Source organism: Protopterus annectens, chromosome 13.part0 (genome assembly GCF_019279795.1).
Source record: "Protopterus annectens isolate FY-2018-M chromosome 13.part0, PAN1.0, whole genome shotgun sequence".
In the NCBI taxonomy this organism is placed as follows: Eukaryota; Metazoa; Chordata; order Ceratodontiformes; family Protopteridae; genus Protopterus; species Protopterus annectens.
Window position 1 is genome coordinate 825,003,521 of NC_056747.1, and position 144,179 is coordinate 825,147,699.

Sequence of the window (144,179 nt, forward strand, 5' to 3'; positions counted from 1 at the left end):
TTTGCTTTCCTGGCAGGAATTGAGCTTGTAGATGTATTTCATAAGCCAAGGCCGTGTTCCACAATGCCATGGCTAGTCTGCAAAGGGGGTAGGATTGGGTCCCCCCTGCTTGTTTATGTACCACATGACTGTGGTGTTGTCTGTCTTTATCAGTAGTTGTCCTGGATGAAGATAGTCCTTGAAGGCTGTCAGAGCATTCTGTACAGCTAGCTTCTTTTTCTGATTGATATGTAGGTGCATTTGATTTGGGCTCCATTGGCCCTGAATGCATATCCCTGCCACATGTGCCCCCCCAAGCATAATCTGATGCGTCTGTAGTCAGGGTTTTGATGGCAGGGAGTGGAATGAATGTTGTCTGTCTTTATCAGTAGTTGTCCTGGATGAAGATAGTCCTTGAAGGCTGTCAGAGCATTCTGTACAGCTAGCATCTTTTTCTGATTGATATGTAGGTGCATTTGATTTGGGCTCCATTGGCCCTGAATGCATATCCCTGCCAGATGCACCCCCCAAGCATAATCTGATGTGTCTGTAGTCAGGATTTGGGTGGCAGGGAGTGGAATGAATGACAGTCCTTTGTTTTGGTGGCAGGCCTCTGCCCACCATAGGAACTTCAGTTGCAGGCAAGGAATGATAGGAATCATTGTTTCCAGGCTGTGACAATGCTGACTCCATAAGCTTTTTAGGTACCATTGAAGTTTCCTCATATGCAGTCTTGCATATAGAATTAGAAGAATGCAGGAGGCCATGAACCCCAAGGCCTGCAGAATTTGTCTTGCAGATAGCTGGGTTTTTGTGGACATCTGTTTGAAGTAAGTCATCAATTGAAGTTGTTTTTCTGGTGTAAGGTAAGTCATCTGGGTAGCTGTATTCAAGCTTGCACCCGGGAATGTAATTATTTGAGAGGCTACCAGTTGTGATTTTGTTTCGTTTATGGTATACCCTAGACAAGTTAGAAGCCTTTTTACAAATGCCAGATGTTTCAGAACAATGTCCTTGTTTTCTGCCTGAATTAGACAATCTGTTCTGTTCTGTTCCTGTTCTGAGGAAGCTTGTTTTATTCAAGTGAAAGCACGTAACCATTCTTTGTTTGTTGGCATTACAATAAACTTTTATATACTTCTACTTGGTTTCATTGAAGGTGTTGTGGACTGGTATGAGCGTTGAATAGGGGCGAATTCCCAAGACACAGAGACGGAATTTTGCACATAGTGCATTTGCTGCTTTTTCTTTCCTAGTTGAACTTTTATGGTTGCTGCACTGTTTGCTTTAGTCAAGTTCTGACTGGGATAGGCAAGTAAGCCTCTTTTAAGTCTAGAGTTACCAACCAGGCATCCTTGCCTAGCATAGGTAGTAACTGTTGGAGAGTCAGCATCTTGAATTTTGGAATGTCCAGAAATGTATTTAGAATGGATAAGTCCAGAACTGGACACCATGATTTGTCTTTTCTGGGTACCAGGAAAAGTCTTGAATAAAAACCTTGTCCCTTTTCCTTTTCTGGTACTGGTTGAATTGCCCCCATATTCATGAGGGACATAACTTGTTTCTGGGCCTCTGTCCACTGATTTGGAGGCAGATCTGGCCATCCGTTTGGGATTGGCAACATGTGGAAATGAAATCTGTATCCCTGGGATACTACATTTAAAACCCATTTGTCCTGGGTAATCAGTTGCCAGTTTCGTGCATGAAGTGCCAGTTTTCCCCCCAAAGGGGCGGCCAAAAGATAAGTGCTTGGTGATTGCAGTCGAAAGTCATTGACACTGTTTACCATAGGAAGGTGCCTTGTTACTTCCAGATTTGGAGGCACCCCATTGCTTTGTTCTATAAGTTCCTTGCGACTGAAACCTGGAGCCTTTGGAATATCTGGGTTTAACCTAAGCGGCTCTAGTGGGTACTGAAAAGGACCAGTTCTTAGTAGGCCAGTGCCTACTGAACCTGGATGGCTGCACTTGTACGGAATCTTCCACAGTTTGCATAGATTTAGCTTTATCCTCCATCATTTTCAAAACTTCTTCAGCCTTATTACCAAACAGACTCTCCTGTTGCAAAGGAGCATCCAACAATTTTGCTTTAACATGGTCAGGCAGATTTTGCTCATTGAGCCAAGCATGTCTTCTTATCACAGATCCAGTTACAGCAGCCCTGCAAGAGGCCTCCAAGGAATCAAAATCACATTGCAAAGAAAGTTTTTCAACTTGTTCAGTTGAATGCAATAAATCCTGCAACTCTCTATTTTCCACACAGTCAGAAATCAACATCATTTTCTGTTTAAGTAAACTCATGACATGCTGTTGATATTAAAGCATATGAAATTGACAGTTTAAAGCCCTGATTGCCAAGGTTGCAGACATGTAAACCTTCTTACCCCATCTATCCAGCGCCCTGGAATCTCTATCAGAAGGGGTAGGATTCTTAGCAGTAGAAGACTTTATGCCCTTAGGACCCTGAGAAATGGTTTCAGGGTCAGCAGTAGGGTTTTTAAAAAGGAATTTGTGGGAGTCAGGAACCCTGTAGTATCTGTCTGGCATACTAGGAGCCGGGGGCAGGGAATCAGGAGCCATACTGGACTCTGAGAAAACATCATCAACAATGTCTAGAACAGGAGGTATAGCCAAAGGCCTATGCTGAGGAAGAAGAAGAAAATCCCCAAGTCTCTTTTTAGATTCTGAGAAATCCAGACTCTCCCAGTGAAAGTGTTCCCTTAGGGTATGCAAAGTTTTTCCAAAAGAAAAATCCTCAGGAGGAGAAGCAGAAGGGATGGAATCTTCTGCATCAGAGTCCTCATAAGTGGGAATAGATAATTCCTGATCAGAAGAGGAATCAGAAGAAATAGAAACCTGATCTGAAGATTCATAGTCAGTGCCTTGCCTGGGCCTCTTAGCCGGAGGGGGATAGATACCCCTGATCAAGGTAATTAAATCCTCAGCCATTTTGATCATTTGTTTTTTAGGCATTGAGGCCTGTACATGTGGCCCAAGCATCATTTTTTTAGACACAGAAGTAGTTTTTGGCCTAAGTTTTGAAGATGGCGTTGGTTTAATATACAAATCTTTAGGCCTGAAAACACCCTCAGAAGCCGGTGCCTGCTCAGCGGCTCTGGACCCATCCAAGGTAGAGACATCCGCGGGTTCAATACCTAAAGTATCTGACTCCGAATGGGTCTCAGTAGAGGCCTGCGAATCAAAAGTAACGAGTATCAAGGGCTGCAAAAGCGCCTCACTGAGTACCGGCGAACCGGCGACTGGCTTAGGAGAAGCTTCGCCATCGGTTTTGGACCTCGACGGTCTGTCTCTTTCTTTTTCTTTGCATTTTTTATGGATTCCGGTAGTCAAATTGCTAACCGACGTCATTTCTGGATAGTTAAATCCTGAGCCAAAATACTTAGAAGAAAAAATATACCAACGTTTAATAGTGCGTTGATTAAATTTAGCACAAAACCGACAGCAAGGCACGTTGTGGTCAGGGCCTAGGCAAGGAATACAGTACAAATGAAAATCCTTATGAGGTATTTGCTTCCCACAAGTAATACAATTATTAACTTTTACTGACATCGGTAAGGAGCAAGAAAAAGTTTCCCCAACGGGGTACTTAGCTTTTAGTTGAAGACTTCGGTTCTGAAACTCGAAAACGAAAATTTCAGGAGTCCACCGACTGGCACTTGCGAACTGCTTCTGCTTCGGGCACTGCGCGGCAAGGAAGACTGATGTAATGGTGTCGGCTGCATGTTTTATACCCCTGGCAACCTGACGTCATGGAAGAAGGGACAGCAACCGACGCAGGACCCAAGACTTTGTTAATCAGGCCGACTAAGGGCAACCTACCAGCAGATTACCCAAATGTAATGACTGCAACAGTGAAACACGAAGAACATCATGTCTAAATGGTACCTCAATAAATTAAATATTACTTATTTTGCAAATATAAATATATGTATGCTGAACATAGTGCATGCAGTATCTACTACACTTTCATTTTAAAGTTAATACTGTTATTAACTACAGAAGTGTTTTTTTTTGGGGGTGTGTGCGTGTGCTGAATTAAAAAAGGAAGCAAGAAAATATAACTTAGCATATATTTTGTGCTGAACATTTTTTCTATTTTAAGCAGTATGAATCTGAATATAACTGATACTGCAAATTAAAGTGGGATCTTTTAAACAGGCTTTAACAACCATGACACTTAACACTGCATGCAAGCATAATGTAATCTCTCTCACTCAAAAATGGCAGCCATTTCCTAGAAATACCCCACAGACAGCCACCTCTATCCTTGTAATTTAAAAAAGCAAGGGGGAAACAAAAGTAGGTTGCCAGGTCTTTCTTCCATATCATACATGCACACATCCCCACCTATGGACAATTTAGCATCCCCAGTCCGCCTTAAGCCTATGTCTCTGGAGTGAGGGAGAAAACTCACAATAATGCAGGGAGGACATGCTGACTCTAAACAGAAGGCACTCCAGGTGAGAAATGAACAAGGGAACATCTTGATGCGAGGTAAAAATTACATTCGTTACATCACTGTGGTAATAAAATTACTTGTGACCTAGGAAAAAGTGAGACACATTTTACATGCACGACAGCTGGAAATAAATATATTTATGGTGTAGCACTTAGCCACTTTCTTCAGCACTAAATATATGATCCACACAAGTTGACTGGGTAACTACTTGCTTGCATGCTATTTTTGCTTGTGATAGCAGGTATTACAAGCTGTCATAAACAAGTGCATAAAAGGAACGATTAAAAAAAAAAAATTATTTATGTGAAAACTGGGAAAAAATATTTAAAAGTACTGCATTCAACAAATGGGACAATTCATAAACAAAGCAGAGCTGGTTAACATTAGCGCTTGCTGAGTTAACCTCCTTCTTAATAAAAATTTATTAAGAAAAAAATGGGTTCGGACTGGAGTTCTCACACATATCAAGATCTCACCATTTTAGTTTCATGGTGAGTTTTCTTTTTATCTGATGTGTTTGCAAGTCTGTGCTATATTGCTTGGTAGATTAGCACAACCTTAATCCTCTAGAATGCTACTGTCACTTTCAACCACCCAATGTGGCAGAGCAAAAGATGAGATCAGCCATGTATCCAGTGAGATAAGAAAGGATAATTTTAAATAAATTAAATACCAAATAGGAGTATATCATGTAAACTGCAAATGCAAAGGGGATAGAGCAATCATGTAGTGCTATCTCTGCATTTAATTCACAAAACAAAAGGGCTTGACAAATCCTGGCATGCTATGCTGAGCTACTTACAACTGTCCAGCTTTTTGCAGAATGTCCAGATTTTTGCCTCAAATTTTGAGATGATTTCTCATAACATTTGTGTTTTTTCTGGCAAATCTTTGAGAACTGAAGCCACTAAATAATGTTATACATTTGAGTCTCAGACTTCACACCCTTCATGTAATGCCTGCTACCACAAATTATATTATTCTAGCAAATATGTAAGTTTATAAGAGCAATATATAAAATATTTCCCTATTTTGGGGTCTTTATCCCCTTATTACTTTAGGTTTTGTCCAGATTTATTGTCCAAGTGGTTGAGAAGTACACTGAGCTACATAAAGCCAACTTCTGATTTATCACTGTCAACTTTTTTATTGCATAATGTGCCCCTAGTTGAGAGAACAGATGCTAAGTACAAGCTTGCACTGAGTTGTCTTGCACCCATATTTTATTTTATTCTATTAATTAATTTATTTATTTATTTTGTGGAGGATCACTATGGGTAATTCCTGGTTGCATTTAGCCAAAACAAATCCAAAAGAACCTTTAGCAGCCAAGTGCCACTTTTCTGACTCCCATGCTAGACTGTTTTTAATTTATTTGTACAACATTAAGTAGTATACGCAATATGTATGTATCTAAGCATTCATTATTCATTTTCTAGGCATTTTTGTGCTTGGGGTTGATCAGGGTAACAGTTCCTTGTGTGCAGGATGTTGGAATGCAGGCCTCTTCTGACAGTAGAGCCCCTAATTTAGGAAAAACACCCTAACAGTGGAACACTGAATCAGCATTGTCCTTTTACTGATACTAGAAAGGTAATGGGAGTTGTTCAGCACCATGTGTATTTTATCTACCTGAAGAAATGATCCAGTCGAGTACCCCAAAATATATTGTAGGAGGTCCTACAACAGCACAAGGTCCCCAGGATGCAGCTTCATGTTGTTATAGTCCCAGAATTTGAGAAGGGAAACTATGTATTCATTGTAAGCTCTGTCAATACATTCAAGGAGAGCAAAGAACCCACTAATGTTATTTCATGCCCTCCTTCTTTTCATGATTTTCACTGACAGAATGCAAAGGCACAGCTAACGTCTGAAGAATACCCAGTCTGGACAAGATGATGGTTTCATATTTGCAACATCTACTTGATGAAAGAAAGAGACAATGGCACTGTCTATTCTGCCCTTTAAGTCCATTCAACATTCTATGCTGCCTCCCTTCCCATCTTCCCCATTATTTCTCGACTTGTCACCAGGCCCTCCTGGTTTCCTTATTTAATTCCCTCTCCTCCACCCATTCTGATTGTAGTACATTCACATATGGAAGGAGAATATGACACTTCAATATGCTGCCTGTGGCCCACACATTCCACCTCTACCTTCCTGTTCAGGACAACACCTTCACATCTGTCTGGCATGGCTGTGTGCATCCATATCAAGTCCCCCCCAATCGCTTCTGGTCTCAAATGAAAAGAGCTTTAGTTGTTTTCATTTCTGGTCATATCCTTTCCCTCCACCTCATGCATCCTTCTGATAACTGAAACCTCAGCCTGTTCCTTGCATGTCATCCAACATTCCACATGGTGCTCAACGTGTGGCCAAATTAAGGGCCTCTGCAGTAGAAGCCTTCTCTCGTATGCTTCTGGAGTTTAACTCCACTGAGAATACTCCACAACATTTTGCTGGCTGATGTTACTACCCTCTTATTCTTCTCCTTGCAGTGCAGTCCAGGTGACAGCAACAGTCTCAAATCGTTTTTTTTTTTTGCTCAGTTGTCATCAGTTCCATTCCCTCAGAAGATATTTTGAACCAGAGATGCGATGGCCCAGTTCAACGTTTTGCATTTGCCTTTAGTGAATCTTAACTACAACTACCCAACTTGGAGAGAATTTTCATATCCTTGCCATCATCCACTGCTGTCTCACAAGATGTGCCATTAGTGAAGTTGCTAATCCTGTTTTATATGCTCTCAGATATGGCCTAAACAGATACAATGAACAGTAAGAGGCCCAGAACTGACCTCTCACCACAACTCTCTATGTCTTATCATTTCGTGATACAGTAATCTAATTCCTTACTCATGATTCAATTCACAAATCCTAAGAGTTTTCCTAACAGCTTCTTGTGTGGTAACTAATCAAAAGCCTGTATGAATTCCGTTCAAGCCACTACTCTCACCACAAGTTCTCCTGTAATTCAGTTATAAAAGGGGATCGTATTTGTCTGAAAGTTTTTTCCAGCCTTGAAACCATGTTGGTTGATGTCTTGGAAAATGCCATCCTCTCAGGAAGTAAGATTTGTTTCTTTCATGCTTCTCTCCATGACTTTAAAATTGAGAAAACCAATCAAGATGACAAAAAATGAATAAAACTTTGACAGAATAGCATAAAACAATAAAGTAGAAGTTTTTGTGTGCACTGCATTCATCGTCAGATATTTCAATACTCAGTGGATTTCACCTGCCACTGCTGTAAGGCCGAAAGGCGTATAGTTTCCCTGGATTTTTCCTACTCCTCCATCCTTGTAGTAGAATACCATAGCTGCTGACATCCACTACTCATACACTTCCACAATGGCCAGTGATCTGTTAACACACTGACCAGATTCCTGAGGAACCTAGTAAGCAGCTTAACTTATCTCGTTGCATTACTGTTCTCTTATGGAAGTCAGTTTCCAATCAAACTTCTTCCACTCTATAGTACTGTCTTCTGCTCTTCCCACGCTGCCCAATCTTCACCCATCATGGTAAGCCCCCCTGCCCCACTTGCTTTCCTCAGTCTGCTGTGATCTCCTTCCTATCCTTGCTCATCCTGGCAATGGGAATCCTTCTCTTTCTTCTTTCTCATATGTATCTAAGAAAAATGTTCTCTACCTTGGCCCTTCAACCAACTTCCCCTCAGATTGTACATTTGCTGCCCTCAAATCCTGTTTCCCTTCTCTTTGCCTTCTTTTACTGCACAGTGTCCACCTCAGCAACCCTCCCTTCTATTTTGTATGTCCTCTTTTGCACTACCTGCTAGCCTCATTTTCCTGATTGTCATTTTGGCCATGTTCTCTTCTCTCTCTCATCACAGTTCTCAGCATAGCATCCTACACCCTTTTTACTCCCTCTATTTGTCTCTCACATCTACAAAATCATCTTTGGCCCTCTCCCCCAGTCCATCATAATGCACTCTCCTAAAGATCTATAACATCACCTTTGTCTTTAAGTTCTGTTACATCTACTAAATCACAGAGTAGCATGACTGCTGCTTGATAATAGTGCCTTCGCCTCAACATCCCAGACACCTCCACCTTGATTAGGACCTCATCCAGAATTCTGCCTACAGGTCTATGCCACTTGGTGAAACCCCTCATGATCCATAACTGGAATCTATAATTCTTCTGTTCTAGACTGGGCCTTCATATCTGAAAAAGCGTCTCCTCTGGTACCCTTCTAAACTCTATAGTTATTACCTCCCACTATTTCTTAAACAATTGCCCATTTACCCTCAACACAGTCTTGCAACTTAGCTCAATTTAACAAAGATACATTCACAGAAACACTGAAAGTATGCGACTGTCATGTACTAAAATGTCTCTTTGTATGAAACAGTTGCATACTGTAATGGCACATTTCTCACTATATTAAATCAACCAGACATAAGAGAGTCAAATTTAACCCCAACCCTTGGCTCATAAAAATACTAACTTTATGACAGCCAGATCTTCTTCTTCTTCTTTTGGCTTTAAAACCTAGAAATCCTGGCTTAATAAGAATACAGAGACCAATACCCAAAACTACAGAGAACGCTCTGACCATATCAACAATTCAATCAAAAATGATTAAAAAAAATCCCTGTACATCAATCTAGGAAACCCACACTAAGAACCCCAAACAATTCATCTCTGTTAACAATTCATTAAATCCAGGCTTCCAAGCTCAATGAACATACACTACCAACAACCATACCAAACATATTTCTAGCCATTTCAACTCACACTTCATATATTCAGTCGCTCCCTTATAAACAACTATATAAATAGAAACTGTGCAGTTTGACAACAAACTATATGTGTGTGAAATAAGTCACTTCTTACAGTTTCAGTTAACTTACAATTAACTCAGCAATTGCATACTGTGGATCATGGGAGGAATATAAGTTACAGACTATCAATGAAGGAGTTCACTGCATAATGGATTTAGCAAAGGTATCGTCTATGTACTAATATACTGGCTCAAAGGCCAGGCATGTCAAAGTAATGGAAAAGGGTAAATTCAAATTAAACTCTTTTTCCTTCTCAAAGGTTGAACTACCTTAGAGTTAGCATACTGACAGACTGGAGCTATGGGGCAAAACCCCCATGTTAGGGACTGCAGGAAGGTATAACTCCCTTGCAATAACCTCTGGTCTGTTTATTTAATGTTTCAGCCTGTTTATCTACAGGATTTGGGTCAACCTCGACCCAGCAAAATTACGTTTCAGTGAAATGTAATTAGATGACCCATATTTCCCAAAACTGCATTTTTTCGAAAATGTAGTTTTGCAAAAATTCAACTTAGCGAACAGCAACGGAGTTTGTTGCTTGGATCGTGGCACAGCAGGGATAAGGGAAGATTCCCTTTTCCCCACTGTAGTGCGATCTCGGAGTGAAAATATATATAAGTAGTGGGGTGTGGGGGCTGCAGGGGGGCTACCCCTCTGCATACATGTTGCTAGTGTTGTTGTTTTTTTTTTGTTTTCGTTTAGTTGAATTTTCGCAAAACTGCATTTTCAAAAAATGCAATTTTGGGAAATAGGGGTCACCTTATTACATTTCTGAGAAACGTAATTTTGTTGGGTCAAGGTAGACCCTAAGTTTTTTTGATGACTGACAGTCTACTCTCGATTCATCCAATCTGACCAAAATGGGGTATAATGAATCACTAAAAAGACCTGGTAGGTGAAGTTAAGTATAGCCAAGTATGCAAGTACATGACCTTTTTTGAGAACAGTCTCTCTCTGAGGGTTTTTATAATGGCATTTTGTCAGAAACTCTTTGCATGGAGACTGGAAGAATGCTCTGGACTTCAGGCACAAAACCTGAGAATTCTTATTCTCCAAACTGACCATGTTCCAAGTATATAGAAGACTGTCTGATGAAAATAATGGGTGGAAGTGGTAAGATGATCCAGTATTATGTAAGCTGTTATTCCTAGTGTCATATCTAACAAATCAGATATACTGGAATGTTCTAACGCAAATGCAATGGTGCTTCCTTGTACAGCTGTCAGATGCAAATGTTGCTGTTTTACTGCATATACTAACTCTAGTTTTGCAGACTATGAGACTAAACATATGTCAGAATATCTTAAGTATATAAGAGATTAAGCAATAATAGGTGTGTGTGTGTGTGTGTGTGTGTGTGTGTGGCGGGGATCAACCAGTATAGTATTGCAGAGAATTCCAGGTTTTTGGTTTGTTTTACTCATGAATGTTGTGATGCAATAGCCAGATTTTAGTTCATAATCAGTTTGGAAGTCTACTAAACCAACTGCAAATATAACAGCAACAGGAATATCATCATCAGAGTGAAGCTGGAAGTTTTATGACTGCTAAGGCTGTTTCTAACAAGCACTTCAAAGTTCAAATAGGTGTCACCAAATTCTCTTCTGCTCCACTAAACAAGTGTCCCCTCTCTCAAGGTTCCATATTATCCCCAGTCTGTTTTCCTTATTCATAAGCAAACTGCCTGCTGACTTCCCCCACCTTCCTTTTATTCTTTTTATGCAGACGACATGGTAATTTATATCTGACACCTCACACATTCATAAAAACTAAATTAGAACAAAATTTCACCCTACTAACTGGCTTTATCATCGTAACCTCATACTCAACATGAAAAAATAATGCTCTTAAGGACCTCTTTAAACTTGACAAAGCCACATTTAACTGGATAACTATCCACAACAACAATGAGCCCATAGAACCAGGCCTGCAATACTGATATCCATGGAGACTTGTGAAATGACAAATAATCAGAAAAAGGCTGAAGTAAGATATAATCAGGTCTGACAGCAGATTAAGATAAATTAGTGCTACAGAGGTGGATCAGGTAACCTAGCATTTTGCAGATGATGAAAATATGGGATCACAACAGCTCAATATTGAAATGTTGGCACTCATAACACCAAAAAAAAAATGCAGAAGAACGAATATCAAACTTATCGCTCATCTCTGTCAAACATGTTTTTTGGCAGGGGACAAGCCCCCCCCCCCCCACACCCCAATCCACAAACCTGTACATAACAGCTACGAAACTGCTACACCTTGGAGGAAAGGGAATAGTCCAAGAAATGGTCAAGTCTGTTTTTTCAGCCTTTCATTCTTCGTATTTCAGGACTCACTGAAGAGGATCCCAATATTTCAAATTGTTACATCACAACACTACAAGACACTATACAACTGAGAGAATCTTTTGCACTTATTTAAATAAGACTTTCTAAATTCCCTCAATGCATGAATAGTATGAAATGTTTATCTCATGAGGCTTGAGAAAGGGCATATTCTAACCACAGTGCACATACAATGAAAACAGAATACATGCATGAAGGGTGAAGAAAGACTAAAAATACTATGGTTAGCAGAGCAGCACCAAGGCAAAGTGAAAGACTGTCCCAGTGGTGAAGTAGGTTCAGATGCAAGCCCAAATTGCTGGAGGACCATCCAAGGATGAATGCTTTGAGCTAGTGACTGCCTACTCTCTGTTATATACACAAAAGCAGCACGTTTGTTAACTATCTGGTTCCAACTTTGCGAGAAAAAAGGGGCATGGTGGTTAATTAGCATTAGGCTTCAGCAGCTATGAATGAGCAGAACAGATGTGTGAGAACAAACACATTCCTATATCAAGCCACATTACCTGTTAGTGTGGGAAATGGAAAAGTAAGAAAAAGACTGGCTAAATACTAGCTCTCATGAGGTGTATACGTTCACAAGAATTACCATTTTTGCATACCCAAAAACATTTCTGTAAAGCTTCAGAGGGTCAGACTCTGGTTTTGTAATGCACAACTCCAACCCAGTACTCCAGAAATGCTGTAATTGGCATGGCACAGTTGTTGCCCAAAAGAAAATGACTGACTGGCTCAGACTGCTGTGTTTTACTTTGCAAAGAAGAAAAGGTGGCCCACTCTAAAGGAAAAAAAAATGTTCCTTAGTCCTTGAAATGCCATATAAGAAATGCACCCCTTATATATCAGGTGGGATTTGGAAAAAGTTTGAGTCAAGCAGACAATATTGACGTCTGAGTAAAGAAGGTAACACTGACAGCACACATTTGATTTTCCAGTAAACATGAACATTTTGGACATGATGAAAAAGTGAGTTTAACATCCCATGCAAATGCAGATGCCTTAACAAGGAAAAGTTTGGTCAGACTAAGTAACCGCTACCCCTAACAGTTCAGATGCAGTCTCATTGGTATAGCAAAGTATCCTTATAAATAACAGAAGAGTCAGCCACACATTCTCCACATCTCTACTTTTCCACTCTAAAGACACAATGCAGACACCAAACATTCATTCTTTCTCTTTATAGGCTAGTAATTCTTAAAAATATATACATATGCATTGGCACGGCAGTGATAACACATTCCTCGCTGATGCATCGCAAGTAGTCAGCACTACCAGTTTTCCCCAGTATGTGTGGGCATGACATACTCTGACGTACAACATCTCTCTGTTCTTACAAGCTTTCCTAAACTGACATGTGGGTAAGCTGTACCCTTTGCTGGGGATTTCCTACAAGGTGGATAAACCCTAACCTTTCCCAAAAGGAGACACCTGATGCTTTGTGATTACTTAAGTTTTCTCACTGGTCAGTAACATGATAAACCGAGTCCATCTTTAAGTTTTTTGTTGGCATCACTAATCCAAGTCCAACTACTGGGTCTGACCTTCCGTTTGTCATTTTCTGAATCAAAACTGAAAGATTCTTCCACTATAGTTAAAGCACAAGAAAACAAAGTATTGGCTGTGCAACAAATATCAGGTAGGTCTGCCTCTTTTACTAGTTAACATGAGGAGCAAGTTTTTTATATGAATATGACAAAGAAATAGAAAAACCTGGCAGACAGGAAAGAGATCCAGGTAAACTAGGAATAATCAGAAATACTGAATCACTATTTAAAATTAAAACTAAGGAAGGATGGATTCCATACAGGAAGGGAAGTAAGGCAGATTGGGCAGAGAGAGGACACCAGAACAGAGAGGGAATAGGTCACCTTAAGGAAGATGACTTTCTTCCAGGGTCCTCAAGAATTTAGCCAGTGTGTTGGCAAATCACCTTGTGAAGGTTTTCAATATATCACTGCCAATGTAGAATTACCGGACGACTGCAAGACAGCAAGTGTCATACCCCTTTTTCATATGGCGGGACAGGGAATTCCAGGGAACTACAGGTCTATTAGCCTAACATTTCAGAAACAATCAACTTTAAGCTCATGGCAAAAAGATGATGTCACTCAAAGCTGACCCATTTTATGACTGGGTTCCAGAAGATCTTAAAGGGGAGTTCCATTAGACATAGGCTACCTGGACTTTTCCAAGGCTTTTGACTCCATCCAATAGAAGCAGCTGGCATAAAAATTGGAAAGGTTGGGGACAGGACCAGGAAAGAAAAAAATGGATGACTACATGGCTGAATGGAAGGGTACATAGAGCAGGGACAATGTCAGGAATAAAGAAAGTGATTGGGAGAGTACAGAAGTGTCAGTTCTTAGTTCAGTAGCCTTCAATGTACTCATTTCAGAAATACATGGGAGAAAAAAGATGAGGGTCAGCTTTTCACTAATGACTCAAATGTAGAACTGGCACTGGAGAATGGCTGGGGAGAGTCTAAGCAAAGATCTAACAGAGATGATCAGTTAGGCTGTATGGTGGGAGATGAGGTTCAGTGCAGACAAACACAAAAGTACTGCACTTGGACCACAGCATCTATGGTATGAACTATTAGCTGGGGGGCTGAAAATGTGGGCAAAAAGAGAAGGGGGAGTTGATCACACATGAAATAAGTGAAAGGGCAGTAGCAGCATCCTCAGGTGAACAGATTCCATATGCAGAGGTCTACTGGGCCTTGGTCAGGCTGCAACCTGAAGATATACAATGACAGGGGCACTGGGGTGCTGCAAGGAGTCCAGAGGAAAGACACAATCCAAAGAACCTAGGAGCCCGAGCTCTTCTCATTAATGACCAGGCAAAAGAGGGGCATGATGTGATTGCACATGATCATGCCAAGTAGGTATGGAGCAGTTGCCCCAACAGAAAGCACAGAGAGTAGCAGAGTGAGCACAAACAGCAAATTCTTGGGGGCAACATACTCACTTGGCATATTTAATCACTGAGAGGGTTGTGGACCCATAAAATTGGCTACCAGAATGGCTGGAAGAGAGGAAATCCATGGAAATGCTCAAAATGGCAGAAGACAGAGTTGGGTATTGGCATAATGGTTAAAGGGTTTACCTCACAGACTCCAGGTAAAAGGTTTGATTGAAGAGATCGAGAAGGTATAAGGGGTGCATACCTCTCAACTGTTTAGATTTTTGCAGAATGTCCAGATTTTTGCCTCATATTTTTGGTCTGTGGTTTTCTGGCAAATTGTTGAAGACTGAAGTCACTAAATATTGACATACATTTCAGACTTAAGACTTAATATCCTTCAGAAAATGCATACAAACACAAATCCTGTTATTCAAGCAGCTAAGTTCATAACAGCATATTTAAAACTTGTCCCTATTTTGGGGCCTCCCCCCACTTATTTTAGTGCTTGTCCAGATTTCTTGTGTTAAGAGGTATGAAGGGGAATAATACAGGGATACAGTGACGGTAGAATGTTTAGTGTACTCGAAAGACAAATTATACAGGCTTACTGTATCTTTCTGTCACCAAGCATATATAATGTAACAAATTCATTCAGTCTGCAATAAAAAGCTATTTCAAAGTATGCATTAGTGCTCCAATAAAACAAATATAAGAATAACAATGTCTAAACACAACATTATTACACCTTAGAAATAAACAAAGAAAAGGATAGGAACTGGATTAATGATTCTAGCAGGGAATCTGTATTAATATATTCAGTGGACCAGCACTCTTTTGTCTGCTATAACCACGAAGTGTATACAGTTCTTTAAAAAAATCAGCTATGTTAAACATTCAACAAAACCATCACTGTATAAAAACAGATAATCATATTAGTTCACATTTTTTTTTTTATTTTTGCAATTGTGTTCCTAGTTTATTAGCAACATCAATTCTAGCAAAAAAAAAAAGAACAAAAAAAAAAAAAAAACATAGTAAAAGTACTCCTTATTTGACAGAACATGTGACTGTCATCAGTAGTCACACTTGCTGCATTCTCACAGAAAAATAAAGCTAGGAATCCAAGAGAAAACTCAGAGCGGAAAAAAAAAAACATGTAAATAGTTTTGACTGCTTCCAAGCTGTTTTATGGTGAGTAAGTACAAGCAGTACGGATCCCATAACTGGTATTTAATCACAATATGCACACAAATATGAAATGCAGCACTTAAAAGCAAACTATTTTTATTTACAGTATTTACTGTATTTATTTATACTTTGTTGACTGAGTTAGTCCCACTAGGTCAATGGCCTCTTTTCATAGGAGACCTGAGGTGGTATTCATAACAACTAGGGAAAATTTGGCCAGGGCACCAGGGAACTTCCCATACTCCTTTTAATAAGCACTGTGGGATCATCTACATCCACATGAGCTACCACCAATTCAGGCAGATGGGGCCACTGTATAATGTTTCAACTGAAGGACATAAGGTCTGTTCAAAGCAAGCTCTGATAATTACACATGACAAGACTTGGAATATTTCATAGTACAGATCCTCAAGGTATGACAACATTCTAATACTCCCCACCCACAAATCCAAAGCTGCCTTATACAAGCTAAAAAAATATTCAAAATAAATGGAAAGGTGTCATATCTATCATTCTATCATCATGAGATGGCAGCATCCATCTCTTGTGTATAATCATGGATCTCGTCTTCCATTTTCTCAGCAAATGAGTTCATTTTAGAACACGAAGAAGTATGGAATGACCCTCTCACAAGCTGTCACTGTTACTTAAACTACGATTTTTTAATGTAATTAAAAAGATTTACCATGTTATCTTTGTCTCTACAGTACATACCCATTTTCTAGAATTTGTAGATGCAGTTATGTTATGAATGAAAAAAAAATCAGTAAGGGAATTTCCGCCAATTCTAGTCAGTAAGAAATACCACCTTGGGCATTCCCTGTAAATAGACTACAGGCTTACAGGGATAAACCCTATTAACAAAAAAAAAAAAAAAACAAAATAATGAAATTTAACCAGTAACCGGCCCTCCTAATAGTTGAGAAAAATGATCCTCATAAAAGTCTTCTCTGCTTCTACTCAGGTAGGTCCCTCATTGTTCTTGTAGATGTCAGACTTTCAGAACTCTAGCTGGAGCTTCACAAGTTAGGTGGTACAGAGACAAGTTTCCTCTGCTGCATGATTTTCACTTGAGGCTAAAGCTATGCCTGGTTTTCACTGTATCTGATAAGCATTGGTTAGAATGGCTGCTCCTGTTCGTAAGGATTTCTACTTTTCTAATCACTAACCCTGCAAGTTTGATCACTAAAATGGGTGGATCCTATGAGATTTCTATCTCCCAGTAGCAGAATGATGTCAAAACTGTATTTTCCACTAGATGGATAACCAGCACTTTTGAAGCAACTGTTGAAAAAAAGAAATACATGGACCTTCTTGATGATGCAGTATAGCAGGATGGCTTAATTAATAATCCCAGGAGACAGAAATCCCAACAGTCAACATTGTGTCCAGTCGTTTTGCACAGTGAAATTTGCTACAGTTTAGGAGAATCTAAAAGAACTGCTCTTATAAGTTGTAAAATGCTCATTATCCAAAAACTGTTACAATATGATGTATCATGAAGTGACTTGTATATGCAAAACATGCTGCAACATCCCATCCAACCTTACAGTCCTATACCATCCTGCCCAATGGCATACTAGTACCATAAACCCTACTTGTGATTTTTAATGACTAAGGTTGGACTGACAGGAAGGGCAGATGGCATCACTTACTAAGATTGTTGTTACTGGTAAATATGAATGACAAAGTACCAAGGCATCTTAAAAATTGTTCAAGGGATGGTTTCCTTCATCATCTGCCTACTACAAATTCTTCCTTATAACTGTGCTACTACTACTAGACAGAATGTAACGAAAGCCTAATAAACTCTCCCAAATGACACTCCCTCTTTCTCCATGACATCTCAGTAACCTATGCTGAAATCGTAAAGGATCTCATGTACTATGTTGCTTATTTTTGTTTACAACTCTGCTGTGTGTGTGTTGAAGGTAGACATGACCTTGTCAGTAACTCAGAAGTTAGCATGCTCACTTTCGATGCCAGGAAGATCAGACATCTGTTCTATCACCATATCAGGTGACTAAAATTGCAGCATAAGGATGGTGGTGCATTTCACAGATGATATACTTTAGGTGGGACATTAAACTGAGGTCCAATTTCCACAGTTGGTGGTAGCTCAGTTAAATGTAAAGGAACCAATGAATGAAAAAAATCAGTAAGGGAATTTCCGCCAATTCTAGTCCGTAAGAAATACCACCTTGGACATTCCCTGTAAATAGACTACAGGCTTACAGGGATAAACCCTATTAACAAAAAAAAAAAAAATAATGAAATTTAACCAGTAACCAGCCCTCCTAATAGTTTAGAAAACAATTCATGTTCTATAATGTACTAAACCACTCAGTTGGAATCCTACTGTTATATGTTAATCTCAGTCTCAGGAAACAAGCTAGCTTTTCTTTAATGTATTTATTTATTTCCTGATAAGTGTTATCTTCAGGCTCCCAGGCAGCTAGCTAGCTTTTCTGTTTTTGCTCAATTTATTTATTTAGTTATGTATCGTTATGCTTGCCTGCTTACATTTATTAACAGTGAAATTCCAAAAGAGATCACCAGTTTTCAACAGAACCCCAAGGGGAACAGCTCTACAATATTAACATTAATAACAATGTTTAACTCAACATTACATTGTTGTGCACAGAGAACAATATATTTCAGCAAGCATTAGCATAACACTACATGAAAATGCAAAAGCAGCAAAATACTTTTTTGTAGCTATGAAGATGCTAAAGTTGGAGTGAGTAAAACATTAACTGCCTAAGCCACCTTTATGAAAAATAAAATACAGTCTTGTAAGGTGCAGTTACCCATAACAGCAGATCACATCCTCACTGCTGCAATAGCATTTAGGCTATTATGGTTGCGTCTTGTACCCAAGACACAGTTACTGGCCAGCTTTCAAAAGCTCCCCACGTCCATACACAGACACAGACACGCACACACAACACACACACTTTTACTGTGATTGCTGATTGGTCAGCCTTGTGGATGGAAAATCAGTTAATTGTCAGAGTGGAATATCTTCAAGAATTTCTTGTCCAAACGTTAAGTAGTAGCTTAAACATCCTGAACTATAGAAACAAGAATACCCACCAAATTATTTCCTTAACAATAACTATATACAATAATTGGGGGATGGAGGGTGGGCACAGCAAGTAGCAGTGAGGACTGTGAGCTATTGTTGTAGCCAAGTGTAACTTACACAACTGTACTACGTTCACAATTCCCACTGCTGCATTAGCCCTTAGGCTATATGGGTTGAATATCAAAGGCTATCTAACCTGGAAGGAAGGAAGGATAAAAATCCAGGAATTTGCAAGTGAATGCCCAAGATGCAACCTCACAAATATTTTGGGAAGATAAGTTTTAGAAAATGGCTAAAGAGGTAGCTGCTGACCTGGTGCTTTCAATGAAAAAATGCAATTAATAAGCAGACACTTGAAAAGAGTCTACCTGGTGGCCAGATTGCTTGATTTTCATTTCATAAAAGAACAAAAAACAGCCAAATAGATTAAAGTGGCTTGGTTCTCTCAGAAAAGTAATAAGAATTGTTTCCGCACAAGTACATCATGCTGAATCATTCACAGTTATTCTAATTTTTACGAAAGAAAACAGAAACACAGACTTATTCAAAGAAACTTTAGAGATCACTACAGACATAAAAGATATATTTATTTTCAAAGACACCATGTCCTGGAAAACTGTACAAAGCTATCTCTGCATTACAATCTGCAGTTTAGAACTCCCTCTGGCTAAAGTAGATGTTACTAAGAAATATTTTGCAAGCAAGGTGTTTCAGGTTTCCTGAAGTAAGAAGCCTGAAAAACAGTCATGTCAGCTTTTCAATTAGAAAATCTAAGGAGATACAGGTATCTTAGAGATTTTAAATGAAGAACTATTTTACATCAAGATGACAAGCCAAAGGTGGCTATACAGAGATATTTGGGCAAAAAAAATACACAATTGAATTTTAGTGGAATAACAAGCCTAAGAAGCATTATAACAGATAAGATCCTGCAAGATCTGAAGGACTCCATTGTGACAAAGGGTATTACGGCCAGCACAGCTATCTGGAATTTTTAAATAATTAAATATGATTTGTGAGTATCAACGTGATTTATATAAGTTGCTTGTGTTACAACTGTATTAGAACTGTATGTCATGTGTATATCAAACTGGTATGTGTGTTAAAAAGAATATTTTATAAAGTGCTCGAGCTTACGATGTAACCACAGTGTTCCCTACTGGAAAAAGAACAGAAATGTACATGCAGTACTGAACTGTTTAAATGTATATAATTTAACAGTGGAAACTGGAACATAGGAGGTTAACCTCAGTCTAGTAAATTTCAGAAAAATAGCTGAAATTAAATTACTTCATGGCAGCAAGGACACACAATGTCTAAAACTAGGGAACTTTCCGTTTTGTCTTGGAAGTGTTTTATTGTTTTAAGACTTCCAGCATCTATCGAAGATCTGAGGAAAAGCCCTTGTCTATGTATTTTCACAGGTAGATGCTGAATGCTACCAGCTGCCATCAATGATTGTTTTTGGGCCTGGGGACTAGAACTTGGATGACAAGAAATGATGTAATTCTACAAGCTAGTCCAGCAGTAGTATTTGAGGTATTAATTTAAGAAGTCTCTAAGAGTGAGACACAGCATTCTGTATTCTGTCTTGGACCTGACAACATCAAGATCCACTCACCACACCTGCCGTGCTCTGATGAAGTAAGTTACCAGGGAATAGTAATTTTCTTAGATATAGTCAGGAACATAGCAAAGCTTAGCTTAGATATTTTTCTTTCTTTATTTGAGAATGTCCTGCAATGCTGTTTTAAATAATTCCAGTGGTTTTGAACTCTGATGTCACTGTAAATCTATATTTAGTATTGTGTTGGTCTTTTATTATTTATTATTAAATATATATAAACTTTCATTGTGGCTGACCTGTGTAGAGATATTTAAGTTCTGAGAGTACTTGCATATTTATTTGGTGACACTGTGGGCCACCCCTAATAGCCTTGCTCTTGGTCAAACTACTATTTGTATTAATAGTAATACTACACAGTAAGATTGGACACATTCTGTTAAGGCCTTAAAGTAAATGACAAGGGGTTCTGGTGGCAATAACTACCTTATAGTCTGGGCAGAAGGGGGCATAGCTAGTAAACCTGTGCCAGCCTTTCCCAGGTGTGTGTGTGTGTGTGTGTTAGTTACTTGAGTAAGGGACACGAAGCACTGGTTGGACAGAGAGAGCATGGGAGGACATGGTTTGGAACCCTGGCTAAGGACTTAACTCTATAGTTGTACCAGTGGAGAGTCTTTTTGGGGATCTGGAGAAAGACGAAGAAACAAGCCCTGGCCTGACTGTAGTCTCTGTGTGCTCTTGAGGGAAATTTTACATGATGCAGACAGCTGCATCTGGAAATACTGTGTGTGTACCTGTCATCCTCCCACTGCACATCCCCCAATGTTGCCAGTGGTAAGGACTGATGTTCCTTGATTACTGGTCTAGTGGTGGGGCGTCACATACATTTTATTCTGGATCAACATTTTTGTGCTAAAAGGAAAATCTCTTTTATTTAGAAAGGTATGATATTCTAATGGCAAGCCTGTTAGTTTTTAAGATATGTACTACTTCAAGGAATAAGATGTTATTTGATATCAAACTAAGATCATCTACATAGTCTGAATGAAAGACTTAAAAGTCTGAATGCAAAACTCTGACTAGGTTAACGGGTTAAAAGGAAAGATCACTGGTTGAGCATCTAAGATATATTAGTAGGGTAAATAATGGCTCTCCTAACTAGCATGAAGCAATGAAGATTAAGCTTTTCCCTTTACTGACCACTTGAGAATCAGAAGAGTTGAAGGAAATAAAAGAAAGGGCCCTGACTCCAAATGATGAAACAGGCATTTCTTACCCTTGTTTGGTTGTGAGGAAACTGGTGAATAAACAGAGGAATCAGCTCATTCAGTGGTGGAGAATAAAGATCCACTTTTGGAGTACCCTTTTTTTTCCTTGCATGAGAAATATCTGGTTGATCACTTCCGACTAGTGTGAACTTGATTGAGTGTGTTTTACTGTGAATGGCTGTAGGTGTTTTTTTTTTCTGAGATCAAATACAAATGATTTAGATTGATAAACTCATCTAAAATGCTTAGGTGCAGATTACCATGGCTCTTCTGCAAAGTACCTTCATGTTGTTGATGTACCTCATGAGCATATTGTTCTACCTGTGATAATTAGTGCGGCCTCTAATTTTAGGAGGGCAGATAGAAAGGCCAAGAGTTATTTGACTTTTATGTGTTGCTCCTTCTGGCAAGGTGACTGCATTTAGGCCCTGGAAATAGTTCTCAAGCATGAACTGATGAGGAGAAAGGACATGTTACCAATATCAATGACAGCAATTAGGGGTACAGAAAATAGGCAACAGGGGATTGGAATTTACTGGAGAAAATTAGCAAAGAAACCAAGGTATTTGTAACAATTAACTAGAAAGGGGAAAGGAAACAAAGTTTGATGAGGCTAAGCAGAAGCTTAGACTGCAGGTTAATGACTACCGCCCTACAAGAGACTGATAACAGAGTAAAGGCAAAGATAAAAAATAATAGGGGAATCCTAAGGGAAAGGCCAGCTCTGGTAGAGCTTTTGGTTGAGTCTAGAACAAAAGTTGCTGTTAAAAACAGAAAATAAGTATAATGTATAAAATACTGGATGATAACTCTAAGAATCAATTAGAGGTGGGGAGTAAAGATTGGAAAGAGAGAACGGGAAGGCAATTTAAAAATGAACAATGGAAAACTATCGGTAAGGCTTGCAAGTATGTAACAAAGTCCAAAACTTTAGGATTTGTGCATGGAAGTATTTGCACAGGTATTTTTATATCCCAAGTAGATTTCATAGGAATTCTTCCTTGAGTAAACAGCAAATGCTGGAGATGTGATGGAGAATAGATAAATGGGAACATGTTTTTTGGGAATGAAATGAGTTGGTGGATTTTAAAACATACCTACACAGTACTTAGTCAGATATTTTTTTTGGAAAAAATGATTGGAACTAAGGAAAGTATGTTTTTTTTTCACCCAGACATAGTCAGGCCTTAATAAATGTAATGTAATTGGCCGCCAAAAAAAGCAAATATTTAAAAATAGAAATCAAAATCTAAACCAAATGCAAATGAAGTACTACATATTGTGAAGGAGATAAATGAATTGTAGGTGGGCTCTTTGGAAAATGAAAGGAGCAAATTTTGCAGAAATAAATGGAATTTTTTTAGAACGATTCGTGTACAATAATGCTCAGGAGGAAAATTAAGATTTAAGGGGAAGGAAGGAATTCAGTAATATATGTAACGGAGTGGATGAAAATTGCTACAAAGAAAATACATATGCATATAACAATAACAACAACAATGGAAGATGACACTACATTTTTGTATATATATAGGTTCACAGGTGTGTACTAGGCTAATGGCCCTGGAGCTTTTACAAGCCTAGCCCACAGGATTACCCTGGCATCGTGCCACCCAACCTTACTTCCCAGTGCCTCTGTCAAGTAGAGCCACTGGTGTGATCCTCGGGGTGAAATTTCTATTTCCCATCCACTCATCAAGATTTCTTTTGAAGAGTGCAAGTGAAGCACTCCGCTTGACATGTATGGGAAGTCTATTTATATATATATATAGCATGGGCAGTCTCTGGGTTATGAACCTGTCCCTCCAGCTTGTTCTGTTGATTGTGTTAATGAGGCTGAGATCTCTGGAGCATGTAGCGTGGAGGGATTGGGATTTTTTTAGATGTAGCATTTCTAACAGAGCTGGGTCAGACATGGCTTTGTAAGTCAAGCAGAGATAGCTTCCAAGTAGGCGATATGAGACCGAGAATAGTTGGAGTTTTTACAGTCTGTCCATATAGGACAAGTGTTTAAGGCCTAAATTCCTCTTTGTGAGGTATTTTTGCAGTCTCTCCAGTTGTTGTAGGTGTCTAGTGAGGTACATGCCAAATGGGCCATTGTACTCGATGATTGGCCTAATGAGGGAAAGTAGAGGGAGACAATGACATCTTTCTTCCTGGATGCAAAACCCTTAGTAATGAGATGTGCCACACAGAAGGACTTTCTGACCACAGTGGCAATGTGGTGGTCAAAAGAGAGGTTGCTGTCAACCTGTGTTCCCAGATCTCTTATGACGCCTTCTGTATTCAGTGGACTACCATCAATGTGGTAGTTCATGGGAACTGGGGTTTTCCCAAAGGGGATGATGACACATTTTTTGGCATTCAGCTTAAGGCCATGGTTCTGACACCAGTCATTGGTCTCAGTGAGCCCTTTCTGTAGGATGTCAATATCACTTGGGAAGTTAATTATGGCTCCCAACTTGCAATTGTCTGCGAACTTTGTCAGCCAAAGTCCCTCCGTGTTGGCCTGGACTTCAGAGAAGTAGATACCAAACAGGATATTTATTTGTGTGCGTGTGTATATATAGAACGAGTGTGTGTGTGTGTGTGGTGTGTGTATGTATGTGTATATATATATATATATATATATATATATAAAAGTGTGTATGTGTGTGTGTGCGTATATATATATATATATATATATATATATATATATTATACACAGACCGAAAAACATCAGAAGAGAATTAATTATTAATAAAAATAACTTCTGCTACTAAAAAAATAATTAAAAAAAATAATAAAAATAAAACGAAATCCAAATTGTAGCTTGCTATAGATCTCCCGCCATGCCCCAAGAGTCTCACTACACCTTTCTAAACATACTGGAAAATATTAAGATGCAACCAGACACCCTAATACTGGGTGATTTCAACTACCCTGCCATTAACTGAGAAAACTACTCGGGTACCAACTCCTTTTCCCAACGGTTCTTGGAATTCATAAATTCCAACGGCCTGGATCAACTAATCCATAGTCCCACTAGGGGCTCCAATATCCTAGACCTCGTCATTACCAACATGGGAGATAGATGCTCCACAGCAGTGGTCACCCCCTCATTGGTCATGTATGACCATAAGCAAATCACCCTTGACATCCACATCCCACCCCCATCCCCCAATAAGAAAACCTCCTTAAAAAACTTCTCCAAAGCCAACTTCATGCTACTGAAGTCAGAAGTGACAAACCTCATGACACCCATGCAGACGGGATCTGAAAATTCGACTGCAGAATCCTACACCAAGGCACTGTACGAGCACATCCATTCGTGCATGAATCGTGCCATCCCAAATAGAACCAAGATGCTCTCCTCCAAAAAAAGGAAGCCACTCTGGTGGTCCCCTGCTATAACCAAACTATACAAGAGAAGGAAGAAACTGTTGCAGAAAAGAGGAAAATCCCAGGATGCAAAAAACTCCCTCACCAGCCTCAGTAAGAAGATGAGATCCCTCATAAAATCCTCAAAAGCTAGTTACGAAAATAAAATTGCCAAAGATTCCAAAGACAACCAAAAGGCATTCTACAGTTTTGTCAAGACTCTAAATGGCAATGCTCAGATCTGCTCTGAGCTTCAACAGAATGGCATTAAAGGACCACTACGGGCAAATGATGAAGAAAAAGTACAGTTTTGTACCTACCATAAATGTAGATGTTCGAGGATTCCATTGCTGCAGTCCTGACTATTGGGTATAGTCCGCGTCCCAGTCGGCCCGAATACCAGAGTATAAGGCTGACGTCGGTCATGGCGCCTTAGACTGACGTCAGTACGTCAGGGTACTAATGCGCATGACCGACGTCATTTCCTCAGTCTTTTCTTGCCCCAGATGTCAGAAGACCCAAAAAGACAAGTCCCAAAAAACCTGCACCAAAAAACATGTACAATATATACAACAATATATACAAAAATATAAGCATGTAAACTCACCTACACAACCACCCCTAAACACAGAGGGAAGGAGGGAGGGTAAATTGGACTGCAGCAATGGAATCCTCGAACATCTACATTTATGGTAGGTACAAAACTGTACTATGTTCTTCGCCTTCCATTGCTGCAGTCCTGACTATTGGGTAGAATCCCAAAGCAGAGGAAAGGAGGCTGGCAAATTATAAGGAAGTAGGAGCTGATAACATGCCTTGCAAAACAGCAGTGGCAAAACCAGCCCTAGACTTAGAGTAGATAGGAAGATGATAATGCTTAGAGAAAGTATGCACTGAACTCCAAGTAGCTGCTTCCAAAATATCCTTAGTTGCCACCCCTTAGAAATGCTGTAGAAGTGGCAGTAGCCCTAGTGGAATGAGGCCTAATCCCAGCTGGAATCTCCTTGCCATGATGGGAATAACAAAATGCAATGCAAAAGCCAATCCACCGGAAATAGTTTGTTTTGACACAGGCTTGCCCTGTGAACTCAAACAAAAGAAACAAACAACTGCTGAGACTGCCTAAAATCCTTAGTCCTGCTTAAATAATATCTCAATTGCCTGTGTACATCTAAAGTGTGCAAAATCTTTTCCCCTTTATTTTGGGGATCTGCATAAAAGTAGGCAAATGAATAGTTTGGTTTAAAGCCACACTAGAAACCACCTTAGGCATAAAGGAAGGATTAGTACGTAATGATACCCTATCCTTATGGAAAATCAAAAAGGCTCTACTGCCATAAGGGCCTGCAACTCAGACACCCTTCTTGCAGAAGTAATGGCCAACAGAAAAGCAGTCTTCCATGACAAGTATTTCAACTCAGCAGTAGCCGCAGGCTCAAAAGGTTGTAGAGTAAGTTTTTCCAACACAAAATTGAGATCCCAAGCAGGAGTAGGAGCTCATGGGGGTCTTATATTCTTTGCCCCTCTAAGAAACTGCTTGAACAAAGGATGCGAAAACAAAGGTGGGTCACAATCATAATGAGCTGAAATTGCTGCAGCATGAATCTTAATGGAAGAGAAGGACAAACCTTTGTCCAATAACTCAGTAAGATATTGAAGAGCCACACTCAAATTAGGCTCAGAAATCTCCAAATTCTTTGCTGTACTCCAAAATAAAAATCTCTTCCATTTGTCTGCGTACACCTTCCTTGTACTAGGTCTTCTAGCTTCCATAATCACATTTAAAACTTGCTGAGGAAGTTGAGACCTGCTGTGCTTCAAGAGAGAATATGCCAGGCTGTTAGATGAAGAGAGTGAAGCTTGACATTGAGCAGATGACCATCCTTCTGAGATAACAGATGAGGAATCAGAGGTAAAGGCCATGGAGGCTTCCTTACCAGACTCCGTAGTAGTGGATACCAGTGTTGCGAGGCCAATCTGGAGCTATCAAAATCATCCTTGGCCTGTCTTGTCTGACCTTTAATAATACCTTTGGAAGAAGAGGCAGAGGTGGAAAGGCATAGACATGAAGGTTTTTCCAACTGAAAGACAGAGCATCCACTTTCCAAGCTGTGTGATGAAACCCCTTTGTGCAATACTTTGGCAGCTGGTGGTTTAGTGGAGAAGCGAACAGATCTATGTCTGGAGTTCCCCATGACACTGTCAATTTCTGAAATACATGAAGATCCAGTTTCCACTCGTGGGGATCCATGATTTGTCTGCTTAACACATCTGCTAGGGAGTTCTGTGCTCCTGGCAGAAACCTTGCCTGAAGAGTTAGTTGCAGGCTTAACGCAGTCTCCCATAAAATCATTGCTTGCCTGCATAGAGGATAAGAATGTGTTCCCCCTTGCTTGTTGATGTACCACATGACAGTTGTGTTGTCTGTTAGAATCAACACCTGCCCTGGAAGAAGTAACTCCTTGAAAGCCATCAATGCAAACTGGACTGCTAACATCTCCTTCATGTTGATATGTAGATGCTGTAGTCTGGCAGGCCACTTGTCTTGTATCCACTTTCCATTCAGATGAGCTCCCCAAGCAGTGTCCGAGGCATCTGTCGTTAAAATCTGACTCGCCTCTGGCCGGGTCACAGAGAGTCCCTTGTTTAGGTGACATTCCTGAGCCCACCACAAGAATTCCTTTTGAAGGCAAGGTATTATTTGAATGACAGTGTCCAAATCCTGGCAGTGCTGTGTCCATACATTTTGAGATACCATTGCAGCTTCCTCATATGCAGTTTGGCATTGGGAAGCACCAGAATACAAGATGCCATGAACCCTAATGCTTGAAGGACTGTCCTTGCAGTCAGCACGGACTGATGAGATAGTTGATGGAAGTAAAGTGACAGACTCTTTTGTTTGTCCGGGGTTAAAAGGCCATCTGGGCTGCTGTATTCAGTCTCACACCCAGAAAGCACATGTCTTGAGAGGGTACTAGACTGGACTTTATTTCGTTCACAGAATACCCCAGGCATCTTAGCACTGCTATGACATATTCCAGATGCTGTAGAAGGTCTTCCTTTTCTTGAGCCAGAATCAGGCAGTCGTCCAAGTAAGGATAGATTTGAATGCCTTGAAGCCTGAAGTAAGCTATCACTGGAGCCAGAACCTTTGTGAATACTCTGGGCGCAGTAGATAAGCCAAAGGGCAATGCAGAGAACTGATAATGAAAATCTCCAGTTCGAAACCGCAGATACTTTCTGCAACCTAGCCTTATAGGCACATGAAGGTAAGCTTCCTTGAGATCTAAAGTTACCATCCAGTGATCTTTGCCCAGCAGAGGTAACAGTTGTTGTAACGTCAACATCTTGAACTTGGGAATGTCCAGATAAGTGTTGAGGATAGATAAATCCAAAATTGGTCTCCACGTGTTCCCCTTCTTTGGTACTAGGAACAGGCGAGAATAAAATCCGAAGCCCCTTTCTGATACAGGGACTGGCTGAATAGCCCCTATCTGGAGTAACTGAGAAACTTGCTTGTGAGCCTCTTTTCTTTGTGGAGGAGGAACATCTGGCATGCCTTTGAAAGGGGCATTGTGTGGAAATAAAATCTGTAACCGTGATGAATGATATCCAGCACCCATCTGTCTTGAGTGATTAAATCCCAATTTTCTTTGTAAAGAGACAGTCTTCCTCCCAAAGGAGCTGCCAGACGAGAATCCACTGGCAGCTGAAAAGGCAGGTCATTGGGTCTGCTTACGAAAGGACTGACCCCTGCCCTCACCAGAAGTCTGAGCAGGTGAACTCTCTGATCTAGGCCTAAAGAACCTTGAGCCCTGCCCCTACCACGTCTAGACCTACCCCTAGACTGGGAACCATAAGCAGGATATGTCCACCCCTTAGCAGGCCAATTTCTACTAAACTCGGAGGCTGCACCTGCAAAAATCTTTAACAGTCTGCATAGACTTAGCTTTGTCCTCCATTTTCTTTAAAACTGCTTCCACAGGCGGTCCAAACAACACATCAGACTGTAAAGGAGCATCCAAAATCCTGGTCTTAACATGCTCAGCTAAATTCTGATCCTTCAACCAGGCATGTCTGCGAAGAACAGAACTAGTAGCAGCCACCCTCGAGGAGGCCTGAACAGCATCAAAACCACACTGCAAAGAATGCTTACCCACTTGTTCAGACACATGAACCAAATCCAGCAATTCTTTACACTCAATACCTTCCGCCAAAGCATCCACCTTAGATTTCAATTGTGAAAGGAGATAAATCTGATATTTTAGCATATGAAACTGACAATTCAACGCCCTCATGGCTAGAGTGGAAGAAGTATATACTTTCTTACCCCACCTATCCAAAGCCCTAGCCTCTTTATCAGAGGGTACAGGATTTTTAACCACAGAAGCTTTAACACCTTTAGGCCCCTGAGAAACAGTTTCTGGGTCCGCCCTAGGACTCTTAAACAAATACTTATGAGCTTCGGGCACCCTATAATACCTATCAGGCTTAACAGGAGCAGGAGGCAAGGAGTCAGGGTTCAGGAAGCCTCTGCAAAACATCCTCCACCACATTCAACACAGGAGGAATAGCTAAGGGCCTATGCTGGGGTAAAACAAGAATTCCCTAAGCCTTTTCCTGGAATCAGAGTAATCCTGGCCTTCCCATTTAAAGTGCTCCCTCATGGAGTGAAGAGTCTCTGAAAATGAAAAATCCTCAGGAGGAGAAGCTGTAGGAGTGGAATCATCCACATCAGAATCAGAATAAGTAGGAAACTCTTGTAAGTCTTCCACAGAAGACTCTGAAGCCTGTGAACACTGTTCAAAACTATCAAACTCCTGTTCCACCCTAGGCCTCTTATCAGGCGGGGCATAGAACCTCTAATCAGAGTAATCAAATCTTCTGCCATTTTAAGCATATGTTTCTTAGGCACAGAGCCCGAAATGCTAGGAGAAGCCCCCACAGAAGCTGAACTTGGCCTACCTCTAAAAGAAGCTTTGGCAACAGAAGGAGAGGCCCTAACTACCTTGGGAAGAGAGGGAAGAACAGTTACCTGAGAAGCCCCCTCAGCCTGGCCTACCTCCTGAGAGGGCACATCCTGTAACAGTAAAGTATCTGCCTGAGACTCCATAGAGACTCCTGGCAAAACCTCTGGCTCCCCTGAGCCTTCTAAAGAACCGACGTCCTTGCGCTTCTTGGATGAAGCGGGCGTCGGAGCATCCGACGGCATATTATAATTGCAACGCTTCCCAAACACTAACCTAGCACAATCTAGCCTCCTCTTAATAGTGCGCTTGTTAAATCTAGCACAAGAGCGGCAACCAACAACGTCGTGCTCAGGCCCTAAACAAGGTATACACAATGTATGATAATCCCTATGCGGTATCTGCTTCCCACAAGAAATACAGTTATTCACTTTTTCTGACATCCGGTTAAATACTGAGGCAAGAAAAAACCAAAATGTTCTAGCGGGTTACTTAGCCAACTCTGTTTCGGTCTGAAACTCCGGTTTCGGAAAATCTCAGAACGCCAACCTGCACTCGCAAAATTGCTTCTGCATCGGACCATGCGGCAAAAAAGACTGAGGAAATGACGTCGGTCATGCGCATTAGTACCCTGACGTACTGACGTCAGTCTAAGGCGCCATGACCGACGTCAGCCTTATACTCTGGTATTCGGGCCGACTGGGACGCGGACTATACCCAATAGTCAGGACTGCAGCAATGGAAGACGAAGAACATCATATATTTTTTATCTTGCCATGATTTACTACACCTCCCAAAGCTGCCTTCAGCCAAATAAGTACTCATTCCTAATTTTATTTTGTTTTTACTCTTGTCTGCCCTCATGGGGGCATACATGGTAATTCCTTTGGAAAGCTAAATCTGTCCTATAATGCAGACTGTGAGGACAAATAGCCCTACCATTTGTTGTCAGACTAGACTTCCATTCACTTACAATGGAACTCCTGAAAAAAACTGCCAAGTTTGAGAGTCTGCAGCTCATGTGTCATTGACTGGTATGCGCTGAGTTTTACAAATGTTGTTCCTACTGATGTACTACACATTCACTGAAAGAAACTTGCAAAAGTATCAACAAATTACTGATAAAAAAGACTTTTCACAAGGAGCAGTTTTGCAAGTTTCAGTTCCTGGCCAGGTTACTCCTCCCATCAGACCTCCCAACCATCCTGAATTGCTCGGTATTTACCGAGTTTTGGGGTCCAAATGAAGGGGTGCCACGATTCCCGAGTGGCACCCCTTCATTTCCGATTTCTTTGCTTTTGTTTTTTTATTTTTTAAATTTTCGCGCTGTCGGAGCTGACATCATCACGTGCGTGATGACGTCAGCACTACCAGCCAGTCGGAATTGAGCTCAAGAAGCTCATGTCATAATTTCCGGCTGGCTGCGAGCAGGCGGGAAGTGCTTAGTTTGAACTGTTGCTGCCAGCAATGCTAGTTTTGAACTGTTGCTGCCGGGGATGCTGGCTTTGCTGCTTTGGACAGAAACTGCTGACTTTGGTGCTGCCTGTCATTTCGGACAGAGAATGCTGCTGAGGGGGACTTTGTCTTTGCTTCTGCTGTATTGTTGCTGCCAAGCCGAGAGAATAGGGACTTAATCTGCTGCCATTTCAATTCGTATACTGACTAGATAAGGAACTGTGTGTGTGGTGTTGTGTGTTTGAAGTATAGTTCTATTAAGCTGAATGGCAATTACTTCTGGTATTTGTGCTTAAGTGTAGTTCTTCTGAAAGCATTTTGTACCTAGTACTCGGCACTGTCTGCAGTCTGATACGCCAAAGTATGTTAAGAACTAAGAAGCTGTACTTGCACCCTTTGCTTTTCTTGGCGGATTTATTAATGTCGGCTGTGTGTGTGTGCAGATTTGGTTTTATTAACCTTAGCTCGGCAGTCTGCATTTAAGTGTACACTGTTTTCACGTAGCCTTGTGTTGCTGTAAACAGTATTGCTGTTAGCAAAGTGATAATGACAGAATCACTGTCTCGAATATGCAGGACCTCTTCCGACGCCTTAACTGTCTGGAGTAAGCTGCCCATATAACCCTGTTATCGACAGTAGCTGTGTAGCAAAAAAAATGTCAGTTTCCATTTCAGCTGCTAAGAGCAGTCTGTGGGTGGGGGTGGGATTGGAATGGTCAGACTATACCACGCCATGTATTTCTTCACTACTTGGATGGGTATGTGGTGTTTAATGTTATGCAAGTTTGTCAGTAGTTCCCAGTCTCTCTCAATATTCCCGACAGAAGGAATTTAAGGGTGCTTGACTACTAGCAAGCCTGTGAAATATCTGCGTGTCATTTTACATAGTAGATCAAATCTGAGTTTTCTTTAACTTGTCTTCTGATTTTGCTTTGGGATTTTGCTGTCTTTAGTAAAAATTGTGCTTGTACGACAGAATTTGGAGGGTTGCAGTTACTAAATAATGTCTGTTAAACAGATTCTTCCTTATAACTATGAGTGACTGATGACACATTTGTTTATGATATCCCTAGCATCTGTGAATAATCAACTGTCTCTGCTTGTTAGGTCTGTTCTAAACTTTTCCTCTTAAGTTGATGCAAACCATTTTTAAACCTTTCTATGTGACAGATCATGTAAAATAGTATGACACCTTCTGGCTTCACCTACTAATATAGTATTTTTTTTTTTGTTCTCATGATATGCACTGTAAAATCAGTTTACATAAAATGTTAATGACTATAAATTTAAAATGCGCTCTAACTTAAGTCTAACAAGTGTGCTGTATTGTACAAGGAATATAATTTAATAAAGTCAGGAAGGTGTATCAAAGAATGCATGTATGTTTCTTGTTTTGTGTACAAGGGGCCTATGATTTGAAAACAGCCCAAAGGTAATCTTTATCCAACACTGGCCAGATGCATTTTCTTTGGATGTGGTGTGGGTTTCAATGCTGTTTCAATGAATGTGAGTTTCAAGGGCAGAGTCTATTTTCATTGTGAGACAGTATTGCTTTGTTTAGCAGATACTTATTCCTGTTTGTGCATTGTGCTATAAAATGTAAAAATAAAATCCAAATAGTCATTGTAGAAGTAAAGCAATATGCACACAAGTGTTTATGGTAAATTGGGTGAAATAGTCAGGTAACTGGCCATTGGAATGACTGCAGGGGGACTCTGGTGCCATATTTTGGTTGTCTGTTCTTTAGTTTGCATTTGAAAGTTATTATCCCACAATTCCATTGGAGTGGGAGGGGTTATGTAATTATGTATGCAAATTTTACGTTAATCAGTGTACAGATTTGTACCTATTTTTCATGGGCCTTGTCCAGATTTTTGATGATTCCGGGTTGAGAGGTATGCCTCCCATCTCCCCCCCTTCAGTGGGCTACAGTCTCACATTTCCAGCTTTGCTAGATTCAACTATTTAGTCAGTTTTGCATGACAACAGAAATAAAAAAATAGCCTGGTGTGCCACTAAAACTGTTCCCTTGTATGTCTCTTCACTTCTGAATAGCAATTCCCAAGAATAAAAAAAAAAAAAAGCAAACTCATTAGTCCAGAGTTTAGGCTAGTCTATCCATTTTTAAAAAAAATATTCAACATGTAATGCATTTTGGCTGCTGACATGGTTATCTTTACATAGTTATTCTCTTATAGTATAACCTGAACTTATGGTATTTAATGATAAATTTTACAACAATTCTCAGTTTCTCAACAATGACCTCCCAGGCCTCCGATGTGACCTAGTACTTTCTTACTATTGCTTTATGTAGTTTGTCTTAGTTGTATATTTGTAGTGTGCTTCTCATCCTCTCAGCAACAGACTCCTGGAGAAGCATATACTTGTATAGAAAGAGTACCAGCAGCTGTAGCAGTGATACCACACTCCAAACAAATGCACTCAAACATAGTACTGACAAACACAATTGAATGTACATGTCTGAATCAAGCAGTGATGAAATTGCTAGGGACTTCACTGAGCAAAATTTTACTCTTAATTTCTCCATTTCATAATGCATAACATTCGCACCACACTTACAAAGGCACATCTCCACCTTCCACAAACATAGCAACCCACACCCACCCAACTGCTACGGTTTCTCCCTTCAGTTATTGCAAGCCAAGAACAACACTATTTAATAAGTATACATACCAGACAAGTCTGAATAGCGCACTTGGTCTACCTGCATCATTGCAGCTTAGGCCCCCCTCCCCAGCAACTGCAACATTGCCAGATAAAACCACTGCTATGGTCCGTTTTCTCCCTACCGTTATTGCAAGCCAAGAATAACACTTTTTAATAAGGATACCTACCAGACAAGTCTGCATAGCACACTTGGTCTACCTGCATCATCGCAGCCCCCCCCCCCCCCCCAGCAACTGCAACATTGCCAGATAAAACCACTGCTATGGACCGGTTTCTCCCTACCATTATTGCAAGCCAAGAATAACACTTTTTAATAAGGATACCTACCAGACAAGTCTGCATAGCACACTTTGTCTACTTGCATCATCGCAGCTGCCCCCCCCCCCCCGCAACTGCAACATTGCCAGATAAAACCACTGCTATGGTCTGGTTTCTCCCTACAGTTATTGCAAGCCAAGAATAACACTTTTTAATAAAGATACCTACCAGACAAGTTTGCATAGTGCATCATCACAGCTTGGGCCCCCCCCCCCCCCCCAGCAACTGCAACATTGCCAGATAAAACCACTGCTACCGTCTGGTTTCTCCCTACAGTTATTGCAAGCCAAGAATAACACTTTTTAATAAAGATACCTAGCAGACAAGTTTGCATAGTGCATCATCACAGCTTGGGTCCCCCCCCAGCAACTGCAACATTGCCAGATAAAACCACTGCTATGGTCTGGTTTCTCCCTACAGTTATTGCAAGCCAAGAATAACACTTTTTAATAAGGATACCTACCAGACAAGTCTGCATAGGTGGCTGGATATTTACAGTTCTTGTTATTAGCAGATGCGGTCCTTAACAGTTATGTTTTAAACATTGTGACTGGCTATTTACATTTCCTTTTACAGCACATTTGTTACTTTTACTAATTATTTTTTAAACATTGTTTTGGCCGGCATGCACACCTGCAAGGCCCCCCCAGGCAACTATAGCTTTGTCTATTGCCACTGGGTGTCATAACTTAACAATATACCTGCTGTATCTTGTCCGAAATAGATCTGCCTCCACACTGAATACTTGTAAAGTAAGGCAAGTACCATTTACTTGGTGTATTTTGTCCCCCAGATAGATTTCCCTTCCTTTGTATTACTTGCACACCAAGGCCTTAAAGTAGTGTTTCTGCAACTAACTGCTTACACTCCTAATTTCCTGCTTCGACCTCTTCCTTGCTTACACTTACATTACAGCTCTAAGGCTTCCACTTCTTATGCTGATTACTTTCCTTTGCAGTCTTCTGTGAGGGGGTGGGACAGATCTCTACCGGCTTTTTCTGGTTATACCTTCCCCCATTTTGTATCTCCCTCCTCTAACTGCCTCCTACCCCATGCACATTAACTAGTTTATATTAGTGGGTCTCCTTGAGCGGCGCCCTTTTGAAAGTTATCTTTTGGCCTGCTTGTGGTGAGGAAGCTTCCCCAGACCTTTTTCAGTGTGACTGCATCAGTATAAGTAAATTAAACTAGTACAATACAGCCAAACAGACACATTTGGTGTAAACAGAAACAAGTTGAATGATACATTTGGTGTACAAAGAAAAGAAACAAGTACGCCCATTGATATAATTGGAGTTAGTGTTAGCCCCGCTGCGCTCGGGCTCACTCCGCTCCCCTCCCTACTTCCTATTCCCACCCGCCCCCACTAGTGATACATTTCAACTGAACTTAGCCACGCCCATCATGCTAAGCACCAATCACTGAATCTGCCCCACCCCTGCACCCATTTCCTTCTCTTCCACTTTTCCATATCCTGTAAAGCACAGTCTTCTATCTAACTACCTTACAATCACAAACAACACCTCTCCTCATCCACCACACCCACCCCATCCCAAGCAGATCTCTCACTCATGACCAAACCATGCCCAAACTACCCAAACCCACACACATACACCTCTTACTATTGCTCCTAGGTGTACCCACACTCCCACTGCTAACTTCTATCACCAACCACCAAAAACAACTTAATTTTATCCATATACCAAGAAAAACTACTTCCACTGACATTATTACAACATACCCTTTTACTCAACTAGTCCCACATCACTACCAAATCTTCTTTATTCACCACTATGCACACAGATCACACCAATCACACTACCAGTCTCAAACAACTATAAAGAAATTTAAGACCCTAAACAAACTACTCAAACTCTATTTTTACCTCAGAACCTAACTCATTAGCTGTGGTGATATACACCCAAACCCAGGCCCAGAAAATCTAGGAGCCCCAACCCGAATGATACCCTACTCCACCGAGACAAATCCACGCTCCTCATTTTAAATTTAAATGTTAAGTATACTAAACAAAGTCCACGACCTTCATGCACTACTCTCCTTTTATCAACCTGAGATAGTCATACTAACAGAGACTTGGCTTAAACCAGGCAACCACAACAATGAAATCACTCCACCAGGTTACAATATAATTTGTAGTGATAGAATAGGTAAAAACAAGGGGGGGAGGGTTGCAGTAGTGTATAAATCTCACATCATCCTTGAGAAAGTAGACATAACAACCCTAGACCTCAAAGTTGAACACACTCTAACAAAACTAAAACTTAATGATAATAAACGCATCAACATCATAGGGTGCTACATCCCTCCAGGCAACAATATCCCCATTACAGAAAAACTCCTAGAATGGATATCTAAGTCCCTCCCCCAGGAAAGCATAGTATTAGGAGACCTTAATACTGACTGGCAAAACTGTTCCAGTCATAAGCCACTCTCCCATATTAACCTACATGTCCTAACCCAACTCGTCACTTCCCCCCCACAAGAACAGACAAGAGAAGCAAACATCAATCCACTCTAGATTGGATACTCTTTTCCCACCCATCACTGATATCCTTAGCAGGGTGTCTACCAGACACCAAGTAGTTACCAAGCCATATTCTTACTCCGGTCAAAATCACCACAACTGACCCAAATATCTACATGCCTAATTAGAAACAAAAAACACTTTAACTGCTTCAGCTTTATAAACTACCTAAAATGTGCAACTGGGCCCCCCTTAAAAACATGCCTCTTGATGAAGCTGTACTATATTTCAATACTACCTTCTTAAACACCCTTAATCATCATGCTCCCTCCAGAACAACAAGAATTAAAACTAAATATGCCCCCTGGTTAGCCCCAGATACAAAATCCATCCTAAAAAAAGAAACAAGGCCTGGACCAACTACCTAAAGAGTAAACCCCAATTGAACAAACAAATATATGTTGAACTACATAACAAAGCCAAAAAACTCACCAAAACAGACAAAACATCTTGCTACCAAAAGTTACAGGATAAGCACAGGAACAACCCACAAAAATTCTGGGCAGGAATTAACTCTATTCTACAACCAGGTAAAACAACTACCCCAACCTCAAAAATAGATAACCAAGAAGACATCCCCACACAAATTAATACTTTACGGAAACCATCCAGACCCTTACAAACAACCAACCCTATGACAACATCCCCATCCCTGCAAATCCACCCCACAACCCCAACTAACAACTGCCTCAAGTTTAGCTTCCACCCAGAACCAACCAAATCCATTGAAAAACTACTCCGCAAGCTCAAACCAACGTCTCTAGCTGCAGGTAAATTACCCACTGAATACCTCCACCTGGCTGCAGAAGCCATATCATATCCTGTCTCAATCCTAATTAACAGGTCCATCTCCGAGTGCATAGTACCCAAGCTATGGAAAATATCACATATCATCCCTCTACATAAAGGGGGAACCTCCCTGGAACTCAGTAACTACTGCCCTATAAAATGCTACCCCCTTTATCTAAAATTTTAGAGAGGGTAAAACACAAGCAACTAATGAAATATCTCCTAGAAAATAATCTAAAAGCAACACAACAACATGGCTTTAGACCCTTCCATAGCACCTCCACCACAAGAGAATTCACCAACATTGTCAATACTCACAGAAACAATGAACTCTCTGTATCTGCCACCTTCCTTGACTTGTCCAAAGCATTCAATATGGTTAACCACAATAAACTCCTTCTTTCACTAGCACCTCTAAACCTTACCACCCCTGCCATCTCCTGGTTCAAAAACTACCTAGAGGGAAGGAAACAAGCTGTTATGTGGAAAAACCAACTCTCCCCCTCCCTACCAGTCTCCCTAGGAGTACTCCAAGGCTCCATCCTGAAGTCAACTCCTCGTTGGTCAGATCCAACCATAAGTTAATCACCCTAGATATCCACATCCCGCCCTCACTCCTCATTAAGGAAACCATGGTAAAAAATGTCTCCAATGCCAACTTCATGCTTCTTAAGACAGAAGTGGTGAACTTCATGACACCCATGGAGATGGACAATACAGTTATGACTGCTGAATCCTACACAAGTGCACTCTACAGGCACTTACATGAGGTGTCTGGTAGACATCCTGCTAGGGATATCAGTGATGGGTGGGATACGAGTATCCAATCTAGAGTGGATTGATGTTTGGTTCTCTTGTCTGTTCTTGTGGGGAAAAGTGATGAGTTGGGTTAGGCCATGTAGGTTAATATGGGAGAGTGGCTTATGACTGGAACAGTTTTGCCAGTCAGTATTAAGGTCTCCTAATACAATGCTTTCCTGGGGGAGGGACTTAGATATCCATTCTAGGAGTTTTTCTGTAATGGGGATATTGTTGCCTGGAGGGATGTAGCACCCTATGATGTTGATGCGTTTATTATCATTAAGTTTTAGTTTTGTTAGAGTGAGTTCAACTTTATGAGGTCTAGGTTTGTTATGTCTACTTTCTCAAGGATGATGTGAGATTTATACACTACAGCAACACCCCCCTTTTTTACCTATTCTATCACTATGAATTATATTGTAACCTGGTGGAGTGATTTCATTGTTGTGGTTGCCTGGTTTAAGCCAAGTCTCTGTTAGTATTACTATCTCAGGTTGATAAAAGGAGAGTAGTGCATGAAGGTCGTCGACTTTTAGTATACCTAACATTTAAATTTAAAATGAGGAGCGTGGATTTGTCTCGGTGGAGTAGGGTATCATTCAGGTTGAGGGTTGGGGCTCCTAGATTTTCAGGGCCTGGGTTTGGGTGTATATCACCGCAGCTAATGAGTTAGGTTCTGAGGTAAAAATAGAGATTGAGTAGTTTGCTTAGGGTCTTAAAGTTCTTTATAGTTGTTTGAGACTGGTAGTGTGATGGCTGTGATCTGTGTGCATAGTGGTGAATAAAGAAGGTTTGGTAGTGATGTGGGACTATTTGAGTAAAAGGGTGTGTTGTAGTTATGTCAGTGGAAGTTGTTTTTGGTGGTTGGTGATAGAAGTTAGCAGTGGGAGTGTGGATACACCTAGGAGCAATAGTAAGAGGTGTATGTATGTATGTGGGTTTGGGTAGTTTGGGCATGGTTTGGTTGGGTTTGGTCATGAGTGAGAGATCTGCTTGGGATGGGGTGGGTGTGGTGGATGATGAGAGGTGTTTGTGATTGTAAGGTAGTTAGATGGAAGACTGTGCTTTACAGGATGTGGAATAGTGGAAGAGAAGGAAGTGGGTACAGGGGTGGGGCAGATTCAGTGATTTGTGGCTAGCATGATGGGCGTGGCTAAGTTCAGCTGAAATGTAGTACTAGTGGGGGTGGGTGGGAATAGGAAGCAGGGAGGGGAGCGGAGTGAGCCTGAGTGCAGCGGAGCTAACATTAACTCCAATTATATCAATGGGCTTACTTGTTTCTTTTCTTTGTACACCAAATGTATCGTTCCACTTGTTTCTGTTTACACCAAATTTGTCTGTTTGGCTGTATTGTACTAGTTAAATTTACTTATATTGATGCAGTCACACTGAAAAAGGTCTGGGGAAGCTTCCTCACCACAAGCAGGCCAAAAGATAACTTTCAAAAGGGCGCCGCTCAAGGAGACCCACTAATATAGACCAGCTAATGTGCATGGGGGAGGAGGGAGATACAAAATGGGGGAAGGTGTAACCAGAAAAAGCCGGTAGAGATCTGGCCCGCCCCCTCACAGAAAACTGCAAAGAAAAGTAATCAGCATAAGAAGTGGAAGCCTTGGAGCTGTAATGTAAGTGTAAGCAAGGAAGAGGTCGAAGCAGGAAATTAGGAGTGTAAGCAGTTAGTTGCAGAAACACTACTTTAAGGCCTTGGTGTGCAAGTAATACAAAGGAAGGTAAATCTATCTGGGGAAAAATACACCAAGTAAATGGTACTTGCCTTACTTTACAAGTATTCAGTGTGGAGGCAGATCTATTTGGGACAAGATACAGCAAGTATATTGTTAAGTTATGCCACCCAGGGGCAATAGACAAAGCTATAGTTGCCTGGGGGGGGGGGGCCTTGCAGGTGTGCATGCCGGCCAAAACAATGTTTGAAAAATAACCAGTAAAAGTAACAAATGTGCTGTAAAAGGAAATGTAAATAACCAGTCACAATGGTTAAAACATAACTGTTAAGGACCACATCTGCTAATAACAAGAACTGTAAATATCCAGTCACCTATGCAGAATTGCCTGGTAGGTATCCTTATTAAAAAGTGATGTTCTTTGTGGTTCACTGTTACAGTCATTACTGTAGGGTTCTTCCTGCTGGCAGCAGCCCTAGATCGGCCAGAGTCCCAAAGTCGGGTCTGACGTCGGCTGAAGTTGCTCCTGCCCTGACGTCAGTGCACCAGGGGTATAAAGACCACAGCCGACGCCATTTTCCCCAGTCTTTCTTGCTGTGCGGTGCCCGTTGCAAAGCAGTTCGCAAGTGCAGGTCAGCCGACTCCCATTTGTTTTTGGTGGCTTTTGAATTGAAGACTTCTTCTTTAAGTACCCCGTTGGGGAAACCTTTTTCTTGCTCCAGTCCGATGTCAGAAAAAGTTAATAACTGTATTTCTTGTGGGAAGCAAATACCTCATAAGGATTTTCACTCTTACTGTATACCTTGCTTAGGTCCTGACCACGACGTAGCTAATTGTAGGTTTTGTGCTAAGTTTAATCAACGCACTATTAGGCGTAGGTAATATTTTGCCTTCCATTATTTTGAAAAAAGATTAATTACAATATGTCGTTGGATTCTTATCCGGCTACTGCAGTGTATAAAGAGGCGCAAGGATAAAGACAGGCCTCCGAGGTCCAAAGTGGACGACTTTATTCAACCAGAGCCAGTTGCCAGTTCGGCTGTCGTCAGTGAGGTGCTTTCGCAGCCCCTGTCGTCCACCACTTTTGAACCGGTTGCCTGTACCGACTCCCGTGAGGAGCCGATGGGGCCTTCAGACTTTTCAGGGATTGGACCTCCGGATATTGCTCCCTCAGATGGGTCCGGAGCCGCTGTGCAGGCACCGGCTTCTGAGGGAGTTTTTAGGCCTACACAGCTTCATGTACAGATTACTCCAGTTTTGCAGTCAAGGACAAAGGCAAAGACTAAGGCTCCAGCAAAGACAAAGCAGCATGCCACAGGCACCTTCTGTTCAGGGCCCTAGACCTCAAAGACAGATGCTTAGAATGGCTGAAGACCTGTTAACTATGATCAGGGGTTCTCATCCCCCTCCTGACAAGAGACCTAGGCCAGAGCCAGATTATGATTCCTCAGATCAAGTTTCGATTTCTTCTGCTTCTTCTTCTGAGCAGGATTATTCCTTCCCTCCTTATGAGGATTCTGATGCTGAAGAGTCCCTTCCTTCGGCCTCTCCTCCTGAGGATTATTCATTTCGGGAAACCTTGCATGACATGAAAGAGCATTTTCACTGGGAAGGGCAGGAATACTCTGAATCTAAGAAAAGGCTTAGGGATTTTCTTCTGCTTCCACAGCACAGACCCCTGGCTATTCCCCCTGTATTGGACATTGTGGATGATGTTTTTACAGAGGCATCTCTCTCTCCTGATTCTTTTCGTCCTGCTCCTGTCAAACCGAATAGGTATTATAGGGTTCCAGATTCCCACAAATATCTTTTTAAGAATCCTTCAGCTGATCCAGAAACTATTTCTCAGGGCCCTAAGGGTGTTAAAGCAGCCTCTGCTAAGAATCCTATTCCCTCTGACCGAGAGTCCAGAGCCTTGGAAAGATGGGGCAAAAAAGTTTATACTTATGCTACATTGTCTATTAGAGCTTTGAATTGTCAATTTCATATGTTAAAATATCAGCAATACCTTTTTTCTGTGTTAAAGCAAAAGATGTCTGCTGTTTCTGGTGGTGCAGACAATAAGGAATTACAGGATTTATTGCATGCTACTGAGCAGGTGGGTAAACATACCCTGCACTGTGGTTTTGATTCTTTGGAGGCTTCTTGCAGGGCTGCAGCAACTGGCGCAGTTATTAGAAGGCACGCTTGGTTAAAGGAGCAAAGTTTGCCTGAGCAGGTTAAAGCAAAGCTTTTAGATGCCCCTTTGCAACACAATGTTTTGTTTGGGGCCAAAGCTGAGGAAGTATTGAAGAAAATGGAAGACAAAGCCAAATCTATGCAGACCGTTAAAGATTTTCTACAGGTACAACCCCCTAGATTTAGCAGGAATTGGCCAGCTAAACCTTGGTCCTTTCTGAGCTCGGACAGACCTGAGGGGCAGATACAGGCGTTCCAGAGATAGGGGTCAGGCACAGCCCCCTTTCAGAAATAAGCAGTGGAGTGCCCCCTCTCCCAAGGGAGGGGAAGATAGGTCACAACCTTACAGGAAACGGTCATTATGACTCTCCCTTACTAGCTCCAGGGGCATCCCTCCTGGATGCGCCTTTGGGAGGAAAAATCTCTCTTTTATCACAATTGGAGACGCATAACCCAAGACAAATGGGTTCTGGACATAGTTTCAAGGGGTTACAGGTTTCATTTCCATACCTTGCCAAGATCAAATGGATGGCCAGATCTGCCAAAGCATCAATGGGCAGAGGCACAACGGCAAGTTCTGTCCCTCATGGATATGAGGGCCATAGGTTTGGTACCAGATTCAGAAATGGGGCAAGGGTTTTATTCAAGACTTTTCCTGGTTCCCAGGAAGGAAAACACATGGAGACCAATCCTGGACCTTTCTGTATTAAACACCTTCCTAGAAATTCCAAAATTCAAGATGCTCACTCTGCAGCAGCTGCTGCCTATGCTGAGCAAGAACGCTTGGATGGTGACTTTGGACTTGGAGGCTTTCCTGCATATTCCCATACGGCATGGGCTCGAGGCATTATCAGTTCTCTGTGCTGCCCTTTGGCTTATCTACTGCGCCCAGGGTCTTTACAAAGTGTCTGGCACCAGTAATGGCGTTTTGCAGACAGAAGGGAATTCAAATATACCCTTATCTGGACGATTGTCTCATTCAAGCGGACGACAAGGAGACTTTACTTCAGCATCTAACATTTGTGCATCTTCTCTTGTGCCTAGGGTTCACGGTGAACCTAAAGAAATCAAACCTGGTGCCCACACAGCAAATTACTTTCCTGGGTGCGCTTCTGGGCACTACAACCCAGATGGCTTATTTGACGCCAGACAAAAAAGTGCAACTGGCTTCTTATTTCAAAAATCTGGCTTTAATGAGTCAGCTGTCTGCAAGAAAAGTTCTGCAGGCTCTGGGTTACATGGCATCCTGCATTCTGTTAATACCATATGCAAGGCTGCATATGTGGAAGATACAGTGGTACCTCAAGAGTGTTTGGTCTCAGCATTGCCACAGTCTGGAAACAGTGATCGCAATTTTGCCTTGTCTCCGGCAGAAGTTTCTTTGGTGGGCCGAGGCCTGTCTCCAAAACAAGGGGAGGTCTTTCTGTCCCATTCCAGCCAATCACGTCATAACAACGGATGCTTCGGATCATGCATGGGGAGCCCACATGCAAGGGAAATGTCTTCAGGGTGCTGGACAGAGGACCAAATGCATCTGCACATAAATTTGAAGGAGATGCTAGCTGTACAGAATGCCCTGACAGCCTTCAAAGATCTTATTCTACTGGGGCAATTACTGATAAAGACGGACAACACTACGGTGATGTGGTACATAAACAAGCAGGGAGGCTCTCATTCTTACCCTCTGTGCAGTTTGGCCATGGCTCTGTGGAACACAGCACTAGCCAACAAGGTGGACTTACTAGCTCAATTCCTGCCAGGAAAGGACAACACTCTGGCGGACAGTCTAAGCAGAACTCTTTTGGATCCACACGAATGGATGTTAGATGTTCGGATATTCAGGATGATAACGGAGGCGTGGGGGTGCCCGGACATAGATCTTTTTGCATCTCCCCAAAACCATCAACTTCAAATGTTCTGCATGAGGACCTACCACAAGCTAGCATTGAAAGTGGATGCTCTTTCATTCAGTTGGAAACACCTCTCAGTATATGCTTTTCCTCTTTTGCCTCTTCTTCCTCGGGTACTTCTGAAAATCAAACAGGACAGACCGCGAATGATTTTACTGGCTCCCAACTGGCCTCGGCAATTCTGGTATGCCACCCTGATGAACCTGGCTCAGGGTCCACCCTGGATTTTGCCACAACTTCCACATCTACTGTCTCAACGAGACGGCCAGATCCTGCACAGCCATGTCAAAACTCTGAATCTAGCAGCCTGGGGAATCCAGGGTCTTTAAACAGTTCTACCTTTACCAAACAGGTACTGGACGTAATTCTTGAAGCTAGATGGCCCAGCACCAGGAAATCTTATGCAGGTAAATGGAAAAGATTTTTCTCCTGGTCTCAGGCCCAGGGTTTTGATTCTGCAGTTCCAAACATTCCTCTGATTTTACAATACCTAACAGAGATGTTACATAAGGGCCTATCTTTTTCATCTATCAAAATTCATGCTTCTGCTATTTCTGCACATTACAATACGGATCCCCCAATCTTTTCTCATCCGTTACTTAAGCAATATATGAGAGGGGCGAAGAATATAAGGCCTCCTTTAAGAGCACCAGTTCCCACTTGGGATCTCAACTTTGTTTTGGAAAAGTTAACTTTATCTCCTTTTGAACCTGCAGCTTCCACAGATTTAAAGTTTTTATCATGGAAAACTGCTTTTCTTTTAGCCATTACCTCTGCCAGAAGAGTTTCGGAATTGCAAGCTCTCATGGCTGTAGAACCCTTTATTATTTTTCATCAGGCCAGGGTGTCCCTGAGGACTAATCCCACCTTTATGCCTAAGGTGGTTTCGAAAGTAACCTTGAATCAGACTATTCATTTGCCTACCTTTTATCCTAATCCTCAAAGTGAAGAGGTAAGTATTTTGCATTCTTTAGATATACACAGGCAGCTTCGTTTTTACCTGGACAGGATCAAGATTTTCAGGAAATCGGACCAATTGTTTGTGGCTTATGCTTCTACCTCACAGGGGAGAGCAATCACTAAGCAGACTATTTCTAACTGGATTGCCCACTGCATCAAGTTCTGTTACTCTCATCATGGTAAGCCTGTTCCTGTTAATGTCAGAACACATTCTACCAGAGCTACTGCCACTTCGGCAGCTTTTCTTAGTGGAGTTCCTACCAAGGAGATCTTAGAAGCTGCAACTTGGAGTTCTGTGCATACTTTTTCTAAGCACTACAATCTCCCTCTCTATTCTAAATCTAGGGCAGGTTTTGCCTCTGCAGTCCTGCAGGGTTTTGTGGCCGCCCCTTCTGTTCCTTCTCCATCCACCCTTTCTTAGCTTTGGGATTCAACCCTACAGTAATGACTGTAACAGTGAACCACGAAGAACATAGTACAGTTGTGTCCTCTTACTATAAATGTAGATGTTCGAGTATGTTCACTGTTACAGTCTGGGTTATCCTCCCTCCTGTCCCCTCTTTTGTTGTTCTTTGAGTGCTGTCTGTGTCTCCATGACATTTATTTTTTCTCTGAGGTATTTTTGCTGGTGATATTTGGGAATGTTCTGGTTTATGTTTGCTTATTCTTTTTGATTAAGCTTTTGGCCTTTATTTTTGGGCACCTGACATCTGGGGCAAGAGAAACTGGGGAAAATGGCATCGGCTGACGTCTTTATACCCCTGGCGCACTGACGTCAGGGCAGGAGCGACTTCAGCCGACATCAGACCCGACTTTGGGACTCTGGCCGATCGAGGGCTGCTGCCAGCAGGAAGAACCCTACAGTAAAGCAGGAAGAACCCTACAGTAATGACTGTAACAGTGAACATACTCGAACATCTACACTTATGGTAAGAGTACACAACTGTACTTTATTCTTGGCTTGCAATAACTGTAGGGAGAAACCGGACAGTAGCAGTGGTTTTATCTGGCAATGTTGCAGTTGCTGGGGGGGGCGAGCTGCGATGATGCAGGTAGACCAAGTGCACTATGCAGACTTGTCTGGTAGGTATCCTTATTAAAAAGTGTTATTCTTGGCTTGCAATAACTGAAGGGAGAAACCGTAGCAGTTGTGTGGGTGTGGGTTGCTATGCTTGTGGAAGGTGGAGGTGTGCCTTTGTAAGTGTGGTGCGAATGTTATGCATTATGAAATGGAGAAATTAAGAGTAAAATTTTGCTCAGTGAAGTCCCTAGCAATTTCATCACTGCTTGATTCAGACATATACATTCCCTTGTGTGTGTCAGTACTATGTTTGAGTGCATTGTTTTGGAGTGTGGTATCACTGCTACAGCTGCTGGTACTCTTTCAATAAAAGTACATGCTTCTACAGGAGTCTGTTGCTGAGAGGATGAGAAACATACTACAAGTATACAACTAAGACAAATTACATAAAGCAATAGTAAGAAAGTACTAGGTCACATCAGAGGCTTGGGAGGTCATTGTTAAGAAACTGAGAATTGTTGTAAAATTTATCATTAAATACCATAAGTTCAGGTTATACTATAAGAGAATAACTATGTAAAGATAACCATGTCAGCAGCCAAAATGCATTACAAGTTGAATATTTTACTGTGCACATTTTAAAAAATGGATAGACTAGCCTAAACTCTGGACTGATGAGTTTGCTTTTTTTTTTTTTTTTTTTTATTCTTGGGAATTGCTATTCAGAAGTGAAGAGACATACAAGGGAACAGTTTTAGTGGCACACCAGGCTATTTTTTTTATTTCTATTGTCATGCAAAGCTGACTAAATAGTTGAATCTAGCAAAGCTGGAAATGTGAGACTGTAGCCCACTGAAGGAGGGGAGATGGGAGGAGTAACCTGGCCAGGAACTGAAACTTGCAAAACTGCTCCTTGTGAAAAGTCTTTTTTATCTCAGTAATTTGTTGATACTTTTGCAAGTTTCTTTCAGTGAATGTGTAGTACATCAGTAGGAACATTTGTAAAACTCAGCGCATACCAGTCAATGACACATGAGCTGCAGACTCTCAAACTTGGCAGTTTTTTTCAGGAGTTCCATTGTAAGTGAATGGAAGTCTAGTCTGACAACAAATGGTAGGGCTATTTGTCCTCACAGTCTGCATTATAGGACAGATTTAGCTTTCCAAAGGAATCACCATGCCTGCCCCCATGAGGGCAGACAAGAGTAAAAACAAAATAAGAGCACATTCAAATTCAGGGTGTCATTCAGACCTGGAAAAAATTCATCTCTCAGGCGTAATTGCCATTTCAGTTCTCTCACCTGCAATAACCCATCGAAGTCTCCGAAAAATAATCAACTTGCTCCAAATCAAAAAATAAAAAATTGTCAAAATTAGGGCAATTTACACTATGCTTCCCCAAAGCATTAAGTCATGTCCATGTTTCTTACTGCACTGTTATGTTCTTTAATTCCGTCACCGAGTTTCCTTATCATCTTCCCTATGTAAAACCAGTAACATGATGTACAACTGCCACAGTACAAAACTAATGAACAATTACAGTCATAATAATGTGTAAACCCTACTGTAAAGCTGCAATGAGAGAAGTGTAAGAGTTGCCAGTGAAAATGTAATTGCAGCAAACGCATTTACCTCATTTAAATATGCCTTTAGGTTTCTCTGTCTCATTAGTAATAGACAATAAAAATGGACTATCATTATTTTCAAAATAGGATTTTAAAGTTGTTAGAAAAATGTGTATTTGAATACATGAGAAATGCTAGTTTAAAAAGCAAAGTAGTATATAATGCATTTTTTTCTATTAATCATATAATAGTAAGGATTAATTCATGTGTAAATTTAAGTAGTTTGAAATTGCAGTGTGGCTTGAAGCAAAACTGATCTTTGACCCTGGCAGAATGCTAGCTTAGCAAGTTTTAATGTTTATGCTTTTCACAAGTGATTATCTGCTGGGTCAGGAAATTAAATGTGTGAAATAATGAAATCTTCTACTCTTTCCTGTTGGAATGATTTGGCCTTGTATATGTATTACTGAGATAGCACGCAGCTGTGTGAGAAAGTGTAACAGAGAACAAAGACATGTATTAAAAGACTGAAGCTGCTATTGTATTCGAACTGATATGAAACCTTGAAGAAGTAACTTTACAGAAAGACATTATGTCTGACCAGCTGGATAGCAAGGCCGTGTTGTATCTAGAGGAAACGTTTTTTTTAAATATACAGCATCAACAGCTTTATGAATAGAAGACTGTAAGCTAAAGTGATGTAGATGCCCTGTGACATATCACGTCAGTAAGGTGGGCATAGCTTAAATGTTAAACCTATATAAAATTGTGTGCTTCCTGTTTCATGTCAGACAAAATTCTGTACTTGTACGTTTTTTGCCTCCTGGTGTACACTAGTAAACTTTTTAACCTGAACCTCCTGTGTATTGAAATCTTATTTTATTTAACAGTTTGGTCCTTCGAGACGGATTTCCCTTGGTAAGCCGCAGATCAGAGCGTATCAGTGGTCGAATACTGCGCAGGAGAAGTTACCGAAATGTTTTTTCTTGAACGAAAAGACCTCCGACTGAATTGTCGTGTAAAGAGGCTGGCCACTTTCTGATCTGCGGCCGAAAAGCGGAACTTGGACTTTCTCAATACCGGAGGCTCAGGTAGGAAGAAATTGCCTTTTTTCTGTTTTAGATCAGGGACTAGGTTACAGTATATTGCTGTCAAGATTTGTTTTGCAGATCAGGGACAAAAGGAAGTACTGTATATTTGGTCATAGATCAGGGTAACAGAATAAGGTAGGCAGTTATTCTAGATAAACTGTGAACAGGAACTGAGAACTTGATATCACGTGATAAAAAAGGGTTACGTAACATTATCTTTGACATGGGTAATCAGTGCACTAAAACATTGCGAGATCCGCCCCTAACCGAAGACGCAAAATACATGCAATTGCAACGTTCTGATAACGTTAGGTATTATACGAAATGGGTTAATAAATATGAATTTGATGGTAAGCTAGATAAAACTTCACTAGTGAAACTCCTTAAACAGCTTAAATCTGATGCGGGAGGTCAGGCAAAAAAGCAACGCCAATTAGGCATTCCTCAGGCACACAGGTGGATTGAGGAAGCAAATCGTAGAGAACAGAAGCTTAAAAATTCAAAAACATTATTTTTAGACAAAGAGGATAATAACTTGGTAATAGCAACAGCTCCTCCTCCTCCTCCCTTGCCCCCTCCCTTACCCTTTTCAGGATATGAAGCGAGTGGACAGGCTGGTCCGCCTCCGCATTATCCTGAAGTTTCAGCAAGACCACAACCATTTGTTAGAGATCCTATTGAAACTAAGTCCCGAACACGTAAAACACATAGGGACACAGAATTATATCAAACAGAGAGAAATCTACAAGATGAGAGTGAGGAAGAAATATGCCCACTTATAGAAGTTCCAAATCCTCAGGCAGGACAGGAAGGGCAGGACCCAACACTCTTAGTATAATAGACCATGGACACCGGAAGATATCTGGAAGGCTACTGACGGAATCCCCCATCCGAAAGTTAATTTTACGAAATTTTTAGAAGATTTACAAGGCATGAGGTTGAGTTACCACTTGAATGGGGAAGAAGTAGAAAAAGTAGTAAGACAAATTATAGGTCCAGATTGGCACATGATTTGTGGCAACTGGAATCCTCGTAATGCAGAATTTAAACCACTCCCACATAGTGACGCAGAGTTAGACAACAGAGTGAAAGGTCTAACAGACCGAATCTCTGAGAAATGGAAACCTAGAGCAGACTGGATTTGCATTAATCAATGCATACAACGGGAAAATGAGACAATAGATGGGTATTATGCTAGATTATTAGAATGTTTTAATAATCATAGCGATATGTCGGTTCCTGAGAACCAAACAAATGATTCCCCGTATGAACAACAATTAAAAAATGCATTTTTGAAAGGTTGCATTGCACCTATTAGTAGCTTCATTACGAAGCATATGATAGACCATCGAACAGGGAGGCTACAAGCCTTACTAGAATACGCTAGACATGCTGAAAGACATTTTAATAGTAAAAAGAAAAAGAAGGCGCAAGTCTTCACTGCTGAAGATGGAGCTGAAGTATTTGTATTGCAGTCAGGTAAAAAGGGCAAGAAGAATGCCCAGGGAAATAAACAGTCTGACAAACGATCAGAAGATTTTGAAGAAAGAAATAAGAGAGGTGAATGCTTCAAGTGCGGGAAAAACGGACATCTAGCAAGGGATTGTAGGCAAAACAAAAAGGTAATTACAGAAGATAAGGGAGATGAGGACTGACTATATGATAGTGAAGATACATCATGTGAAAGTCAGTAATCATCAGGAAAAGTTAATAAACAGAAAACAAATGTAAATGTGATAGAAGGAGTAGAGGAAGTGCAAGTAGATATGGAGGATGAAGAAAGTGAAATTTTGGGCTTAGCATTATTGAGCTTAGAGCTCTACTTAGCAGATACGAAACCGGAAGTTACACTTCTGGTGGAGGGAAGGGAAGTCAAATTCCTGTGCGACTCAGGAGCGTCACGGACTTTGATACACCCCTCCAAGTTACCAGAACATTCCGAATCACCTGATTATATATTAGTGAAAGCAGCAAACGGACAGCTATATAGGGAACCACTTTCCCATGATATAGCAATAACTGACCCTGTTTCAGGTATGACCCAGAGAAGTAAAATTGTTGTTTCTGCAAAGTGTCCAGTAAACCTATTGGGCAGAGACCTTATGCAGATATTTGGCATAGCAGTAGTTCCAACTGTACAAGGTATGGAGGCACAGAGACAAATGGATACCTTTGTAGTGCGATCGGAGGGTGAAACTTTTTACTGGTACAGCCAGGACCTAGTCACGACTGGTCCAGGGGCAGTAACCGAGGAACTGATGAACGTAGCCATCAGTAAAGCCCCCTCCCTCGACATTGATCGACAGCATTTGTTACACTGAACTCTATACTACTGTACTACACCAGGACCTGATAGAGAGTATGAGCAAGAATTGTTTAGAAATCGTGCAACTAGATTGGTTTTGCGTACTTTGTACTGGGATACTGAGGAGAACAGTGTAGTTAGCTGTTCGTTACCTCAAGAATTCCTTGCATTGTATAGATCAAATCGGTTACCACGTCAGCTTGACAAAGAACAAAAGTGTCAAATGGGCAGACTTAGGAGAAAAAGTAACAAGATGGGAAAAACAGACTGATTTAGAACTATCAGAACAAGGGATACAAAAACAAAAACTGAATTGGTTAACACAGACACATCCAGCTGTACACTTGCAATCTAGTGAGGACAGCTGATTAGCATTCTTATTAGAAGAAGAAGAAAAGGCCTTATGTGAAATTCCAACAACTCTTTGGTCAACAGGCAAGTCAGATGTAGGACTTATTCGAACAGCAGGACCAGTCACAATAACCCCAAAGTCAGTTTTTAGACCACAGAAAAGACAATACACTGAGAAAGGATGCAGAAATAGGAATTAAGCCTATAATAGCAGCATTACTCAAACAAGGAGTACTGGTAGAATCTCCTGATTCACCATGTAATACACCCCTATTTCCTGTTAAAAAAGCAAACAGGGAATGGTGGATGGTACAAGATTTACAAGCTGTAAATAATGCAGTAATACCTAGAGCACCTACGGTGCCAGACCCACATACTTTGTTAAACGATTTAGAACCGCAACAGAAGTATTTCTCTGTGGTAGATATTAGCAATGCTTTCTTTTCAATACCTATACATCCTGATAGTCAATATTGGTTTGCATTTACATTTCAGGGTAAAAGGTATACGTATACTTGACTACCACAGGGATATTGTGAGAGTCCAACAATATTTAGGTTCATAGGTTCATAGGTTTATACTAGGCTATCTGCCCTAAGGCATTTATAAGCCTAGCCCAAATTATTGTGGCTTACGCCACCCCTTATATGAAAAAATACTGTGCCCATTAGTTTGTTGTGCCTCTGTCCAGCAGTGACCCAGAGATGATTCCAGGGGTAAACCTACTATCTCCCATCCACAGGTCTAGATTTCTCTTGAACAGAGTCAGCGAGGTGCTCTGCCTCACATGGACCGGGATTTTATTCCACAGCATAGGGAGTCTCTGAGTGATAAATCTATCCCTCCAGCACGTCCTATTTATATCCGTGCTAAGGTTTAAGTCGCTTGCTCTAGTGGTTTTGGTGGATTTGGATTTTTGAGGTGGAGCATGTCCATTAATTCGGGTTGGACATGGCCTTGTATGTCAGGCACATGTCACCTCTGAGCAGACGGTATGCGACTGAATAGAGCTGGAGTTTCTTCAATCTGGCAGCATATGACAGATTTTGGAGTCCCTTTATCCTTTTGGTGAGGAACTTTTGGGGTCTCTCCAATTGCTGCAGATGTCGGGTGAGATACATCCCGAATGGGGCATTGTACTCGATCATTGGTCTGATAAGTGAAGAGTACAGGGGAACAATGACCTCACTAGATCTGGATGTGAATCCCTTCATGATCAGGTGGGCAATGTAGAAGGTCTTTCTAACCACTTTAGCAATGTGAGTGTCAAAAGAAAGGCCACTGTCAACCTGGGTCCCCAGGTCCCTGATAACCTCTTCTGTGCTTAGTGGATTGCCACCTATATGGTAGCTTGGGGTTACCTTGTTTTTCCCGAAGGGTATGACTATACATTTTTTGGCGTTTAACTTCAGGCCATGGCTCTGGCACCAGCTATCTGTTTCCGTGAGTCCCTTCTGAAGGATATCAGTGTCCGATGCACTTTCCACTATGGCGCCCAGTTTGCAGTCATCTGCAAACTTTGTCAGCCAAAGTCCTCCCATGTTGGCCTGTACTTCTGAGAAGTAGATGCCAAACAATTGCACAAGAAATGGCTAGAACCTGGCAGGGTTTACCCCACCGGGAGGTAGTCAAATTCTACTTTACGTAGATGACATCTTGCTAGCAGCCCCCACCCAGCAACAGTGCAGGGAGGATACTGTAGCATTATTGAAATTTTTAGCAATACAAGGACACAAAGTAAACAAAAGTAAGTTACAACTTTGGAGAAAAGTTAGATACTTGGGATATGTAATATCCAATGAAGGTAGAATACTAGATGAGGAAAGAAAAACAGCAATTTTGCAAGCACCTAAACCAGCAACCAAGAAGGAAATTATGTCTTTCTTGGGTACAACTAATTTTTGTTGGAGCTGGATACCAAATTATGCTTTGGAATCTGCTCCACTGACTGACTTGATATATAAGACACCAATGCAGCACAAGATATCTTACAATAGACACCCGAAGCAGAAACGGCTTTCTGCAGGTTGAAGCAGTTGATAGCTTCTTCATTAGTTTTAGGACTTCCGAATTATCATAAACGATTCTTTCAGACCGTAGATTGTAAGCAAGGATATACGACGTCAGTATTGACACAACAACATGGGGATAAGCAATGCCCTAAAGCCTATTATTCATCACAGTTAGATCCAGTGGCGCGATCTTTGCCTCACTGTGTACAAGCAGTAGTTGCAGCTGCAATGGCAGTAGAGGCTTCGGCCTCAGTGGTATTATTCCACCCTCTCACATTGAGAGTGCCTCATGCAGTTGCAATAATTCTACTGCAAGAAAAAGTGGCATACCTTTCCCCTGCTAAACATCTTTCGTGTATGACTATACTGCTGAGCCAACCTCATATGACAATTGAACGATGTACGACATTGAATCCATCAACATTACTTCCAACTCCTGCGGAGGGCACACCACACAGCTGCCTGCAGGAAATTGAACAGTTAGCTTTACCTAGACAAGATCTCACAGATATGCCCTTGGATAATGCCGAGGTGACATATTATGTGGACGTCTCATGCAGAAGGGGTCCTACAGGGAAGAATCTGGTAGGGTATGCAGTAGTTACAGACACTGAAATTTTAGAAGCTCAATCCTTACCACACAATGTATCTGCACAAGCAGCAGAATTGATAGCTTTGACGAGGGCATGTACTTTAGCAAAAAACAAGTGTGTGAACATATATACTGATAGTCAGTATGCTTTTTCTACAGTACATGTATTTGCACAACAATGGAAAAATAGAGGAATGATAACATCTAGTGGAAAACCTATTAATCATGCGCAATTTATTTTGGAGTTATTAGAATCTATTCAGTTACCTACCAAAGTAGCTATTTGGAAATGTGTAGCTCATACAAAACAACAGGATAAGATTTCGAAAGGCAGAAACTTTACTTTTAAATGAAGAATTACAACCCTCTGAGATTTTAGATTTAGACATGTTAAAAACAATGCAGTCGCTTACTACAAAAGCAGAAAAACAAAAATGGGTAAAACGAGGTGCAATTCTTGAGAATGGACTGTACATTTCCAAAGAAAGAAAAACGATATTGCCGTCTAATTTATTTAGATATGCAGCTTTGTTGAGCCATGGGCAGTGCCATGTCTCCACAGAGGGGATGGTACAGTTAGTAAACTGAATATTCCAAACATATGGATACACAAACTACACAAAAAAATTTTGTGCAGCTTGTCATACTTGTAACAAGCACCATGCACAAGGAGCATTTAAAACCAAGCAAGGAAGTTTTCCTATACCACCATACCCGTTCCATACTATTTGTATGGATTTCATAGAATTGAATAAATGTGAAGAGAAAAAGTTTTGTTTAGTTATTGTAGACATGTTTTCTAAATGGGTAGAAGCTTTTCCAACCAAAAACCCGGATGCAGCAACAGTGGCGAAAGCCCTGATAAAAGAAGTAATCCCTAGATTTGGCATCCCGGAAAGGATTTATAGTGACAACGGCACACATTTCGTAAACCAGACAATCCACCAACTTGGGAGATTTTTTGGTATCTCCTTAAAGAACCATTGTGCCTACCACCCACAGTCAGCAGGACTGGTGGAAAGGTACAATGGTACCCTAAAAAGTAAACTTAGGAAGCTAGTAGAGGAGACTCAAAAGAATTGGATATACTGTCTGCCTTTAGCACTGCTGAGTATGAAAACGGTTCCAAATGTAAAGGGTTTGACTCCCTTTGAAATGGTTTTTGGGAGAGCATATTATGTGCCTCAGTGGAAAGCTCTCATGCCTGCAGAGCAAGAGGCTGACAGTTCATTAGCTAGCTATATGAGGAAACTGTTAACAAATAAATCTGTTTTGCAGTTTAACTCTTTTTCAGATAAGGAACAGACCAGACCGGTAGAAGCAGTCTTGGCCCCAGGGTCGTGGGTTTGGCTGAAAGTGACGAAAAGGAAGAATTGGGCGAGTCCAAAGTGGGAGGGACCGTACCAGGTTCTGTTGGCAATGCCTACTGCAGTCAGAGTGGCCGAGAGGACGTCCTGGGTTCATTTGACACATTGTAAACCGGTAAAGAACTTTCAACTTGATAAAAACTTTGTGACTGATACACAACCAGACCGAGATGGCCAAAAACAAAGCAAATAGAAATTTAGATCAACCCCAGAGATGTTGCATAATCATTTTGTTGAGTGTACATTTATTGACTGTAATTGTGACAATTTTCCTCTTGTTGTGGTTTATCCTATACACAACCACACAAGTGAAAGTGGGAAGGCGTGATGAAACGTCTATAGACTGGCATCCAAATTTTAACACATACCTAGCCATGAAACGTGTATATGCAGAGACTATGAACATTTCAAATTGCTGGGTTTGTACAGCTATACCAACAGCATATGGAGGACTGATAATGTCCGCTGTCCCTTTGGGGATAAATGAAACTTGGGAGAATTTACTTTTCAATACAGGAACTGTGAGATCACAGGCCAAAATAGCTTTATTTTTACCTGTCACACAAAAAGGAGTTGTATGTTTTTATAAAAATGATACCCTCCAGGTGGGCTGGAGCAATTGTAATATAACCATATCTTACCGATGTTATATTAAGAATGGGAAAGGCAATACTTTTTGCAATACTAATTATGACTCGTATTTGAACTCATTGAAAACAACTATGAATGACATTCGCAAAAATCCAGTTTTGTTTAAACAATTGTCAGTTATAGATCAGAAAATGTTTCATGCAGGGCTGATGCATATTAGTACTAAAGTAGAAAACTGTTATTTTATTTGTGGGAAAAAGGCATATAAATGGTTACCTGAGAATTGGTCCGGCAGTTGTTTTTTGGGTTATTTGGTATCAGCAATAAGACATACTGCAGAATTACCTTTGGGTAAGATACGAAACGTGAGAGAAGCAGCTCGAAAGCCTGAAGGTCCAGTTGAAAAACCTGTGAATCCAGTCAGAAAGATCGAAGCTCGCTGGAAAGATCATAATGCCGTGAAAGACAAAAGCAAATTGACTCATATGGACTTGAGTGACAGTGTTATATCCTGGGCAGGAATATTCCCAGCCTATGGAGCAGTCAAATCGATCTGGGAGCTGAAAAAGTTGTCGAAACTTCTCGAAGTAATGAGTAATGCAACTTTTTCCACCCTAGAACTGGTGACTGATGAATTGAATGCAATGAGAACTGTTGTGCTACAAAATCGGATGGCTCTTGACTTCACCCTAGCGGCGAGAGGTGGTACGTGTGCGCTTATCAAAGAAGAATGCTGTGCTTATATTCCTGACAATCGTCATGAGATCAATAACCACCTAGAGGTAATTCAGCAAGTATCAGCCATGACTGAACCAGGCCCAAACCCACTGACGGACTTTTTCCAGAATCTATTTGGGGGGTGGGGTTCCATCCTAATGAATATTCTGATTGCCATTTGTGTGGGTATACTCCTAATAGGAGCATGTGTTTGCTGTGGAATTCCCTGCATGAAAAGATTAATCAAAGCTTTTATTGATGTATCTGTTACTGAAACTTTGTACCAAGATATTGAGATTGAAAGATTGATCTCAGATGACATTTTTCCTGAAGTATAGATTGAATGACACACCTAGCTGAAAATCCTAAGTGGAAGAAGTTGGGAGATGAAATGGCACTATGCATACTTCAAAATAGAATAAAAAGTATTAATAAGGGGGAAAATGTTAGAAAAATGTGTATTTGAATACATGAGAAATGCTAGTTTAAAAAGCAAAGTAGTATATAATGCATTTTATTCCATTAATCATATAATAGTAAGGATTAATTCATGTGTAAATGTAAGTAGTTTTGAAACTGCAGTGTGGCTTGAAGCAAAGCTGATCTTTGACCCTGGCAGAATGCTAGCTTAGCAAGTTTTAATGTTCATGCTTTTCACAAGTGATTATCTGCTGGGTCAGGAAATTAAATGTGTGAAATAATGAAATCTTCTGCTCTTTCCTGTTGGAATGATTTGGCCTTGTATATGTATTACTGAGATAGCACGCAGCTGTGTGAGAAAGTGTAACAGAGAACAAAGACGTGTATTAAAAGACTGAAGCTGTTATTGTATTCGAACTGATATGAAACCTTGAAGAAGTAACTTTACAGAAAGACATTATGTCTGACCAGCTGGATAGCAAGGCCGTGTTGTATCTAGAGGAAAAGTTTTTTTTAAATATACAGCATCAACAGCTTTATGAATAGGAGACTGTTAGCTAAAGTGATGTAGATGCCCTGTGAAATATCACATCAGTAAGGTGGGCATAGCTTAAATGTTAAACCTATATAAAATTGTGTGCTTCCTGTTTCATGTCAGACAAAATTCTGTACTTGTACGTTTTTTGCCTCCTGGTGTACACTAGTAAACTTTTTAACCTGAACCTCCTGTGTTTTGAAATCTTATTTTATTTAACAAAAGTCTTGGTACAGTTAAAGGAAAAACAAGGATTAGTACCCAAAAGGTTGCAAACGTTAAGTTCATTTTGGATAATTTTTCAATTTTCAGTTAGTATGTTTCTTAAGAGAGAAGCATCCCTGCAAATAGGCAGGGAGAAACTTAAGAGTATGGTTAGTGGTAGCACAGTTTCTGCAGTTAGAATGGCCAAAGCCACACTTTAGAACAGGTGCAAACATAGTATACCTTGCTGCTTTAACTTCACTTCTAACAGAGCTAATTAGGTTAGATGGGCAATTCTTTTGTGGGAACACTTCAGTCATAAAATCACATTCCTTTTCAGAAGCGGTGTCTTCACTGGACAGTCTTGAAATTCTAATACATTCCCCTTTTACAACATTGTGTTTCATAAAAAAAGGATGCTGACTTTTAAAATCAAGATAATTATTCCTAAAAGTCTATTTTCTGTGTATAGTGGAAGAAAGTACTCCTGTGTCCTTGTTAATTGAAATGTAGGTGTCAAGAAAAGATACAAAAAGTCCTTTGCTAGCTGCAACAAATTCCAAAAATCCAATACTTTCAGTGAGTGACTTAACAAATTAAGTTGTTCACTTCCCTCCCAAAAGGGGGTGTGGGGGGGGTTTGTTCTACTGGTAGTTGTTGAATTCGGGATGGCCAAATGGTTACTTACCGTGTGGGCTCTCCTGTTGTCGATGTTCTGCCGTGTCGGTGAAGTTGGTTTCGATGGAGTGGGCTGTCGATTAACTAAAGGTAACACACACACACACGTGTGTATATGTATATGTATATATATATATATATATATATTTATATGTATACACACACACACATATATATATATATATATATATATATATATGTAGAATCCAAAAAATGACGAGCCGTGGTAGTGCGCGTTCCAAGGAATAAATGTGTATACCAATCCAAACAAAGATGAAGTGCCTACAAAATCCAGCCAAAGCACTTCTATACATCCAAGGCTACAAGCTCATTACCAACCACTTGTCGGAATAAAGATGGAAATAGTGGCTGCAACAGTCTTTCTTGACCAACCTCAGTGTACCTTGCGTTTAGGCTGTAGTCCACTATCAAACCAAGAATACTTCTAGGCGAACTGCTTCCTTATACACATCCAATCTCCATAAGAGACAAACACCATTCGGTTCCTTAAACTCTGTTATACCATATAAACTGTTAGCAGGCTGCTTCCTTACACAAATCCAGCATCAGTAAAAGAAAAAACCATTCGGTTCAACCTTCTTTATTCATGTGAGCGCTTTCACGGCAATACAGAGCCGCTTCATCAGACAAACAACAAATGCTCTGTAAGAGCGCCAATTTTTAAAAAATACCTAGAAGGAAGTCACTCCTACTAACTTCCTGGTATGCTGTGCTAAAGCATTTAAAGTGACAGTGCAATAATAAAATCAAATAATAATATAAAATCAAATAATTCATAATAGCAATGTTACAAATACAAATAAAACTCTGAAAAACTTCATTTTAACAACACATAACATCATTATTACAAAGCCAACGTGTTGTACAGATCACACTTAGATTAAAACTTCTTGCGAATAAGATACTCAAGCTAACAAGATGTCTAAGCGACATAACACATTGAAATAGCTCTTCTCATATACAAATCCAAAAGGTCAAATTCGAGTAATGTACATAACACATACAAAAAAGCAACGTTCATATTGGCGACAGAACCAACTACATGTTCAAAATGCTGATATAAGACCAATGTGGTGTAAGGGGGGGGGGGACAAAATGAAATGCTATGATAAACAATCACTCTATGAAGTAAATGTATCTGGGTTGGACAATGAGCATCTGCTAATATATCTGGATCTATAACAAATGTAGGATGTTAAGGATAAATTCAATAATTAAAACCATGTATACAAACTGAAAAATGATATAAAAAACCAAAAATTGTTTAAAATGCATATTGAATAACTATAATCTGTGTGTATAAAATCTGTTAGCAAATCCACAAAACAACCTAAATGAATATACTGGACTGGGTCTTACAACATGTAACCAAACTAGGTATGACAAATGAGAATGTTGACATATATATATATATATACACATATATATACACATACATATTCACATACCTACACACAAACATACATATATCTGTTAAAGGGTTTGGGGGCTTCATTAAAAAACAAAAAAGTTAAATAACATTCACAAGGCACTGTGCATTGTGCATGCCAGTATCAGTGGTGTTATTACTGGGTCAAACATAGGGTAAAATAATGCACTTCTTAAACATTTCAATCAATTGTTCTTTAACAGATAGATTTAAGCCTTTAGACAAAGAATGAGTTAACAGGGCATTAAATCAGTGTATGATCCGGTCACACCAAAGATTCAAGGTTTTGCTTGCAAAGAGAAGAAAAACAATTGAGTACACCTACATTTTAAAATTCTGTCAGAGTAAGATACTTTCTCTATGCATTATTGTTCCTTGATCCACAGAGGTTTAAGCAACTGCTTTTAATTAAGTGTCTTCAAAGCTGGTAAACAGCAGTTAAAGACACAATGTACCAATATAAAATGACTGCAAATAAAGATTATAAACTAATGAATTCCTTGAGTCCTGAATCATTTGCTAAGCTTTATGGAGCAAAACTCTGCAATTTAAATAATTACTCTAGTACTGTAGAATTAAACTAGATACCACATGACTGATGATAATAAAATGATACCGTCTGCACTGCCAGTGTTGGATTTACTGAAGTTCACAATCCAGCAAGAAGAATCAGAGCATTTTATTTGGACTGCTGTTATCACAAAAATGTTAACATAATTCCTCCTGTTTGTTCTGTATATCATTTGTGATGTGTTAAATAATGATGCAGAAAAGGCATTAGCTTATTTTTTTAACGATGATTATATATTTTGGATATATTAAAGAATGGATGCTCGAGTTCACTTTTTTACCATCACTGAAAATGCAGCTGCATCACAGCAGTTTGGTTCTTAACTTGAGTGCATTCTTTGTTGTTCCAACATGGGGTTTTACCAGGAGTGACACTTTCGACCCACATCTATAACATGTGCTTTACCTGAACTAGCAATTCCCCAAAACTGTCTGTAGGTCTGCATGCTGTGTGTGCGAATGAATGTGTGAGCATCCTGTAACAAAGTGGCATTCTATCTGCAATTAGTTTCTTTGCCTTTCGCTGACTAAATGCTGGAGCAGGTTCCGGCTGCCTCACAATCCTGAAATGGATAAAGTGAGGTATAAGAGACTAGGTGCCATTCAAAAGACCTGCACTAGTATAACTAGTGGAATTCCTGAGATGTGCCAAATCATTGTACGGGCTACTAACAATATCACAGTGTGTGTGTGTCTATATATATATCTATATATATATATATATATATATATATATATATATATATATATATATATATATATCTACACACACACACACACACACACACACACACACACACACACACATATATTAATGTAATAGTCAATTTACTTCAGTTACAGGGGAAGGAGGCAACCACTCAAGTAGAAACAAAGAGCCCTATGGCTGACCAATATGGTGACCTGCTTAATTACAAAGCACTGTAAGTGAAAGCTTAACAAATGCTTTTTGTGTGTGCAACCTACTCTGTTTAAATGTTGAGAGAAACTGATTCCAGTCCTGTAGACACTGTTTTGTAGGTACCGTTTTGTAGGGAACTGTAGAGTTCAATCTGTTTAAATGTTGAGAGAAACTGATGGCAGTCCTGTAGATACCATTTTGTAGGGAACTGTAGAGTTCAATCTGTTTAAATGTTGAGAGAAACTGATTGCAGTCCTGTAGACACCGTTTTGTAGGGAACTGTAGAGTTCAAACTAAGTCACACCAGGTCAGCCAAGGGGGAAGAGAGAGGGAAATCCTAAGCACCTAGATTTGAAAAAATCTGTAGCTGTATAAATAAAGCTGTAATACGTACCTTATAGCTTTAGGACACCTTAGGAAACCTTGTAAACTACAATAGCCCCGCTACACTCGGGCTCTCTTTGCTCCCCTCCCTGCCCCCAATTTCCTCCCGCCCCCAGTACCTCTAAATTTATAGTACTATAGCCACTCCCCTACTTTCTAAATCGTATCTGCTTTCATCTGGGATAATTCCACCCACCCCCATTCTACTACCTACATTTTAATAGCACCTATTAGCTTTCATCTGGCATTCTCCCATCCCCCTTCCAGTACCTTTACCTCACCACTCTATCTTCTGGTGTTGCATCACCAGGTAAAACAGTTCCTTAACTCACTAGCTGAATCACAGATAATGATATACTCCTCTTTACTACCCCTCTTGTTTACACCATACTTCCTTACCTTGTATGAAAACCAGTTTCTCACGGGATTTCAGGTCCCAAAAGCCCATACTATCACCCCAGCTGTAAATCCTTCCACCTTCAACCATACTTACAGTACCAAATCCTATCCAACATCTTGTTCAGTCTATCAACATCTCAACCCCAGGCACATTAGCTCTAGATCCAAACATTACCACAAACTAGTAAACAAATTCCTGAAGTTCATCAGCAAGTACAGACTCAACCTAATACTTGGTGGTGATATTCACCCCAACCCTGGCCCACTCACTTCAGATACACATACCCCCTCTACTTGTAATCTAAGCTACAAACCTACAATTAATAGGCCAACTAACTCTCTCCTAGTCTGTCATCTCAATATTAGAAGCATTAATAACAAGGTACATGAATTGCATGCACTTCTGGATGTCCAGTCCCCTGAGATTCTCTGTTTATCTGAAACCTGGTTAAAATCTAACACTAAAGACAATGAAGTGTTACCACCTGGGTACAACATACACAGGCTGGATCGTGCTTCGAGGAAGGGGGGTGGGGTAGCTGTACTCTATAAATCTGAGTTGACTGTCACCATAGATGTAATACAACCTCCTCAGATTAATAACTCAGAGATTCTTGCCACCAAATCGCAACTTAATAAAAATAAATGCATTAATATCATCTGTATGTACATTCCACCAGGTAACAATATATCTACATTTGAAGATATCCTGCACTGGTTATCATGTCACTACCCCCAAGAAACCCTACTACTTGGAGACTTTAACATAGACTGGTGCACCTGTTCCTCAGAATCCCCAACCACCCATATTAACCTGCATGCATTTACACAAATCATATCCACCCCTAACAGGATAGGTAAACCCAACCAAAAAGAAAGTATACTTGACTAGGTACTCATAAACAGTCACCCCCAACTGTACACCTCTGGTACCCTCCTTAATGGCCTAAGTGATCACCTTCTCACATATGTAATTAAGCACAAAACCATTAATTCCCAACAACCCTTACTCAGAAAGGTTAGAAACAATAAAAACTTTGACCCTGCCAAATTCCAACAAGAACTAAACTCATGTAATTGGTCTATTATAAAACACCTCCCCTTAGAGGAAGCAGTAGCATACTTTAACAACAAATTCCTTGAGAGCCTTAATTTGCATGCACCTGTTCATTCAAAGAGAACCAAGGCAAAAACTGCACCATGGCTTTCTATAGAGTCTAAACTCAAAATTACCCTTAGAAACAAAGCATGGGCTTTATGGCGTTCTTCTAAAGACCCTCAAGATCACATTAAATACAGGCAATCCAGGAACGAAACCAAAAAATCAATTTTACAAGACAAAAAACAATACTACTGTAATTTACAGACAGTAAATCAAAATAACCCGAGACAATTCAAGCCCTAGCTAGCCAACTACCTCCAAGCTCCCCTGGTCCTGAAAGTAGCACCCCTAGAAACCTACTCGCGTTCAGCTTCCAACCAGTCGCCACTTCACTTATCCGTTCCTTGATCAAAAAATTAAAACCCACTACACTTTCTGCTGATCAACTCCCTGCCGAGTACCTACAAAAATCAGCTGATGCTATTGCTTACCCCGTCTCAATACTAATCAATCGAACCATAGCAGAAGCTAAAATTCCCACCATCTGGAAAATATCCTATGTAATCCCACTTCACAAAGGAGGCAGCTCTACTGAATTCTCCAATTATAGGCCAACAGCTATACTCTCTCCACTTGCAAAGATTATGGAAAAATGTATTCACAGACAACTCATGCACCACCTAATCCAAAATTATCTTATGGCAGACACTCAGCCTGGCTTCTATCCTCATCACAGCACTACTTCAGCCCTCCTAGCCTTTACTAACACCATAAACCATAATCACAACAATAATTATATATCCTCAGCCCTCTTTTTGGATCTTTCCAAGGCATTCGATATGGTTGATCACCAACTTTTAATCCACACCCTGCAAACATTCTGTCTAGATACTGGAGCCCTCCAATGGTTTCAATCCTACCTAAATGGTCGACAGCAGGCTGTCCTCTAGCAGAACAAACTCTGTAACCTTCTACCTAACACTCTTGGAGTACCACAAGGCTCTATACTAGGGCCCTTGCTGTTCTCCATCTTCATTAACGACCTTTATACTGTCATCCCAAAAGTCAGCTGTATCCAATATGCTGATGACTCTACTCTGATTTGCTCAGCCACATCTCCAGTAGAGTTATGGTCAGCTACCCAGACCACCTTTAATACAACAGAAAAATGGCTTTCTGAACATCGTCTGATCCTAAATGCCAAAAAAACTAAAATGCTGCTATTTTCACCAACACGTAGGTCTACCGCTTTCACCTTTACCATAAAATCAAATGATGGCACAATAATCTCCCCTGACCCACCTACAAAACTATTAGGTGTCATCATAGACAATAATCTAAAATTTGACCTACATGTTAACCAAACTATCAAAACCATCAATAAAAAACTAAGGTCACTTTACAGAATAAAAGCCTTCCTAACCCCTCCAGCTAAAATTGCCATAGCTTGCTCTCACCTTCTTTCAATCCTTCTGTATGCATCCCCTCTACTCTCGAATTTAAACAAGACTGTCCTTAACGAACTCTCAATTTGCTACAACCACATTGCCAAGTTTGCCACTGGGCTGCCTTTTAGGACACATCATTGCATCAATCTAAATCAGCTTGGGTGTCTTGAACTACCCAGCCTAATCCAGTATAACCAACTGATTATGGCCTATAAAATCCTCTATAATCCGGACAATACTCCTGCACTTAAAAATATTATCACCCCCTATAACAATCCTGGACCACTTCGATCTTCTAACAAACAACTAATTCAGACTAGCAAAATTAATAACACAGCCGGTGATTCTCTCTTTGCAAACTCTGTAAGTAGATCCTGGAACTCTCTTCCAGCTGATATTACCTTACTTTCCACCTTAGGTCAACTTAAAACTAGACTCAAACAACATTTGTCACTTAACTGGCTATGTCAATGTATCAAGCCTGGCTAACTCTCTCTAGAATGTGCAAAAATCTATTAACCAGTTTACTGTGTAATTTAATTTAATCCTGACTTGTGCTCAGGATTAACTGTAACCTGTGGAACTTGTTTAACTTGCTTACTTATGTAATCTCTGTAAATAGTCTGTTTGTAATATGTAATGCTGGTATTATGTAGTGCTGTATCTGCTTACCCTTGGAGCTTTTCTCCCCGGGCCTCCGCTGAAAATGGACATGCATCCAGTCGTACTATCCCGGTCAACAAATGTAAAATAAAAATAAAATAAATATATATATATATATATATATATATATATATATATATATATATATATATACACACACACACACCTGTATATATATATATATATATATATATATATATATATATATATATATATATATATATATATATATACATATACATACATACGTACACACACTCCCGGTCAACAAATATAAATAAATAAATCAATATACATAAATACACACAAACACACACACACACACACATATATATATATATATATATATATATATATATATATATACATATACACACAGACACATATATCTATCTATATATATATATATATATATATATATATATATATATATATATCTATATGTATATATATATATATATATATATACACATACACACACACACATCTACACACACACACAGGTATACATTTAAAATTTCGAGGGAAGGATCAGGGACCACAGGTTGTCGAATTACCATTGGCCGACCCGTGTTACCCATCCTCCCATTGTGCGAGTCCTGATTCAGCGCATGATCAATGCATTCGCACAGATGAATTTGGTCTTGTAACTAAAAATCGCAGTACAGTGGGGATCGGGAAATTTACCCTTTTCCCCACTGTAGTGCAATCTCGGAGTTGGAATATATAATATGCAAGGGGTGATGGGGTGCAGGGGGCTTGCCCCCCTTCAATATCATCACATCATGTCTTATCCTGTATAGGACTGGATTCTACGGATGTCGAGAAAGGTCGAATTCACATTTAGACATGTCTGTGACATTCTGACCTTCCCGACACTATGCGTTCAATGTTTTAGTCTTCATTTCAGGTAAGATGGTCTTTTGTGTGTTGACTATATAATAATAAACCACACACACAGACACACACAAACATATAGATATATGCATACATATATATATATATATATATATATATATATATATATATATATATATATATATATATATATGGCTTCCTTTCAGTAGATCGAACGTTTATAAGTTCGAACCACATATGGCCAAGACCATATGTTCAAACTTGTAAAAGTCCGATCTGACTGAATGGAGATTTCCATACAGAGCGGAAAGGGAAGATTTCCCATTTCCGCAATGTAGTGCCATCTTGGAGTTGGTATATTTAAGTATGGGGGGTGTAGGGAGGCATAGCCCCCCCTGCTATAGACGTTTAGTTTTATGTTTTTTGGTTTTATGTGGTTTTACATCAGTGTTCGAACTTTTGCGAGTTCGAACATATGGTCTCGGCCATATGTGGTTCAAACTAGTAAAGGTTCGATCTACTGAAGTAAATACATACATACATATATATATATATATATATATATATATATATATATAGATAGATAGAGAGAGAGAGGGAGAGGAACAAGATATATCTATCTATACATACATATATATATATATATATATATATATATATATATATATATATATATACGCATGTGCATCTATCAAACACGAGAATTATGAAATAAAGTGTACAATGACTACTGATGCTGTAGCTTAACTAACACTGTTACTGCACCATCCCTTTCTGTGTACTTGCCTTGCAGATGCACATTTCCTTAACTGTGACTAAGCATTGATGACCTACTTGGAGTACTAAGAAATGCTGAGAAGGAAACTGAAATAGTATACAGGGCTACAGAATGAGGCATGTAAATTAGTCTGTGTTTCTGAATTTTGCACTAGACACAAACAAACAATACATAGTAGCAGTTAGCTCTGCTATGGATAATGTAGTCTTCATTAACCTTCTGGACTTGGCGTGTAGTGTATGTTTAGCTCAGTGGATATAGCTTTCCCCAGGCCATTTTTTTTTTACATGTCTCCTTCCCATGACACCCTTACATCTCTTTCCTCAATTTCTATTTCCTTCTCACTGCTGAATACATTCCTTTGGATGCCTGAAGCCCTGGACTACCCTGCTGGTTAGAATTTTAAAATATCTACTTTTTCCTTTCTCATTTTTTCAGGTGTTGTGAGTACACATTAGTACTTTTTTTGCCATTTGATTGTCCACCTGGGGAAAGCTTAGGAAATTGTTTTTTTGTTAACGCATTTCTTTCCATTAAGACATTTTCACCTGACATTTTTGTTGAGTCCTCTTCCTTCCCTGACCTTGGTGGATTTTGTAATTCTGACACCAAAGCAGGGATTCCTTTTCAAAACTTACTGACAGTGTTTTGTGAGTCTGCAGTCGGAAAGAGAATGCTTAGAAACTACTCTTTCTGTGGCCATCAAGTGGTCATCAGTTCTGCTAAAACTTTGTCAAAAATCAAGTGATGAAAGAAAGGGAGGCAATCCACACAAGAAATGCCCCTTCCAACTGAGACACATTACCATGATCATGATGAGAATTAGTCTTTCCTGCCTTGATGCAGGCAACAGAACTTGAGAATAACAGCATTTATCAGACAGGCAAATAGATACTGCCTTTCTTACAACCTGTGGTGGAAAAAAGAGGTTTGGGTTAGCATCTCCCCTGTCATTTCTCCCCGGGCCTCCATTGAAAATGGGCTCCCTGAGCGCAGTGGACATCCCCGGTCATCAAACTGGAAATAAATAAATAAACAAATAAATAAATAAATCACTCAATCAATCAATCAATCTAGACTGCTACCTGAAAGATGTGCTAGACCAGGGGAGGAAATAAGAACAGCACCATCTTTTTTTGGTTCAGGTAGTGGAAATTTGCATGAATATCCACCATGAACAACAATGGTTCTGGTTTCAGTGCACTTGCAGGGTATAAGAGAAAGCACCTAAAGCTTTAAGATACTGATGTGGAACAGATTTTTCTACGGTGGACTCCAAATTTCCTGAACCATCTGGGCATTCAAAATAAAGTCACAGAATGCTATGGAGATGTAGACAGAAAGGGAAATACAGATACAGGGTATAGGAAGAACCCTACAAAGCAAAACATTTTCTCCAAGGTCCTCAACATGAGAAGCAAATCTGAGAACCCAAAGCTAATAATCCTGTACAGACTGTTGGAGCATCGTGTACGAATGCAAACAGCAGAGTTTGAAACAATTTCTACTAACATTAAACTCAGATCACAAAAGCAGGATGCTAGCTTGGATTCTACACTGGTGACAAGTTCTCAAAAGCTCTCCTCATAAGTGGAACAAATTTCTGGTACTTGATGTAGTGTAGAAGGACCAAAGAAAGAGGTAGTCTCTATTGAATGATGGTATAACTTCTTACACATGATGTTGATGTCCATTTCTTGGAGTCAGTAGGGAATGAAATTCAACTCAGAGGACAGACAGCTGTAATATAGCTAAAAGCAAACAACCAGCTAAATATATTAAAGGCTGAAGATCACAGAACAGTAATGCCTATGTGATAATGGACAAACGCCTGGTAAAGATCCTGACAATGGATGAAAGGCAAAAAAGTAGCAGCAACCTGCACTTAACATGCTAATCTCCAAAAGAAACTGACTCAGTCTTCTGCAGGGTTTCAACATTTTAATATATCAGAAGACTTTTGATCATGTCTACCAGCAACATCAAATAACACTCTGGAAGTAAAAGTGCTATACAGCCTGTATGGTGAAAATGCAAAATTTCAAATACATCATATACTCTTGATTTTGAAGAGGTATAAAATCTGTGAGCTCCCCAGCTTCAAGAAAAACACTTTCTAAATGGTTTTCTAGTCTGAGAGGGATTTGAAAGGGCAATAAACTCTTATGAAACCTCCAGGAGCAGTGGCAGAATTTGAGATGGGGGTAGTTAAAGAGCAAATTGCAAATAAAACCTTGACTGATGACCTTCCCAAATAAATGGAATTTGAAAGCTTTTCTTCCTACTAAATACCCTGACACTAACCTAATGATACATTCAGGACTGCTGAAATGCCAGAGTAACTTGAAGAAGGATCTAGGGAGAGACAGACAGAAGGTATTAAGTGAGATTCTGCTGTTGTCTAAAAGTCTTTTTCCATTATAAGCTTGATACAAATTTAAAAGGAAGGTGTAGGAAAAGGAGTACCTACCCTCTGCAATACACAAGCCCGTCCCTCATTTCTGAAGATACTTGGTGATCTCCAGAGTGGGATTACCAAACATGACCATATTATTTAAAACAGTCGTATGGAACCAGCATGCCACCTCTTCATATAGACAGAGAGCAAATGTAGTCAGGCAGTCAAGCACAGGCAGCTTAAGCAGCTAGAACTGCTGTAACTGCTGCATCAAAGAAGCACTGTGCCACATAAAAGCCAGTTTTGTAGTTAAATGCAAGAATGCCTGGATAGCCAAATTATATGAGGAATATATCACATTAGATGTTACATGACATTTTATCCTTGCCAAAGAGGTCAAAGTGCAATATCAAATAAGTGACAAGTAACAGAAAGAGTGACAGGACAAAATCAGGATACTTTTGCCTTAGCAGTTCCTGACCTATGACTTCGAACACATGGAAGAAGAGTTAGACTCCATGTTTGCTTAGATTTGTACTGCATGGGGCAATGACAAAGATGTCCATCTTTTCAAGAATGTATGCCATTCTTGGGTGCAACTAATATGGTGCTCCTCAGTTGCAGAAAGGATTGAGTCAGAGTATTTCCAGGCCTGAAAAATAGCATATCTGATTAAATGGTCCATGTGAAAGGAGAATTACCACAATTCCGTGTCACCCTGATACACACAACAACAAGACAACTCTTCTGAAAAACTAAAGGGTAGGAAAACTACCAGAAGAAATGTCATCATTCTCAAAGTTTCTGGAAAGAAGGAATCTTTGCAAAAATAAAAGTTGGGGGTACAGAAAGACTCATCCTAATCAGCTTCTAAAAGATGAAATTCCCTCTGCAAGAGGAGGACAGAAATTATTTTTTTGAGATAGTTTAAATGTTCATTTATGTCCATCAACAGTGATAAGGGCTGTACTGATGCTGGTATGCAAAAGTGAACATTTGTCAACATCAACATAAGGCTAGAGCATACCAAGGCACACAGCTGCTATGCTACTTGCTGAAGGGTGCAATCCTGAACCCAATCAATCATCTGCCACCACATGCTAAATAAGCACTGGGGTCCTGCTCTGGTATAAGAAATGCTGAAGGCTGAAGAGTACATATAAAGGAAGTACCAGTGAGATAGAAAAGATGTTCCTGATGGACCACAGTCATGTCTAGTGCCTAACACTAGTAATCCCAACTCATTCTGGTCACTAACCAGAGTCAGTCTCAAGGTCATGGACAGAGAAGAATGAGTGGTGGCATTACACACTTGGGTCTCACTCTCTGGAAAAAGTGCTTGGAATGCATCTCTGTACCTTACCCCTGCAGTGCCAGAAGAAAATGAGCTGGTGGGTGAATTATTTGCAAGCTGACAATGATTGAGTGGTTACTATAGAGGCCACCACATTAGAGGGCCTTCTGGCCTTTCCCTACAACATGTGTACATAACTACTGCTAAACTTCATGGGGTAAATCAGGCATTGAGCTGCTCTCAAACCTACAACATACCTGGTGACCTGAAGCCCCCAAAGAGGCAAAAGAAAGGAATTCCATACTCAGGCCTCAAAGAATGTAGGTAATGTCTATGGTGGTTTCAGTTAGGGAATTGTTGACAGCTATAGCTCTTGGATACATGCTTCTTTGACACTGAATGCAAGTACTTTCTTGTAGTGAACCACTGAAATGAAAAAAAAATTGCAAGTTGTATGGAAAAGTAGATGGCTGTGGAGTGAATTCCTTCTAACCTAGGTATGCAGACATAGACATGGGCCCTACTACATGATCTCATCTGAAAAAGACCTGAACACTTGTATGAGATGGCAAAGGAAGGAAGGATATTTTGAAGTGTCAACCCACTAGGCTATTAAGGTGACAATACTAAAAGCAAGAGAGACACAGATGTCACAACAAATAAAGGCCCCACAAGTGAACCCCTTGGTACCACAGCATCACACATTAAAACAGTGGACTTTGATGTCTGAACCTAAATCATAGCGTTTGTGTGTAAAAGACAAAAATTAATTCAAAAACAGACTCTTCTATGTTTATATTTGCCAATACCATTGTGAAGACCCACCACTAGACTAGTACTCACAGGGGAATGTTCACTGGGAGGATAACAGGTACACACAGTATTTCCAGATGTAGCTCTCTGCATCAAGTGCAATTTCCCTTAAGAGCACACAGAGACGACAGTTAGTCTGGGGCTGTTTTTTTCCTCTTTCTCCATATCCCCAATAAGACCCCCCCCACTGGGACAGCTATAGAGTTGAGTCCTTTGCCAGGGTTTCAAGCCAACTTCTCCAACATTCTCTGTGTCCAACCAGTGCTTTGTGCCCCTGCCCAACTAGCTGACACACACTGACTCTTGGAGATTTGTTTTACGTACGCACACACACACACACACACACACACACACACACACACACACACACACACACACACACACACACACCTGGGAAAGGCTGGCACAGGTTTACTAGCTATGCCCTCTTCTGCACAGACTATAAGATAGTTACCACTGCCACCAGAACCCCTTACCATCTACTTTAAGGCCCTTAACAATGGGTGTCCAATTTTAATGAGTGAAATTAATACTTATACAAATGGTAGTTTGACCAAGAGCAAGGCTATTAGGAGAGGCCCACACAATGTCACCAAATAAATATGCAAGTACTCTCAGAACTTAAATATCTCTACAAAGATCAGCCACAATGAATGGTTTAAATATATTTAATAATAATATATAAAAAAACAAGAAAATACTAACTATATGTTCACAGTGAAATCAGAGTTCAAAACCACAGGAAATATTTAAAATAACATTGCATGACAGGTTCAAACAAATAAAGAAAAACAATATCTAAACTAAGCTTCACTTTATTCCTGACTAAATCTAAGAGAGTTATTATAACCTAATAACTTACTTAACAAAGCAAGGCAGATGATGTGGTGAGTTGTCTTTCTTGTTGTTGTCAGGCCCAAGACAGAATACAGAATGCTAAGTCTCTCTATGAGACTTCTCAAAATAATATTTAAAATATTACTGCTGGGATAGCTTACAGAATGACATCACTTCTTCTCATCGGACTTCTAGCTCCCATGCAAACCCCCCATTGCTGGCAGATGGCAGTATTTAGCAGTTACCCATAAAAATACACACACACAAGGGCTTTTGCTCAGATTTGTGGCAGGTACTGGAAGTCATAAAACAATTGCTTACTGGTAAATTGAGTGACTATGGTGTGCAGGGTCCTGAGTTCAAGACCAGCAAGGGGTGCATTCCTCCACACTTTCATTGCAGTAATTAGTTCACCCAAAAGACAATACAAAAATCTTCCTAGTACAGACTTTGTGTCTCTGGCTGCCTTGAAACCTGTGAGATAGCATCTTTATGACCAAGCCTATAAAGTGATTTAAATTCAGATATTTATCTAACGTTTGTTGGACTGAGGTTAACCCTCCAGTTTCTTCTGTTAAAACATATACATTCAAAAAGTTAGTGAATGTACATTTCTGTTCTCTCCAGTAAGGCACACTGTGCATGCATTTCACACACAAGAACTTTACAAATACCTTTTTCAACACAAACGTCTGTACAAATCAGTTTGATATACACATGACATACAGTTCTAATACATTTGTAACACCAGCATCTTGCATGAATCAGTTTGATATTCACAACTGACATATAATTATTTACAAAATTCCATCTAGCTGTACTGGCGGTACCTCCTTTCGTCACAACCATAAAGAACTTGCCATTGCAAGAAACACTGGACGTATGTGCTAGGTAACAGAGAAGAGCTTTATCAACAGCAAACACTTAACAGTCCCAACATTAGAACCACAGCAAAAGTCATGTTGGCGTCCAGAATTTTAGCAGTCATCCACATTATATTTACTCAATGCTTAGAAGATTATCTAGGTATGAATAGTCCAAGACTGAAGCCTAACAGATTTATGAAAAGCAGACTGTATCAAACAAATCTGATTGCCAATCCTGGTGGTATAAATGATAAAGTAAATAATAACAGGCCAGGTGACACAATTTCAATAAGTGGCTTGGGTATATGGTTGAGCTGGCCAGGATGATGTGTGTGCGCCCATTCTTGAGGGAGCCAGTCATATAAGGTAGTAGTCCTTCAGTGGAAGCAGGTGAGCATGTGACCGGGGCAAACATGTGGTACACCAAGCTGACATTATTCAGTAAGTGCATGGGAGTGTGCACTTGTGGAGTGGAAGGCATTGTAGCCCCCACAGTGATGTAGGTCACACTTCCCTCCAACAGACAGAGGTGTTAGGGTAATAGTAAACTATACCCATTGCCTGAATGTCAGTTAGGATAAAAGTAACCCTCATGGTTGTCTAAATGACATTCCCATGGACATTTCTTGCTCTAGTGGACTTGAGTAAATTGTCCACTTCTACAGAATGGATGGTATCACATTTGACTGGGGAGACTCAATAGCAGGCAAATGAAGGGGCAAAAAAGTAAAGAAAAAAATCTGATTTATTTATTTGAGGTATTCAAATGTATGACAAAAGTCAACTGATGCTGAGGTCTTTGGCTACATAATAAATTGACAAAACTGTTGATAGGGGCAAGGTGATAATAAAAAGCTGACCAGTGGACTAGAAAATGGTCTTGAGAGAGCAGCCCCAGAAAACTGTGCTAATAAAGCTTAACAATACTTGAAATATCACTGTAAACTTACAATTTACAATGCACAAAACAATGTGGTCAACTACCCTAACCAATGATGTACACCACTACAACAATCAGAATGGGCTAGTACGTAAACTAATCCTTAAGATACCAATGAAAGAGAATTATGCAGGCTGAAATACATCCAATGTGTCTTAAAACTGCCATTCATGCTGCTTGAATGACTGACCTATCACTGTCTGAGGGTCAGTGAAGTGGTACATATCCCCAGCTATGAAGATGTAAGCATACCTCTTACCTTCTCAGAGCAAGAAATATGGACAAAGTCATAAAGAAAAGTGGGACAAAGGCCCCAAAACAGGGACAATTTTAATTACTGCTCTTACAAACTTAAAATGTGATAGAATAACAGGTTTTGCATTAGCATGAATTTTCTGAAGGGTATTAAGTCAGGAAACTCAAATGTCTGTCATTATTTTCTAATTTCAATCTTTAATAATTTGCCACTAATTTGCTAGAAAAACATAATTTTATGGAAAACGGACCAAAAATATGAGGCAAAAATTTGGACATTCTGCAGAAATCTGTACCGTTGAGAGATATGAATGTAAGCCTACCTAACAATTACAGTTTTAATTCTGAACTCCCTCCCCAACAAGTAAACAAGCTCTGGAAAAAATATTACTGTACCGCCACCCAACAAGTACTCACAAACTACATCATACATCTGAACCCATAACGGTTCAGACCAGTTACACAACTATAACATTTGCCTGGTCATCTGCTGCTTTTCTGATGAGCATGACTGATGGCAAGCTCATAGCTACAGTGTTTGATGATTCTTCTAAGGACTTCAGCTTGGCTTATTATTGTCAGTATGAAAGCTTAAACCTCTATAGTTCATGTCAAGATCCTAGAAATGGTCCAGGAATCAGTCTGATGAGAGGTACTTTAATGTGTACATGAGGAATTCAAAATCAACACACTGCATTACAGCATACGTCCCACAGGCTCATTTCTGGTTCACTTGCTGTTTTCAGTCTTCAGAAATAATTGCTGAGGGGATAACCAAAACAAGAAGTATTTCTTTTTTGGAAATGATCTAGTCATTCTGAGATATGATCCCTCCCACTTAATGATAACAGAATCTTTAGAGGAAGATGCTAAAAAACATTTGCTCTTCACTCACCAGAAGTTTTTTTTTTTAAATCGTTGCTGACTGTTGTCTAGTGGGTTTACCCACTCTGTTTTGGAGGCAACTTGGGAACACCATCTGGTTAAGTGATTTGCTCACAGCCACAAAGAAAACAAAGGAAACCAAACAATCAAACCCTGGACTACAGGATGAAACTTGTTACTAGCTTGTAGCCTTAATCCTTTGCATCAAATAGTCAGAAGTTTTTTTTTTGCACTAATGGAAAAAGAAAGCTAAGTTGACAAAAGCCATACTGTCTTGTCAAGCACAAGATTGCCCATAGATTCAGTCATACCTGCCTTGCACTACTCTCCCCTTGATAGTGTGAAAGGTTCTTAAGCATCTGTTACAAGTTAATTAGAGTTACATTAAATAGATTTGCTCATCTTGTACCTGGATAAATAAAAGAGACATATTCTCTGGTACTTCTATTTTGATAAAGCAGAGTCTGCTGAACGTGTGTGTGTGTGTGTGTGTGTGTGTGTGTGTGTGTGTGTGTGTGTGCGCACTCAAGCAGGACTGTACCAATTACGGTAATCCAAGTTGGTGTGTGTGTCTGTGTGTATATACTCAGCAGAACTGTGCTGATTATGGTGATCCATGTTCCATTTCAGATGCAAGAAGTACACAGCAGTGTTATTGGGTAGGAGCTACGATTAGCATAAGAGCTCTACAGCAGGTATGCATTTTCTATGCAAGGCATACAAACCATTTCAAGCAGATTAAAAAGTGCAAAACACGAGCTAAACAGCCAACATGAAAACAGCTTCTTGTTTTCTATCACCTTCATGGGCTACTATGCATTCAAACTTTAAAAGATGATGGTTACAAATAATGAGAAACATTAGCTTACTGTGCCAAAATGCTCTCCTTCAGACAACACATATATGCAAATAGACTAGCTACAATGTAGTTACAATGCGAACATGTCATTCTTACACTCTTCAAATTAATTAACAGACAGTAAAAAAAAAAAAAAAAAAAAAATTCAAAAACACTGCTTAGTAGGATTCCAGGATGTGACTATTGCTCATAACTTTCACAGCCAGTATCAGACAGTGCAACAGGCTCTGTAATATCTGATGAAGATGACCAGGGGTAAGACAGCGGTGAAAGGACAAGGGTAAAAGGTTAATTTTTTATAACTTCCTCTCAAAACACACGCCATTTTACTGTTAAGTAGGAAAACTTGTATGACTAGACATGCCTTGTGCTCTGTCTTGCATTTCAAGGAATCTTACACAGTCTATTCATTAACAGGAATCTCAAAGTTGACAATGAGCTCCTCTTCTCACTACACACACAAGAATTGTTTCAAACGGGATACTGGAACAACACAAGACTATCTAAACTCAGTTCAGGCGCCTGTGCAAAGTCAGGCTCAAGGGTGACTTCATTGCCTTTATAGTAAAACCATTGTGTTGAGTCAATCCTTCCCTCAGCTCTGTGTTGGTAAACTGTATCACACAGACAGATAGCTTTAACTGCGTAGCCAATGTAAGAGGATAAGAATGCAATCTGTATAGCAGTGATGTTACTAATTATATTACTAACGCGATCATGGAGGCATGACTAAACAAAGTGATGTCTGATCTTATGAAAGGCACCAGGCCTGCTCTGAACTCTAGTGATGGCCACTTCAAAAAAATGTTTACAATGACTACTCAACTTTTATTATAAAAAGTTACAATCACAAAGACTTTAATTCTAAAGTGAAATTCTTGGATTGTTTTAATGAATCACAGCCCTTGACACCTTCCTTTGCTGTCAGTGACACACAGCACTCCATGTAACGATTATAAAGATGTCATTGTAAGACACAGTTTTAGTGTGACATCACTGATAACAGTGTCACCAAGCAGAAACATTAACATGTCAGCTTTTATATCCAAACTTGGGTGCATACCCAGATCTTGGCTGAAGTGACACTGTTGCAGCTGCTGTCTTTTGTAAGGCATAGTAATTCCATTATGTTTTATAGGCGAACAGCTAAAATGTACAGCTCAAGATATTTTTTGTCACTCATAACTGGAGTCATTTGGAGCATATTACCATAATTGTGTAGAATTTGAAAAAGATTCCATTCCAGTACACCCAGACACAGAAATGAGATTATGAAGAAAAAAGTTGAAAGTTGCAAAATATATGGGCACTGGAATGGCAATAAATGTATTAAAACACAGAGGTAACTTTACTCACCTGCAACAACTGCCTACAAATTAAAATCAAAGAAAGTGATAACACGTAAGCAAAATGCAGAGTTTAGTGAGAGTAATTATGTATGTCAGCAACTGGAAGGCAGTATAAAACCTTGCATTTATCTGAGGTGATGTTGCTCTGGATATAATTAGTAAATTTATTTTAAAAGAAAGAAAAGTACAGGGCAAATCAAGATGTGCAATGCCATCTTTTCCAGTATGGATGAACATATACTGGAAGTTAAAGAGTAGAAATACCAAATTCCTGACAGAGCTACTATGCCCCAAATGTCCCACAGACTAGGAAAAATACTGTAATTCTGACTTATTTTCTACTTCTTGGTATAACTGATGCTAAAAGTAAACCTGTCTTGGCTGTTCTGGACTAGACTAAGGAATATATGGAAATAAGATTCCTCCAATTTTCCCTTACTACTCCCCAGGCAACCGATACTCAGATGCCAAACAGTGCCTACAGCTGCTGGAGCCACTATACTAAATCTGTAAAACTCTTTTACACATGTACAACCGAACATGACCAGGAACTTGTGAGAGTGACTGAAATGCAAGCTACTGAAGGAATTTCCACTGAAAGTCAATGAGAACAAATCCACAGAATGCATGATGGACGACAGCAAAAGTCTTCCTACAGATGTAGTAGAGCCAAAACCAGTGACAAAATTTAGCAATGCATGAAATGGATGGAAGGCATCTTACAAATGATTAGCAAGGCAGCTTAGTGTTAAGATCTCTGTCTCATAGCTTCATAGCCCATGGTTCAATCAGTCACTGTCTGTGGAATTTTGCATGTTCTCTGTATGTCTAGGTTCTCCATTTTTCTCCCATCACTCAAAAATACGTTGCTTGACTGTCTCCACTGAAATAGCTATCTATATATATATATATATATATATATATATATATATATATATATATATATCTTCTTCTTGTCTTTCGGCTTTTCCCGGTTAGGGGTTGCCACAGCAGAACTCCGGTCCCCCGGGCCTAACGCACAACCTTCAATGAAGGAACGCCCATTCACGCATGTCGTCACACAGAAGACGCTCTAACTGAGAATCGAACGGGCAATGTCTAACTGGGAGGCGACAACGCTACCGCAGCACCACCACCGCAGTATACACACATATATATATATATATATATATATATATATATATATATATATATTGTATTGATATTGATATGTACAGGTCTGATATGCAGTAGTTTAGGGAACAAGTTTCATGATGAGTTACCGAGTTCCTAATCCTACTGTACAACATAGTCCATGTATCACACAAAGCAGATCCCAATGTATTGTATTTATCTGTCTTTTCTGTTATTATTTTGTATTAGAGTACTGTCTTCCACTAACTTTAGTGAGCTACGCTAATTGCCAGTAATTGTACTGAACAGGGCATTAGGTAGTTTGTGTAGGTTTTTATCAGTAGTCATGCAAAAGGCTTTCTCCTATAGTTTATTTTATTTTAATTGATTTATTTATTTATTTTTGTAACTGAAAAAGTTCCCTTTTGACATAAGTTCTTTTATTTGATGTATTTAGTAGTTTAGTGGATTTGATTAGAATGCGTTAGATTTATTTTATAGTTTAGTAATGTTCAAATTAGTTTAGATACTGTGAACTGGGTCCTCTAGGCTAGTATTGCCACTTTCTCACTAGCTAGTTCAAAGGTTAGTGTTTTCTTTGGCTTTTTATCCTTTCATATTAACGTTATTAAATTTCAGGAATAATGGATTCTGTATGTCGACTGTATAAAACTACTTTTTACATCACAGAGGATGGGAAATGCAAGTCAGTGGCTCGGTTTGTTTTAATTCTGTTTTCCTGAAACTATGTATAGGTTTATGTTAGAGACAGACAACAGACAACTGCGGAAGGGCAGCACGGAGGCATTGTACAATGCCTTTATTTAAGAAAAGTATTTTTTCTTAAATAATGTCATTGTATAATAGCAATAACCCACTTCTGGGTGTGGGTAATGCTGGATTTAACCACAGTTGTCTTTGTTTGGCCACTTCTAACTTGTGACCAAACCGCACCAATCGTGGGTAAATCCGGCATTACCCACACCCAGACATGGGTTATTGCTTAAATAATCATGTAAACATATTCTATATGTACACAGAATTTGGCCTTGCCTTAGTGGCCTGGATTATAGCAGAAAAGGGTCCAAGAAGGACTAGATCACTTATATGATAAACCAATATAAATTAAATTAATGCAATTCTTATTAGAAATATGGGAACATACTGGCTAAATAAAAATCACAGTTTCTGAAGTAAATAAGGAATAAAAAAGTCAATCATTTTCATTTGCCATTGTTATTTGCTTCCATATAAATGTAGGGTGCAAAACCTTCAAATAAGGAGTTTCACCCAAGCCCCCTCAGTATTATATAATTCAGGGATGCATTGGAATCTAGAATTTATATAAAAAAAAAAAAATAAATTTTCAGCTTTCACCAGTGTGGCATTAGTTCACTCCAAACGCCATAAGAAAATCAGATGAAATCAGGGATTTAGATGTTACTGAAGCAATATTTCTGTTATGTATGAATAATTGCGTTTCTACAGAGAAACAATTATTTTATGGCAGAGAGTGGAATAAGAAGGCTGTAAAATACTAGATGTTGTGATTAGAGGACTGGTGATATTTAACACCTTACTGATGAAAGACAAGTATCCTGCTCTTTGAAATGTAGGTTAGTCTTAGCACTTGGCACTCAAGGAAAAAATGCACTTTATGAACTGAATTTTCTGTATAAAAATTGTAGGCTCTTCCCTCATTTCTGTTAGTTTGAACTTACCAGACAACTGGCCAGGAGAAGGATTTGCTGCTGCTGTACAAAATCTGAGGAAATATCTAGATTCAACGAGAATTACATACCTGAAATCACTGCTTCCTTGTTTAAAGTGATATCATTCTTGAAGTCATTTGGGATTCTGCCTGATGAGAGAAACTGCTTTAAGTGCTACAAATCACCCTTCCCTTGGAAGTGTAAAGCAAAGAAATGCAGATGTAAAAGTGGTATGATGACTGGAACATTTTTTGAGAAAAGTAGATTGCCTCTACAATTGCTTGTGAGGATACTGTACTGCTAGAAAGTTCCCTGTCAGAATAGCTGCAAACTGCCTTGGAGTGTCGCCTAAATCTGTTGTGGATTGGTATCAGTTCCTAAGAGATGTCTGCAGTTGGAAAAGTACAGTTGTGTACACTTACCATAAATGTAGATGTTCAAGTGTATTCACTGTTGCAGTCATTACATTTGGGTTATCTGACTGCAGGTAGCCTTCAGCCAGCCTGAGTATCAAAGTCTTGGATTCCTGCATCGGATGCCGTCTCTTCTTCCATGATGTCAGGTCGTCAGGGGTATAAAACATGCAGCCGACGCCATAACATCAGTTTTTCTTTCCCCAGATGTCAGATGCCCCCATAATGGAAAGCAATTATATGTTAGGTTACACCTCCAACAAAAAGCAAATACACCAGAAAGTTGAAATACACTAAACAAGAAGAAATGTATAGCCAAGAGAAGTCAGGGGGCTGTTGGGAGTGTAACCAGGACTGCAACAGTGAATACACTCGAACATCTACATTTATAGTAAGTGTACATAACTGTACTATGTTCTTCGTGTTTCACTGTTGCAGTCATTACACTTGGGTTGATTCCCAAAGCTAAGGAAGGGAGGAGGAAGTTAAGAGAGCATTAGGAACAGCTATTAAGCCCTGCAAAACCAGCTCTGGATTTAGAAAAAATAGGCATGTGGTAATACTTGGTGAAGGTATGCACAGAGCTCCACGTAGCAGCTTCTAGGATGTCCCAGGCAGGGACACCTCTGAGAAAGGCTGTAGAGGTAAATGCAGCCCTGGTGGAATGTGATCTTATCCCCTGTGGGGTAGGTTTGCCATGGTGCTTACAGCAGAAATTAATGCAATGGGCTATCCACTTAGAAATGGTTTGCTTTGAAATGACCTTCCCCTCTGCCCCTGCAGCAAAGCCAATTAGCAGTTGTTCAGATTTTCTGAGAGGCTTAGTCCTGTCCAAATAAAATCTAAGTTGACTGTGCACGTCCAAAGAGTGCAGTATTTGTTCTCCTTTGTTTTGTGGATTTGGGAAAAAAGTAGGCAAATGAATGGACTGATTAAGGGCCACACTAGACACCACCTTGGGCATAAAGGAAGGATTGGTCCTGAGGGACGCCCTGTCTGCATGGAAGATGATGAATGGCTCCACTGCCATGAGGTCCTGTAATTCAGACAGTCTTCTTCCTGAAGTGATAGTTAGAAGGAAGGCTGTTTTCCAAGAAAGGAATTTCAACTCTGCAGTTGCAGCTGGCTCAAAAGGAGGTTGAGTGAGCTTTTCCAATACAAAGCTAAGGTCCCAGGCTGGAGTAGGGGCTCTCCTGCATGGGGTCTTAAATGTTTGCCCTATCGGAGGAATTGCTTTAGCAGGGGGTGAGAAAAGAGGGGTGGTTCAGTATTATAATAAGCTGAAATGACACAGGCATGGATTTTAATTGATGAGAAGGAAAGGCCCCTGTGGAGCATCTCTGTTAAGTACTGAAGAATATGCAGTTAGCTGAGCACCATTGTGCCCATCCCCTGAGTCTGGCTTCAGGAACAGTATCTTTTCCACTTTTCAGCATAGGATTTTCTAGTACTAAGCCTCCTTGCCTCCAGAATGACATCTAGCACCTGCTTACTGAGGGATGTTATTGGAGAGCTCAAGGAATTAGTCAAGCTTCAAGGTTCAGGGTTTAAAGTTGAGGGTGCAGAATCTGGCCCTCCTGCTGGGAGAGCAGGGAAGGGGTCTCAGGCAGGTGCCATGGTTCCAGCAGTGAAATACTGCACAAAAGGGGGTACCAGTGTTGGCGTGGCCAGACTAGTGCAATCAGTATTTTCCTTGGTTTGTCCTGTTTGATCTTTAGTAGAACTTTCGAGAGGAGAGGCAGAGGGGGAAAGGAATAAACTGAGAGGCTTTCCCAAGTGAAAGACAGGGCATCCACTTTCCAAGCTTGACTGTGGGAAGTCCTTGTGCAGAATATGTCCAACTGGTAGTTCTGAGAGGAGGAAAACAGGTCTGTCTCTGGATTCCCCCATTTGTTTATCAAAAGGTTGAATATCTTTGGTTCCAGTTTCCACTTGTGTGAGTTCATGAGATTTCTGCTTAGGTCATCTGCCAGTGAATTTAGCTTGCCTGGCAGGAATTGAGCTTGTAGGTGCACTTGGTAGCTCAAGGCTGTGTTCCACAGAGCCATGGCTAGTCTGCAGAGAAGGTACGGGTGGGTTCCCCCCTGCTTGTTTATGTACCACATAACAGTGGTGTTGTTTGTCTTTACCAATAATTGTCCTGGAAGAATGTGGTCCTTGAAGGCTGTTAGGGAATTCTGTACAGCTAACATTTCTTTTTGATTGATATGCAGGTGCATCTGACTCGGGTTCCATTTGCCCTGAATGCAATGTCCTGCCAAGTGAGCCCCCCATGCAAAGTCTGATGCGTCTGTTGTTAGGGTTTGGGTGGCAAGGGGTAGAGTGAATGGGAGCCCCTTGTTGTGGTAGCAAGCCTCTACCCACCAAAGGAACTCTGTCTTTATGCAAGGAATGATAGGAATCATTGATTCCAGGTCCTGAGAATGTTGACACCATAGGCTTTTTAGATACCACTGTAGTTTCCTCATATGCAGTCTTGCATATGGAATTAGTAGAATGCAAAAGGCCATGAACCCCTGGGCTTGCAGGATTTTCTTTGCAGATAGCTGGGACTTTGTGGCCAGTAGTTTGAAGTAGGCTGTCAAATAAACTTGTTTCTCTGGCGTGAGATAAGCCATCTGGGAAGTTGTGTTCAAGCTTGCTCCCAGGAATACAATTTGTTGGCAGGGTACTAGATGAGATTTCTTTTCGTTTATGGTGTACCCCAGTGAGGTCAGATGTTTCTTTACAAATGCCAGATGTTTTAGTAGCATGTCCTGGCTTTCTGCCTGAATTAGACAATCGTCCAGGTATGGGTATATCTGAATATTTCTTTGCCTGCAAAATGCAATGACTGGAGCTAGACACTTTGTGAATACCCTGGGTGCAGTAGATAAGCCAAAGGGAAGTGCAGAGAACTGATAGTGCATGGAGCCTGCTCTGAAGCACAGGTATTTCCTGCAAGATTCCCTTATTGGAATGTGCAGGTAAGCTTCCTTTAAGCCCAAGGTTGCCAACCAGGCATCTTTGCCTAGCATAGGAAGCAGCTGTTGAAGTGTTAGCATTTTGAATTTTGGGATTACCAAAAAGGTGTTTAGAATAGAGAGGTCCAGGATAGGATGCCAGGAGCTGTCTATTCTGGGTACCAGGAAAAGTCTTGAGTAAAAACCTTGTCCCTTTTCTTCTGCTGGGACAGGTTGAATAACCCTGATACTTAGAAGAGAGAGAACCTGCTGTTGGGCCTCTGCCCACTGATTTGCGAATAGTTCTGGCCAACCGTTTGGTGTTGGTAAGGTGTGGAAGTGGAATCTGTATCCTTGGAAAACTATATTTAAAACCCATTTGTCCTAGGTAATGAGTTCCCAGTTTTTTGCATGCAGGGCAATCTTTCTTCCTAAGGGAGCAGGCAGTTCAGCAGGGCTTGGAAGGTTTAAGATTAAGTCATTGTGACATTTTTCCATATGGGGTGTCTTACTACTTCCAGTTTTGGAAGTGGGAGCCCCACACTGCTTAGGCCTGTGAGTACCTTGAAACTGTAGCCTAGGTGGTCTGCTGTTCCAGGGTTTGGACTGAAAAGGACTGGAAGAAACAGGAAAGGACCAATTCTTAGAAGGCCAATGCCTGCTAAATCTAGGAGGCTGTACTTGCAGGAAATATTTAACAGTTTGCATAGATTTAGCTTTTTCCTCCATCTTTTTAAGCACTTCTTCTGCTTTGTTGCCAAACAGGCGGTCTTGGTTTAAGGGAACATCCAGTAATTTAGCTTTAACATGATCTGGCAAATTTTGCTCCTTAAGCCAAGCATGCCTTCTAAGTACAGACCTAGTGACAGCAGCCGTGCAAGATGCTTTTAAAGAGTCAAAACCACATTGCAAAGTATGTTTACCAACTTGTTCTGCAGAATGCATTAAATCCTGTAATTCTTTATTTTCAGCACAGTCAAGAATCAACACAATTTTCTGTTAGTAGTCCCATAATATGTTGCTGATACTTTAACATATGAAACTGGCAGTTTAAGGCCATAATGCCCAAAGTAGCAGAAGTGTATACCTTCTTACCCCATCTGTCCAAGGCCCTGGAATCTCTATCAGAGGGGGTAGGGTTTTTGGCAGTAGTAACCTTAATGCCTTTAGGTCCTTGGGAAATGGTCTCTGGGTCCGCAGTAGGATTCTTGAAGAGGAACTTGTGAGAGTCAGGTACTCTGTAATACCTGTCAGGCTTCCTGGGAGCTGGAGGTAAAGTTTCTGGGGCCAGGCTAGATGCCAAGAAGGCATCATCTACAATGTCCAGGACAGGAGGGATGGCTAAAGGCCTGTGTTGAGGGAGGAGTAAGAATTCCCTAAGCATTGTTTTGGAGTCAGAGTAATCCTGGCGTTCCCAACAGAAATGCTCCCAAAGAGTGTGCAAAGTTTCACCAAAAGTAAAATCTTCTGGAGGGGAAGCAGAGGGAATGGAATCCTCTGCATCAGAATCCTCATAGGTAGATAAGGGTAAATCCTGGTAATCAGAAGAAACAGAAATTTCAGAATCTTGATCAGAAGAATCAGAAGGAAAATCAGTTCTAGGTCTCTTAGAGGGTGAAGGCTGGCTTCCCCTGATTAAAGTAATAAGGTCTTCAGCCATTCTTATAATTTGTTTTTTAGGCATATGGGCCTGACCATGCAGTTTGTACATCGGTTTTCTAGGCGTGGGTCGAGTTTTAGACCTTGAAGAAGAAGATGGTGTCGGTTTGAAATGCAAGTCAGTAGGCCTGAATACACCCTCAGAAGCTGGTACCTGCACAGCAGCTCCGGACCCATCCAAGGTAGAGACATCCGCAGGTTCCATAGTTGAAGAAGCATCTCAAGGCATACCAGACTCCGAATGGGTCTCAGTAGAGGCCTGCGAATCTGAAGTAGCGGGTATCAGGGGCTACGAAAGCATCTCACTGAGTACAGGCGAACTGGTGACTAGCTTAACGGAAGCATCGTCGGCAGCTCTGGACCTATGCGGTCTGTCTCTGACTTTATATTTACGTTTTTATTGGAATGTCGGTAGTCGGATGGCTTACCGAAGACATTTCTGGATAGTTAAACCGAGTACCAAAATAATTTGCTGCAAAAAGAAACAGATGACGAATAGTCCGGAGACTGAATAAGGCACAAAACCTACAGGGAGGGACATCGTGGTCTGGGTCTAAGTAAGGAATGCAGTATGAATGAAAATCTTTATGAGGTATTTGCTTTCCACAGGTAATACAACTGTTACTGACATCGGTTAAGAGCAAGAAAAAGGATCCCTAACGAGGTACTTTGCTTTTTTTTGAAGACTTTGGTTCTGAAACTCAAAAATGAAAATCTAAGGAGTCGGACAACCAGCACTTGCGAACTGCTTCTGCTTCGGGCAACGCGCGGCAAGAAAGACTGATGTAATGGCGTCGGCTGCATGTTTTATACCCCTGATGACCTGACGTCATGAAAGAAGAGACAGCATCTGACGCAGGAATCCAAGACTTTGATATTCATGCTGGCTGAGGGCTACCTGCAGGCAGATAACCCAAATGTAATGACTGCAACAGTGAAACATGAAGAACATCTTCTCCAGGACCGTATTTTACTTGGGGGTCCTGGAAAGGCAGATTGATGAAAGCCTTTTAGTAAGAGCCAAGTATACTCATGGGAGAAACCTGGCAAAAAAGGACAGGTGGGTGCTTGGAATCTATGACTACTCTGAAAAAGTTGGTTACCTTACCTTTGTGGAGAGACAAGATGCAGCCACATTACTACCCATTATCCAATGACATGTTTTGCCTGGAACAACCACTATTTCTGATCAGTGCACAGCTTACCAGGGCACTGAAGACATACCAAGGATGAATTACAAGCACCTTTCAGTCAATACCAATCTAAATTTTGTAGAACCACTCTCAGCTGCACACACCAATGCTGTGGAGAGCATGTGGTCATATTGCAGCAGACAGTGTCATGAATGGTACTTTGCCACACCTGGTTCCAAGCCATTTAGATGAATTTATGGGCATTGTATTAGAGAAGTACCTTGCAGGATGCTCAGTAGCAAGTCCCGCCTAAACCATGCCTCCACTACGACAATTCCTGGTGGTCTCCTGAAACTGCCAAACATTCATATATGTGCCAGTATGAATGCTGATGTGTGTGTTGTGCTGGTGCAAGGAGCACATATTAACAGCGTTTATAAAGGCATATTCCATTAATGAAAGTAAAAGAGTCACTCATTTAACCAGAATATGGAAATAAAGCATGTGACAGTACTGCATGTGTTGTCATACAGCACAATTCCAGAAAGTAACGCAACTTACTCACTTACCTTCCCTAGTATCACTGGGTGAACATAATGTGTTAAGAAATATAACACTAATAACAGGATTCATTTGAAGAAATGTATACCGTTAACTCATTTAATAGCAACTTTCAATGGGCTTTCAACAGGCTTCATAGTTCATCCACTTGCTCACCGGTGACACAGCAAATAGGAACTGGACCAGCATAATAAAGCAAATGTTTACAATATACTCAGAAACTCAAAACAAAACATAGTGGAAGCCACACGGTATGTATAAAGCTATTATCTGTTCACCATCACCTATGGCTGGCCCAGTTATGTAGTATTCAACCCCCCCACCATTGTTCGACTTCAACCAAGCAACTAATGACAGGATGAGGCAAGTTCGCCTTTGCAAAGACGCCCCCCCCCCCATGTTTGCCCTTTCTGAAGGATGTCTCGGTTATAGCACAACTGTACACTGAGTGGAAAGAAGAAAGCAAATGACATCCTAGCTACAAAACTAGTACAGTCAAATTTATTAAGGGATATTTTGCTGCAATTCTCCCTAAGGCTTTGTATTAGAGAAGTACCTCACTAAAATTTCAGACTTCATAACCTTCAGAAAATGCACGTCAAAGCAAAATGTGTTATTTTAGCAACTTTCTAAGTTTGTAAGAGCAATATTTTAAAATTTGTACCTATTTTTGGGCTTTTGTCCACCCATTATTTTTGTAGTTTTCCAGATTTCTTGTGCTGAGCTAGTGATATGTTTTGCAAAAGTGTACTATCTCATTGCTGGTGATTCTGAAGGTAAACAATGCATAATGGTAGAAAGCCATCCTCTCCTTTTACCTTATAATGAGAGCAGTGGACATTATCTAGGCAGTGCACACTGCCTTTTCTTTTGGGGAACCTCATATTCATCTCCAAATGCAGCTTTTGGGTTAAATATGGGGTGGCTATATTTATAGTTGCTTTCATTTTTTTCTGTGGAGAGGAGTATATGTTTTGGCTACTCTCTCTCTTTTAATATACACATACAAATACTCAAAATCACAGGCAATATTTTAAATGTTGCTGTGAATCAGAAAGTTCCAAGAATTAACAGTTTTTGCATTAATATGCATTTTCCTGAAGGATATGAACTGTGAAACTCTTATTATTTACTCACTTGCCAGAAAAACACAAATTTTATAAAGAACAGACCATAAATATGACGCAAAAAATGTTGACATTCTGCAAAATTCTGGTTACACAGATGACAGACAATGAAACTGGCAGAATTTAGAGAAGGCTTTGTATTACAGGAGTACATCACAGGATGCACGGTCTGCATTTGCACTTGTTCAGAAAAAGTGTCTTACAGACTGCAAGATTTCTTGACTTAAAATTTACTGAAGCCATTACATGACTCAGTCATTGTACATGCTGGTGTGAATGACCTGAGACGTACCTCCCTGGACTACATGAAAAGAGACATAGAGGAGCTCTCTGATCATGTAGCCCAGGCTGGTATGACCCTGACCTTGAGCAGCATCTTATCCTCACCTAGAATGATGCCGCAGTACAAAGACAAAATGATCGATTTTAACAATTGGCTAAAATTTTGGTGTCATTCAAAGGGGATCCAGTGTCTGTCAGCCTGGGATGACATGCTCGACAAGCCACATTGCTTCGCTAGGGACGGCTTGCACCTGTCACCACTGGGCTTTCGGATATTGGCAAAGGCTCTTGCCACCCCCATAGTGCCTTTTTTAGGCAAGGCTCAAAAGTCAAACCCACCCCCATAGACAGCACAAGGAACAAGAAACTAAGGGTAATGCTGCTAAACGCCAGAAGTCTTAACCTCAAGATGCACGCACTTGAAGCTCTCCTCAGTATGGAGAACATCGATATCTGTGCAGTGACAGAAACCTGGTTCAAGGCTCCAGAGAGCACCCCAGCACTACCAGGCTATACCTCATATCATGCTTTTCGGCCCCAAACCCCGGACCGAACAACAAGAGGAGGGGGAGTTTCCATATTTATCAAGGATATCCACACCTCCAGGTTAGTGGCATTGCACGAAGTATCGGAGACCATCCATGTGCAACTAACAGTGGGCAAGACTGCTTTTCAGTTTATAGCATCCTACAGACCACCCTCTCAAAGTCAGGAATCCCACTCTGCTTTCCTGAAAACACTGGAGAACATGAAGATCTCTCCGAACACCATTATATTGGGCGACTTCAACTACCCAAACATTGACTGGGAGCACTACTCGCCCCAGCACCTTAGCCCAAAGATTCCTGGAAATTATAAACTCAAATGCTATGGAACAACTATAGTCACCACTCCCACAAGAGGGGACAACATACTAGACCTGATCATTACCAACATGGGGACTCTATGCTCCGCACCAGAAGTATATCCCTCATTGGTAAGATCAGACCATAAATTAATTTCACTGGATGTCCACATCCCGACCCCACCCCCAGCCCAGAAAACCACAGTGAAAAACTTCTCAAAAGCGAACTTCTCACTTCTCAAAACCGAAGTGGAATCCTTCAAGGCCCCAGGGCCAGTGGAAACTACAGCCCAAACTGCAGAATCCTATATAAATGCATTCTACGGACATCTCCAGGAATGCATGGATCATGCTATCCCAAACAAAACCAAGACCCAATCATCCAAAGGCAGGCGTCTAGTCTGGTGGACCCCTGCCATAAATAAACTGTACAACAGAAGGAGGAAGCTACTACATGATAGAGCAAAATCCCTAATAGGGAAGGCATCTCTGATCAGTACTAGCAAAAAATTACGATCCCTCATAAAATCCTCCAAGGCCAGCTTCGAGAGAAAAATTGCACAGGACAACAAAGACAATCATAAGGCTTTTTTCAGTTATGTTAGAAACCTGGGATGCAACTCCCAGACTTGTTCTGAGTTGATTCTAAACGACAAAAAATACACTGAACCCACAGACATCGCCAATATCCTGGCAGACAGGTTCAGTGCAAACTTCTCCACCCCCCCCCACAAAAGAGCAAGTATCTATCCCGGCAGAGGGCTGCCTCCCAAACATCTCAGATGCTCAGGTGAAGGCTGCCCTCTCCAAAGCAAAAAACACTGCTTCCATGGGACCAGATAGCGTCCCAGGTTGCGTTCTACATGAACTACAAGAGGAACTAATCCCTCAAATAAAACAGCTATACAATCTCAGCCTCACTACAGGATATGTGCCCACAGAATGGCGTACAGCAACAGTGGTCCCACTCCACAAAGGTGGAGCCTCTATGGACCCTGGGAACTATCGCCCCATAAGCCTGACTAGCTTAGTCTGCAAGGCTATGGAGAGGATCATCATGGAGCTCATAAACAAAGACATTGGGGACCTACAGACACTAGATCCTACCCAGTTTGGCTTTGTCAAGGGCAGATCCTGCCTTTTGAACCTGGTTGACTTCTTTGAAACAGTCACCAAAGCCATAGATGAAGGGAAGGTAGTCCACACAGCCTATCTGGACCTTGCAAAGGCATTTGACACAATACCCCACTCGGGCAACATAGATCAGCTATCCAGCTTAAATATAAACCCCTATGTCACAAGATGGGTCGCAAACTGGCTCAAAGACAGAACCCACAGAGTGAGAGTTGCTGGAGCCATGTCAGACTCGAAACCGGTCACAAGTGGCATCCCACAGGGTTCTATCCTGGGACCACTCTTGTTCGGTATATACTTTTCCGAGGTACAGGCAAACGTGGGAGGACTATGGCTCACCAAGTTCACAGACGACTGCAAACTGGGCGCCATAATCAACTCTCCAGCTGACACAAACATCCTTCAAAAAGGTCTCTCAGAGACAGATAACTGGTGCCAGTGCCATGGTTTAAAGCTAAATGCCAAAAAATGTATAGTCATACCCTTTGGCAAAAGCAATGTGCCCACAAATTACTACACAGGCAGAAACCCATTAAGTACAGAGAAAGTTATTAAGGACCTGGGGACCCAAGTTGATAGCAATCTCTCCTTTGAAAACCACATTGCCAAAGTGGTTAGAAAGACCTTCTACATAGCCCACCTCATCACGAAGGGTTTCACATCTAGATCAAGAGAGGTAATCGTGCCCCTTTATTCATCCCTCATCAGGCCCATCATAGAATACAATGCCCCTTTTGGGATGTACCTTACCCGACACCTGCATCAATTAGAAAGACCCCAAAAGTATCTCACCAAGAGGATCAAGGGTCTCAAACAGATGCCATATGCTGCTCGGTTAAAAACTCCAGCTCTACTCAGTTGCATACCGCCTACTTCGAGGCGATCTATGCCTGACATACAAAGCTATGTCAAATCCAGAATTAATGGACATGCCCCACCTCAGTAAATCTAAATCCCTTAGAGCCACACGCTCGAGGGACTTGAACCTCAGCACAGAAATAAATAGAACTTGCTGGAGGGACAGGTTCATAACTCAGAGGCTCCCTTCGCTCTGGAATAGAATTCCAGTTCATGTGAGGCAGAGCACCTCACTGAATCTCTTCAAGAAGAATCTCGATAAGTGGATGGGGGATCGTAGGTTTGTCCCAGGGATTACTCCCGTGTCACTATTAGACAGAGGCACAGTAAACTAAACCTTAAAAAGGGCACAGTATACTCAAATCAAGGGGTGGCGTAAGCCATACAGAATCGGGCTAGGCTTATAATTGCCCCAGGGCAGATAGCCTAGTATGAACCTATGAACCTATAACATTATTGTGTCAGTTGTGTCTGCATTTTCACTAGTTCACTTTGAGTGCATTGCATACTGCAGGATTTCTTGGAAGGGCATTTCATTAAGCCATGACATTTTCCAGCTTAACTAGCCTTGAAAATCCTATGTCTTAATGAAGTACAACAGAAAGACATGCAGTGGTATGTAACACTATCAGTATTTACACTTGAATGATTTAGTTTCTGTGGTGTGGTCACCGTTAACAATATTCAAGAGGTACAAGCAATGTATGCATGATGTCACATCCCAATCAGCATGCATGTCACTCATTGGATGTTTCCATGCCCATTTCCACTGTCAGTCAGTAAGGACACGCCCACATCTGCGCAGAATTGGGTGCAATGTACTTCACTAACACAAAATGGTGAAGTAAATATGGGAAAGATTTTGATGAATTATTTAAACTTAAATAAAGTTATCAATTTACTTGGTCACATCTGGGAATTCCAAGAAGCTTGGCGAATAGTGGGTGCTGAGATGTTCCCATTGGGTGAGGCCACAAATGAAGAAGATTCCAACCTAGGACCTGGAAATCATATGGACACCCTGTACACTGATTTAGACAAGGAGAATGAGCATCCATGACTGTGAATATTTATTTTACTGTATGCAAAAGGGTTAATATTTTACATTCCATTTTTTATGCTATTAATTTGGGGGAAGTGGCTGTGGGTGTGTTATGTTTTAGGAAATATGCACCTCAAATTCCTGTGTGTTTTTTGATATTTTACTTCTAGGAAAGTAGTCTGGGTGTGTTATGTATTAGAAGATATGCACCTGAAATTCTTGTCCACTTGGGATCGGTTATTAAACAGAGTTCACTAGGGCCTCATTTATAGTAATTTTTTGATGAGTACTTGCTGCATCATTTAAGTACCAAGAATTATATTTCTATTAATGAAATTAGTGAGTTCACAGTTAGTTTTATGCAGTTATACTGCTCAGTATAGTAAAACGCTGCTCATGTTACTATGACTGATTCTTATTTGACGGCTAAATTATTTTGTTGCTACGGAGCTTTCTTTACCTGACTGCATGTTTTACTTTTGCAATTCTTTTTTAAATACTTTTTAAATAACTTTTTCTTTTCAGCTCCAATGTCCATGTGCATTTATACAGCTATCTTTGGATAAGACAAGGTAATATGTAAAGGCTTAATTTTGAAACCATTCATTGGCACAGTTTTGTTATGATGGCTTTGTATAAGTGAAGTACCCCGCAAGATTCGCAGTAGTAAGTCCTGCCCAAACCATGCCTTCCCCCCAGAGATTTTATGATGGTGCGGTTAAACTACTAAATATTCATGCTGGTGCTGTTATGAATATAGATGTCTCTCTGTTGTGCAGTGCAATGATCGTACATTGAAAACTCCCTTAACAGCTTTATAAAGTCATGCATCAGCCAATAGAGCAAGTTTCCATAAATTATTTCATATTACTTACATGCAGAATGGTTCGCTAGCAAAACTTAATGTTTTATGAGGTATAGCATTCAGAAATTAAAATGGATGCACTGTGCACAGTACTGCATCATTCAATAAGGCATATTTCCAAAATTTACTTCATCTTACTTACCTGCACAATGCACTGCTACCGCCACATAACGTGTTATGAGGTATGACATTGAGAAATTTGCAGAGCAACAGTGCAGTGGTTTTCAATATCAAAGACCTTTTAAAGAGGTCAGACCAACAGTAAGGCGTTTTCAATATAAAAGACATTTTAAAGAGGTCGGATGTGCATTGTTTTCTCACAAAGTATCAAACTGTACTTGGGAAAGGGTACATCCAGTCTAGTTACAGACTGAATTACATACTACACAATTTCTTTACATTATAATGTAAGCACTGTGACAGTGTACTTCGTCTGAAAGGTTAGTAAAAGTGATGTCTCAAGTTAGTAAAAGGGATGTTTCAGTGTGTTTCCTATGATATGTTACTAAGAGGGATGCTGCTTCTGTTACTAAAAGCGATGTTTCAGTGTGCTTCCTAAGTAAGAGGGGTGTTAGTTATATTAGTAGAAGGGATGTTTTAGAGAATAACATCAAGTGCCGTTCTACAGTTGCGATATGCAAGAGTAACAACCAATGTAAATGCAAGTAGTACAAACTTATAACTGAAACGCCCACCGTCATTATAAAAAAAAAAACAAAGTAGGAGCTTACTCCATTGCACTCATAATTAATGAAACTTGGAATGAGTGGTGCACAACGCTATCAATATGCAAGAGGAAGAACAGAAGTACGCATGATGTCACATGGAAATCTGTATACCTGTCAGTCATCGGCCGTTTTCATGCCAGTTCCCCTGCCAGTCATTACGGACAGACCCACTTCTGCGCAGAACTTGGTGCACGGAACTTCACTAATACAAAGCCGTTATGACTACAATGACTCTCTAGGTAGTAACAGCTGTAAGCCTGAAATGTGATTATTATAACTGTCCCCGATCTTCAAGCACCCCATTTCTAGCTGAAAAGTTTAATGAGTTTCTACTACAATTTTTTTTTCCAAGACTGGATAGCAATTTACAGTTAACAAACAGTGCCCAGTCGCAGCATTTGTCACTTTAACTACAGGAACGCTGTTTAAATTCAAGTCCTGTTATGTTATATAGATTTTTTAAAACCATCAGTATCGATTTACAAAACAACATGTCTGATTTGAGGGCTTTATTCCTACTTTTTTCAGGGGGGGTATCCAAGTCTGTCTCAGCTTTAGAAATAAGAAATTGAGAGCTATGTTTAGCAGATAATTGGACGGAGCAATACATGCATACAAACAGAGGTTTCCCTTTGTGTTTCTTTTTGAAATACTTTTAAAATAGTTTCTTTCCCCTGTGTCTCTTTAGTAAATTTTAAAAGTCCGCAGTATCTACTTTCCGCATGCTGACAATTCCAGATGAATATTCATGCAGACAAGTAAAACATTAAGATGTTTATTCATGAATTTAGTAAAACTTCACCTGGTGGCGGGTGTTAGGTGGGGTTTGGGCAGTCCATGCTACTTCACATCCGGGAGGTTAATACTGTAAAACAAAGCCCTTAATATGCCATTTGCTTACTTTTTACCATTTAATACATCAGTAGTTCAAGAAAAGGGAAGTGCAGATGTCAACAAAACTATACTTTTCGTTAATGTAATCTACCCCTATTATGTAACTTTTTCCTCCAAATCTTGTACTGTTCTCTCCATGCTGCATAGTTTGCAAAGTCTCACAAAAGCAATATAGTTGCTGTAGCTTAGAACATTTCCAATTAAAGTTCCAGTTACTGCATAGTTTTCAGGAACATGTTAAATGGTTATCCAAGTTATATTTTTGTGCATGATAAATGTATCTGCTACTGTTACCTTTATTAGACAGAACTGGCAAGAAAGAACTGTGTTCAGCTTCTACTTATAAATACCTAGCAAGCAGCTCAGTGAGGCAAGTAAGACATACAAAGATACATGGTAAAAACAATGTGCTGTTCATTAGGGCGGCACAGTGGTGCAGCGGTTAACGTTGTCGCCTCACAGCAAGAAGTTCTCCGGTTCGATTCTCGGCTGGGGTGCCTTCTGTGTGGAGTTTGCATGTTCTCCCTATGTTCGCGTGGGTTTCCTCCAGGTACTCCGGTTTCCTCCCACATTCCAAAGACATGCATCTGGAGCGTTTCTCCCCGGGCCTCCGCTGAAAACAGGCTCTGTGGAACCTAGTCAGACATTCCTGGTCAACAAATGTTAAATAAATAACATAAAAAATAAATAAATTTCCATTATAAACAATGGTAAAGCACAGTATATCTCATAAAGTGTGAGTCCCAAAGTAGCAACACCGAATGTGTATTAAAGGGGACTTGCATTTAAATCTGAGATTATTGCATACTGGAATATTACATTCTCTCCATGGTATGGTAATCGCACAGGGCTTTTTTCCTCATAATTCCAGGACCCACATACATTTATGGATCTCACATTTACATTATGGAGCGAATGAGCTTTGTACATGGGACTGCATCTACAGATGTACTGTAAGGATGACAGTACAGAAAGTAAAGTACAGTTGTGTGAGACTGTTAGTATACTCTCATTGCAACAGCAGATTTTGGAAGAACATGACTGCTGCTGCATGAATTCATAATATGAATGGGAAATAAATGTGAATATCAGACCCTCAGACTGCTCTTTTTTAGCAGACAGACATCAATAGGGGTATGTGACTGCAGTTGCAAAAGTACAGTTGTGTACACTTACCATAAATGTAGATGTTCAAGTGTATTCACTTGTGGGTTATCCCTGATGTGGTAGACCTCGGTCCGCCCGAATGCCAGAGTCAATGTTTCTGTGTGCCTGCTGCCATCGCCTGTAGTCTGACATCAGGTCGTCAGTGCTATAAAGCAAGGCAGCCGAAGCCATTACATCAGTTTTTCTTGTCCTAACCCGTCAGAAGCACAACGGAAAAGAGGAAAGTGTACTGGTGGCTAAAAGCCACCTTAAGAAGCTTGCGTCCCCCTAGGGGAATATGTTAAATGGGGGATGGAGGGAGGGAAACCAAAGACTGCAACAGTGAATACACTCGAACATCTACATTTATGGTAAGTGTATACAACTGTACTATGGTAAGTGTATACAGCTGTACTATGTTCTTCGTGTTTCACTGTTGCAGTCATCACCTGGGGGAGGATTCCCAAAGCTGAGGAAAAGGGTGGAAAGATAGGTTGAGTCCTAGGTATGGGTCAGGAGGCCCTGCAGAATTGCAGAGGCAAACCCTGCCCTAGACTTAGAAAAGAGAGGTAGGTGGTAATGCTTAGTAAAGGTATAGACAGAGGTCCAGGTGGCCACTTCCAAGATGTCCCTGGACAGAGGTCCAGGTGGCCACTTCCAAGATGTCCCTGGTAGGTACTCCTCTGCAGAAGGCAGTGGAAGTGGAGGTTGCCCTAGGGGAGTGGGTATGGATAGACTTAGGGATGGGTTTCCCATGTAGTCTGTAGCAAAAATGGATACAGTATGAAATACATTTGGAAGTGGTTTGTTTGGAGATGGGTTCCCCTCTGCTCCTGGGGCAAAGCTTACAAGAAGCTAGTCTGTTTTTCTGAATGGCTTAGTATGGTCCAGATAGTATTGGAGTTGTCTGTGCACGTCTACTGAGTGTAGACTTCTTTCCCCCTTGTTTTGAGGGTTGGAAAAGAAGGTGGCAAAGTGTGCGGCTGGTGAAGGGTCACATCAAATACCAACTTGGGCATAAAGGAGGGGTTAGTCCGCCATGAGAGCTTGAAGTTCCAAGACCCTTCTGGCTGAGGTGATAGCAAGTAAGAAGGCAATTTCAATTCTGCTGAAGTGGCAGGTTTGAAAGGAGGTAAGGTTAGTTTCTCTAACACATAATTCAGGCCCCAGGCTGGCATCAGAGGCCTTTTGTGAGGTCTGATATTAGAAGCCCCTCTGAGGAATTGCTTAATCAAAGGATGAGAGAAGAGGGGTGGGTTTGAATCATAATGAGCAGAGATGGCCGAGGCATGGATTTTAATAGAGGAGAAAGGCAGGCCACTATAGAGCAACTCTACTAGGTAATCCAGGATGAGAGGGATGGATGGTTGGGAAGTACAGCCCCCTTTTGATTGATTCCAGGAGCAGAATCTTTTCCATTTTCCTGCATATGCTTTTCTTGTGCTGGGCCTTCTGGCCTCTGTGATGATGTCCAGGACCTGTTTGCTTAACCGGGACTCCTTGACAGTTTTTAGTATATAAGCCATGCTGAAAGTTTGAGAGTCTGTAGGTCTGGGTGCAGTACCTTCCCCCTCTCCTGGGTCAAGAGGTCTAACATCAGGGGAAACAGCTTTGGGGGCTGTAAGGTCAGACTGCTTAATAAGGGGTACTAATGCTATTTGGGCCAATCTGAAGCCATGAGGATGGCCTTTGGTCTCTCCTCTCTTATTTTGATCAGAACCTTGGGAATAAGGGACAGAGGAGGATATGCGTACACAAAGACAGAGCTCCAGGGGAAGGTCAAGGCATCCACCTTCCATGCTAGGAGGTGATATTCCCTGGTATAGAACTTGTGCAGCTGGTGGTTGAGGTGCGAGGCAAAGAGGTCCATTTCTGGGGTCTCCCACTCCTGGGTGATTTGCAGAAAGATTTCTCTGTGGAGCTGCCATTCGAGGGGGTCCAGTAAGTGTCTGCTTAGGAGGTCCGCCAGTGTGTTGTTGATCCCTGGTAAATATTGGGCAATTAGGTGTAGCCCCATGTAGGTGCACAGGGGGTAAGATTGGGTGCCCTCCTGCTCGGTGATGTCTGCTTTGATAAGGAGGACCCCTGGCCTGAGATGGGGTTTGAAGGAACTTAGTCTTTTGCACTGCCATCATTTCTTTCTGGTTGATGTGCAAGTGAAGTTGCTGGGCATTCCAAAGGCCTTGGGTACACCTGCCTGCTAGGTTAGCACCCCAAACAATGTCTGAGGCATCGGTGGTGATGGTCTTGTCGGAAGGGCAGAGGATGAAGGGAAGACTCTTGTTCATGGCACAGCCCTCTGCCCACCAGAGAAATTCAGCACTCTTGAGAGTGCTGACACCAAATGTTCTTTAAGTACCACTGAAGTTTTCTCATGTGAAGCCTGGCGAGCGGGATGAGAAGGATGCAAGATGCCATATATACCAGGGCCTGCAGGAACTTCTTCGCAGTGAGGTGACTTCTGGAAGCCAGCTGGGTGAAGTAGAGAGGCAGGAAACTCTGCTTTTCTGGGGATAGGAAGGCCATTAGGGTTGCTGTGTCTAGCACAGTTCCCAGGAAAACAATTTTCCTGATGGGGTTTTGCTTTGATTTTTTTCTTGTTGATGGTGAACCCTAGGGAAGTTAGGAGTGATTTGACAAAGAGAAGGTCCTAGAACAAATTTTCTATGCAGTCTGCCTGAATGAGGCAGTTGTCCAGGTAAGGGTAAATCTGCACATTTCTCTGTCTGTAGAATGCTATAGCTGGAGCCAAGCACTTAGTGAATACTCTGGGAGCAATAGATAAGCCAAACGGCAGTGCAGAGAATTGAAAGTTTTGATAGCCTGCTCTGAAGTGCTGGAATTTTCTGCATGATTCCCTGACGGTGATGTGGAGCTAGGCATCTTTTACGTCTAGTGTAACAAGCCAAGCATTTTGTGTGAGCATAGGCAGGAGCTGCTGCAAGTTGGCATTTTGAATATGGGGACCACCAATGAGGTGTTCAGTTTGGATAGATCCAGGATGGGGCACCAGGTGCCCTCTTTTCTGGGAATAAGAAATAGTCTAGAGTAAAAACCTTTTTCTGTTTGATCTGGGGGGACAGGTTCTGCTGCCTTATGGAATATTAGAGTTTGGACCTGTTTCAATGTCTATGCCCACCGGTTTGGGGAGAGGTCAGGGTACCCTCTTGGAATAGGGAGTTTGCTGAAGGAGAATCTGTATCCCTGAGAAATGATTTTTAAGACCCATTGGACCTTGGTTATAGAGACCAAATTGTCCTTGAAGAGGGTGAGCCTTCCTCCTAGTTTTTGATAAGTGAAAGGAGGGCAGAGGGGGGAGGGAGAGTCATTTTGAGTGCTTGCCATAGAAGCTTGGCTTAGAACTCCCTGCCTTAGAGATGGAAGTGGTCCATTGTTTGCTTCTCTGCTGGCTCTGGGATAGGGGCCTGGATGGCCTCTCCCTGCGGGGCTTATCTTGGCCCTGTCTGCTAGGTGCAGGGAAGGCCAAGTGCTTTGAGGGAAAGTTCCTGCTGAATCTGGGAGGTTGAACTTGAAAGAAATCTTTTACTGTTTGCATAGATTTTGCTTTGTCTTCCATCTTCTGAAGTACCTCTTCTGCTTTTTCCCCAAACAGGTATTCCTTATCTAGGGGTGAATCAGTAAGTTTAGACTTAACATGATCAGAGAGAGGTTGTTCCTTGAGCCATGCATGTCTTCTAATACCAGATCCTTTTACTGCTGCCCTGCTAGAGGCTTCTAGGGCATCATATCCACATTGTAATGAGTGTTTGGCCACTTGACAAGCAGAGCATAGTAATTCTGCCAGCTCTTTTTAGTTGGCAAGATAAGGAGAGGTATCAGTCTTCTGTTTTAATTGCTCCAAAGTGTGTTGTTGATATGTTAACATATGGAACTGACAATTGAGTGCTCTGATAGCTAAGGTTGCAGAGATGTATACTTTCTTACCCCATCTGTCCAGAGCTCTGGAGTCTTTTTCAGAAGGAAGAGAATTCTTGGCAGAACTAGTCTTAGCTCCTTTAGGTCCCTGTGTAATGACCTCAGGGTCTGCAGCAGGATTCCTGTACAGGTATTTGTGAGAATCCAGTACTCTGTAGTACTTGTTAGGTTTAGTTGGATCAGGAGGCAGGGCATCAGTGGCTAAGCTGGATTCATGGAAAACATCATCCACCACTTCCAAAATAGGTGGGATGGCCAGGGGTCTGTGCTTGGGCAGGTCCAGAAACTCTTAAGTCATTTCTTTGACTGTGGGAAGTCTTGAGATTCCCATTGAAAATGTTCCCTGAGGGAGTGAAGGGTTTCCCCAAAGGAGAAGTCCTCTGGAGGGGAGGGAGAAGGGATGGATTCCTCTGCATCTGAATCCTCAAACAGTTAAGGGATGTTGTTCCTCTTCAAAAGCAGAATAATAACATTCCTCAGACTCTTGGTCTGCCATAATTTCTGGAGAAGGATGCCTTTTCCTTTTTGGAGTGGGAGCTTGAGTACCTCGGAAAAGGGAGATGAGAACCTCTGCCATTTTAAGCACTTGAGCTTGGGGTGGGGGAGCAGTAGCAAGATGGTGGCTAGAAGCAGATTTCCTAGGAGTGGCCTGACTTCTAGGCCTGAGAGAATCCGTCGGTCTCTGAGAAGTGGTAGTCAGATGCAAAGATGTCGGTTTTTGTCTAGACTCGGTAGTTGAAAGGGCTCCTCGGAAGCCAGTGCCTGCATCACGGCTCTGGACCCAACCGAGGCAGAGACAGCCAAAGGCTCGGAAGATGAAATGGATTTCTGCAGCATTCCGGACTCCGAAAGGGTCTCGGCAGAGGCATGTGTAGACAGTGGGTCGGGCATCAGGGGCTGCGGAAGTGCCTCACTGAATTCCGGAGAACTGATGACCTGCATAGCGGTAGCATAATCGGAAGACTTAAGCTTTTGTGGCCTGTCTCTATCTTTATCTCTACGTTTTTTCAGAATGTCGACATATTGTTGGCTGATGGATGCCATATTGGAATTCAAAGACACAACACGAAAACAATTGTCTACAAACACAGCTCTACCGCGAATGGTTCTCGCATTAAAGAGGGCACAGAATCGGCAATGAGGGACGCCATGCTCTGGGTCTAAACAAGCGATGCAGTAAGAGTGAAAGTCTCGGTGTGGGATCTGATTTCCATAGGCGAGACAACTGTTAACTTTTTTGGACATCGGTTAGAGCAAGAAAAAAGGGTCCCCAATGGGGTACTTAGCCTTTAGATGTTTTCTACTGAAATTCAACTTCTGGTAGTGACTGACTGGCACTCATGCGAACTGCTTTGGCTACGGGTTCCACGGCAAGAAAGACTGAAGTAATGACATCAGCTGCCTTGCTTTACAGCACTGACGACCTGACGTCAGAATACAGGTGGCGGCAGCCAGCGCAAAAAAACATTGATTCTGGCATTCGGGCCGACCGAGGGCTACCACAGCAGGGATAACCCACAGGTGATGACTGCAACAGTAAACATGAAGAACATCAATGATTTCTGGGAAAGATACAGTTATAAAGAAAAAGTACAGTTGTGTACCCTTACCATAAATGTAGATGCTCGAGTGTATTCACTGTTGCAGTCATCACACTTGGGTTATCTGCCTGCAGGTAGCCCTCAGTCGGCCCGAATACCAGAGTCTTGAGGTTTCTGCATCGGATGCTGTCGCCTCTTCCATGATGTCAGGTCGTCAGGGGTATAAAATATGCAGCCGACGCCATTACATCAGTTTTTCTTGCCGCCGATGTCAGGAGCCTCCAAAATAGGAAGCAATCACATGGTGTGGAACACCTCCAGTAAAAAGTAAATACCATTTCCATAAGCTATGTCCAAAAAAGAGGATAGGTAGAAAGTATAGAAAACACAAGGGGCTGGAGGGAGGGTAACCAGGACTGCAAAAGTGAATACACTCGAACATCTGCATTTATGTTAAGTGTACACAACTGTACTATGTTCTTCGTGTTTCACTGTTGCAGTCTTGCATATGGAATTAGTAGAATGCATGAGGCCATGAACCCTAGGGCTTGCAGTATTTTTCTTAGAGATAGCTGGGTTTGGGTGGCCAGTAGTTTGAAATAATTTGTCAAATAAACCTGCTTTTCTGGAGTGAGGAATGCCATCTGGGAAGTTGTGTTCAAGCTTGCTCCCAGGAATACAATCTTTGGCTGGGTATCAGATGTGATTTCTTTTCATTGATGGTATACCCCAGAGAAGTTAGGAGTCTCTTTACAAATGTCAGGTGCTGAAGTAGCAATTTCTGACTGTCCGCCTGAATCAGGAAATCATCCAAATATGGGTAAATTTGAATATTTCTCTGCCTGCAGTATGCAATGGCTGGAGCCAGGCACTTTGTGAATACCCGGGCGCAGTAGATAAGCCAAAGGGAAGTGCATAGAGCCTGCCCTGAAATGTAGATATTTCCTGCAAGATTCACTTATGGGGATGTGCAGATAAGCTTCTTTTAAAGTCTAGGGTGACTAGCCAGGAGTCCTTGGCTAGCATAGGAAGCAGCTGCTGGAGTGTAAGCATTTTGAATTTTGGTACCACCAGGAAGGTGTTGAGAGTTGACAGATCCAGAATAGGATGCCAAGAGTTCTCTTTTCTGGGCAACAGGAACAGTCTGGAGTACAAACCCTGTCCCCTTTGCTCTGTTGGAACAGGTTGACTAGCCCTGATACTGAGAAGAGAAAATACTTGCTTTTGGGCCTCTGCCACTGGTTTGGAGGAAGGTCTGGCAATTCGCTTGGGGTTGGCAGTGAGTAGAATCTGTATCCCTGGGATACAATGTTTAAGACCCACTGGTCCTGGGTAATGTACTCACAGTTTCTTGCATGCAGGGTGAGTTTTCCTCCTAGGGGTGCAAGTACTTGGGTATGGCTGGGAAGGGTGAATGACAAGTCACTGTGAACTTTTTCCATAAGGGGGTAGCTTACCACTCCCTGTTTTTGTGGAGAAAGCACTCCATTGTTTATATCTGTGCATACCCTGAGACTGTAGTCTTTGTGGTCTGTTGCCCCTGGGTTTGGGCTGAGAAGGTCTGGGATGGACTGGAAAGGACCAGTTTTTTGAAGGCCAATGCCTACTGAATCTAGGTGGCTGTACCTGTAAGAAATCTTTAATAGTTTGCATAGCTTTAGCTTTTTCCTCCATCTTTTTAAGAACTTCTGCTTGCCAAACAAACATTCTTGGTTTAACGGAGCATCTAGTAATTTTGCTTTGGCATGGTCTGGCAAGATTTGTTCCTTCAGCCAAGCATGCCTTCTCAGAACAGACCCAGTGACAGCAGCCCTGCAAGAAGCTTCTAAGGCATCAAAACCACAATGCAAAGTATGCTTACCAACTTGGTTTGCAGAATGCATTAACTCTTATAAGTCTTTATATTCTACACAACCAGGAATCAATAACATTTTTTGTTTAAGTAGTTCCATAATATGTTGCTGGTACTTCAACATGTGAAACTAGCAATTTAAAGCCCTGATGGCAAAAGTTGCAGAGGTGTATACCTTATTACCCCATCTGTCTAGAGCACTAGAATCCCTGTCTGAAGGGGTAGGGTTTTTGGCTGTAGTAGCCTTAATACTTTTAGGTCCCTGGGAAATGGTCTCTGTATTCGCAGTGGGATTTTTAAAGAGAAATTTGTCAGAGTCAGGTACTCTGTAGTACCTGTCAGGCTTTCTAGGAGCTGGTGGTAAAGTATCAGGGGTAAGACTGGATTCCATGAAGACATCATCTACAATATCCAGGATGGGGTATAGCTAGAGGCCTATGCTGAGGCAAGTCTAAAAATTCCCTGAGTCTCTTTTGGACTGTGGGTAGTCCTGGCATTCCCAGCGGAAATGCTCTCTTAGGGTATGCAAGGTTTCACCGAATGAAAAGTCCTCTGGGGGGGAGGCAGACGGAATGGAATCCTCTGCATCTGAATCCTCATAGGTAGGTAAGGGTATGTCCTGGTAATCACAGGGGTCAGAGTCATCGGACTCATGGGTCTGTAGAATCAGAAGGAAAAGCAATTGTCTTTTAGAGGGGGAAGGCTGGCTTCCCCTAATTAAAGTAATAAGGTCTTCAGCCATTCTAAGCATTTGTTTCTGTGGCATGGGAGCTTGAGAATGCTCTTTGGTCGTCCGTTTCCTAGGCGTAGTGCGAACTCTGGACCTAAGAAATGCGGTAGTTTTAGACATTAACGAAGTAGTCGGTTTAATACGAACATCGGAAGGTCTGAATACACCCTCAGAAGCCGGTGCGTGCACAGCGGCTCCGGACCCATCCAAGGTAGAGGCATCCACAGGTTCCATAGTCGAAGAAGCATTTCGCAGCACACCGGACTCTGAATGGGTCTCAGTAGAGTCCTTCGAATCTGTAGAAGCGAGTAACATGGTTTGCGAAGGCGCCTAACTGAGTACCGGCGGACTAGTGACTAGCTTTACGGAAGCGTCGTCAGGCAGTTTTGGATCTATGCGGTCTTTCTCTGTCTTTATCTTTGCTTTTTTCAAAGATCGATAGTTGGATGGCTTATGGAAGCCATTTTGGAATACGGAGAACGAGAGCGAAAGAATTTAGAGACAAAAATAGCCCAACAATGAATAGTTTGGGCGTTGAACAAGGCATAAAACCAAAAGCGAGGGACGTTGTGGTCTGGGCCTAAACAGGTGATGCAGTAAGAATGAAAATTTCTGTGAGGTATTTGATTTCCACAAGCAAGACAATTGTTAACTTTTTCTGACATCGGTTAGAGCAAGAAAAAAGGATCCCCAACGGGGTACTTAGCTTTAGAAGACTTCAGGTTTGAAACTCGAAAAACAAAATTTCAGGTAGGGGCCAACCGGCACTTGCGAACTGCTTCTGCTTCAGGCTCCCGCACGGCAAGAAAAGCTGATGTAATGGTGTCGGCTGCATGTTTTATACCCCTAACGACCTGATGTCATGGAAGAGGCGACAGCATCCGACACAGAATCCCCAAGACTCTGGTATTCGGGCTGACTGATGGCTACCTGCAGGCAGATAACCCAAATGTGATGACTGCAACAGTGAAACATGAAGAACATCTGCACAGCTCCCCATAGTCTGTCCACTTTTTTTCTATCAAGAAAGTGGCAGAGACAAGAAATTATAAACCAGCTTAAGTGAAAGGACACACACACACACAGTAAAAATGTGCAATTATGAAAACACTACAATATACAATTAATTGCAAATCTAAGAAACATACCAACATACTGTTTGTTAATTACTGTAACATTACAAAACACAGCAATAAATCATAAAACTTGCAAATGATGCAAAGCTAACTATAGACAGAGACTGAGAGACGCACATATGCAGGATGGGGAGGAAGCCTGTCCTGCAACAATGACATTATTGTTCAAATATCTACTGTTTATTGTGATTACATCTGGCCAACTTCACTATACTTGTCATAAGGATAACTGATGCAGAAACTATAGAAAGCATGGTACCCTCAATTTCCAGTAAAAAAGTTAAATGACAGTCTTGCCCAAGCCCTAGACTGGACATTCAAATTAATATAATAGAAAAATATGAACGGAAGTCTATGCAACAGCCTCACAAAAAAAATGCAGTAGCAGCTGCTGGCCTGGTAGAATGAACCTTACTCCCTGCAGTCAAGAGTTTACTGTACTCATTAAAAATAGCCATCACTTAGAAAGGAATGCTATACCTGTATATTACTGATAAGAAAAGGTGAGAGGAATGCACTGGGAATCTGTTTTAAGAAACAAGTTTCAGGAATAAAGTGAAATGTGCAATATTATAATTTCTCTTCAATTTGTTTCACAAAGAACATACCAGTTTAAACATTAAATTATCTGATATCTACAAAGATGAGGGATGAAACTATATTTCATGTCTACAGAATTTGCCTCAGCTTTTGACTGACTTAACACAGGGAATTACTTGCAAATAATAACTTGGTACAGAATTCCACCAAGACTTAATTCTTATTATTATAGCTGTAAGTATAGGTACATGACTCAGAGTCCCCAGAGTGTTTGGGAAGAAAGTACTGGACAATAAAAAGCAGTAAGGTGATGGTGCCTCCTAGCCACACAAAGTGTTTACTATATACATCATCATCATCAGCCTCCTTTTTCCAATTTTTCCTACATGGAGTCAGGGTATCGTGTTAACTGTCACCATCTCTCTCGATTCATTGCCACACTCCTGCCTTCTTCAACACTCATGCCTGATTGTCATATATCTTCGTTCACACAATCCTTTCACCTCTTTGCTGGATGTCCTCACTTCCTCTTACCTACTTCCTGTCTGTTCCAAATCTTCCTCACCAGATTGTCTTCTTTTCTGCACATGTCCAAACCACCATAATCTGTTCTCTTTTATCTTTTCTTCAATTGGAGCTACTTTGGCTTCTGCTTTTTGTGTCCTCGTTTCTTTGTCTGTCCCACAGTGTGCATCCTAAAACCCTTCTCAGGCACTTCATTTCCATCACCTCTAGCTTCTTCAACTGTAATGCCTTTACTGCCCAGGTTTCTTTACCATACAGTAGTACTGGTCACACCACTGTTTTGTACACCTTACTTTTCAGCTTGTTTGGCATTCTTCTCTCGTAGACTACACTTGGCACTCTATGCTAGTTGGCTGCAGTCCCTCTGATTCTAGCTTTGACTTCTTCATTCAGACTTCCCTTCTCCTCAACCACCCCTCCAAGATACTTGAAGCTGTTTACCTGTTCCACTATCTTCACTTCTATCTCTATTCTCAGCTTCTTCTGATTTCCCCAATTTGCTGCCATTACCACCGTCTCATCTGTGCTTAGTTTCATCCCATGTGCCTTCAGTTTTGCATTCCATTCTCCTATCCTTTGCTAAAGCTCTAGTTCAGTCTCTGCCTGTAATGCCACATCATCTGCATACAACAACTTTGTTGATCTGCCCCCTCCGACCTGTTTGCTAAGGTAGTACATCACCAGTATGAACAGCAGTGGGCTCAGAGCTGAACCCTGGTGTACACCCACTTCCACCTGGAACCCATCTGGGAGATTGAACACTGTTCATACTTGAGTCAGTGGGGTCCTTGTACATTGCCTGCATTAATTCTAGTAATGTTTCTGGGACTTTGAACCACAGTGGTACTGTCCAAATCAGCTTTCTTAAGACCTTGTCATATGCTTTCTCCAAGTCTAGGAATGCACAGCTGGACCCTTTCCTCATCTCTAGCTTCTTCTCAAGTATCTGTCTCACTGCAAACATCGGGTCCGTTGTGCTGCATCATGATCTGAATCCGAACTGCTCATCTCCCATCTTACATTGTACTACTCTGCAAATATGTTAATCAGTCACCCTCTCCAGAACTTTCAAGCAATGTGATAGGAATTAGATACCTCTGTACTGCTCTATATTTACTATATACATTATAAAATAAATAATTTGAAGGCAGAGTCATTTAAGGTAAGGTTGCAACAGATAAGTGAAATTGCTTATACTGATCATTTGGTAAGCTTTTCATTCAATAAAAAATGATTAATGCGAAAGATTGTGTCATTAAAATGCTACACAGGCAAGTATAAAATCTCTATTAACAAAGAAAAAAACTAATATTCTTTTTTAATAATGTGGAATTCTTTAGCATAAGGAATATTTGAGTGACATACCATATCAGATTTCTATTATCTGGAAGTTAAAAACCATGCAACAATTGTTTGGGAAATGCAGAGGGTAGACCAGATGAAAAAAAGTAAAAAGCTAATAACTAACATACTGCTATGTGCCAGAAAAGTTAGCATACACTGGGCAGGCTCAAATTCAGTCATTACCTTACCTCCTCTAACCTTGCCTGGCACACAAACTTTTCTACAATTCAAACTGCCCATCTTTAACAGAGGCTATTACAGGTAGACATAGAATGGATTCCACATCAGCATCCATAAATTGTAATAAACACAAAAGAACAATGCAACGTCACTGGCATCACAGTCATATTGGACAAAACAAGGACACAGTAGAGTGCTGCTCTAATGGTAAAGCATAGCCAGTAGTCAAAAACAGGTTCACAGTTTAATACCATGCTGCTGATCAGATGGACCCATTTGTAGCCCAGACACATGATCCTAGTCTGAATTTGTCCAAGACATTAAATTAATACCAGACCCACAGCAAGGTGAATTACTTTGGACCAATTTAAAAAGAGAAGTGCATATTGCACACAGACAGCAAACACTCGCACAACTCAGAAAACACATACACCTACCTAAAACAACCACCATACCTAAATCTAAACTCCACACAGAAGGCACCCCAGCCAAGAATCGAACCGGAGAACCTCTTGCTGTGAGGCGACAATGTTAACCACTGCACCACTGTGCCGCCCTAATTAAATAAAGAAAACAGAAATAAAGGGGGGGGGGACAAAAAGGGGTCTAATTCATGATCATAAACCTCAAACACACACAGCACACACTACATAAAACAGCTGCATTACATACATACTCAAAGCCCAGATAAACCACTATGATTCTACTCTTATTTATGTTGTTGAAATCTGTGTAGGATAGGATGTGCTGCTATCACTATCATACTGACCAGCAAATGCTCCATTCATACTCTCAATTAGCCAAGCTTAAGTGTAGGCGAAGGAGTTATACTCCTTATTTAGAAAAATCATTAAATAGGCACACTGTGGCTCACTCTGTTTCAGATGGGACACCTGTTGCTGAGTGATCATATACAAAGCCTCCTTAAGAAACAGCACCAAATAATTTATGGTCTCCGTATATATTTCAATCCCAGACCTCTTTGTCTTTCCCTCTCTACTTTTAATAACATCCTACAATCCTTATCATGTATCTTTAGAGATAGTTTCATACTTACAGTTGACTTTAACCTAGACTGGCTTAATATTTCACAAAAATCTAATAAAGCTAACTAACCTTTACATTTTCACTCAGCTTTTACAATCACCCCTCTCAGCCTAATCCTCCTCTGCACCATTCTCGATCTTATCCTTACTGACTCTCCACAGAGGTACACTGCACTCCAATTCTTCTTAAAACACTTGTCAATTGATCCATTTCCATTTATCTTACCCATCCATCCATTTTCAACCCCTTTTTTTCCCATTTTGCACATGGGTCAGTGTGTTACTTCAACAGTGACAATCATTACAAGGTTTATATGCTGGGTGGCTAGCCCTGCCGCGGTATTTCATCCGTACCACTCACTCACACCAAGGGCCAATTTAGAATGCCCAGTCCACCTACTTCATGTCTTTGGAACGTGGAATGAAACTGGAGCACCTGGAAGAAACCCATGCGACCACAGGGAGGACATGCAGACTCCTCACAGAAGGCACCCCAGCCAAGAATCATACAGGAGAACCTCTTGCTGTGAGGCAACAACACTAACTGCTACACCACTATTTGTTTCTTTTTTCATTTATCTTACATTAGATTAAAAAAAAAAAAAACAATTATGACTGAACTACTGGCAATTTACTTCTCATAAAGAAAACTCACTCACAGTGGACTTAAAAGTATAAATGGTTTCCTTCTTTGTAATACACTTTACCATATATGTGCTGTACAGCTATACTACTCTCTAACCATATGAGTTCCGGACTCTTGTCCTCTTCTCTGTACATTATATACTCTTGGTACCCAGTGTCCCTGGCTCACCCCTCACTGGCAAGCAGAGAGAGAAGAAGACTTAAACTGGGAAAAAAGAATCAGAAGACAAAGTATATGGGAAAAGCTTGGGTCCTGTGGAAATCTTCCAAAGGTAATGTTTGTCACTTTCACTTCCTAAACCTGAATATATTAACCAGACATGACATCAAAGTTGTTAAATTTAACTACTGCAGAAGTCAATCACAATTCCTCCTTAGTAACCCTACATCTTACTCAGCCAAAGTTAAAAAAAGTCCTGGTCATTCCATGGATAATTTTTATGTAGCAATCAACAGCTCATAGGTAGGTACTAGGCTATCGGCCCAAGGGCCTAAGTAAACCTAGCCAACAAGGTTCCCTGGCTTACGCCACCCAAGAAAGTTAATTTCCTGTGCCTCTGTCGAGCAGAGCCACAGAAGTGATCCCCGGGCTGTATTCCCTATTTCCCATCCACTTATCAAGATTTTTCTTGAAGAGTGCTAATGAGGAACTTTGCATGACATAGAAGAGTAGCTTGTTCTAGAGTATAGGAAGTCTCTGGGACAGGAATCTATACCTCCAGCATGTCCTGTTTATTGTGGTGACAAGGTTTAGGTCCCTAGAGAGTGCAGCTTGGAGGGATTGGGATTTCTTTAGTTGTAGCATGTCCAACAGCTCTGGGTTTAACATAGCTTTATATGTTAGGCAGAGATCTCCTCTGAGTAGGCGATATGCTACAGAGTAAAGCTGGAGTTTTTTGAGACAGTCAGTGTAGGGCATCTGTTTGAGGCCAGTAAACCTCTTTGTGAGGTACTTCTGTGGCCTTTCCAGCTGCTGCAGATGTCTTGTGAGGTACATTCCAAAAGGGGCATTGTACTCTATAATGGGTCTAATGAGTGCCGAGTAGAGGGGAACAATGACCTCTTTTTTTCCTGCATGAGAACCCTTTTGTGATGAGGTGTGCCACATAGAAGGATTTCCAGACTACTGTGGCAATGTGATTATCAAAGCAGAGACTACTGTCCACCTGGGTCCCAAGGTCTCATCACACATTTGGCATTAAGTAGACTGCCGTTTATGTGGTAGTTCATGGGTACAAAGGGGATGTCAATGCACTTTTTGGCATTGAGCTTGAGGCCATGCCTCTGACACCAGGCATCTGTCTCAGTGAGGTCCTTCTGTAGGATGTCCACATCATTTGGGGACTCAACTATGACTACTAGTTTGCAGTCATCTGCGAACTTCGTTAGCCAGAGGGCCTTCTGTGTTAGACCGTACTTCAGAGAAGTAGATACCAAACAGGAGAGGTCCCAGGACTGAACCCTGTGGCACTCCACTTGTCACTGGTTTGAAGTCAGATTTGGAGTCTGCAACTTTTACAGTGTGGGTTCTGTTAGTGAGCCAGTTGGCAACCCATCCTGTGACATAGGGATTTATACCTAGTTTAGTGAGTTTAGTTATAATTCCAGACTGTGGGATGGTGTCGAAAGCCTTGGCGAGGTCAAGATAGGCTGTGTGAACCACCTTACCTTTGTCTACGGATTTGGTGACTGCCTCAAAAAAGTCGATCAGGTTCAGAAAGCATGATCTGCCTTTCACAAACTCGAACTGGGTGGGGTCCAGAGTTTGGAGGTTACCAATGTCTTTGTTTATGAGTTCCATGATGATATGTTCCATGGCCTTGCAGACCAGGCTCGTCAGACTAATAGGGCGATAGTTCCCAGGATCAGTTGTGGCTCCCCCTTTGTGGAGAGGGATAACTGCTGCTGTGCGCCATTCAGTGAGCACAAAGTCTAACATGAGACTATGATTGAACATGGTGCTTAGGTGGGGAGCCAGTTCATTCTGAAGTTCGTGTAAAACGCAGCCTGGGATGTTGTTTGGTCCCATGGATGCTGTGTTTTTGGTTTTTGAGAGTGCAGCTTTTACCTGCATAGATGTGATTACAGGGACTCTGCATTCTTCCTGTATAGATATGGGCCATTTGGGGGAGAGAGGGGGGTAAAGTTAGCACTGAGCCTGTCTACCAGGATGTTGGCAATATCAGTTGGTTCTGTAATTTTCATGACGTTGTGCTGTAACTCAGAGCAGATCTGGCCGTTGCCATTGAGATTCTTGACATAGCTTTAGAATGCTTTGTGGTTGCCCTTAGAATCAGTGGCGACTTTGTTTTCATAGCTAGCTTTGGAAGATCTTATATGGGATCTCAGATTCATACTGAGGCTGACCAGGGAGCTTCTCCACTCATGGGATTTTACTCTCTTTTGCAACAGTTTCTTTCTTCTGTTGTAGAGTTTGTTTATGGCAGGGGGCCACCAGATTGGCTTCCTTTTTTTGGAGGATAGCATTTTGGTTCTGTTTGGGATATCACAATCCATGCACTCGTGTAAGTGCTTATAGAGTGCATTTGTGCAGGATTCAGCAGTCATAATTGTATTGTCCATCTGCATGGGTGACATGAAGTTCGCCACTTCTATCTTAAGAAGCATGAAGTTGGCTTTGGAGAAATTTTTTACAGTGTTTTCCTTAATGGTGGGTGGGGGCGGGATGTGGATATCTAGGGTGATTAGCTTATGGTCGGATCTGACCAATGTGGAGTTGATTTCAGGTGTGGAACTCCAGTCACTCATGTTGGTAATGACTAGGTCTGGATATTGTTGCCCCTGGTGGGGGTGTGGATAAGTTGATCCAGGGCACTGGAATTTATGAATTCCAAAAAGCGTTACATGAAGGAGTTGGTACATGAGTAGTTTTCCCACTTAATGGTGGGGTAGTTGAAATCGCCCATTATTAGGGTGTTTGGTTGAATTCTAATATTTTCCAGTATATCAAGAAAAGAGGAGTGGGAATCCTGGGCCATGGTGGGGGATGTGTAGCAAGCTACAATTTGGATTGCAATTTTGCCCAGAGTTAGTTGCACTTGGATAACCTTGGATGCATTATGCTGCACAACTAGCCTGGAGGTGTGGATGTCCTTAATGAATATGGACACACCTCCGCCTTTGGTGTTTTGGTCCAGGTTAGATGGCCGAAAAGTGTGGTATGAGTTACAGCCTGGTAATGCAGGGGTGCTCTCTAGAGCCTTGAACCCGGTCTCAATCAATGCACAGATATTGATGTTCTCCATTTGAGGAGTGCCTTCAGTGAGTGCATTTTGAGATTTAGACTTCTAGCACTGAGTAGCATTACCCTCAGTTTTTGCTTGCCTGTTCCTGTTGTGGTGGTGACTTTGTCATTTGAACCTTGCCTAAAAAAGGCACTATAGGGGCAACAGCCTCAGCCAGTATCCAGAATCCCAGGGGCGACAGGTGCAGGCCATCTCTGGCAAAGCATCATGGTCTGTCGACCATGTCATCCCAGGCAGACAGATACTGGATCCCCTTAGAATGACACCAGAAGCTTAGCCAATTGCTGAAGTTAATCATTTTGTCTTTGTACTGCGGTATCATTCTGGGCGATGGCAGGATGCTACTCAGGGCTAGGGTCATACCTGCCTGGGCTACAAGATCGGAGAGCTCTTCCATGTTTCTTTTCATGTACTCCAGGGAGGTATGTCTCCGGTCATTCACATCAACATGGACAATGACAAGAGTCATATTTGCACTTGCTGTGGAGTGACCCGAGTGCGTGGGTTATGTGGTGGATCCTGGCACCCGACAGGCAGATGACAGTAACCTTCTCCTTGTTTGGCCTGGTGAGTGGGACATCGGTGTGCCTAACTATAGAGTCACCTATGACTAGTGTGTTGGGTACGCTGGTTTGCCTTATAGGCTGTGGTTTATTGGCACACCGAGTCTGTGGACTATGTGTCATTTGGGTTGAGTTGGGGGGGGGGTGGAGGTTGCTTGCGTTTCTGCTTTGGAGGTCTCTGTTGCTTGAGCAGATTATCACTGAGAGCCTCTGCAAAAGTATTTGTGTTTCTATGTGTGGATTTTGGTGGAGTAGGTTTAGTGAGACTATGTGATGAGTGTGGTGCAAGTGTTTACATTCTCCTCTTGACTGTCAAGTTCAGTCTTGGTTGGAGAGAGCTTTACCTCCAGTTTGGCTAGAGAAGTGCATCTCTCACAGGTTGTGGTGTTGGGTGGTAGCAGGAGACGGTTGTCAGTGTACATGAGGCAATTGCTACATTGCCTCAAGATGCCCAGATTCGTCAGATAGACAGGAGAGAACACTGGGAGCTGACCCTTGGACATGCCTGAATAAGAAAACTACTTTCCTCTAGACAAGTGAGGAAAGTGAGTATAAGAGCTGTTTTTCACTAGGTAAAGGGGAAGGTTGAGTGCTGTAGTAATTTGTAGCTTATTTAATGCTAATAACAAGTTCTGAACAAGTGCTGAGCACAAATACGCAAATTCAAGTGCTAAAACTAAGAATCTGTACCTAGATCTTGTGGTAGATAGGCTACCTAGTGCTTACCACTCCCACTGATAAGCTAGAATGCTTCCCTCCAATACAGAAAGGCTTGGGGGGCTCAGAAGCTTGCAAAGAGTCCTGGATACAGCAAATCTGTATCTGGACTAGACTAGTTACTGGAAAGGTGGGAAACAAGCGCAAACGCGGGCTTTTAAACCAGAAAGTTGAAAGAGATGCCTAACAACATTACCAAGGAATTCAAAAATGTCACTAGGAGTCTTGTTTTCATCAGTACAACCTGAAACTCTCCCATGTCCAGACAAGACCACTCTAATTCTCAGCCGTTTTACCTTCCTTTAGAATTTGGTCGTATCTTATGCAGTACACAAGCAGCACATTAAAATCCTAACTAGATCTTTTATTCATTTAATCCTCTTCACCCTGAATTCACAAAGTAGTTTGTTTCTTTTATCTGCCAGCCTTTCTCCTTCCTGTTCAACATCTCTCTCTCCCTCCAGGTATCATTCTACTGAATGGAAAAGTTTAGAAAAAAATTCAGCCCCTAAAACTAGCAACCCTACCCATCCAAACCAGTTTTGTCTTATAGCTACCCTTTAAACAATAGCAAAGGTTCCTGAGCATGCTGTATATAAGCAATTGATTCAGATCATACAAGTCAGATACATTCCCCCAGTTGGACAGCACTTCCACTCTAGTGCCTCAGCTACATTCTTTCATTTTTTTTTTCAAACACCTTTACTGAATTATCACTTGTGACATTGGCAGATGTACATTCATATAAAAGTGATCAAACTATATCAACATAAGAAAAATTATACTTCATGCATAGTGCTCTACATCACATAACCTAAACACCATTACATAAATTATTCAATTCCTGCCTTATTTTTTTAACAAGAAACATCTTTAGTAAACCAGCACTTACTACATAGGCAATCATACATTTACATAAATGAAAACAAACTACACTGACACAATCCTAGTTGCAAGCATTTTACATCACAAGAGTACAATTGTGTGCACTTACCATAAATGTAGATGTTTGAGTGTATTCACTGTTGCAGTCATCACCTGTGGGTTATCCCTGATGTGGTAGCCCTCAGTTGGCCCAAATACCAGTCTCAATTTTTTTGTGTCAGTTGCCGTTGCCTGTAGTCTGATGTCAGGTCGTCAGTGCTATAAAGCAAGGCAGCCAACGTCATTATATCATTTTTTCTTGCCCCAACCCATCAGAAGTACAAGAAAATAAAGAAAAGTGGTCCTGGTGGCCAAAAGCCACCATGGTAAGGTTATGTCCTTCTAGGGGAAGATGCTAAATGGGGGAAGGAGGGGGGCGAACCAGGACTGCAACAGTGAATACACTCGAACATCTACATTTATGATAAGTGTACACAACTGTACTATATTCTTCATGTTTCACTGTTGCAGTCATCACCTGTGGGAGGATTCCCAAAGCTGAGAAGAGGGGTGGAAGGAAAGGTTAGAGTCATAGGCATGGGTCAGCCGGCCCTGCATAACTGCAGAGGCAAATCTTGCTCTAGACTTAGAAAAAAGAGGTAGGTAGTAATGCTTTGTAAAGGTATGGACAAAGGTCTAGGTGGCAGCTTCCAAGATGTCCCTGGTGGGGACTCCTCTAAGGAAGGCTGTGGAAGTGGAGGCTGCCTTAGTGGAATGGATACAGATAGACTTGGGGGGGGGGGTTCCCATGTAGTCTGTAGCAAAAATGGATACAGTGTGCTATCCGTTTCGAAATGGGCTTCCCCACTGCCCCAGGTGCAAAGCTGACAAATAGTTGGTCTGTTTTTCTGAAAGGTTTAGTATGGTCCAGATAGTGTCCGAGTTCTCTGTGCACATCTAGTGAGTGTAGAATTCTTTCCCCCTTGTTTTGAGGGTTGGGAAAGAAGATGGGTGGGTGTATGGCCTGGTTGAGGGTCACATCAGATAACGGGTTCATATTATAATACCGAACGGTGTTACATCGACACATATTCAACGAATGCTGAAATTGTCGAGATCAAAGAATAGCAATTTATTTCCTGTGGAAAGAAATCGTTGTTCCAACCCCCCCCCAAAAAAAACATTAAACACTTCCAAACACATACACACATACCCTAACCCTAATTATACCCCCCCAAAACCAGTAAACAACTAAATACACATATGCACTTAACCCAACCATACACTAACAAAAAAAAAAACAATAAACATTTTAAAATATAGGCACTTACCTTAACCCGCACCCTAACCCTAAGGTCAGTAACTCTTGCATATTTACATAAACAGTTCCTTACACAAACACACTTACCTTAACCCTAATCCTACCCCCCCAAAACAAAAGTAAACAGCTAACAACACACACATACGTAACTCAACCATACATCTAACGCAAAATAAAAAACAGTAAACACTTTCATACATATGCGCTTACCTTAACCCACACCCTAACCCTAAGGTCAGTAACTGCTGCACAGTCATGCTCGGAAGCTATACCGGACAAGTGACCACACTACACTCCAGAACAGGCAAAGTAACAAAGCAGTCAAGTGACTTCTTTCCCAGGGAAAGAATTTGCTAAACAGCCGTTTCGCTGTTTTGCCTGTTCGCCCTACATGTGTCGATGAAAACACATTTGACAAAATGCATTTTCGTCATTCTAATGATAACACCTTGGGCATAAATTACGGGTTAGTCCACAGGGAGACCCTGTCTGCATGGAAAATGATGATGGGCTCAACAGCCATGACAGCCTGAATCTCTGAGACCGTTCTGGATGAGGTGATAGCTAGTAGGAAGGCAGTCTTCCAGGAGAGGTATTTCAATTCTGTAGAAGCAGCAGGGTCGAAAGGAGGTAAGGTTAGTTTTTCTAGAATATAAGTCAGATCCCAGGGTGGTGTGGGAGGCCATCTGGGAGGTCTGATATTAGAAGCCCCTCTGAGGAATTGCTTAAGCAAATGATAAGAGAAGAGGGGTGGGTCTGAATCATAATGGGCAGAAATGGCTGAGCCACGGATTTTACTAGAGGAGAAAGAGATCCCACTATTGAACAAATTGGCTAGGTAATCCAAGATGTGAGGAATGAAAGGATGGGAGTTACTGGCCCCCTTGGACTTGCTCCAGGAGCAGAAACTTTTCCATTTCCCTGCATATGATTTTCTGGTGCTGGGTCTTCTGGCCTCTGTGATGATGTCTAGGACCCATTTGCTTAACAGGGATTCCTTATTAGCTTTTAAGGTATAAGTCATGCTGAAAGATGGAGAGTCTGTAAGTCTGGGTGCAGTATCCTCCCCCTTCCCTGGGTCAAGAGGTCTGAGGTTAGGAGAAGCTGCTTGGGGGGCTGTAAGGTCAGGCTGCGCAGTAAGGGGTACCAATGTTGTCTGGGCCAATCTGGAGCAATGAGGATGGCCTTTGGTCTCTCATCCTTTATTTTGATCAGTACCTTGGGAATAAGGGGCAGGGGAGGGAACGCGTACACAAAGAGGGAGTTTCTGGGGAAGGTCAAGGCATCCACCTTCCATGTTAGGAAATGATACTTCCTGGTACAGAACTTTTGCAGCTGGTGGTTGAGGTGCATGCAAAAAGATCCACTTCCGGAGTCCCCCACTCCTGAATGATTTGCAGAAAGTTTTGCCTGTGGAGCTACCATTCGTGGCGGTCCAGTATGTTTCTGCTTAGGTGGTCTGCCAGGGTATTTTAAACTCCTGGTAGGTATTGGGCAACTAGGTGTAGACCCATGGAAGTGGCTGTAAGCCAAAGACTTATGGCTAGCCTGCACAGGGGGTAAGATTGTGCCCCCCCCCGTTTGTTGATATACCACATTACTGTGGTGTTGTCTGTTTTTATAAGAACCACCCCTGGCCTGAGAAGGGGTTTGAAAGGTATCACAGCCTTTTGTACTGCCATCATTTCTTTCTGACTTGATGTGCAAGTGAAGTTGCTGGGCATCCCAAAGACCTTGGGTGCACCTGCGTGCTAGGTGAGCGCCCCAAGCAAAGTCTGAGGCGTCAGTGTTGATGGTCTGGCCAGTAGGTCAGAGGATGAAGGGAACACCCTTGTTCCTGGTACAGGCCTCTGCCCACCAGCGGAACTCGGCCCTTATACAAGGGATCAGAGGGAGAGAGGTCTCTAGGAACTGAGAGTATTGGCATCAAGGGTTCTTTAGATACCACTGACGTTTTCTCATGTGAAGCCTGGCCAAAGGAATGAGAAGGATGCAAGATGCCATGTATCCCAGGACATGCAGGAACTTCCTCATGGTGAGGTGACTTCTGGAAGCCAGTTGGGTAAAGTAGAGAGGCAGGAAGCTCTGCTTTTCTGGAGATAGGAAGGCCATTTGGGATGTTGTGTCTAGCAGTGCTCTCAAGAAAATGGCCTTTCTGGTTGGATTTTTATTTTGATTTCTTCTCTTGACTACCATTCAAATTATATCCGTGAATTTTGACCATATACCAATTATATCCTCGAATTTCTGAGTCCCTTATTTTATTTGCCAATGGTTCTAAATATAATGCAAATAATAAAATGGGAAAGAGGACACTGCTGCCTGGTTCCTCTGCTCAAGCAGAAATTATCAGACAGGGGCCCATCCACTTTAATTTTCACCTCCAATCACTCACATATCCTCCTAATGAACCTTATGATAGTTTTCAGGAAATGCAAATGCTTCCATTGCCCTGCCCGTAAAGTCCCAGCTTACTCTGTCAAATGCTTTCTCTGCATCAAGACCCACCAACAACAATGGTATTTTCTTACATTCTGCTTCCCTCTCGATCATCAGTGTTCTGTTAATGTTGTCAAATGTTTGCCTCCCCTCCAGAAAACCACACTGATCCATACCTATCAGTTCTGGCATTACTTTTGCTATTCTTCTAGCCATTTCAGACGAACACTTTATAATCATGGTTTAGTATTGAAATGGGCCTGTATGAAGCTGGATCTGATAGAACTTTACCCTCTTTATCTATTATAGCTACCACTGCTCTCTTCCAGGATGGTGGTACTTCTCTTCTTAAGACACTGTTAAACAAAACCTTCCAGATCTTTATCATTTTTCCTCCTAGCTTCTAAACTTCCACAGGAATACCATCTATCCCTGGGGACTTTCCTGTAGCTTGGTTATAAATTCATCTCCTCCTATCCTAATCGTTAGTAATTGAGCCTCATCTACCTCTAACCTTGGCATATTTAATTCTTCCATAAACATTTCCATTTGAATCTTTTATTGATTTTCATATTGCTCTGTTTATAGACACGCTCAGAGAATTTCGAAAATATTGCTAATAGCTCTACAAGATCTCGTTAGCTTCCTTGTTATAGGCTCCCTAAGTTTGGCGACAGCCCTTTCTACTTTTTGTTGCCTGAATCATTCTGCTAAAAGATTTTGTGCTCTAGTATTATTATCAAAAACTGTTTCTTAACAGCAATCTTTCTAAGCTCGTGCATATTACTGAAGTAAGCCTTTATTTTCTGCCTAGCATTCTGCAGTCGATCCTCCTCTTGTTCTGTGAGATCCCCCCTATTCTGCAATACTTTAACATTTGTCAGCCCCTCTAAATAATTCTTGTTACTTCTTAACCATAGCTCCCTTTCTTTTATTTCCACTCAATTTTTAAACTCCACCTTAATTTTATTCCACTCTCTAGCTATATTTTCAGAAGAAAATTCTATTCTCTCTAACAGCTCCGCAATAATCTCTACAACCCATTCCTTAAATTCCTCTCTTTTCAATAGATAGGTGGGAAAGCACCAATTTATTTCAATACCCTGTGCTTTTATTTTAGTTATTATTGGCACATGATCTGAAATAGTTTTTGGGTAAGTATCAAGACCCTCAATTAAATGCAAATGTTCCTGTGAATTGTGAATTCTGTCCAGCCTAGCACAGTTTTTATATCTTGGGGAATAATATGTAAATTCACTCCGAACTCCTATTACTGAAGTCACATCTTCCATACCAAATATTTTCAGAAATTTCTTCAAAAATCTTCCCTCCTTTGTTATATTTTCCCTTCTGGGCCCACCAGACACATCTTCACTGCTGCAAATCAAATTCCATTCTCCACCTGTAAGTAATGTTCTTTGCTGAAAACTGATTATTTGTCCCAGAATTTTATTGAGCTTCATTATAGAAGTTTTAGGTGGAATGTAAATACATGCCAGTGTAATCCTCCTCCCTTGCCAGTAGGCCCTTAGCACTACAATTCTGCCATTATTATCTTTTTTTATCTTCTTCTCACTATTGGAGCTCCTCTTAAAATTAATATAAGTATTATTCTTTTTCTTTGTCCCAGGTATTCTGCTGAATAACCATCCCAAAAACCTCTTTATTAAATTCATATGTTCAGTTCTTTCTAAGTGTGTCTCCTGAAAGATAGCTATTTGCACTCTACATTTTAATATAATTCTCTGCTCTTTCTTGTTTGTATTTACCTGAGAGGCCACTTACATTTAAAGACATTAAAGAAAGCATAACTGTAATAAAAAAATATTCCCACATTTTACGTATAACACCTTGTTTGTTAAATGTCTAGTTCCAGCTTTTGTGTTACATGCATACACTGTTTGGCAGATTGAACTTTTATACGGTTGTTTCTTGTCATATCCATTTGAACCTATGTCACATCTTATAAAACATTTTGGTTTATTGATAGCCAGCTACATTATTTCATATTATTAACATTATATTTTCTAACTCTGATACAAATGTACTAACTAGGGCTGTCTTCAATGAGTTGACAAAATATCTGGCTCACTTAACCACAATCTCCTTAGAAAACTATTGCCTTTTCTCTACTTTGACAGCCAAAATAAGCAGTTTGTTCCAAGTGTTCTCCAACACTGACTCTTTCACGTTAAAGTAAACAATTCTTAATTAACATCTGTAGTTCCCCAGGGTTCTATACCTGGATTTATCCTTTCCTCTCTATTCATAAACAACCTCCCAGAAGACCTTAACAATACAAACATGTAACTTTTCACCAGTGATTTCAGCCTACTTAGATATGCCAATTAGAGTCTTTCCTATGAACCTCTCTAAAGGAAGACTTTAATGATATTTACCAATGGTTGTACCATCATCTACCAACAAATAAATCTAAAACTAATTGAGACAATGTAATTGCACCATTATCCATTACACCTGCTGAAACAATCCAAATGAATACAAACATACCTACAAATAAAATAAGCATATCATACTATAATTTAACAATCACACCAAATGTAATACTTCAAGGTACTCACACAACTGAAAATCTCATAAGATACACATATTCTCACCCATGACACTTGAGACTGTACAGTCAAAAATACTCTCATTCCTATACCTCAGTACTTTCTCCTTTTCCTTGTCTTATCCAAGTAAAAAAAAAACTGCCAACACAATGTTTTACTTCATTAATGTGCCATAAACCAGAGTATACTATTACAGCTTATTCCTTGCCACAGTATGTCTTGATCATAGGTGACTGTGGGCCAAGCACATTTCCAACAAGGAACTCTGCTGTCTCTGTCTCCAACACCGACCTTTTCATGTTTAAGTCAACAATGCTCTATCTTTGATATCATACTTAACATCTGTGGTTCTCAAGGGTTCTATACTTGGATAAATCCTTTTCTAACAACAGAAACAAGATGCCAAGCAGGTATGGTATGTACGGCCCAAACCATTAATCCATATAACACAAGAGGCCAGCATATGCAGCATGTAGATACTTTATTCAAATATATATATATATATATATATATATATATATATATATATATATATATATATAAATTAAGGCATATAATGCCACAAAAACATGATAAACAATTCAAACCAGTTTCGGCAATCCAGCCTTCAACAGTGAAAAGAAAATTACTTATGCACAAGATCCCATTAATATTTATAGATACCACCAACCAATGGGAACATGGTATAGTCCAACCCTAAGGCTGGTTCAACAATGCTGTTAATAATGTTTAGCTACCAATATCATCACCATAAGCAAATAGGAGCTTATAAAAAACTCCATAAAATAAAAGTGTTAACTAGAAAACTTATAATCTTGGTAATTTACATAGAAAATAATAAACAAAAATGGAAAATACTGTCAACTGTATCCTGACCTAATGACATCGTATTAACAAACCACAAGGTCCCCAAGGAACATATAAATATATATATTTATTTCTAATACTAGATTAATTGACAAATAATGGTATACCCTACCCCTATCTCTAGGCTATAACTATACACTTTCAATTATGGGTCGTATAAAATATAGAAAGATGCACCAACTTAACGCACAGATAGCATTGAAATAATCCCATATGTTATGAAGGAAATTCACCACATGTATAGGCAGTTTCATTATCCTGAACAGAAAATTGTATAGAAAAGGTTAATAAAACGTAGCTGGATGCAATAGACTGTTTAATGGGTAAATCAAAATTGCAATCCAACAACAGCCATTGACAGCAATGGCCCATATATATATATATATATATATATATATATATATATATATATATAAATATATATATATATGCAGACCTCATCTTTGACCTGGCACTAATATAAACTAAAGAACTTAATGTGACCCATGATAATAATGTGGAAACATACAACCAAAACCATGTTATTTGTTCCACTGAACATATGGTTAACAAACCAATATCATCCATACTTAACAAAATATCTAACAGGTTAGGTATATAGATTTCCTAATCATAACACCAATACTGCAATTCCAACAATCTATAAATCCCAATTATAGATGGTCATTAAGGCCAGGGGGAAATAATGCCCCAAGATGAATTATCCAGTATTTTTCTTTATGGTTCAAAATGCTGTGCCAACCTTGTTGATTTCTCCTGTCTACAGTAATTTTGTCTATGATCATGAACATAAATCTAGCATTATTGTGTTTTAAGGTGTGTCTGTACAGAGCATTGGTCTCCTTTTTATTTTTAATATCACTTTTGTGTTCACCCATCCTAATTCTGAGTGATCTAGATGTCTGCCCCAAATAAAATGCCGAGCATTGACACGTTGCTAAATATATGACCCAACTGCTACTACAATTACCAAACACTGTAAGATAATAAACTCTACTTGTGTTGGCACTGGTGAATTGTTTTAATTTACTTACTTGATTACAGGAACCACAGTGGCCACATGGAAAAGTACCCAAAAGTTGGTCTCCAGTCATAGTCATCTGTTTATAAATGGCGCCCCCACTTTCTTTATTCTTGTAATGTGAGAACAGGGCTCCTAAAGTTTTGCTCTGTCTGTAGGAAAACTGACATTCGGGCCCCAAAACCCTTCTAAGTTGTTCGTTTGCTAATAATATATTCCAGATGGAATCCAAGATGTTTCTAATTACATTGTGGTTTCTGCCATATGTTGTAACAAACCTCAATGGGGACTCGACTTCTGTGCTAGGACGTTTCTTGTACTCTAGTAACAAATTTCTATCCTGATTATCAGACCAATTACTAGCTGATAATATATCAGATTTGTGATATCCCCTTTGCAAAAATCTATTTTGGAGATCCAATTTTGCTTCCTCAAAGTCCGTCTGAGATGAGCTGGTACGTTTAATCCTCAAGAATTCGGATTTGGGTATATTACGGATGGTGTGGCGTGGATGCATGCTGGATGCATGGAGCAGGGTGTTACATTGTGGATATTTCCTGTAGGTCTTGGTACTCAAGGTGTGGTCATCATTCCTGTAAACCGTAACATCCAGAAAATCAATGATGTTTGTATTGTATGTTATGGTGAACACTATACCCCAAATATTACCATTCAGATATTCCACAAACTCTTGCAAATATGTCGTGTCTGCACGCCACACCATCCAACAATCATCGAGGTATCTACGCCAGATGTCAATCTCAACCATATATATGTTGTGAAGTGGGTTGTATATCAGGTATTCTTCAAAGTATGCCATAAACAAGTCTGCATATATAGGGGCAAAAGATGTCCCCATAGCAGTACCTTGAAGTTGCCAATAGCACTCCCCTTGAAAGTAGAAAACATTTTTGTCAAGCACATGTTCTGCCATGCATACAAGTAAAGTGTTGAGTCCTAGTGGATATAATTTGGAATGTTCCAACCAATATTGTAGCGCCTGTAGGCCCGCCCAGTGGGGTATGCTGGTATAAAACGACTTCACATCCAAAGTGCACAAAAGCCAGTGTGGTTCAAGTTGTGTGTCTTGTATGATCTGAAGAAACTGTGTAGTATCACGGAGTCTGGCCCTGACTACTGTCAGTAATGGTTTAAGATGTTGTGTCAGGAACATGGATAATGGTTCTGTAAGGGAGCCAATGCCTGACACAATAGGTCTACCTGGAGGTTTTGAAATTGATTTGTGTATTTTCACAAGCAGATACAGAATTTGTTTTTGGGGATCCATCACAGTTAAATGTTTGACCGTGTTTTGAGTAATGATTCCTTCTTCCTCCGTCCAATTCAAGAATATATCAATTTCTTTTTTAAAATTAGGGGTAGGATCAATAGACATATGCATATAACATTTAGTATCCGATAGTTGTTCCAAACCTTCATTTAGATAACAACTCATGTTCAAGACCACAACTGCCTCTACTTTGTCTGCTGGTAATATAGCAATATTGTGATTATTTCTCAGTTCTTCCAAAGCCATTTTTTCAGATGAGGAAATATTCTGACCCATGACTTGTGATTCAATATGTGGGAAGTGTAAATCCCTGAGGACTGATTGTTGGAAAATAGACATATTTGTTCATTGGAGGTTGGAATTGAGATTTGCAGAATCTAAAATCATTAGATCTTTGAGAAGTTTGTAAGGTTTGTTCTGAAAAGAATATCTTAAGATTAAGATTACGGCAAAACCTCATGACGTCAGACACAATGTTATATTCATTACAAAAAAAAGCCTGGTACAAATCCAAGACCTTTATTTAGTAGTTTTTCTTGATCATTGGTCAATTTGACATTGGACAAATTCAACACATTTTTGTATTCATGGTCAGTTATCTCAGTAATGTTTGTATCAATCCCTCTACAGAGTCTATTCTGCTTCCCGTGTTTGTGTTTGCGGCCACCCCACCGCCCTTTTCCACTTCTAAAGGGTGAACTGAGTTGGACCTTTTGCGCATAGGTGACACCTGGGGCTGGGCACTTTCACTATCTGTGTAAGAGGATTCCTCCCCCGATGTACTAGCAAAAGATTTATCATTGGACTTGAGGATGGACCTAGGTCTCTTTCTGGTTCTGCCCCTTGCCGTCCCCTGGCCAGTATCCATGAATCTAACACATCTATGTGTTTCGAAAGGATGCATCCTTTTGTAATCTGTGATATCACTGTTAAACTTTTTAATTTTCCTCTCCCTTGTTTGTTTCTCATAGTTTGCCAGTTCTTTAGACAGCCGGGACACTGAACCTTCATATATGGATAGTGATTCAAATTTTTTGCATTCTTCACAGATTAATATAAATTTATCAGAAGTGAAATCAATCATTCTTTCATAATATGAGGCAAGTATTTTTACAAACATCATGGATGCTTGTTGTAATGCCATATTCCATTCTGTGGTTAGTCTCTCTTGAGATCTACTAACTAACGGCTGTAGCCGTATTCTGAGACCCCTAGGGGCCATATCCTTGTTGATGTAGGCACGGAATAATCTAAGATGCCAGAAATTGGCTCTGAGGTTTTTTAAACCTTTACTAAGATTTTGAAAAGCTACATCACATCCATCTGATGGATTGATAATGGAATCATTTTGATTATTGCCTGAGATGTGGTCTATCCCAAAGACCCCTATGTCATCCCGATCGGCACATAATCCTTGAAGAATTTTGTCCAAGTCCATATTTATGAAAGGTGTGTCAAAAACCAAAATTAGTGACTATATGTGTATAGGGCAAAAAATAAGCCAATTGGGCTGTCCAAGGACTGACAAGACTACGATATTCTTTCTGTATTCCAAACAAATAATAAACAGGTGAAAATCCCGTTACCAAACGCAGTTATGCCAATTGACAAATCCGTGAGTAACAATGAGGCAGAACCAGAAAGAGAGTAAACCCACACTGAAGGTACCTAAATATAACACTGGTTCCTATAGACAATTATATTTAGCATAGATTAAGACCTCAGTGTTATAGTAATTCAAAATAACCACATCGCTTTGGAACTTAGTCTACTGGCTTCAAACAATGGAATTCACATTACTGTTTGATCTACACCTGGATATTACAAGGTGTTCATATATAGGGAAAAATGCTTTTATCTAAAAGTTAGTACTACTGTATACATGCCAAGTATCCAAAAATAATTTGTCAGGACCCAAAAGAAAAAAGGGCCCAAATAAGTGTGAATAAATGTAACAGTAATTCCTATTTGCAATGATATCAGGCATCAGCTGTTAGTAAAGAAATTGCAGCAGTATTGTAATATCCAATTGACAAGGTTCAGATAGTTATACATGTGCCATATTATGTCGTAATAGACAACCATTTAAACTAGTATATGCAAATATGAAGGAGTCCCATAGGAATCTTATGATTCATGATGTAAAATTATAATGAAATAAAAATACATCCATGAGCCTAATGACTAACCACTATATGAAATGAGAATGAGTTGGTGTATTCCCAAGTAATAGGCCCCAAAGAATTGGCCGATAAGATAGTTATATTAAACTTGTCCTACAACACTTAATGATATTAGCCATATGTACACAATATAATGAAGTATTGTACCTATTTCAATTTGTATGCCCTGAATACCTAAACCTGACAAACCATAAACATACCAACTAAATAAATTACACTAAACCCATTCTTACTGTTGGGTATACATACAGTATAAATTTTGCAAATAACCCCTTTGCAGTTCACCAATCCCAATCAGAACCATAGAACGGAAAATAATATAAAAAATTGCAATATAATTCAAAAAAATTGCAATATAATTCAAAAAAATGTCCAAAATGGTTTGTTTAGCACAGCTGTGTTCTTGAAATATAGTGCCAAAAAGCATACATCTCCTCGTTGTTGATCGGCCCCAATATATCTCGGGCCATGTAAAAATATTTAGTAAACACAGTACCTGATTTTAGGGAAAGTCCAAGGTTATAATGGTCGAGGCTGAATGGAATCTGGCTGCCATTTTTAACAATGAAGTAGTCCGTAAATGCCTGAAACTGTAATAGACTACTTACAAAATTTAAAAGTATATAATTCACTGAAAAAAACACATAACCCAAGCAGAATGTCACCCAGCGTCCTGATAGACCATGCTAAGAAGTAATCCGTTAGTTCCTGAAACTGTAGGTCGAAAAAACAGATAGCCTCGTAAAATGGCCGCCCAGCGTCTTCATTAGATCATGCCGTTTCTGTTGAAATGCTATTTATTCCAACCAAATGGTTCCAATATTTGGCCACTACTATCTGCAAGCTCTTTTTCTAAAATTCTGCCCTCCTCTTGCTCATTTTTCCACAATATCTTCTCTACTTTACTAGACATAATTCTGCTATTCTGTTTAGACATCCCTTCACCATAAGGTACACTGAATGTTTTCCATAAACTTGCACCTGCTGTATGGAATTCTTTACAGCCAGGCTTAAAAAAATTAAACTACTACTTCTCCAAAAATACTGCTTAAAAAAGGCATTACTTTGAATTAATGGAAACCCACCGCTTTAATAAACATTACTATCACCAGCCTTCTTAATGTCGGACCTATTACATCCCTCTTAATTGTTCTAAACTCAGAAAAAAATGCAAACTCGCTCTATATATTGTAAATTATGCAAATACATTTACTACACTAATTCTCTCTTACTTACATTACATTAATGACCATGAAATATACCTGTTATCAAAAATGTACTGTCTTGCCTCTTTAGGAAAGCATAGCTGAAAAGGGTTATTTGGCCAACCCACCCATCACATTACAAATATAAAATAAAATAAATATAGATACTGAAATACTAAAACACACATTCACAACACTACTTCACTGAAAAAATATGAAAATACACACCGACACCATGCATCCCTATAACTAAACCCCAACCATTTACATTCTAAAAAATATAAAAAAGTATATACATGGACACACAAACACACACACACACACATATATGTATGTGTGTGTGTGCACATGCATGTGTACACTACATACACATAAAATAGACACTAAATGTTCTCAAAATAACTACCCCCAAATAAAGCAAATCAGTGGAAATTACATTTGCCCTTAATTTAAAGGAAAAATAATTTAAACCTAATAAAAACATTAAATAAAAGGAACTGCAAGGAGCTAGTCAAACTCTATTATTGGAAAAGCACACTCAAAAATGTAACTTACTTATCACAAACTAACTAAAACACATTGCATGACTCTCTACAAATGATCTTAGCTACACTAAAAAAATATAGCTTAACTCAGAACTATAGTTAGAATACCACCCAGAAGAAAATACTTTAAAAACCCACATAAAACTGAAAAAAATCAAGCAATTGGAGTATCTCACCAAAAATTAATGAGAAGCAGTAATTCAAACCTAAAAGAAGATAAATTGAATATTTGGGGACCTGATTAGTGTCATACATGAAAAGTCCTGTACTGTGGGATTTGGAAACTTGAATGTCAACAAAAGGAGTCATCTCTCTCTATGACACTTGTTCTCTAATCCTACTGTACAAGACAAATAAATTTCATGAATCTCACAACACCCCCCCCACATATTTCATATTTGTAAAGGGAAAAGAGTACTTTATAGCACTGCATTTACATTTGCTAGATAAAGCACATAATAATGGTCACAGATACAGCATGAACATCTAAAGAGTATGTATGCAGTACACTTCTGACTAAATAGTGTATCACATATGGCTACAGTAAATACTAGATTTCCAGAGGCAAGTACTTTGATTACTTAACTTCTGTGAAATGCCATACTGGAATATATTCAGTATGGTAAAGAAGAAATATTAAAGTGTGAAGTCTGGACATGACGAAAATAATTATGCAGAAGTTAAAAATGGCTTTTTTGAAGGTGCCATGACAGGTAAGTTGTCTGAATTGAAGATTATTGCAGGAAGAAAGAACATAACCAAGAGACCTGTCTATTCCACTGGACAATAGTTTAAGCACGCAATAATGCTTGACAGGGTGTGTGTTATTGAGTAAATAAGCTCACCCAGAGGTATTCTATGGCCTGATGCTGCAAATATTTACACAATAACACACACCCTGGAGGGCATTATTGTGCTTAGAAAATTAGCTATCTGTTAAATTGTTTTGTATTTGTTTTTCTAAATTAATATATCTATGTTTTAACATTGCTGATGTAAAAGAGTTCCTCTACCTACTCTTTAAACTTGCTGAAATATATGCTGGCAAATCATTGGTGAAGTTGAAGTCACTGAATAATGAGTTATATTTGAGTTTCAGACTTTATCACAGCTCTCAATTAATCAAGGACACATTTAAAATATTAGTACTGTTAAGTTGAGACACTGACAGAATAAGAGAATGTGAATTAATATACATTTTCTGAAGTAAAAAAAAAAAAGTCTCTCTCATTTATTACATGTAATTCCCCACCTTTTCTCTAAAAGTCACCAGTTTTAGGAGGGTTAAGGGAGATGGAGTTAAATCGGAGTCAAAATTGGGGTGTCCCTGAGGTGATAGGTATAGGTTCATAGGATGATACTAGGCTATTGGCCCGGAGGCCCTTATAAGCCTAGCCAAGAATTTCACCCATGTTCCCACAAAGTCAGCACCCATTTTCCCTGTCCAGCATATTCACAGGTAGGATCCCAGGGGCATATTTTCTGTTTCCCATCCAGTCACCCAGGTTCGTCTTAAAGAGGGCTAGTGAGGTACTCTGCCCGATACAGAGAGGGAGTCTATTCCACAGATGGGGGAGTCACTGGGACACAAATCTATCCTGCCAAAAAGTTCTATTAATGTTACAGACCTATTTGAGGCCTTGCATGTGGGTTGCACGAGTGGAGTTTGACTTACAGATATGCAGCAACTCCATCACGGCGGAGTCTGAGATGACCTTGTATGCCAGACACAGGTCACCTCTAAGCAGTCTATAAAAGACTGAGTAGAGGGACATGGCTTTTAGCCTATCTGCATAGGATAGGTGTTTGAGACCCTGGATTTTCCTCATCAGAAAGTTCTGTAGTCTCAACAACTGCTGCATGTGTTTGGCAAGGTACATGCCAAAGGGAACATTGTACTCGATAATGGGTCTGATAAGGGAGGAATACAGGGATGTTATGATCTCCTTGTTCCTGGATGAAATACCCTTACTTATGAGGTAGGCCATGTAGAAAGCCTTCCGTACAATGGAGGCAACGTGGTGGTCAAAAGTCAGGTTGCTATCAACCTGGGTGCCCAAGTCCCTCACAACTGATTGTATGCTTAGGATATTGTTATTAAAGTGATAATTAGTGGGGGCATCATTTTCCGCAAAGGGGATAATGATGCATTTCTTGGCATTCAGTTTGAGGCCATGCTTCTGGCACCAGTCATTAGTTTGGGCAAGGCCCTCTTGGAAGATGTTCACATCACTAGGGGAATTTATGACAGTACCCAGCTTGCAGTCATCTGCAAACTTGGTCAGCCACAGACCACTGGTTTTGGCTTGCACCTCAGAAAAGTATATGCCAAATAACAGAGGCCTCAAGACTGATTCTTGGGGTATGCCGCTTGTTACAGGTCTACTACTAGAGGTGGCTTCCCCTCTTTTAACTGAGTGGGTTCCATCAGTGAGCCAGTTAGCTACCCATCTGGTACCATATGGGTTGATTCCTAGTTGGGAGAGTTTATCTATTATGCCTGAGTGGGGAATAGTGTCTAAGGCTTTGGCTAGGTCAAGGTAGGTGGTGTGCATGGTCTTCCCCTCATCCATGGCTTTGGTGACTGTTTCAAAGAAGGTGACCAGGTTTAACAGCATGAGCTCCATTTGACAAAACCAGATTGTGTGGGATCAAGTGTTTGGAGGTTGCCAATGTCTTTGTTTACAAGGTCCATGATAATGTGTTCCACGGCCTTGCAGATCAGGCTAGTTAGGCTGATGTGCCTATAACTGCCTGGGTCAGTGAACACTCCACCTTTGTGTAAAGGGATGACAGTGGCTGTCATCCATTCTGCTGGTATGAGGCACAGGCTTTGGTTGAACAGGGTTCCTACTGGTGCTGAGAACTCTTCCCTGAGTTCATGTAGGACACAGCCAGGGATGTTGTCGGGTCCGATGGAGGCTGGCTTTTTTGCCTTTGAGAGGGCATTAATGGTCTACTCCCTGGTGATGAGAGGAGGGGGGCAGGTGCTGTGGATCTCCAGGTTTACCGATGAGGGGTCAGGGGGGTGAAGTTTTCACTGAACTTGTCTGCTAGCAGGCTGGCTATATATATGGAATTTGTGTATGTGGTATTCTTGACCATCAATTCAGAGCAGATTTGGGAGTTATCTTTGAGATTGCAGACATATGCAAAGAAGGCCTTGTGATTGCCTTTAGTGGATGTGGCCAGTTTGGACTCAAAGCTAGCCTTAGAGGATTTCAGCAGTGACCTTATTTGCTTGTTCAGAAAATGGAGAGATGGCTTCCAGCTTGGTACCTGCTCATTCTTGGTCCTGGACAGCAATTTTCCCTTTTATTATAGAGTCTGTTTATTGCTGCTGTCTACCAGACAGGTCTACTTTTCCTTGAGGAAGATGATTTGTTCCTATCAGGTGTTGCTGAGTCCATGCAACTATATAGTTACTCATATATTTTTTTGGTCTAGGCTTGGACATTAGTGCTTGTCCCATCTGAAGGGCTGGTGGCTGTAAAGCTGATTATATCTGCTCTCAGGAGGTTGTAGTCAGCTTTGGAAAAGTTTTCTTTCTTCAACCCTGGCAAGGGGGGTGTCAGAGGAGATGGTAACTTCGAAAATGATTGCTTTATGGTCGGATCTTACCAAGGAAGATTACACTGTAGGGGTGCTACAGTGGCTACTCATGTTGATTACTACCAGATCCAGGATATTTTCACCTCTTGTGGGGGTGTTGACCAGCTGATCAAATGCATTGGCACTGACAATGTTGAGAAATCTCTGGGCATTTGTGTTTGAGCTAGAATAGGTCTTCTACTCTATGGCTGGGTAGTTAAAGTCACCCAGGATCAGGGTAGAGGGTTGAATCTTGATGGATTCAAGTAAGTCCAGATAGGTGGAGTGGGCCTCCTGAGTCATGGTTGGGGGTCTGTAGCTAGCTGTGATTTCAATAGGTGTTTTGTCAATAGTTAACTGCACCTGGAGTGTCTCCTGTGTGTCATACTGTCTGACCAGCCTGGAGGTGTGCATGTCTTTGATAAATATTGAAACTCCACCTCCTTTGACTTTGTAGACCTCCATTTGGAGTCTGAAAGTATGGTAGGACAAGTAACCTGGTAAGGCTGGGGTGGTCTCCACAGCTTTGAACCAGGTTTCAGTGACTGCGCAAATGTCAACATCTTCCAGGGCAAGGAATGCTTGCAATGAGTGCAGTTTCATGTTAAGACTCCTATTGTTTAGCAGCATGACCTTTAAATTTCATTTAGAAAAATTTTTTATGTTGGTAATTTTGTCCTTATGACTCTGCCTAAAAAAGTTACTATGGGGGAGCCAAGAGCCTTTGCTAGAAACCTCTGGCAAAGCATCGTGGTCTGTCAACTATGTCCTCCCAGGCTGTCAGGTACTGGATTCCCTTGGAATGGCACCAGAAACAAAAGCCAATTGTTAAAGTCAATCATTTTCTGTTTGTATTGAGGCATCATTATGGGTGACGGTAGGATGCTGCTTAAGGCTAGGGACATACATGCCTGTGACACATATTCAGCGAGCTCAATCATGTCTCTCTTCATATAGTCCAGGGAGGTACGTCTCAAGTCATTCATGCCACCATGGACTATGACAGTCATAACAGTACCCGTTGTTGAGAGACTTGAGTGTGAGAGTGATATGGTGGATTCTAACACCAGCTTAACATGACATTTCCCTTTTCTAGCCTGGTAAGGGGCACATCTGTGTGTCTCATGATGGAGTCTCCTATGACTAGTATGTTGGGTTTGCAGCTGGGACTTAGAGGCTGTGATGGTGTGGTGCTTGGTGCAGTGGGTTGTGATGTGCATGTGTGCTTTTGCCTCGGAGGTCTCTTTTGTTTAGGTATGTTTTTGTTGAGAACCTCCACATATGTAGGAATGTACTGTACAGGTGTGGATGGTGTTAGAGTTCTGGTGTTTGTGATGTTTGTGCAGACAACCTTCTCAGTGGCAGATATACTGGCTTGTGATTGAGACAGCGAGGATTCTAGGTTCTTAATGCAATTGCATCTCTCACATATTGTGTTCCTAGGTGGTAGAAGAAGAGAGTTGTCCGTTTACATGAGGCAGTTGCTACACTGTCTCAGGATGCCCATATCAACCAGAATGGCATGAGAAACCACAGGAAATTGTCCGTCCATGGTTGTCAGAATCTGTGGAAAAGAGGTCAAGGATGGTAGAGTGGGTACTATCAGAACAGAGTACCTATAGGTGTGAGTAGGGCTGGATAAAATCAACACAGTAGTTGCAAGGGAGGGTGTGCTGATAAGGGAAAATGCAACTGAGATACTTCACAATGGGTTAAAACAGTGTAGCAGCAGTGCACAATGAGCAAACAAGTGCAACACTCTGCAAACACAGGTTTTAAATACCAGAAAAGATGGAATAATCTAGAAGCTCATATTACTACCCAATCCTACTAGCCCCTGCCCTTTCAACCAATCTCTCGTGCTAGAGAAGGTCAGGCAGCCTGGTTACTCTCGCTAACAGAGAAGACAAGCCCCTACAAGCATAAGATGGCTGCCAGAACCACAGGAAACTCAACAAGCAAGACAATCAGGCCTGGATACAGCAGGCCTCTATCCAGACTATGCTACCTGACGAACACGGAAACCTCACAGAAAAGCACAGATAGAGCACTCACAAACAGAAAATACAACTCTCAGTATGAAAAAGCAGTTTACAGTTAAGTAATTCAATAAAAATGCAATTACAGTAATGTAACACTATCTAGCGATGAAAATACAGTTAAAACAGTATAAAACAGTACAAAAATGCAGGGAAACAGTAAAATTAAAGCTTTATAACATTGAAAAATGCAGTAGATTAGCTGTATAGCACCTTATATACAAAAACTGGCTAAAATACTTTATTTTAATCAGCAGATCCTTACTGGAATATAAAACTGTTTCACACTTTTCATAACAACGATATCTTTTTGTGATTTCTATTGCCTCAACCTAACTGCCAGCATGTTTTATATGCAGGAGAGTTATAAAACATATTTATCCTTCCTCAGTCCAGCTCTGTGGCACAGACAGAGAATGAGCCCTGACTGTGACCCAGGAGGCACAGGATGGTATGACTGAGCAGCTTACAACTTTCCCATCTTGATGGGTGAGATATGGTGGTTCCTGATTGGTCAGCTGCTTCAATGCAAGCTATCCCACAAAACATGCATGTTAGCATAAATGCTGATATTATAGCAACTTTCTAATTTTATAAATACAATATTTAAAATCTGTCTCTATTTTTGAGCCTTTGTCTCCTATTATTTTAAGCTTTATTCAGATTTCCTGAGCTAAGAGGTTGAGAGGTACGTATACCTCTTAGTTTTAAATGAGTCAAGGGCAGATCCTGCCTGTTAAATCTGGTGGACCTGTTTGAAAATGTGATCAGGGCCACTGATGAGGGCAAATCTGTGCACACAGCATACCTCGACTTGGCAAGGGCTTTCGACACAATCCCACACATTCAGGCATTACCGATAACCTTAGTAAATTGAATGCAACCCCCCTCATTGTAAGATGGGCTGCCAACTGGCTCACAGACTTGACAAACACCATCAAAATGGGTGGCTCCACATCAACCAGCAGACCTGTTACCAACGATGTGCCACAGGGGTCAGTGCCGGGCCCCCTACTGTTTAGTATATACTTCTCAGAAGTTCAGGTCAAAACTAAGGGGTTGTGGTTGACCAAATTTGCAGACGACTGCAGAATAGGTGCAATCACTGAATCCCCAAATGATGTCAGTATACTCCAGGAGGGTCTCACACAGACCAACAACTGATGTATTAGTCAAAGTCTCAAACTGAATACTAAGAAATGCATCATCATTCCCTTCGGCACAAACTATGTCCCTTCACACTATCAAATCAACAACAATATACTAAGTACCCACAAAGTGGTAAGGGCACCTGCGTTCACAAGTTGACTGCAACCTCAACTTTGCCCAGCATGTGTCTACTGTACTATGGAAGGCTTTTCATGTAGCACACTTAATAGTAAAGGCATCGCCTTGACAGCAAAAGAAGTTATAACCCCTCCATACTTGGCACTAATCCAGCACATAATTGAGCATAACGCCCCGTTCGCCATGTACCATACAAAGCACCTGCAGCAACTGGAAAGACCTCAGAGGTTTCTAACAAAGAAGATCAAGAGGCTCCAGCATGTGTCTTACACAGATCGACTAAAATTCCTGTCATTATACTCCATATCATATAGTCTTCTTAGGAGAGACTTGCGCCTGGCCTGCAGAGCAATCCAAGACCTAAACCTAATGAACTTGCTGCATTTCAGTAAATCAAATGGGAGTAGGGCTACCCATTCCAGGAACGTAAATATGGCCTGAGACCTAAATAGGATAAGCTGGAGGGCCAGATTTATCTCCCAGTGACTGCTGCATCTTTGTAACAGGCTACCAATTCATGTGAAACAAGAGCACCTCTATAACACTGTTCAAGAGGAACCTGGACGAGTGGATGGGGCACCGTAAATTTTTACCAATGATAGGGCCCACAACCCTCCTGGACATAGACGGTCATCACTAAATGCAATCTAGGGTATTGACTAGCATTTCCATGGTATTACATTGGGATGAAATGGCTAGGCTTAAAATGACCTCCAGGTCAATAGTCTAGTAATCTCCTGTGACCCTATGATCCTATGAATTACACCCACTGCTCAATTGATTTCTTTCTCTGTTACACACACACACACTTCCACTTTCATGTAAGCAAGCACCCAAGCAAGGGCCTATACACTCACATGCAGACAGAAACATAAACAGAGTTGTATACACGCATGCACAAACACTTTCTAATCTTAATTATCAATTTGTTTTAATTTTACACTTGCTAAACAGCAAAAAATGGACAAAACCAGCTTTACAACTGTTGCTGAAGAAGTTTTGTATGTTTTAGAATGAAAGTGGTTAAACTTGATTAAAATATGGCTTGGTGGCATTCTGTGCGGCATTTTTTTGTTTTTTAAATAGTTATTTAATACTTTGGTTTTTGGAAGTTGTTTTTAAATTCCTAAAAGTGTTAAATGTTTGCATACCATCATTTTATCACAGCCATGTAATGTGTTAAATTCCACAATCTAGGGTACCATTTATCTTGATGTTGAAGTTACTAGACAGATATTTTGTTCACATTTGCATCAGTCAGTACTACTCTACTATCATACACTACTTCTGCCATGGATACAAGCCACACATTTAAAAATATCAAGTCACTTTCAGATTTGCTTGATAATGTAGTTAAAATACACTTTAGTAAAGTCAGGTAGTATGGAATCAAAAATGAGTTCAAATACTATACTAATTCACAAACTATGCAAAAGCAAAGTAAATAGTCAGTTCACATGTGCTACCCTATCATCTGTGGTTGTCAGCAACAGGAGCCAGGGGCAGTGTTAGCATTCTGGGGGTCCCCAGCAAGTGTCAAGTCGGGGGCTCCTGGACACTTCCAGTCTAAGTATCACCCTGTCACTGCCATCCCTCTTAAGCAGCCTTTTAGTTCACAATGTAGAGTTTTAGGAATAGTACACACAGAGTGACCTGCAACTGCATTGCTCATACATTGTAACAAGCCTGTGTACCACACTGTGTTGGCTCATCTCAAAAGGGGACAGTCATAGTGACTGGCACTCAGTTGCAGTGATGATAAATTACAACCAATTGTACAGGGTTGGCCTTAGGTGAAATGGTGCCGTAGGCAAAGGACTCAATGACACTCTAGATACTGTTTCACCTTACCGCACGTATCTTTTAGTGCTTCTCCCCTGTTTTCTCCCTATCTGAAGCTTCCTGCACTATACACAATACATTTTTTTTCTTTTTCTCACATTCTGCAAAGCTCTTCAGCTTTTTCCTAAAACTATGGTTTTCTAGATGCTGTGAAGTACATTTATTTTTTTAAACAACCTTTTCATGCAATGATGGCTTGAACAAAAATTATGATTAGAAAAAATTCAGTTACAACTTTACTTTTCCTTGCATCCTTTCAACACACTTTACCTGCCCAAGACAACACAGTAATAACTGGGAGGGGAATAAATCAATTAAGCTGGTGGCTGCCTGGTTCCCAGAAGCCATTGGGTTAGAGATGCCCTGAAGTGAATTTCTGAGCATTTTCTCAACCATTTCATCCAGTGGTGGCCTGAACGAAAATATTTCAAGAAGCCATAGGTTGTGCCAGAGGCTTAATGTTCAAGGCTGACAAAATAGCAGCTCGCAATAAACTAAAAAGATACATATTTGAGATGATATGTAAATCATGTCTAGGGATAGTGCCTGCCTGCCCCCCCCCAAAATAAAAATAAAAAATACCTTTGCTATCTGTGCATCCCTTTGGTGTTAGACTAGGATGAACATAGAGGTTCAAATGGCCACAGTCATGTATTTCTTGTGTCTGCTGTCATACATATACATAACATTCCTCCTCACTTTTCACCTCTACCCCCCAAAGACAGTAATCTATATACATGCCTGACATATGATTGTGAGGTAAATGAAATAAAAACAGTAACAATCACAGCAATGATTCCAACTTGTGCTCCTAGACAGGAAACTGCCCCTGCACAAGCAATAGTTACCTTCTTAAACACGTCTGAGGTTTGTAAGTATAAGAAAAACCACTACATTGTCTCCAGCTCCAACACAAGCTATAATGACCTCTTATACTTCCCTCACAGGTTTGAATATGAGGAAAACTAAAGAAGTAATAACCACACCATCCCTTGTACCCCAACACAGCTAAAGCAACCTTCTGCACAGGGTCTATATCAGAACATCGAAGTATTAAAACTTCAAATGTTCTGATATTGAACACTATTCAGTGAACGCTAAGAATAGAGAAGCTGCAAAACAGTGAATTATTTCCTCAGGAAAGAATTCGGTTGGCCGTTTCCGTGGCTTCACTATTCTTAGCGTTGTGGTGGAAAGTTACAGGTTGGGTTCAGGTAAGTGTGTGATTGTTTGTACGTTAGGGTTAGGGGCGGGTTAAGTGAGTTAGGGTTAGGGCGCAGGATAGGCGTGTGTGCGATAGTGATAGACTTTAGGGTTAGGGGCGGTTTAAGTGAGTTAGGGTTAGGGCGCGAGTTAGGTGAGTGTGCGATAGTGACGGACCTTAGGGTTAGGGTTTGGGTTAAGGTAAGTGGGTAGATAGTAGTGTATGTTTAGTTTAGTGTAGCGTTAGATGTAGGAATTTAAGTGTATGTGTGTGGTTGCTGTTTGATGTGCTTGTGTTGTGTGTATGTGTTTCGCAGCAGCAAATTTTTTTCCATGGGAAATAATTTGCTGTTCTGAATGTTCGATATTTTCATGTTTAGATGTTTTGGGGCCGATGAAATAGCGATCGCTATTTTCATCTTTCGATAACGTGATATAAATGCTGCACACACCTCTAAGCAGGTATAGTTTTAGATGGGTGTGGATGAAGGCAGACACCACCACTAGGTTCATGTCGAAAGTCTGGAGTGTGGGGGGCCACCAGTATCCTTAGAGGCAATAAGTGCCTAAATGCTCTGTGATGTATGTTGTACCTTATTTTTAGGGGAGAAAAGACCCCATAGGAACTCAGAGTCTGAATGCTCCATGATGTATTTTATTTCTTTTTATTCTGAAAGATAAATCATTTGTTAACTGCATCTATTTTTTACTGCTACCTAGAAGAGCCATATATGTGCCCGACTTGATTGTGTGGGAGCACAAATAAAAATCAGTCATATCTTTCACAAACACACAACCACTAGCTCATGCACGCACACACCATTCACCATCACTTGAAAATGGAAAAATGCCAATTTAACTACTGCACATCTTTGAGGTGCTGGAGGAAACCAGACTAGATAGCAAGACACAGTACTGTAACTTGGAAAAGATGAAGGGGTTAACTGTCCCAGATGCTGTTAGTGGGATGCAACTGACCGATTGCAGTCACTCTTTAAGGCATACTACTTTTTTAAATGCCAGTATTGCATCTGCACTCAAACCTCAGCACTGTAGCACAAACTGTGCAGTTTAAACTGTAGCAAATGTAGTTTAAAAGGGAAAAAAAGCTTTATTTGTTTCTTTCTCTCTTTTAAATTAAAACCTGAGCTCTGCAGTGCTCCTTGTGTGATCAAGCAGTTTGCTACAGTTTAAAAGAAACAAAGATGTATCTGATGTTTCTTTTTTATTTTTTTTTTTGGATTAAAGCATGGGTGCTGCACCTCTCCATGGGTAGCATAAACTGTAGCAACTGCATGCTACAGTTTAAAAAAAAAATCCCCGCAAGTTGAGTTAGGAGGGAGAGGGGCAGGCCGCAGGCAAAAATGTGAGATGATTGGCTCCTGCATTTCATTTTTCTGGTAAATCACTGAGAAAAAGAAGTTATGTACTCACCATAATGTTCCAGCTGAGTAGTTCTACTTCTTTTGTCTTCAACCTGTGGGTACTGGATCCGTACTGGATCAGAGCCGGCAAATTCACTAGCATCTGCTCCGAGCTCCAAGCTCCTCCCCTTACCCATAATACACCTCCACTACATTCCAACCCCCAAGATCGAGTTTGCTGACACTTATACTGAGAACCCGACAGAGAATATTCTTTATGACCTAAAACTGCAGCCAACAGGCTGTTCATATGATAAGGTCAGGGGGAAGGAGGGAGGGACGGCTGAAGACAGAAGTAGTTTACTTCATTTGGTCTTCAACCTGTGAGACAGAGACCCAGCTACTAAACTCCTGGGTGGCCCTCATGGAAGGATATTCCAGAGCACCGCGGAATCAAAGGATGCTCTCCTTCTACAAGTCAAATCCAATATGTAGTGAGAAATAAAGGTATGAGATGAAGACTAAGTAGCTGCAGAACAAATATCATCCAATGAGACTCTAGAGCAAAAGGCAGCAGAAGTAGCCGTTGACCAAGTGGAATGAGTTTTCACCTGACCTGGAGGAGACCCACCTTTATCCTTACAGACCTGAAGGATGCACAAGAAAATCCACCTAGCAATAGTGATCTTGGAGATAGGTTTACTCAAAAAGGGTTTAGAGAAGGACATAAACAATTGATCAGATTTACAAAAGTTTTTAGTCCTGTGTAAAGACAATCATAACTGTCTATGAACATCCAACAAGTGGAGTTTGTATTCCATTTTGTTAGTAAAATTTGGGAAGAAAACACATATGTTAATGATCTGATTTATAAATATTACTCGAAACACAAACCAGGAAAAAAAATCACAACAAGGATCCAAAGTAGTGTGACAAATTCATAAAATCAAAACGCAAGCCACAGGACACCTCTGGGTTTTAATGAAAGTGAAGCGCTTTTTGTCTGCTCAATACGCAGACTTCATCAGACAATACACAAATTAAAACACAGTCATTTTATACTGCTCAAAAGGCTGGTTAAACAATCAATTAACAATCAATCTATTAAGTATAGTTAAAATTTAAAGGAAACCTCATAAAAACTACTATAATGAAAAGTTATAGCTTAACCCCACTAAGCTAAACTAACGTTGACATGTATTAGTATATAAACATTATACATATATTACAAGAAAAATGTATTAAAATACATAAGCTTATAAATAAACATTTAAAAATATATAAATATAAGTGTGAGTATACTAAAATTTAAATGTACTAAATATAAATATAAGTATAAATACTAAGAATAATCCAGAGCCTCGTGTTCCAACTAACTCTAAAAACTAAATCAAAGTATATACACATATATTTGTGTATATATATATATATATATATATATATATATATAAAAAAATAAACATATATTTGTATATAAGCATGCAAGAATGAAGGGAAGAGTGCAATCATTGAGTTCAAATACTAATGCTAGTAGAAATTAATAATACTAGTAAAAATTGGTAAAGAATTGCGTGATTCACCCTATCTCAAAAGACTTCTCAATTTTAGCAAACTACTAATAAAACAACTATCATTTAATCCAGGGAATGCATACGCATTAAGTTTAATCTGCCATCTTAGTTCTAACCCTTCCAGCAGTAAATGCGAAGGGGCCCCTCTCTTATTTTCAAGAATCTGGTCTATCACTATGAATTTAAAGGAATGATCCCTAAACGTAGTAGTATGCTTAGCTAAAGCGTTTTCTTGTTTCTCTTTGTTGATAGCATATTGATGTTTGTAAACTCGTTCATGTAACTTGTGTTCGGTTTTACCTACGTAAAACCCTGCACATTTTTGACACTGAGCCAGATACACAACCATGCGAGTATTACAGGTAGATCTACAATGCAATTCATAACATTGATTATTAACTGTGAATCTGTTAGATTCATGAATGTACTTGCACTAGTTGCAGTTTTGGCACTTATACATGCCAGGTGTTCGCGTGGGGTTACCCTCTAGTTGTTCTAATAAGGATTTCAAGTTTTTACCCCTACGAAAAGTAATCTCAGGTCTACTGCCTACCTTACTAAATACTGCATGATTGGTTCTGAAAATATCCCAATTCTTGTTAATAATGTCAAAAATCTAATAACTATTAACACTATAGGTTAAAATTAATCTAGTGTTAGAGTTGAACGTGGGTACTTGACTGGTTGTTACTAGGTCAGAGGTGGAAGGACTAATAGACTCACCATGTATGTCTATCCTAAGTATAGGTTGATAGAAACCAAGCAGATTAAACTTAATGCGTATGCATTCCCTGGATTAAATGATAGTTATTCTATTAGTAGTTTGCTAAAATTGAGAAGTCTTTTGAGATAGGGTAAATCACGCAATTCTTTACCAATTTTTACTAGTATTATTAATTTCTACTAGCATTAGTATTTGAACTCAATTATTGCTCTCTTCCCTTCATTCTTGCATGCTTATATACAAATATATGTTTATTTTTATATATATACACAAATATATGTGTATATAATTTGATTTAGTTTTTAGAGTTAGTTGGAACACGAGGCTCTGGATTATTCTTAGTATTTATACTTATATTTATATTTAGTACATTTAAATTTTAGTATACTCACACTTATATTTATATATTTTTAAATGTTTATTTATAAGCTTATGTATTTTAATACATTTTTCTTGTAATATATGTATAATGTTTATATACTAATACATGTCAACGTTAGGTTAGCTTAGTGGGGTTAAGCTATAACTTTTCATTATAGTAGTTTTTATGAGGTTTCCTTTAAATTTTAACTATACTTAATAGATTGATTTTTAATTGATTGTTTAACCAGCCTTTTGAGCAGCATAAAATGACTATGTTTTAATTTGTGTATTGTCTGATGAAGTCTGCGTATTGAGCAGACGAAAAGCGCTTCACTTTCATTAAAACCCAGAGGTGTCCTGTGGCTTGGGTTTTGATTTTATGAATTTGTCACACTACTTTGGATCCTTGTTGTGATTTTAATGATCTGATTTATGTTAACTTGTGATGCAACCTTAGGAAGAAAGGATGGATGGTCCGAAGGGAAACCCTATCTTTATGGAAAATCATATATGGAACTTTAATGGACAAAGCTTGCAGTTCTGAAACCCTTTAAGCAGAGGTGACAGCTACCAGGAATGCTGTTTTCCAAGACAAGAACTTAAGATCTGTGGTTGCAGCAGGTTCAAAAGGCAGAGCGACCAAAGCTTGAAGAACCACAGTAAGGTCCCATGGAGGAACAGGATCCTTGACTGGGAGGGGGGGGGTGTAACAGAAAAGTACCTTTAATAAAGGCTTTACACAGTCTGGAAGAGGCCAGGGAGGCAGAATTCTCACCCACGTGAAAAGGAGAGATGGCAGCTAATTGAACTTTGATAGTAGAAGTGCTTGCTCCATGTTGAAAAATATTGGCTAGGAAGTCGAGAATGGCAGAAATAGGAGCCGTGAAAGGATATAAACTCCTTTGAGAAGCTCAAAAGGAAAAAGTTTCCATTTGCTGCAGTAAATCTTCCTGGTGGAAGACTTATGAGCTGCCACCAGAATAGACCTGACTGAAGAGGATAATCCAGGAGTCCTAGCAATCATGGGAACTGGAGCAGCCAAGCTGTGAGCTTCAAACTGTCCAGGTTCAGATGACGAACCCCCGATGGGTGTGAAATAAGATCCAAGGTGGAGCCAGAAGATAAGACCAAAGGAAGGGAAACCATACCTGGCGAGGCCAAAATGGGGCAATGAAGATCACTTTGCTTCCCACTCGACAAGCTTTCTGTAGAAACCTCGGAATAAGAGGTACTGGAGGCTAAGCTTACAGAAGACCGGGAGGCCAAGCATGGACTAGAGCATCTCTGGGGGACTCCCCCAGTTGGGAGTCATCCGTGGTCACAGTGGCTTGGACCAGGGCTGGAACAAAAGGTAGTCCCTCCAAGATTTCTGAAAAATACATCCACCACAGAAGGGATGACCTGCAAACTCAACTGAGGTGTACTGGATATGATAATGGAAGATCCAACAGGGACCACTGTACCGCTAGTGTCCACTATAGTACTCGCATGTCTAACTGGGCACACAGAAGAAGCATTATGGTCGCTGCCATTGAACCTAAGGCCCTCAGCACAGATTCTGCTGAGGGAAGATGAGAATGGTAGATCAGGGAGACATGCATCCTCAGGTTCCGCACTCTCTCTGTGGTCAGGAAGATTT